Source organism: Thunnus thynnus, chromosome 8, assembly GCF_963924715.1.
Source record: "Thunnus thynnus chromosome 8, fThuThy2.1, whole genome shotgun sequence".
In the NCBI taxonomy this organism is placed as follows: Eukaryota; Metazoa; Chordata; class Actinopteri; order Scombriformes; family Scombridae; genus Thunnus; species Thunnus thynnus.
In genome coordinates, this window is record NC_089524.1 from 12,663,427 (window position 1) to 12,778,400 (window position 114,974).

Genomic DNA, 114,974 nt, shown 5'->3' on the forward strand with positions numbered 1-114,974 from the left:
ACACTATTGTTATGATGAATTCCAGGTATCCGCTCTTTTTCCAGAATGGATATATATAGCATTTTGGAACAGAAACCCTTCAGACAAATACAGGAGACAGAGTCAGTCCTGCTGGTCAGTCACCCACTTGGCTGTGACTTCTCACCCAGTGGTTGCAAGTCCCCAAAGAGTTTCCCCTCTGCAAGGCCATAAACAAACCATCTGCCCCTTCACCTGGATTCCCCTCTCACAAGCACGTTTTGTGTGAAACATTGTCTTGACGCAGACAAACACAAACATCTGTTTGATCTGTTTACAGTACCTCATCATAAGGGCTTTCATTATTGTCTGTTAGCGCTGTCACTGTGTAAATCAAATCCATGCTCTCCTCCTGTTTACTGGATGTTTCTACATGTTGGGTATTTGGGACCTTCCTGCTGTTGCCTTTGAAGTAACTGGCCTCAAAACTGAAGATGGTCCTTGGTGTTGTGCTGTGACTGCCTGTTAGGATTGTTCAAATGAAGAGGATAATTTCCAACCTGGGCATTAAAAGAGTAAATGTGTTTTTCTTATTTTGAATTAACAGAAAAGTAAGAAAACTCACAATACCGACTCATTGTTGTATGCCTCCGCCTACCAGTTAGGTTGTAGTTTATAGACTCATATAATATTTGTAATGAAGACTTTTATCCTATTAGACATTTTGTGAGGTCACAGTGACCTTTCACCTTTAACCACCAAATTCTAATCAGTTCATCCTTAAGTCCAAGTGGACGTTTGTGCCAAATTTGAAGAAATTCCCATGAGGTGTTCCTGAGATATCGCGTTCATGAGAATTAGACGGACGGACGGTCAGTTAACCCAAACACATAATAATAAAAAGGTGCTGGTCCAAAGGTTCCAAACACTTTTGACATTTTTTATGAGCAAAAGGGGACAGCACAACTTCTTCATTGCACTCTTATTGTAAATCAAAACGAAACCACCTCTAAAATGGTTAAATAGAAGTTACAGCGAAATCACAGCCGCTACTCACCAAGTACAATAAACACACAAATTTGTCTAATTTGCCTCATGAATATATTAACAATTTAAAGGAATGTAAGCATAATGACATTCAGGGTGCAGAGATAACAACACTTAATATCTAGTGAAAAAGTGGGAATGCTACACCTGGGGCTCATGCATTATGCCAAAGAAGATAGCTATTTATTGTGTCAGAGCAGTTTCTGAACTGTTTTCAGGGGGATCAAAATCTGGTGCACCAGGACAGTTTTGACCAAAACACAATAATCATCAAAGCCTTTACACAATAAGTACAGTACAAACAAACATGAAGAATCATTAATAAGTGTATTTAACAACTAGCAAACATACTATACATTGCAAGCTTCCTTAAGAAATACATAGATTTAAAAAGATATTCAGAATAAAACAATGCATTGTGGTCAGAAGTGCAACAAGTTGTAATTGTCATAATCCTTCCTGTAAGTAGGCCAACTGTCAGTCAGCCTGCAAACACACACACACATACAAGTCTGAAACTTTTGTGGTGTTTGTTTTTGAGGTGTGTTCTGTCTCATCAGGCCATTTAAAATGTGCTTTACTCTTTAAAGGCCCATGTGATGTCACCACAGATAAGGTGCTGTGGCATGTTAGGGGAAATTCTGAGGCTGTCCTTCCTGATTGGCTGAAGAGTTGTTTTCTTATTAAATGCGCTTGACGACAGCGGAGCCAATGAGAGCAGAGCAGTGGGCGGGGCCCGATGTTCCCAGCTGTCCGTGTCCTTAGACACACACACCCACACACACACACATGCACAGAGTTTTTAGTTTCACTTCCCCTTTTGTTGTTGAGACTGATGCTGAGAGTAAGTTTGTCTGGTGCTTTGCAAAGTTCATCAGCTCTGTGCTTTGTGCTTCATAACAGTCTTGTGAACACATGTCAAAAACTTTGTCATATGTTTACATAACCAAAACGGAATTTCCACAAAGATCAGGAAAGCATGATATAACTAATTATGATACATAATAAGATAAATAAAACAGGAAGACTAATTATTAAAAACAGAGCCATCATTTTACTAATTTATGCTGAATACAAACTGTAAAATAGATTTTGAATGTGCAAAAACAGCAGTAACAATACAAACATTTGCAAAAAACAATATGAGCTGCAGTGGTGAGTGAAAGTGAGAGCATATCTGAGAGCGGCACGCCTCATATGTGAAACTGTGGCTTTTTAAATGACGCAAATTGTGCATCCAATTCACATCTGTGCATCTGTGAGGCATTTAAACAGGAAGTTTTACAGTTTAAATGTCTTGATCGCAATTATTACAGGTACAGACAGCTGCTCTTTTGTTGCTGACTGATGCAGGCACGCGTGGCTATAAAGCAACTTTGGTTTGAGAATTTCTGCAGGGAAGGTTTGCAGAGCTCTGCACAATCAACACCTACACAGCCTGGAAAAACACCTTTGCTATACTTAACATGCTTCCATGTTTATGCTGTTTACAATTTGTGCTCTACTCATATTATAATAGTAAATCATTCTTAATTATTTTGTTTTCTTTTCTGTTGTATGCATTTGATAATGTTCATACAGCCACAGGATTCACACACACACACACACACACACACACACACACACACACACACACACACACCAGTCCAAACATGCAGAAAGGCCACCCACACAAAAGACACACACACATAGTAGCACACAGTTAGGCACGCACATCCTCCATATGTTATTACACTTAAATGTCTGGAACCTCAGCACAGCTGGTGCTGCACAGAGGAAGCCTGTGTGTGTATCTGTGTGTGTGTGTGTGTGTGTGTGTGTGTGTGTGTGTGTGTGTGTGTGTGTGCAGGCTTATACAGTACATGCCTAGTATTTGAAAAGCAGTTGACACTCTGTCTGCTGTGTGTTCTACTGTGCACGTGTTGGTGTATTATTTGTTAATTTGGTGCCTGTTCTGTTCATGCATACATGTTTGCATTGAACATTTTTGCACATGCATTCAAGTGTTTGTGTGTCAGTGTGTTTGCATGTTTGTAAATTAGTATGCTATATGTTCACATTTCTGTTTACATCTGCTTTGCTTTGCTAATATTTATTCATGCACAGATAGCATTTGAAGCTCAATGAAGTGACTTACAGGAGGGACTCGGTCCAGGAGACTTCACCTGTTTCTATTTCATCTGATGTCTGTGCCTAATAGTATAATCATTGTCACACCACATTAGACTCGAACATGTCATCTTTGTGTGCATGGTTGGTAGTAACAGTTTACATGTAATCAAGATTACGTAATCAGATTACAAAAAATAAGTAACTATAATCAACCCAGATTACATTTGAGAAAATGTGTAATTAGATTATAGTCAAAGATTACTTGATTACATTTTTGATTACGTCTTCAAAATATGGCAGTTTTAAAATAACGAAACTTCTTTTCATGATAACCAATATTCTATTAACTCATGAAAAGCGCATCTGAAATATGGGGTTTCTCAGACAAGTTCTCCACTGTTAGATAAGTTTGAACTCAGTTTTATACTACTGTTGACAGGCCTATGACATTATCAATATTATTATACATTTTTTCCATCCATGTATGTATTTCAGAGAAAACATGCTGGGAAATTTACGAAGAGCACACAGAGGGCTGACACAGGACCTAGCAATGCAGATCAGCAGACTCATGGAGAGCCACAAGCAAACCAAGCAAGGCTTGAACAATTTGTGGATAATATTTCCAAAACCAGACTAAATACCCTTGTCTTCAGTTTCATTATGAATGCTGACCAGTCATTCTCTTTATAGGAACAGCATGCATTCAGGAAACTAATTGAGGGCATAAGCAGGGGAAAGACTGTAATGACCCAAAAGACACTGATGTCTAGGCTTGATAAGGCATACACGCACATGAGAGAGGAACTTCAAGCAAAGCTAGGCAAAGTGCATTCAGTGTCCACAACAGCTGATATTTGAACAGCTTCCAATAGGAGCTTTTTTGGGATGACTTGCCATTGGATCAAGGGAGAGGAAATCAAGGATTCAAGCAAGGATTCAAGGCAGACACATATGACATTGTTGCTGCCAAGATACATGAGATTCACGTGGCTTACAACATTGAAAACAAAGTCTAAGCTGCTGTCACAGATAATGGTAGCAATTTTGTAAAAGCTTTCGAAGAGTTTTAAACAGCAAGTGATGACCACAATGAGGCAGATGACCAAGGTGAATTCCAGGATGTGGATGCTATTCTTTCTGAAGAGACAGATGAAGACCTGCATCTCTTTCTACCACCCCACCAGAGATGTGCATCACATGCAATGAATCTGATAGCCTCCAAGGATCTTGTGAAAACTTTGATGCAGGGGCCAACGCATTTACTTGCGTTGGAACTCAGGATATAATGCAGTGCAAAAAGTTGTGTCTTTCAGTGAAGCACAATTGGGGGAGGTTTGTGACCGCCTGGAGATTGCCAGGATGCTTTCTCATGTGATCGCCTTCTTGAAAGAATGTGCTGAAGCCACTCACCGTCACTCTTGACCTTCTGCAAGGAGAAAAGAATTGCTTCTTTGGACTGTTGAAACCCAAACTACTTACTCTGAAGGAGAAGCTATGCGAGAAGAGAGCTGCAACATGCTTTTTCTCTGATGTCATTGGCACCATCCTGGCAGCAATAGACACAAGCTTTGCACAGTTGTTTAACAGTCAGGATGCAAAAATTGCAACAGCAACTATGTCACAGTTCTGTTTTTTGTGGCTCGCAGGAGCTGAAAGAGAGGAAATGTGTGAAATATTTGTGTCAGAGTTAACCCGCCTAGATCCAGGTGATGATGCTGAGTCCAACAACAGCAGTGTGAATTCTACATGGTCAGATGAGGGTTTCTACTGTTATGGATCTGGAAACGCCAGTGTCAAAAGGTGGTATTGCTGATGAAGTCTGGAAGTATCTAGAGGGGACAAGTAAGACTCTGGACTGCCTTAATGACTTTCTGAAGGTGAAGAGGCTCTTTCTTAGATCCAACACGAATGGCTCTTCAGCCATGGTGGCAACATCCTTACGCCACAGAGGAACCACTTGACAGATGAATATTTTGAACAATTGCTCCTCTTGCTTTACAATAGCAAACTCCTCCCTGTGGCCTTTGATTAAAAAACATCAGCAACAAAAGGGTAATTTGATTTGACCAATTTTAAATGCCGAATATGTTCTACTGTATATCAAAGTAAGATACTCCTCTCAAGTTTCCAGGTTGTCAGTTTTGTTAATGGTGACTTAAACTAATATTTGTTTTTTAATGATGATTCATGGATAATGGAGTTTTTATTCCTTTTTATTTACATTTAAATTGGAAGATGAACATTTTGAGTAAGTGCTCCATGTGGCCTTTGATTAAAAAACAGCAGCAACAAAAACTTACACAAAAGAAGCAGCATCCCACATGTTGTAGAATACACACAGTACACCTGTAGTTTGTGACCAGTACTTTTTTGTAAGGATAATTTGATTTGACCAACTGTAAATGCTGAATATGCAAAATTCATTTTGTTTGCATTGAAAATGTTTTGAGATTTTTGAAAAAGAAAAAAGAATATTTGTGGAACTCAAATTTTTCTGTCTGTGTCCATTTTTTTAGTGTAAGGTGAAATATTTTAAATGTTTGATTTTGAAGCAATTCAAAAATATTCAAATTAGATTACATATTTTGTAATCCAGTGGATTATGTTACTAATTACAAAAATTGTCATGTAATTTGTATTCAGTGACTGACTACATTTTAAACTAATTTGACCCAACCCTGTTTGTGTGTGACTTCCTCATATATGTGAACAAACTATGCAGATTGTTTGTTGCACCTGGCTCCCTCTGAGATCTGATCACAAAACATCCAGTGAGTGTTGACAATGTTATTGACGTTTGTTCATCCAGCTAGATACACAATTTTATAGCATGGCAACAGGAAATACTGGTTTCTGATTGGCTGATTAAAACACATCATAGCTTTGTTTTCTGAATTCAGTGCCAATGGTTTAAATGCCATAATACACTCCATGGTGTCTTGATATGGAAAATCTATGACTCAGGCAACCTCATGATGCATTATTACTTAAATCAATTACATTTTTAAGAGGGATCTTGTATATGGTAAAATTGGAACCACAATTCATGGAAACAAAACTGAGATTTGAAAGGTTTAAAGTAAATCTTCAAAGTTTATAGGGTGTTCTGAAAAGTAAAAATCTTATGTGAAAGGTTTAAACTGGTATTCTTAAGTCTGTCATAACTGCTTCGTACTCTGAGAGGCACTGTATTAATTAGCAAAAGATCAGAAAAGGCAGCTCAAAATGATTCATACCAGCCTACCTGTCAAACAATTCTAGATGAATATAGTGGAATGTCACATTAATCCATACAGACATTCAAATTCAATATAGCAGGTGTGGAGCAAGAGGACCAACTGGAGTAAAACAGTTTGAAGGGACATAAAATGCACATTTCCAGGTCTATATGTATATGCGGCATTTTTGCTACGTTTACGCCTAGCATCCACACTACTCCTGCATTTTTGAACCCCTAAAACAGAGACTTTCTTGATCTGCCACATCAACGTGTCTGCCTTTTACCAACCACAGAGTAGACGATCTGCTTCCTGTTTACACCAGCACATGCATGCCCAATATGTACGTGAATGGCCATGTGATATGCATTTTCAGGCGTGTTAGTATGGATGGAGATTATTTCTGAAATGGTGCTAAAATGCTGGTGTGGACAGATTTCGGACAGTATTAGTGTGGACGTAGGCTAAGGCCCCCCCTCCTGATGAGCCCACTCAGTTCTGATTGGTTAGCTCCCAGAAGTTGCTCCTCAGCCGACTTCCGGCAGCCTGAGAGGCTACGTAAGCAAACAGTAATAGAAGGATTTTTCTTATTTTTTGTGTTCTTTACTCAAAATGGAAATGTCTCAAATACATCTGTGAATGTTCAAGCCCAAATCTGATGCGAAATATGCAAGTGGACAATGCAAAGAAACAGTGTAACAACCTTAGCAACAACCTTAGCAACAAAAGCTACGGAACAGACGGCCATTTGTGGGCATGTGCGGACAATCTGATGTCATCATGAGGAGCAAGTAGAGGTAACAAAGGTCACCTCAAGTTTTGGACCTTCGACCATGTTTAACATAGACATCCGACATCATAACAGAAAATCACACAAAGCATGATATGTTCCCTTTAAATATGCAAATACTTACCTCCAATCTTTCTAATGTTACACTTGATTTCATGGATTCTGATATTGATTTCACCTCATAGCCTTGCTGTTCATGTTGATTTTTAATAAAGCCAAATGCGACTGCAGCAGCTAACGTGGAGGGTTTGTTTACAGGATGTTCTCTCAGCTTATCCACCTGTCAGAGCTGGGCAGCCGGGTACAGTGTGTTCTCACTGCAGGTCACCAAGTTTGTCTGTTTGTCTTCATTCCTCTATCCATCCAAGAGGGAGCCAGTCTTTTGATTTGGTTGCCGGTTTTGCTGATTTCAGACCAGATATGACGCACAATAGGGCTTCTGTGTCAGAGGCATTCCTGCGCGTCGCTGGTCTCAGCTACAGGGAGTCCTCTTTGAGCTTCAGTCCCACGCATGGCATCATCTACCCAGTCCTGCTTTCATCACGACACACATACTCAAACAGATGGAGAAACATGATGAGGACAGCAAGGAACACAAAACAAACTCTGCTCTCTTTATCTTATGTAGTTTTTAAATCTTTCATCTCATATTTTCTTTTCATTACTTAATGTCATTTTTATAATATTTAATCCATGTCTTATTTAGTTTACATGCCCCACTCTCTGTCAATTTCTTTGTCTGTAATTCTTTCTTTCCACTTCTCTCCAATCTTCTCTCAGTCGTCCCTCCTACTATCTCTCCACCATCATTTCTGTCTTGAGTTATAGTGTTGCGTGACCAGACTTCTTGCGTAATCCCTTGTAGTTGTTTTCCAAAGTTTTATGCACTGTACATGTTTCTTTGCATTTGACAGACAAGAAAATGAGTGAGGTGTGGTCAGAGTATAATGTAGGACAGATGTAAAGCTGCAAAAACACCACACTCACCCTGCAGGTTGACTGCAGCTTTAGGGAGGAGTGATGTTTAAAAAGGAAAGCTACAGCCAATAACAAGGTAATAATACAATAACAATAGAGAAAAACATAAAAACATATATAGAAATTAATGTGATTTTAGTAATTTTGGTGATTGGAGATGCAATGAATGAAAATAGTGTTGTGGCTTTCTTTTTTTGACCATGGACTTTGTAGTGGTACAACAAGAGAGGCCTGTGGTTTCAATAAAAACCTCTCTGATGTCTCAATAAAAATGGTTCAAATGCTCAAATTTGTGAACTTCACTGTCATCTATGAATCTGTTGTGTCTGTGATTCCTGCTTCGGGATTAAAACAACATTTTTCTTGCAAAAAATGATTAAATTCTGCTTCATAACAATCTTGAGAACATGCGTCAACATCTACAGTATTGGTCCTTTTCCCAGTGTTGTACATTTATGTGACCTGGACCAGGGATTAAATCAGCTGAGTGACCTTATGACTCCCCAGCTGGGCTTTTGGCTGTGGGAGCAGAGAGGACGAGAAGGAGGCACTGCGGCTTCCCATGGGGATCTGGTGGATGGGCGTCAGGGGGTACATCAAGGGTTGAATCTGTTTTCCCAGTTCTGTTTCCCCAAAAGACTCCCCACTGAGTTTTTTCTTTCCAGAGGGAAAGATCCTGACTGTCAAGGACACAGACCTACTGTGACAGTTTGTACCAGATGCTTAGAGACCTCAACTAAAACAGTCCAATGTGTTTGTGGTTTGTGTTATTCTAAAATACTCACACTAAAAAAATGCTAACAATAGTTATTTTTTATTTACAGACTACAGTTATTAATAAGGAAAACACACCACACCAACACCCTTAATTCATCTATGCAGTCACTATGGTGCAACATGCAGCTGAAATTAAAGGGGAACTCAAATTTACACATTGTGCCTCAACAGTGACATCATCCAGGTATTTAGATGAAAAATTGGTTCCTGATATGTTTGGGAAACCTTTTCTGACCTGCTTCTGTAATGCTGATCGAAAATTAGTGCTGAGTGTTTTAGATTAGTCACACTCTTTAACGTCTCTTTTAATTTTAACAAAAGTCCACTCAAGTGTTTGGGAAAAATGTTAATGACAGTAATCACATACAGGGTTAAAACAAAAAGGAAGGGAAAAAACCTGATAATATAACTTGTTTGTCAAGTCAGCACCAAGAACTACAGGAAAAGCCTCCATTTCATCTAAAGACAATAAAGAAAATAGATATGTTATAGAGAAAACTTGTTAACATCTGAAAACATTTGAGCTTAAATTAGGAGAATAACATTCCCCTTTAATGATACAGCAAAAGGAGACAATTATTACCTGTGAAGTAAGGTGAGAAATCATGCTGGCTCTTTTAAAGCAGCAGCAATAGTTTTGTTTTCGTGCCCCACTAAATGCCCCACTATGTTCACCAACTAATTGCAAACTTTGTCTGCCATTTGTTGGTGGATAGATAATGTATGTGGACATTGGTTTGGTGAGAGCATTAAGAATGAACCATAAGGGTACAACTGCAGGCCGTAAAACCAAAATGGAAGGTGTCCTAGTCTTGAGGAAAAAAGTTCCTTTAAAGAAAAAAAAGTTCACAGTCATGAGCAGAGTGTGAAAAACAAACTGCTGTTCCTTTTTGGTACAAATTAAGTCAGCAAAGAAGAATTTGTTGTTGTCTGTCTGGCAGCTGACAGACTGTCAGACCGGTTTAAAAGACAAAAACATCCAAAGATGACAGACGTCAAAATCCAGCCGTGTCAGCCTTCCCTTCCCTCCTCCCCCATTACCCAGCAATCTACCTCATGTTTTTCTGAAAGATGACTCCCTGTTCACCAACACCTGGGCTTTGAAAGCAGGCACTTGGCCAGGAGAGGGAAAAAAACAAACCTGACAGGTTTCAGATATCCTTTGAATGAAAAACAAACAGGGGAGGGGAATGAACAGAGACGGCAGGACGGAGGAGAGACAGAGAAAGATGCGGATGAAGACGGGGGGCCGGGGGGCTTTAGATTCATCCCTGCACACTCACCAGCTGAGGGAAGAGCCTGTTTTGTTGCCCTTCGACATAGGATCAGCAGGACTTCCTCTGAAGTAGCAGTTTGCTGTGAGCCTGTGGGTAGGTGGGGTGGTGGTGGGGCGGAGGGTTGGAAATGGGAAGAAGGTGATGGTGGTGGAGCTCAAGAGGGTTGTGGTCATAAAGGAGGAGGGAGGCTGTCCTCTGTTTAACCCCATCTTTCGTTAGAAAACAGCCCATAATTCCACAAAATCACATCCACCCGTCAAAAGTCTGAGGTTATGTTAGTCAAGGGAATCGACACCTCAGCACATGTCCATAGAAAAAACACTGAGGAAAAATAATATTTATGATAAAACCTATAGAAAAAAATAACAAATAAAACTCTGGGAATGTGTACAAATGTTATGATGATGATGATTATGATGATGATGATTATTATTATTATTATTAATTAATTAATTATTATTATTACCAGTTACTGAAGATATTATTAAAATGACTACAATATCAAAATACTGGAATAAAATCATGACAATCACAGAAATTAAATGTTTTATATTGTTTTGAGAGCAGATTTTATTATTCATGATAACTTATTTGATATCATTATTATTATTTGTATTAATAATAATCTTAGCTATTTAGTTAAGATGTGTTTGCCCATTACGGCTGAGTTCATGAGGAGGATTTTGTATTTATCTTCATTCTATCATTGTCATATGTGCTTCATCACAACTTTTTATCCACCATGTGTCTCTCATTCTTTCACTGTTCTCAGGTCTCTCTGATTGCTTTAATACTTGTTTTTGTCCCCAAATAAAATACAGCCTGTGCTCTCACATCCATCTGCAAGACAGAGATTTGAAACAGAGACAGACAGATTTTTTTTAAAATAAAAACATCATGTACTGTCTCCAGTCTGAAGTTGCTGCACTGGTTCTTCAAAAACAACCCGTACTCGCCTGTACAAACCTCTGACACTGGAACCTCTCCAGGGAAGAGTTGAAAACACGAAAACACCACACTCCTCTGATCATGACATCACGACCAGTTTTTGTTATTCTCCTCTCAACACTGAGGCTTCATGTGGATGAAGAGACATAAGTTAAAGAAGGGCAGTGATGAAATTAGTAGTAAGAATACAATATACAGCAGTAAAAGCAAGGGGGCTGCGTTGGTTCAGGTACCTTGAAAGATGAAATATGATCCATGATGTCACATTTGAGTACAGATCCAGGAATTTGAAGGCTTATTAGACACCAAAATACTGCACAGAAGTTCATGATACTCAGAGACAAGATTTTATACACCTGAAAAGTTACCACCACTGCAATTATTTCATCTTTTCACCACAATTATAAACAGTAGAAATACGGCGTAGATGTTACAAAGCAATCTACCATGAATGTAGGCTTGCATAGCACCTTGCCTGATGATATCATGTTGCGACAAAAAAGTTGGACCTAGCTCAAAGTTTTTGCTGGACGACCCTTTGTGGCCTAAGAGTCTAAAGCCATGATAGGAGCTCTTTAAAGGTTTAGTGTACAGGATTTAGTGGTATCTAGCCAACTGAATATCCCTCACCTTTCTACTACTGTAGAAACATGGCGGTGCAACATGACGGCCTCCGTGGAAGAGAACCCGTTCCCTATGTAGATATAAAGGGCTCATTCTAAAAGACGAAAACACAATGATTCTTATTTTCAGGTGATTAAACACTAATGAAAACATACTTATGAATGTTATATTTAATTTCTGCCTAGTCTGTTCTGCTAGATGCCACTAAATTCTACACACTGTACCTTTAAGGCTGTACTTTGGCATAACATAAATAATATTTACCATGACCACCATTTTAAGTTAGCATACTAGCATGCTAATATTTGCTAATTAGCACTAAACACAAAGGGCTGAGGCTGATGAGAATAGCATTAGTTTTGCAAGTATTTGGTCATAAACCAAATTAACTAAAGTCATTAGAATACATCATCTGGGAACCATGAATGTCTGCACAAAATTTTGTGTCAATCCATTTAGTAGATGTTGATATATTCGTGCAGATTCATCATCTGGGGACAATGAATTTGTTTACAAAATGTCATGGCAATCCATCTATTAGATGTTGACAGACATTGACATGATTCATATCATTACAGCAGTGCCACCATCATGGCTAAAAACAATGGTTCTCTGAGTTATTTGGATAACTTTGCAAAGTAAATCCCAAACCTAGTCAAATACTGACCATTAGACAAGTGTTAAAAAAGATCAGTTTTACTCATGCCATGTAGATAATTCAGTAAACCTGTTTCTTGGAATGGCCTCAGGACCCTTCTTAAATCTACTGTAACAGCTCAATAGTTGGAGCTAGGAAGAAACACATATTAGCCACATTAACTGTGTTGAAGAGCTGCCTTTGAACCATCACTCTTAAACAAACAATCTGGCCTGTACAGTATGTTCTTACATATGATAAGGATCAAGGGTGATGTTGGCACCAGTGCAGAGGAGCATTTTACAGCTGCATGTTTACAGCAGCAGCCCTAAACCATGGAGAGACACTGCAGGTTTTCATACTCACCAGTCACTACAGCAATTTCCCCTTCCATTGATTTATCTCACTGGTTTAAAGTCAGACAACTCCACTCCTGTAATACAAACTCAGAGTCCCAGTGCAATGCTCAGTGGCAGATGATAAAAATCTGTTTTTCTCTTGCAGTGAAATGAAGACATGGACAAAGAATTCTTCATCCATTTGTCTGTCTTTCTGTAATTTCAAATATGGAACAAATGTCTGTGGAGACATTCATATGCTTATGAAATGTACTGACTACCTGTAGCTGTCTGCTGTGTTGGTGATGTGGAACTAGAAGTTTTGTTTACCTTTGCATTTTGGATCAAAGCATCATAAATACCTGAGATGAAAATGAAGTAACATCAGTCCACATTTGAGGTGCTATAATGAGCTGTCACTTAAAACAAAGCTGTGTTTACACTCACATTAGTAAGGCAAACTTTGCAATAGCAACTCTTATCTTAGTCAGAGGTGAGCTGATAACCTGTGTAAATATGTCCCCTATGGCACAACAACACTTTTAGAAGTTCAAATTGAGATTTTTAGTAGATCTATCGACAGTTTCTTTTAGAGCTGGATATTCATCTCAACTATACAGTCTATCAGCAGCATCTTCAGTTTACGACGCATTGCAACATACAGTTTATCTCAACCACACACCCCTCCACGGCACTGCAAGAACCTGCTGACCACAGATTATCTTATCTCTACGTTACCAGCATTGGGAACAGTAAATACTTTTAGTTTCACTTTTCACAAGGAAGTGTGATGTAGAACCATCTGACCCAGAGTAAGGACTCTAAACATAGATGTTTGCTTCAGTTACATGAAGTATCTGAAATTAAAGTGAGTCCCCAAAGCAGTCAGTACTGATAACTGTCCAATCATGAACTTGTTTAACTGCACACAAGTATGAAAGCTCCACTAAAGTGCATCACTATAATCTTTATGATGGTTTTGAAAAACAACAACAAGTCTGATTTCCCCTTGAATGAAGAAGATATGGCTGAACATTTGTAAGATTCTCGTGTTGTTCTCTTGTTTTCTGTTAAAAATGAAGCTTGATCTGTCTGGCTTTCCGTTTGCCGTTTTCCCTTACTGCTAAATGTAAGCAGACATGTCACATATGTTCCATGTTGAAGACTCACAGGATAGTTCTGCTATGTATAGAATCATCTGGGATCTATTTAGAGCTTGTGTTTTCCATGGGAAGAGCCTACTAAATCTCAAGAGTGGGTACACGTAACACAACAGCCATGTCTTTGGCCTCCTCCATCTCCTCTCGCCAAACACTTTGATGAATAAAGAGCCACACGTTTGGTTTCCCATGTGGACTGAGGTGCTGTAAATGTGAGGTAAACACACCAACAATTCACCAACTATCTCTGTACATTTAATGCAGCTAATGTTGCGGTTGTCAATGGTCAGAGGTTACTAATGAGATTTCAAAATGAAACCTCAGCTATTACAAAAAATGACACTCACTTTTTCATATTGACTGATTGCATTTAATACTTATATCATTTGGTTAGTATTAAAGCAGTAGCAGTTAACAAAACATTGACATATTATCACCTTTAAATCTGACATGGCAAATGTGTTTGCAAACCAACAAGTTCTTTTTAAATTAAACCACAACATATGTTGTTGGTCCATGCACTCCAGAACGACACATACAAGCTTTTACTGAGGGGGGGGCTTCTGTCACTTGAATATAAATATATGACGTTTAAGGGCAATTGCATAAACGTCTGTTTCTGACGTTTTTCTTCAGAGGGCAGTATCCAGCAAACAGTTGCCTATTTACACATCCAGCAGACATGGTGCAAAATTAGTATTCATTTTGAGTTGTGTTTCTGGTCACCTGATGAACTGAGGTCCAATATTCAAGCTTATTTTAGCTCTGTTTTGGTCTCCACCAACTTCCAAGGGAAATATCTGGCTCTTTAGCTGCTAGATGCTCCATGATGATAACCAGCTAGTTATCATCATGGAGCTACATGATGAATTTTGGGTGGTAATGTTTTTTGACATTTAAAGCTATGGAATTTAAAACCCCTTAAATGTCTCTGACTCTCAATTGGTAATATAATTGCTCTATGAAAAGAAATGAAAGATAATGGTTGATAAGGTACGCATCCAAATCCTCCCTGTCATGTCATTTCAGCGGACGTGGTGAAGTTGGTAAAGCGTGTGTTTACTTCCTCTTGTCGAGAGAAGCTGTGGTTACAGAACAGAACAAAATGTACAGCTAACAAAGCTTTTATCCCTCTAAACTCACATGTTGAAGCTGCCAATGAAAGTCAGAGTCAGGTCACAGCGAATATGTTCTCTGTTAACCCAGAGACTAAAAATAGTCTGTGGTTTGTAAATGATAAAAAACACAGGACATATTTGACTTCAGGGCATGAACAGTGATATCAAGACCATTTAAATCCTCTGCTTTCTCTTTCTTTATCTCACTGTCTGCTTATCCTCCCTCTATGGGCTGTTTGAATTTCATACACCAGTCAACTTTATAGCTCTGCACAACTGAGTTTATAACCTGCATGCCTCCCACAAGGAGGAAAACACCTAAGATAGTGGATAAAAACCAAGGTCAGTGATTCTAGGTACTGTACAGTAATACAATTACATAGCAATTACATTACATGTAGCTAAGCTAAAAGAGATGCAAAGGTCAGGGCAAAATGACCATAAAAGGCCTTTTATTACTGCAATATTGAACTCCAGTACAACTTTTAAATGATGCAGACGTAGCCGTGATCTTTATATCGACAAAAAGGTGAGGATTTAAAACACATCTACCACTGTGCTATGTGATCGGCTGTATTTGGACTCAAAATAAACAATTACAGAGAGAGTCAAAGATGACAGAACTGAGATTACCCTAAAAACCAAGCTGAGCAGCTCATTTATCAAGAGACAAGTCCTATTTTGTACTGTTAAACTTGCCCAAAGCCTTCAGATAAACAGGGTGCAAGAATAAGTTGGCATATGTGTTACAGCCCTAAGAGGGTTTATCTCTATTAGATGAGTGTAATTGCTTTTTCTCTCGGCCTTGTCTTCCTTTCCTTGTAAATTGTGGAGTGCCCCTGGGGTGCATCCTGGTACCAATTTTATTCTTATTGTGTAACGTCAACCTTGTCTCCTAGAAATTATGTTTATATGCTTCCAATGGTTTTTTTTGTTGTTTTTTTTTTTTGCCAAAAACGTTCACTAGTTTGTTCAGTGGCAATGGAAGCAGAACATGTTTGCTGTTGCTTATTATTAATATATAAACATAGCCTCTAGGAGACTGGGTTGCCTTCTTGGCACATTCATACATATACATGGAATTCAATTTTGTAGTTATGCTAATTGCTGTAGCTTAACATTGGATTACATTCAAGTATGCAACATCAGCACCCTGGGGTGAATTTAGAGACTAGACTTTAGAATTAAAATATGGTCTCTTTAAAAGGGTTGGGGGAAAAAGCTATAATCCAATGTGCAGATATTCACTTTTGAACCACCTTTCATGCGGGTTTCCTCTGGATACTGGCTTGAACAGAGGTTGGATATCACCTGTTTATCAAAAAAGCACCATAAACAATGTGTCTCTGTGCAGATTTTTGCTGTTCACCCAGACCTGAGTCACATGGCAGGAAAACAAACAGGGAATTCTAGGAAAACTTTCAGCTAAAGTGTGAACAAATCCCTAATAACACACCTTGTGTTAGCAGTGTGAACCTGGCGGCATATCTACATACTGAACCTCTTAATGCTTCTCTGCAGAACTTCACAGTGACACTGTAAAGTTGGCTGGACTGACATTCACACAGGGGCCCATGCAAGCCAGTGCACAGCTCCACATGCACCCATAAATACTGAGTCATGAGTCAGAGATGCTACCACCCTCCCCCACCACCTCATCCCGCACGAGCCAATGGCAGAGGCAAAAACACCTTTGTGCTCAGGTCTCCTGGAGCTCCACATACCAAGACTGCCTGTGGTCAGAAAACAAACACACACACTGCAAAAATATATATCTTTTACCAATGAAATACTTAAATAAGAGTAAAGTATCACCTTCAGTCATTCAATATAAGGAACAAGCCAGCTATTTTCTGGAAAATAAAGATTTTTCCTTAAATTACTATATAATCACCAGTATTAATGTAGTTAATCAAAAGTTAATTGAATTGAACTCACTCCATTACATAAATGGAAAATTTGAATTAAACTGAAATTAAGCACAACTTCATGTGATGTGCTACTGCTCTTAAAGTCAGTGGGAGATTTTTTTTTCACTTGTGTGGAAACTTTCTCAAATCTAGTGTAATTTCTTGATAGTATAGAAAGACAGACATCACACAGGACTTGGCAGACATATGGTGCTTGTTAGAGGACTTCCGCAGGTTTATGAGGATACAGCAGCTGTCATATTTTGTTGTTGTAAGATTTCTTCACTTGCTTGTTCTCTGATTTACCAAAGATGTTGTTGTTCTGCCTTTACTATCACAACTGCATTTACTTTTGTTGTAAGTACACGGTGGCATTTAGTAACATGTCAGCCATTGTGTCACACAGACATTTCTGTTAGTTACATCACAGAAAGTCACTTTTGAACTTTTGCTTTGAAACAAGTAAACCAACTGTGAGACTGGAAGTCAATACCTCTCAGTTTGAGAAAATTGGAAGGCAAAAGTTATGGGGCAGAAATAATGGGGTTCAAGCTCTCATTAAATGCACCTTTAGGAAAAAACTACAATGGGGGACAATATTTAAGGTCACACTGTTTATCAAAGTCAAACAAATTGTGTGGAAAATGTGGGATCACATAGACCAAGTGGACCAAGATGATTCTACCTTAACATAACTAAATGAATAAACAAACATAAATGGCCTAATGGTGAAGATGGTACACTTTTACTTACTTTTTTCTGTTTATTTTTTACTTTGCTGCCATCTCTCTTGTTTGCATTGGTAAGTCAGGATAGAGAACCTTTCTGTGAACCTCTTCATGTTCGTACAAGAGACAAAAAAGCCCCAAAGGCACAAAGAGACCCAATTAATATCAAAATACACGTCATCCTTTTTAACTTCACAGACTGACGATGACAGCCCTCTATAGAGACTGCCCTAAAAAGGCTTCATACACCAACAGAAAGCCCAGGTTAAGACCAGAATCAGGAACAGGGTTAAATGGCTTGCTCAAAGACACTAAGGACTGAGAGTGTTGATCATTTATTTTGCCTACACAGATTCCCAAGAAGTCTGGAATTTCAACCAACAACCTGCTTCTCTGAGTTGTAGGTCACTGCTGCTGTAAATAGGTTCACTGTGGGAAAGGACACACTAAAGAGACACAGGGGAGGGACAGTAGTGTGAGCTGGGACTAAAATTACAGTGAAAAATACAGGGATAAAATCACACTTGAGGCCAATACATTTGTTTACACTTTTTGTTCATACAGGTGTTGAGACGTGTATCTCATTTATATAAAAACATAACTTGTTTCACTTATCTATGAATGTTACCTTGTAGTTTCTCTTGTACAATCAGCCGATAATCTTCAAGTTACATTTTTTATCTGACTTGACTTTTTATGTAGTGTGTTAACTGGAAAATGTGAGTACTAAAACAACTTAACCCACAGGAAGCATGAACACAGGAAAGGAGTCACTGTATCCTTGAACTATTGTGTTTTTTACATTTCAGTTCATTTCCACTCTTTCATTTTTGACCACAAACAACATTACTGTATCATCCTTAGACTACTGCTGCTTATGTTCTAAATATTAGACAACTGACGTTGATGTTTACAACCAGAACAGCACGAGCTCCTAAAATTTTCTAAAGTTAGCACAATTTCTTAACATGCATGCAAGGTCCTCAGTGGATTTAACCAAGATAGGATCATGCGGATGAGACATGACTGGAAGAAAGAGCTGACATAACAGTAGACATGGTGAGTTACAGTAACGAGTGTGCAGAGTAGAGACACTTATCTTCAACTAAATCGTCTCAGTCATCAGACCTTTCTGCTTGGTCCTTAGAGTTATCATCTGTCATGGAATTTCTGTAATAAAAATGGATTTCACAAAGTGCGAGCTATCTTTCAGAGTTTTTATTCCAACTTCATATGCATATGGGAATCACCGTCTGGGTTATACGGTGAGACAAAGAGCAAAGTCAAACACTCAGATTTTATAGTTGTAGCCACGCCCATCACAGAGTGTTATAGAATAAAGAAAGTTGCTCTTCAATCTATGCGTTGATTTAACTTTTAAGGTGGTGAATGTGATGGGTTCAATTTATGGTGTCATGTGTCACATATCCAGTTCCAGTTTTTACATAATCCTAATGTTTTTGTCTCAGGTTAGACCCACAGTTTGTGCAAAAACTGACAAATAAATTGGGAACATTTTGAATAAAAGTAAGTGGTATCCACAAGCAACTGCAGTGTGAGTTCTCTTGAGCAAAGTAGTTCATTCAGCACTTTAGTGCACAAAGCTAAAGGCAGATTATGCTCTGATTTTACAATTGTTTTTTGTTGTTGCTCTAGGTGGTCAATTGGATCACGACTAGGTGCAGTGTGTAGAATTTAGTGGCATCTAGCCGAACGAACTTGGCAGAAATGGAATATAATATTCATAAGTATGTTTTAATCAGTGTATAATCCCATGAAATAGAATCACTGGGTTTATGCTACTTTAGAATGAGCCCTTTATATCTACATAGGAAATGGGTCCTCTTCCACGGAGCCCACCATGTTGCACCATTGTGTTTCTACAGTAGCCCAGAACGGACAAACCAAACACTGGCTCTAGAGTGGGCCTTTCAAGTTTTTTGCAAGATTCACATCCATCGCAGGTCCTCCTACACGCTTGAAAGGGAGGGATGAGGGCGGGGGGGTTGAAATCTGCAACCTCACTGCTAGATGCCACTAAATTTTACACACTAGTCCTTAAATGATAAGACATGAACTATCACTTGAAATTCAGATTGTCATCATATCATGTCAAATATTTGGAATCATTACACTTAAGCATGACTTTATTCATGTATTTGTAATAAGTGGAAGTAGAATCCATTTTTCATGGGAAAAAGAAAAAATACAAAACCAAGTCTCATGCTACTCTCTCCCATTCTGTTTTCTCAAATGTCCAAACTTGACCTTAGCCCATGTTTTTCTCTCCATCTAAATCTTGTTGACATTGACAACAGTTCTGTTTACATGTTGGCTCTTCCCTCGATTAGTCTTTGTTTACTTACCCATAAAGTCTGACGTCAGAACCCAGGACAGCCCTTCCTCCCAAGGGAAAACCATAAGAGGAAGAGCTCTGAGAGGTGAAGATAATTAAAAACCCACAGAGAGATAGTGTCTGTGTTCACTTTGTTGGATGTGTTATATAACCTATAGAATTTGACATGATAAGAAAAGAAAATTGACCACATATTGACCCCGTGGGACACCATATTGAACAGGATTATCTGATAGTCGAGAAATAAGATCTGGAATCAACACTTAAAGTGAGAAAAATGTTGTAACAGAGAAATGGGGCTTTGCAGCAGTTTTCTTTGCTTATAACCTGATCTCCACTGTTTGAACATACATTTCTAAGCAATGCCTTAAAAGTGACTGTTCTCCAGCACATACAGTATACTATACATAAAGTAGGAGCCAGTACCAAATTTACTCAATTTACCATTAAGGTCACAAAAATAGACATGAAAAGGCCAGGAGCTCAGTCTGTCTCCTCTTATAGTAAATCAAACCATCAAACCATAGAAAAACAGAACTGTGGTTCATTGATTGTGTCATGCACAGACCAAAAAGAAAACATTCTTTTTTCAATAAGCTGAAAAGGCTTGAAAGTCCCTGACAACTAATGAACAAAGCATGGAGAATCTGGAATCTTAAGTCGGAGATGAGTGTATTTCTCCAAGGAAAGTCAACTGAGCTTCAGATCTACAGCTGCACAAATTTACACAGATAGATGGGTTGCTGTTTTTGTCTTGATGCTTAAAACTGTACATTATGTGCAGAGTGGTAAATGTATAATACATATATTTGATCATAGGACAGTTAATTGAAGTCAGAAATCAGGTCAATTTGTGGTTAAATGTGTCTTTAGCCATAATATGAACCTATTTCAGAGGTTTTATAATTTTCTTATGTAATCTACAATGAATAGATAGAAGTCACTGGTGCAGGGAAGACACCGACCTCTTTGACTCTTTTTAAAATCGTTCACTGTACTGACCTATTAACACATGACCACAATAACCCCAATGCAAACATTTGAACCAGTAAACATAAGCAATATTGTTTTTACCACATACACACTGCAAAATAACTGATTTGTTTTACTGTGATACTCTGCAGGCAGGCAGGGCAGCTTAACATCAACCCCATGTCTCAACCAACCACAGTCCATCGTCTTTCCCTGCGGGGAGTTACACCTCCCCTCAGCAGATCAGATCACTCCAAACAAGGAGCCTCTTATGGCGGGGCAACAACAAGCCCTAGACAGGCTGAATCAAATTACACTCACAATAACATTTACATTTTAGGCATTTAGCTGACACCATTATCCAGTGCTACTGGCAGTGTGTGCAGGAGTAGAGTAGGCTTTGATTCCTACAGTAAGTCAACAGGAAGCTAGTAGTACAGAGGTCAAAAGTCAAAAAGATAGTAACCTGGCAAAGATGATGGGAGAGAAAAGATGCAAAACGAGAGCAGAGGAAAGAGAGTGGAAGTACAGATTTCTATGGTGATTAAAGTGAAAAGGAGATGTCAGCTGATATGTTTTCAGCCTACAAGAAAGATAAAAATATCATAAAGATAAATATATAAAGTTATCAAGTGCTTTACATAAGACATTAAAAGGAACAAATCATGTGAAATGACTAAAATGGCAGACTGAAAGCAAAAAAAAGGAAAAGCTCGGCTAAATAAAACTGCACAAGGAGTGAAACAATAAAATTTATAGTGCATATGTAAAAACTGAACACAATTTCCATCATCAGAACAGTGTACAGACAAGGCAGCAGATGTGAAGTCAGATTGGTGCTCATAAAAAACAGGAAAAGGAATATTACCATCATTATCATGATTCTGCTTGTACACATTATGGGCGGTTAGAACTTGCTCATCTGCTGCTGGTGTAGATTTTAATAAGGATTGAACAGGACATTGTTCTGTACACTGATACTGCAGCGTCTGTCATTATGAGAGCAACGTCAGCACAAAAGGTTTACATTGATCCTTCACACTGATAGCAAATGACTTTTAACACAATGTTTCTTCACACACAAATGACTTTTAGTGCATGTTCCAGCACTAAGTGCAAGTTCGCGTCATCCAAGGATCGTCTTAGCAGAAGAATATTTTAACCACCTGTTTTGTCCCTCTGCTCTCATTGCTTTGCGCGCATCTGCCACCCCACTGCCACCAGTGCCAAGAATGTGTATAATGCTTGCTAGGGGGTTTTCTGGGGAGCGTTTTTTGGCTGCTATTTAAAATAATAATAATACATTTTATTTATAGAGCGCTTTTCAAGATACTCAAAGAGGCTTTGAAGAAACAGAACTTCAAAAAAGGTAAAAACACACTAAAGTGAGTTCCAAAAAAAGGCGAGTTTCAAGTAACTTCTTGAATTTAGACGGATTAAAGCTGTCATAACTGTGTTTGTGGAGAAAGTTCCAGAGGTAGGGGGCAGCTATGGACTGTTGATCCAGGTTTGGTGCTTAGTCCCGGGTGGTGGAAACAGGAGGTTGGCATCTAGAGGAACGGAGGTTGGGGGAATGAGTGTGGTGGTGGAGAAGGTGGGTGAGGTAGGAGGGGGTCTGGTCATTTAGGACTTTGAATTGAATCTGTTGTGGGACAGAGAGCCAGTGGAGGTTCTTTAGGACAGGGGTGAGGTGGTCACAAAAGTGGGAATGAGTGAGCAGGCGAGCACCAGAGTTCTGGATGTATTTAAGTATATTAAGGACTTGGACTAAGGAACTACTGTTTTAACTGATATATTTACACATCAGGTACATCAAACAGGTGTTATATCACAGGGTGTACTTGGATACCAGTAAAATTAGCTCTTCTATTGTATCCACTGGTGTGGATCTAGTAGTTGCCACTACAACACTGAGCAGTGAACTAGAAAGTGAAACAGCCATCAGATTAGGTTGATATGATAAATAGTTATGTGACCACACACGAGGCTGTTTTACTTCTACTTTTACAAACGAACTGTTTTACTTTCTGTTGTATTTGAGTACTGAAGTTTATTTTCTGTTTAGTTTGACAGCTGGCCAAATGATTTCCGTTTACCTTTTTATTTTTAAAGACATGTCAATTTTAGTTCCTGTTTTAGTTTATGTATAGTTTTTGCTCATTGCCCCTAGGTCATAGTTCTCTTTTCATATAATCTGATCATATTGGTATGATCACAGCAACTTTATGGGAGCGAAGGATGATAAGTCCTTCAGAAAGAAAAAAGTAAACATAAACCTTGTCATTTGTCATTTTTCTTTGCAAAGCTTTAACATATGAAACAAAAAGCATACAGTCAGTGATGACGATTAAATGTGGTTCTCTCACTTCTGAGTAGAAAGTGTCAAGAGGAGGGAAAACTTGAACAAGCTCATACAGGTACCGCTGAGTACATCATTTTGTTGATCTCAGAAGCTCAGTTTGAAACACTGCCAACAACACTTGAAGTCCACATTCAAAAGAACCAGACAAATCACAACAACCCAGAACAGCAGCTAGCAGTTTGCTGGCTGTGAATAAAAACAGAAACAAACAGACTGAATAGGCTGATTACAGCTAATAATCATTTCCTTCCATGCAACTGACATTACACTTGCACTGCATGGTGTGTAAAAACAAACATCCCCCCTAGAATAGGGAGGCTGGCTTGATACAGCAGTGTAAATTTGATTAAATGCTCTGTTGAGTGTTTCAGTTGCTGTTTATATTTGACACTTAACTTGGATGGGACTACTGCATTAGAGTTAGTTATGCTGTCCAGCTAATAGGGTTTATCCATAAATCGCCTGCTAAGTTTCTCTCACCCAAATGAAATTTTAAATTGAATATGTGTAGCATAAAGTCACTGTGAAACGTGTATGAGCATCTCTAGTTTTGCTGGCAGAGGAGAAACTGCCGAAGGCCTGAGTTTATCTCAAGTCTCCTCCTTCTATACATTTCAACATTATCCAGGATATCTGACACTGAGCTCTACCACACCTCCTTTTTCTGCTTTAAGAGTATTTACATCTGACTTATTTTGCCTTCATGGGACATTGTGTTCTTTTGGCCTTGGAAAGCAAGATGATTGTGCAATACGTTCAAGTCAAAACGTCTCATCAGCTTACCCCTGCTATTGTTTTCCTGCTCTGCAGCCCTGAGAGAGCTATGTGCTAATCTTGCTCTCTTTCCAAGAAAAATACATTCCTCAGTGCTGCTTTCATGTTTGTCACATTATGGAGGAGAAAGTTTCTCCCTGCATACTTGGCAGGCAGCCAGCACTCTCAACAAAACAACCCGGCCACGTGCACCGTCGCATAGGAGGGGAAAATAACATGCATACAGTATGCCTTCTACGCATATAACACAGAGGGAATACATTTGCACTATCCGACCAACTCTGTTTGTGTTTGAACAGGTAGCCACAGCCTGAACTGACTGACTTTACACTTGGTTCATTGATGCCTCTAAGACGTGCCACACAAGAAGAAGTTTTAAATTTATATCATGATCATTTTAAAGTCCAATTAATTAATAAAACATACATTTCCAAATATGGTCATTTTGATTTTTTCAGACGAACTCAATGATTAAATGTTCCCTTGTGGGTTTAGAAGATTCTCCTACTTCTTAAGCAAAATAAACCATCTAAAAACCCACCCACTGGATTATCTGAAAAATGCTTGGCCTGAGAGCTGAAAACAGACAAGTTTTTCAATTTAGACATACATGGTAAATCATGGAAGAACAGTAATGTTCAACTTGATGACACTTATGTTCAGTGTATGTCTACAAATTAAGCCTGAATAGGTCTGAATCTCAGTCCAAATTTGAATTGCTCACAAGAAAAAAAATAAAAATTCACTCAGTGTTTCCCCTCATAGTCGGATGAGCAGTGCTACAGTAATTCACTGTCAAAAACAGTGCAGACAGTGTCTAAAATAAGTCTGGCTCATTTGCCAAAGGCTGATACACTAAGAAATGATGCCTGCTCCAAATGTCAGTGTTTGGTGCCCAGCAGGTGTTGATATAAACAATGTGGGGTTTTGAGATCTTCAATTTTTATTTTTATCTCATAACACTGGCTTGTGGTGATGGCACCTCAAGATATACTGACGATTGATTTAATTGTTAAAATCCATCGACTCTGACGTCATGTATTTTGGGCTCTGTGTGGAGCTTCCATTGTACTGAGGAAGATTCACAAACAAAGAGCGTCGCAGAGCTCTGAAACAAAGGGAGACAGATCATAAGCAGCACAAAGCAACAAGTTGATTTTGTGAGACCCTGAATCACAAGCAGGGGCGGGGCAGACATAGACAAGGCTACTCTTTTTTTTTCATGTTGTTCGGGGATGTTGTTTGTTCTACATGGTATTTTTCCCCTTCCAGAATATTCTGGGGAGCAGTTTGGCGTACAGCTCTCTGCTGTAGCGGGAGGCTCGTCTGCTCTGTGACCCCTCTGAAGTTACACTGATTTCCATGAAGTCTTGAAATGGGAGGGGAGCTGCAAGCTGATCCCCCTCTCTCTTTAGAGTCAACAAGGCGTTGATCTGACGTCCTGACGTCACATCGCCTGCGTCTAGACAGGACAGAGCAGCATGTGGGCGTCATATGGTCTATAGAGACATTTCATTGGTCAGATCATCAGCTTGGCCTCCACATCAAAGGATTAATTAACGACATGCAATTCAGTAAGTTATGAATACCCCACACACACACACACACACACAGAGCAGAGAGAGACTCCAGAGAGTTTTAATTCAATGTGAACAAAATGCCTGTTCTGAGTTTGTATTTTTAATTCAAGGAAACAGTAAACAGCTTATGAGATTAAAATCACACAAATACGACCATTCAGATTCTGCTGTCTTAAAAAACAACTAGCGTGTAATCAAATAAGTTTTTTTTCAATCACTCTCTCATTCATTCAGTTTGTTACTGTGTGCAAACAACCTACGTTTATTTTAGGAGCCGTTGGGGTGGATGAGAGTGGAAGTTTCAGTTGTGATTTTGATTTGTGTTTAGGGTGTACAAAAAGATTTTTGAAAAGAAATCAGTTTTTCTGCTGTGTCATCTGGTAAAACATGTGTGCAAAAGTTTACACACATGACTACTTGATTGACTGACTCATTCCAGTGTTATGATATCAATATGTCCAGCTCATATGGATTTGTTGCACACCCAAACATCATTTTTCAGCATGCAACTCTGCTGTTTAGCAACACAGTATTCCCAAATTCTGAAACATTGCTGATGTTTTTATTGTTCTTATTCTTCCATAGAGCATCAACAACATTGGATCGAAACAAAAAATATGTTGGTGATCATCAGCATGCAACTGCAGAGGAGACATTTTGAAACCTTTCATTGGCCTTAAATTAGTTGGCTTGCTGACTTTTAACAGCTCAAACCAACTTTGTTCTCACAGTGTTGTATAAAACTCTGACCAATGCAAGGAAAAACTTCAAGAGATGCAAAGACAGGAAAGAGACTGAAGTCAAAGGACACAATATTTTTGGCCATGGGCGAATCTGCACTCTCAAACACCCAACAGACTCCCTGCATTCTCCATCCAACACAGCACATAACAAAGTCTTATGATGTCTTCCAAAACAACTCCTTGATATGTCCTCCCATTCAGACGCCTCAGCGCAGGAGGAAAAGCAACTGTTGCTTGTTTTGGTTTGTCTGCCGCCGTTCCCTCCAGTCCTGTTGTGATTTGTTTGGAATGCAGGCCGATACTGATTATAAACGTAAGAAGAAAAAAAAGTCAGGACTGACTTCCTCCCGGCAACCTTGACCGGCCATCTCTGCTCAGACGCATCCTGATTGGGTACATTTTGTATTCAGTCTTATCTAAAGAAAAAAATGGTAACAATGAAGCAAAATGTATCCTGATAAACTCACTGATGCTACTCTAAAACATCAGAGACGTGAGTAATTACACATCTAGACAGCTTAGTTACGAGAATGCTGAAAGAGGAAGTTTGGTATCAAGAGTCCCTGCTGACTGTTTCCCAACAACAGTGTTTCAGAACAATTGTGATTATACAGCAAATTATTATAATGTTACGCCAAGTGCATTACAGACATGGTAAATAATAATACCTAATAGTACCTAATAATCGATTTTTAAAAAAACATCTAGGGTCAAGTTTAAAAAGCATATAAATGTAAAAAAAACAGACAAAGGAATATACAGTAAAAGCAGGAGTAAAAATGTGTGTGAAAAAGCATAAAAAATCTTCTTCAGTCTTCACCTGGCCCCATTTAGAGCAATGCTCACTCGTTTCCATAATGCATTATTAGGGCCTCATAACAAATGTAAGACCTTATGTGTGATTGGCTATATTAATATAGTAATATTTTGCAGCATTTTATAGAACACATGTTGTTAACACAAGTGTAGTACAGTCAGTGAACATTAAATTCAAGGATTTTCAAGGTTTGTTCGTTTATTGAAACTCAATATTTGGCATATTTTGGGACAATTTATGACTGCTGTCTGAAAGAGACCTCTTGTTTTACTTTTTCTTGTCAGGAAGTCTTCTGCTGAAAATTATTTTAAGATTCTCAGTCAATGGATTTTCTTCAGAAGTACTACTTGTAAAATGAAGAGTTAGATGAGGAACGATGATACATTTTGTATTTGAATCTCTGTGAAATCCACACATTTATTTTCAAAGACTGCTAAAGGTATATTTCATTTTTATCAGCACACTTATTATGTGACTTTTTCTAGCATTGAACATTTCCGGTATTTTTGTCTTCACAATCGAAAAAAAAATGACCCCTTACTGGCAGGTTTACGTCACAATAACACAGACTGCTGACTATATCAGTTCTTAATTTTCAAGAAGTAACTGTGGTTGTTTCGCACTTTTTAGTGAGGACAGCTTAGTCAAACTAAGTCATTGCTGATCTTGCTTTTCCATTCGGGATGACAACATCTAGGATACAGCCTGATGTACAACACAGCTACAGCATAGTATGGAGATTCAGCAAAGCCCTGACTAGATCTTTGATAGTGTTGACTGAAGAGACTAATACTGATGTAAAGAAGTGTGTGTGTTGAAATAAAACTGTGAGAATTTCAGTAGGTCTGTAGTTTTGCAGAGGTTGCTTGGAAACAAGTTACAAACAGGAACATACTTTGACGTCTTTGGCATTAACAAAGAAGACAGCCTGCCGTGTAATATCCAGAAACTTCTTCATTTATCTGAACAACACATCAGCTGTGTGCATGAGTCACTTGATTGCATCCTCATCAGCAATTTTTGTTATATTATTATTGGTAAGAAACAACTTATCTCTAAAATTAAACTTTCATCTTCACCAGCAAAATATTTTAGCTGCTGAGTCTCTCTGACTTGTGTTTATGTGATCCTGTTAGTCTTGTATTGTGAGTGACAGCGTCTGAAACTCGATATGATGTTATTATGTCTTAAACTCTCTCAGCTTCAATGTGCTCTACAATCAATGAAGTTCAATAAAGATCCTGTCATTGGCCCACACAAGTGAGGTGAGTTAATATGTGCAAATGGGTTGGTTAGTGCCGCTAGCTCTGGTGCAGTGTGATTGGTTGTGATTGAGAGGGCGGGGTAAAAAGTGACCATATCAGGCCCTGAGTGTGTGTGTGTGTGTGTGTGTGTGTGTGTGTGTGTGTGTGTGTGTGTGTGTGTGTGTCTTTGGTGGTGTGATCAGCCAAGGCGTTCAGCAGCCAGTCAACAATGTCTAGACAACAATTCTGGTAGCTCATAATGACTCATACACACACACACACACACACACACACAGAGTTTATACAAGTTAAGTTTATTTATAAAGCTTAAAATCACTGTTGTCTCTGAGGGCTTACAGTGTATAACGTAACATCACCCTCTATCCTTAGATCCACAGTTTGGATAAGGAAAAACTCAGGAAGGCCAATAATGGAGGAATCCCTCATCCAGACATGACTATCTACAATTTTGTGATCCTGCATTTCTGTAATTTTGCTATCTGGTCTGTTCTGTGCACAGCTCTACACACAACATCTGTCTGTCCTGGAAGAGGGATCCCTCCTTAGTTGCTCTTGAGGTCTCAGAGGTTCCTTCCATATTTTCCCCATTAAAGCATTTTTTAAGGGGAGTTTTTCCTCATCCGCATTGAGGGTCTAAGCATAGTGGATGTTGTGTAGCTATACAGATTGTAAAGTCCCCTGAGGCAAATTTGTGATCTGTGATGTTGAGCTATACAAATAAAATTGACTTGACATACAATAGTTGCTGCACGTATTTTAATTTGATTTGATTTATTTAACATATCAATGCCATACACTGCAACAAATACATATTCATTTAAGATGTCGAGGATAACATTTATTTCCATTGTGGTCCTCTTTCAAGGGAGACGAAGATAGTAAGACAAGTCACAGATAACTAAAGTACCCTGTAACATCACATAGGCTACAATAAAAAACAATACATCCTTATAAATACCTTGTAAATACATGCATCATTAATAACATACCTACACACATTCCCACCTATTTACATCCATATATATATATATATATATATATATATATATACACACACATACACCCAGCTGCCACTTACTCAGGAACCCCCACACACCCAACAGTGTCCTCCGAGTGTACATAACTACATACATACCGTACATGCACACATACTTACACACATAGCCTGCATACAGTACATACACCCAAACACATTTCTAAGTTATTCTTTCATTTTTGGTGGAATAACATTCCCCACATGCACATTTAAATCTATGACAAGCCTGACTTGCTTTCATCTCTGCTTGAACTCTAACGCTGCCATGTACAAAAAGGTGTTTTTCCTAGAACAGGTTTTAAATCTACACTGCACAAAGCCTGTGGCCCTGCTTCTAACAGCTACTGTCTGCTGAGTAAAGATCTAGGTCACAGTATGTAATTTTACAGTGATACCTGTCTGATTTCAGGACAGGATTCTTGTGAGGAGGCTCTTGGTAAACAACGTCTTCAAAATTAAGATGTCACACAGCTCTTCTTCACTACTTTATTCACCAAACATTTGTGGCTGAAAACTCTGACCCCAGCACTGCCCTGCTATCCGCTTTACCCCCTTCCTCAAACAACTAACTTTATCATCTTTTATGTGAACGAATATCAGTTTTTCTGTTTTCCATTATCCATGAAATAACCCAATATGAAAATTCACGCTTGATAGCTTTTGAGGCACTATCTCATATCAACCAGGTTTGAGGTAGGAGTTAACATCTTTTACAGAATTGTCTGCAAGTTAAAGAAGCAACATTTTGTGAAATATGCTTGTTTGTTGTCCTACTCAGAGTCAGCATTGTTTTCATGTATGCGTCTCCATTACAGAAGTAGCGGACATGTGTGTTGAGCCTGGCTTAGATCAACGACTGGAAGCAGGGGGAAACAGTTAGCCAATGTGTGTCAAAAGTCATAGATGTCATAGATTCCTCATCTTTTTGTGTTTAACACAATGGTTATAAAAATAGAAAACAAAACATTATTAGTTTATGTTGGAAATATTTCTCAGCACTTCTCATAATTAAGCTGGCATTTTACACACTTGAATACAACCCAGATGACTAGAGAATCTATTGGTTGTAAAACAAAATGTCTTTTCTGCTTTGCCTAAGGACACTTTGGCAGGACATATATACTGTTGATGGAAATCAACAACCTTGACTATAGTCTTTATATTTCCTCAGGCAAGTTGTTCCCAAATATTTCTGTGGCACACTGGATACACACATACAAACATGTCTGTTTACAATTCGTGTCATGCAACCACCTTGTTCTGTAATTCATTGCTCCTCAGAAATGTAATTATTGATTTGGGGATGCACAGCCACGGCACTAGTTACAACATGTCCAAAATGTTCCATAAAGGAAAAGCTTTGTCTCTATTTAACTCGTGATTATGTTAACTCAATTTAGCACTGAACAAAAACTTCAGAAGAAAGATCACTAGTGGTCAAAGGCGGTTTTTGTCAAGTTGAGGTTTGTCTGCATGTCTGCAAGGGGGAGAAACAAACAGGATGTACAGATTTCTTGGGACACATTACTGACTAAATTATCCTTCAAACTTTCCCAGATGTGGTTGAAACAACCAAAGAGTGATAATAATTGCATGTGTAGATTTTTAAAAACATTGGCACACACATCATATTTGTTGTCTTTCTATTTGTCCTTTTGAATGTTCTCCTTTTTCTGAATGTGAAAACAGCAGGTTATGACTCTAGTTTTAGCTCAGATGCAATCTTTCACTTAATCAGGTCAGGAAAACAGATGTGCTAAAAGACCTGTTGTCTGTGTCCACCTTGAATCTGGGCCACAAAACACCCAGAGGCAAGACTGGAGGTATGCAGGTTACAATACAGGGAGAGTTTCATTCCAAAATAACACTTCAACCACCTGAAAAGTTGAATGTTCAAAGTGTTTTGTAAATGTGGTGGGTAACTGATCCCACTAACTAACACTTAAACTGACTAGATCTTCATCATTCTTCAACAGCTCAGAGATTATAATTACATGAATATATTAAATGACACCAAATTATCCTCATGCGGGAACAACAGTGACACAAGATGCACAAACAAACGATGCACGATTAATGTCCTTTCTTACAAGAATAGATACGTGGGCCCAGTTTTTTATTTTAAATTAGAACTGTTTAATTGGCCCGTTTACGTGGAGTTTGTGGGATACTTTTGTGGTTCACATTAATTCAACAAAATGTGAGCAGATAGAGAACCTTAGACTAGAAATGAGTCTAAAACTGAGGTCTATAAAACCATGTAGGACTCAGCCTCTTCTCTATTTAGTCTGTGTGTCTTGTTAGAACCTGACTGTTCTGATATGTATTTACAGAAGTAATTAATAGCAGAAATAAACAGCACTATTTAGATGAATATAACACTTAAGACATAATTCACACATCAAACCAGATGGGCAGGTTTGACAAAGGTAAAAACCAAAGTTACAAAACATCCAAAAGGTTAAATGACTCATTGCATCTAACTCGGAAAATTAATTAAATAGGATTGCGGGAAGATGTGGGATGTTGCAGAAGGCAAAGTCATGAAATGTCTTGTTCACTTCTGTCATAACTCATCACTGATCCCGCTGTGGAAATCTCCCATCATGAAAACACACAAGTTCACAATAAAGTCACTGCGGTGGAAACCAAGAAGACCGCAGGGTGTCAGAGACCTGGATGTTAGCTTTCACTTCTGTCACATGCATATAAAAATCCCTGGATTTGACTGTGTATTTAAAAACTACTTATACTTCATAGAGTGTATTAAAATGATGCTAAAATAACTCTGAAGGGTAAAACAATCCTTAAAAGACCAAAATAAAGATTTAAATGTTGCTTATGATTCTCTGTCTTTCCTTGCAATACTGATTGAGGGGTTTAACTTAACTTTTACTTTAATTTAAGGTTTGTTGAAAGGAGCCTGTCCACAAAGGCAGAAAAAAGGAAATTAAAGGTATAAAATGTAGAAATTTAAAGAACTCCTGTTCATATAAAGGGATGCGATCTTGTTTGGAATTTGTTTACCTCCAAAAAACAGCTCCACGATATTTTTCCAGCACAAATTCAGCTTTAATTCTGCTTTTTAGTTTTCGATCTTCTTTACTTTCTTTTTAAATGCCTGAAAACATGTCTGATGTTGGTATTAACTACATTTTGGCAGTTCTTTTATAATTCTTGTCAAATGACAATAATGTTTGTGGGACAAATGTCCCCACTTCAAGTCAGACCAGGAAGCTTTGTTACATGACATTCTCCTTCTCAACCCCCTCATTTCCTGTCATCTCTCTACTCTCTACAGAATGTCTGATACAGGTATGAAATGTGTGAAAATATGCATATGTAAATCACAAAACAATAGCTTTGTTTCTAGCTGGGAATATTCTGCACTTGGTTGCTGATTTTGAAACTATTAAGTATTGATAAAAGCAGATCTAACATATTATTGATAATGATAAAAGTGAATATTCCAGTTCCTTTTAGTCCTTTGACATTTGTAAGAGTGTAGTTTTCTTTTATATCAGGCTCTCTGTAATTTCTGTTGTTAGGAGACCTCAAAATCCAAATCAAGTCAGTGAAAAGAATTGAAAGACTCCAAGAGAAAGTGTACACAAAGATTAGTTGAACAAAATAACATTGACTACACCAAACCACTGCATATGGTCCTCTGTCTGACCTCTGAGTGGCCTGTTGTAGAAGAGGAATAATATTTTCTTTCTGGAATCAATTAGGTATATTTTTTTTATCATTTTTTATGAGCATTTCTTTGATTAATTGTTGAAAACAACTGCCAAAGGTATTCTGTTTACAATGATATAAAACAGAGATAAACAGCAAATCCTCATATTAAAACAGCTGGAATTACAGTATTTTGGGTATTTTAGCTTGATAAATTGTTTTTAAAAGGTTATTAAAATGGTTGCTGATAAATTACGTAACTAATCATTTAAGCACCGATTAGGACTGACAAAAGCTTTTCACTGATGGCCTTGTCTGGCTCAACACTGTACTGAAAATCTCTCCAGTGAAATTCTTTTACTTTATGACGGTGTGCTGAATAAACCCCAGAGAATTTCTTTATCTTGGCCTTCAGTCATGTTTATAGTTTTGTGTAACATTGTGTATAATTCACTGAGCTGCTTGTTTGTTCCTATGTGTTACGTGTTTACATGGTAAAAATAACTGGGATCCTTGTTGAATATTCATGTAAACAAAGTACAAACTGTACGAGAGGACACTAGATGAGATCCATATATCAGCTGAACTCAGTGTGACAGATAATTCAGGGGTGAGATGAAGCAATAATTTTTGACTCCTCCAGTTGTCTAAGGAGCATGAAAGGCACCCAGAAAAACTAGATTGTGCAAGTGCACAATATTAGAGCAGTCATGGACACAACTTCAGCCTGTAATTATTGTTTTGATCCACTAAGTGTAGCCTCTTTCTTCAGTGAACCCTGCCCTTGGCAATAATATAGTTTTGACTCACACTGTTGAACATGATGTACCAATTCACTGGCACGCAACACGCTGTGTGCAGCTTACATATCAGTGAAGATTTTAAGGAAACACTGACAACGGACATCCATTGAATCTTTTTTATTAGAAAAAACAATTACAAAACTTTGGCGAGATTGTGAATCAACAATTGCATTTGTATAAAAATACATTCGGTTTTTCAGTGCGTGCCACCAAAGTCGCACAGCTGACCCTGAAGACTTTTTTCATTACTCCTAACAGTTTTGTTTTTTTTTTGTTTGGAAGTTGAGGAGAAAACACAATCCCCGAGTCAGTTTTTGGAATGTTTTTTTGTCCATACATTTCAGTGGCATCTCCAGCTTAAGGCTCGACTTTAACGCTGAGCAGTGTGTTCTGGTTGAGCTTCACAAAGCACCCCGCAGCACCGAGGCATCTGGCTCCCATCAAAAGCTTCAGACCACATGGCTCAGAGGTCTCCGTCTCCTCCTCCTCCTTTTGTTTAGCAGCTGGGAGAGCTAATCTATGAGCCTCGTGAAGCTTTATACACCAACTGCTCATCCTATTTTATCACTGTGCTAAAATCAACAACCGCAGCTATCTGACACTTAAGTGCCTTAAGCTTTGCGTTAACACAAAACCAACGGAATTCATCCACATACAATCCAACCGATTTTGTTGTTTTCTTTCAGAATACAATCAACTCTATGAGAGAACGACTCCCTGAAACTCTCATGCAATCTTCAACGGCAGATAATTAAGGCATATGTACTTTTCCCTTTTACACATTGTTTACGAGCATGCATAAAATACATCTACATATCTGCTTGTTTGACTTGTCTGCTCCACCATCACACCTTCAGATACAGTATGTGCTTGAGTAACAGTAGAAATCATCATAGGCACACTTCTGTTCAGTCACACAATGCATTGATAGCAATGTTGGCTGTTAAAATCTACTGTGTTGCCTGGTAAGAGGGAGTTGGAAACAAAAATTGCACATATCTCTTTACGCCACTCAAAGATGACACTGTGGTCCTAAACATGTGTCAACTTATCAAGAGCGCTTCTTTTCAAAACATCTGAAAACACCAGGTGCAACTCCAACTCTCCACCTCACAAATATCAAGTGATCTCCCCCCCAATATGTCCCAAACTCCTTAAATCTCAAAATTCATTTCAGATGAGGGTAACGTTGATTGGGAGGTATTTGTAGCTCGCTTCGTCAGGAGCCAAAAATCACTTGGGGAGGACAGGAACTGATGTAGAGAAGCTGCTTTCCTCTTAGCAGAACAGGAAAGCGTCCACTTTACTTTATGGACCGGAAACAAGTGCGGGCTCCTCCACTGACATTCAGTTCCCGTGAGCTCCGTCTCCTCTCCTGACCTCTCCGTGGCGCTCCAGTCCCTCTCCACAACACTGGGTGGGACCAGGTGCCATTTACCAGAGAGAAGTAATCCAGGAGAAGACAAATCTCTTGATTCGTTTCATTAATTTAAGTTGCTCGACGCTCAGGCAGGGCTCATGGTTCAACACGTCATGCAGCGAGGTCTCATGTTTAAGGGCTGAGGGTTGGGGTCAATCTGTAGGCAGGAAATGGAAATAAAAGACACATAAGATTCAACACAACACAAAAAAAAATCTTTCATGTGTGCCAATCAAACTGAGTAAACAGTTGGTGTAGCTGAGTGTCGTATGATGACTCACCTCGCTGTACACCGGCGGAGGTCGGAAGCGAAATTCCTGGACAAAGGCCATGAGGGGGCGCTCCAAGATCCCACTCAGGTCTTCAGCCGGGTGCAGGACCACCGCGTTGTTGCACTGCTCAGCCTCCTCCTCAGTCACCACAGAGCTGTAATCTGGAGGAGCTGCAGGGAAAGAGGTTTAGATTAGTCCACTGGTCTGACTCAGAGCAGTACAGGTCCAAACACTAAGCTGCTGAGTCATCACTGCTGTTAAAACTCTTAAAAACCCCACATAACATTTACTGCCCTTTTCACCAACAAACGCTGATTTAATCCAACATGAATCTCAGCTGAATTGAAACCTTTGTTTGTTTATGCATGTTGGCATCGGAGCCAGTGGTACTTTGGCATTCAACTGTCATAAAAATAAATGAGGGAACAAGCCCACAAACTGACTGAGGTTAGAGAGTCTGTTTGGATGTAACGATGTAGCAATTTATCACTGACTGTCCAATGTTTAACCTGAACTGCCTCAGGAACCTGTTAATCAATTGTTTGGCCATTTTGCTGGTCCTATGAATCAAGTTCATTGGCAAGATTTAGGTCAAGATAGCAAACATCCCTGAACACTGGCCACAGATCTTAAAAATGGTGAAAAAGACATTAATGAGTATGTAGTGTTTTGCACCACAAACACCAAAAGTTAAAAAATATTCAACTGCTTGTCATTAACTGCAGTATTAAAAGGACACTTACGCTCAGGCTGCTCGGGGATGGCCATGCGCAGCCACTCCAGGTTGACGCTGTACTGGCTGCTGACGCTGGAGGTGCGGCTGCCGAATGGATGGAGAGGGATGGTGCCTATGACCAGTGGCAGCTCCAGACACAGCTTGGATGTCCCAGGAACATCGACACACACCTGGTGGCAGGAAACAGGAGAAACTTTTAGAGACATCTGTGCAAAGCGCAGATCCAAAAACAGCAAGAGCTTGCACGGAAAGAGGGAATCAGAATTGAGACTGAACTCACCTTGAGCATGTACTCCACTTTGATGATGCGGCACTGCAGGATCGAGGGACCTACGGGTGGGATCTTTATTGCGCGACCGTGCCAGGTCTCCCTGCGTCTGTGGCCGACAATGTCGCCGCACAGCGTGGCCACCACCGAGTGCTTCTGCTTCATGGTGCCGCGGGCGATGAACGTCTGTGTCTGAGTGATGTAGGCTTTGGGCACAATTGATCGGGAGGTAGAATTGTCAAATTCTGCAAAGACAGGTATCACCTCACCTGTGGAGAGAGAGAGCATGTTAGGAATTGCAGACGATTCTAAAGTGACCAACAAGATCTGTGTTTATAGAAGATGTTGTTTAAGGTGTTAAGACTCTCACCTGGTGTGTAGCCTTTGCGGTCAATTTTTGCAGTTACAGACACCTGTCCAAAGTTGCGGTACCACGCCCGTGCCATCTTATCTTTTGTTCCAGCCTGTGGCGCCTGGGAATGATGAAACCAAATGAGGAACTGCCACCCAGAAAATCATGGAGTGTGTGATGACAATTCATAAACTGTGAGGGCTGAAATGCTCACCAGGAAGGCTGGTGTGTTGATGTCAATGGGCTCGATGACTGTAAACTCCTTTTTGATCTTCTTCACGGTGGCCCAAGGCCTGTGTAGCTTAACTTTGACCCAGTAGCGGATGCTGCCATGTTTCCCCTCAAAGGAGGTGACCAGCGTCTCCTCTGGCAGCTGGAAGCTGAATGGAAATTCATGTCTGCCGGCAGGAAGGACGGTCACCTCGCCATTATCTGAGGGAGGGAGGAAGAAAAAGGAAAACAAATTTAAGTTATGTTAATTCACTTGTTGTTTTGGTTCAGTTTTTATCCATTTTGATTTTCAAAGTGTGTCAAGGCATTTAGCTGAGATTCAGTGGGTGTAACTTTATTTCCCAGATGATCAGTTTCTTCCTGTTGATGTGATGATGAGGTGATCATCGGGAACATGTGCATTAATTTATCTCTAAGGTAATTCATTAACCACAAGAACGAATGCCAGCCAAAAGGCTTCTTCTGAAAAAGGGAAGGAAGTGCTGATGTGACTGTGCTGAACAATCACAACTGGTGCAAACTTTAAAAAAAAAACAGCAGTATTCTTTAAAAATCCACAATAATAAAGTTAACTAGACTAGAGAGTGAGAGCAGAACTTTTTAAGCATGACTGCTGCTGAAATAGAAATCTCTCTGTCTTTCTCTGCAATCACATGGCCTGTGCTTGCTCAGAGGGGCGGTTCCTGCTCCATTGTGCTGACTGAGAGCATGTTTTCCTCAAGCTGCATTATACAGCCCGTCTCAACTGCTCTGTGTTTTTTTTTTTTTTTTCACTCTCTTTCTGCACAGGTCCAGGAACACGTGTTTGCGTTTAACAGACTCGATGTGTTTTGTGTGCCTTTGTTGGCTGGAAGCTCGTATTTGATTTCCATAACAATACTGTCAGTGTCAAATCCTCTTAACGGGTCAAGTGGGTTGTAATGAGCGTATATTTTCATGCACACCTGCAAAAAACTTAACATGAGCCAACAAACTCTTAAATGTTATATAATGTGTTTTTATATTGCCGCTTCATAAAAAGACCAAGTCAAGCGGAGAAACTGAACACTGCAGAAAAACAACATAAAAATCGACGAAGCCCTGGCTGCGAATTTCCTGTCTGCACTTTAAACAAACATCTCTGTGCCCTAATGAATGAAGACAGAAACCTGAGGGACTCGAGGAGGAAAACAACCCAGGACATTCTCGAACAAGGAAAAGTCCGATGCCAGCACAGTTTCTTTCAACAGATGTTTTCTCGATGAGAAATTAGTATTTAGACAGCTGCTGCAGCATGTATCGCTCTCTTCGTATACGGTGGCTGGTTTCATCCTTGTATAATCGATAAGAGCAACAACAAAACTTTTCAGATGGCAAATAACTTACAGTTCCATGAAAATACGTTAGTCAATGAATGGCTGTATATTTGAATCGTTTTATGCACTTTGTGAAGTTGTGAGATGTTCAGTTTTACTTCAAGGAAGTACCCAACAACAACAAAGAAAACATCTCTTGAAAAGCACCTTATGAAATCACCGTAATTCCAGTTTGACTTTTGTTTCGTTCACTGAGTATTATCAGGAGAGAAATCACGCTTGGATTGTCCAGTCAGCTTTACATCTACAGTAGTTTACGGTGTGGGGAAAACAACAAACCACTTACTGAAAGAAGTGAGAGTTAATTTTGACTTTACTGGACATTTACACAACCAGAGTTTAGACTAGTTCTTATCAAACATTTAACTCTCACACTGTGTACTCTCATACCATTCCCCGTTTAGAGACAAACAACTGGCCCACTATCACCAGACAAATGCACCACTTTCACTATTGTTTCATTAGCTTGGCATTTGCTCAATGAGAAGAAGACTTATTTTCTAGTTTACAGCAGAGTTATTGTATTTTTCATTAGTTTTTAATGTTTGTTCTCAATTCAATTTAGTTTCAGTTAGTTTGCAGAGTGGTTTTGCTCGTTTCAGTTTAGTTTTAACAGTTCAAATATATTTAGCTTAGTTTTTATTAGTTTTAGTTTTTTAATGTAATATGGGAGGGTACTTGTCAGGGGAGAGATTGAATAAGTCCAGAATAGGTATCACAATACAAACACATGAAGGCAGGTGACTGTCAGTCATATAGACATCCCAGTCTCAATAAACATGCACCAATGCCTTTTCAAGCTTGTTTTGTTGAAAAAAAATTGACCAAATTGACAAAGACTAAAACTAAAAACATTTTCTGTATATTATTATTATATTTTAGATGGTTGTGTCAGCACACAATATTGTTTCAGTTAGTTTTCAACTTTTCTAAAGTCAAGTTCTGATGTTTATTTCAGCTAACTAAAGTTTAAGTTTTTAGTTTAGTTTTAGATAACTATAATAAGCTTGGTTTACAGACGGGATGCACCCTCTGTGGTCTCCCCCATCACCGTGCCTGCAGAGCTGACTGACCTGCCTGCAGCAACACCTCTCTCCGGTTCAGGTACTCCACTTCGTCGCTGTAGTTCTGGGTGTATGCGGTGCTGGAGCCGGCGGACCGGGACTCGGTCCAGTGTACTTTGGCGAAGCCCTCGGCGTGGAGCTTCAGGGAGTCCACCTTGCTCTCCCCGGAAAGCTCCAGCACCACCCGGCCGGACACGACGTCCCCGCTGCTGAACACAGGAGGACAGTCCACCTCCGGGGAGTCAAAGACGATGTCAAACTTGTTCACTTTGTCGAAAATCATTTTTTGCAAGTTGTGCAAGTCCTCTCAAAACGCAAAAAAGTGAGTATTTCCTTTCTCTGCAAAGTGTTAAAATGTGCTGAAGTGGATCTTCAGGTTGCGGCTCTCTTTCTTCCGCTAGTTTAAAGCTCAAACTGTTGATCAGTTTGAGAGGGCAGCCCTATTTGCAGACTTAGACGGTGGGCGGTTCTCTCTGAATTTATTATGTAAGGCGTCAGGAGAGAGTTGTGGGCTGGGCGGCGGGTGCGTTCAGGCACTCCTCCTTGGCACGGACATTCCAGAACTATAGTTGTAAATACGACCTGTGGCTGAATTTGACTGCTTTATTCGGTCAAGATTACTAATAAAATGTATCGTGGAGGTTTCAAACGATGAGTAAAAGAGGGTTTGGAGTTTGAAGGTTTACAACAAAAAAGTGCAGCAGCTGTCTCCAATAATAAACACACTTTCACACACACATCAAAACTTTGATTTCAACTGTGAAATTGGAAAATCAGAAAACTCACATCTCACAGTTTGAGACCATTGTTGTCAGGTTTTAGAGAGTTATTGTTTTGTTTTACACATCATTATGCAAAGAGGATTTTTTTTGCTTTCATTCATTTCTTTATCAACCTTCAGTTATCACCGCTTTTTCTGCACATTTACAGGTTGTCATCTTGTTATAAGAGAAGACTACAGCTCCAACAATCAAACATGTCTGGGCAAAGACCAGAATCACCCTGTGATGTCAGTCTTTACAAGAAATGAAAGCCACAGAGAAAACAAAACTAAAAGCACCTACATTTTCTGTCACAAAACTGTCACAACTTTCAGGATAGCAAACTCACATGAGTGTCACATACTGACTATTTGGATATCATGTACAATTCCCACTTCTTCAATCCTGTTTACCACTTTGGTGGGTTAGTTGTGTGCGGCTCTTTTCGTAACACCCATATTTCCAGACCGAACCTGAAGGCAACATAATAAACATGCAGACTGGGTGTGGAGGCAGCAGAGAGGAAAACAGGGCCTGGTGATGATTGATGGTTACAGGTTCTTAGAAGAAAACAGGCTTACTGAGCATGCCCCCGAACAGCTCAGAGGAAAATAGTTTCACTCTGGACCAAAGCTGTTTACTCCACTTCTTCTATGTCACTTTGAACATACTGTTACCCTGCCAGGCCACTACGCACATGGAAAACACACAGCTTCGCACAAACGCATGCAACTTATGCTCTTGCTGTAGTTGTCTGAGAAACAAGTACTGTAACTTTATTGTCAGTTGCTAAACAGATACTTCACTTATATCAAAGGAAAACTACAAGTCTATGCATAAAGAAAACTGCAGAGACTGTCACTCAAATGAATCATGGCATCCATGCTGCCTTCTCTGAACACTTCAAATGCACTTACATTTGCAAACAAAGCCAGTTCTAATCAGAATCAATTTGTCTTCCAAACTCCTTGGCAATCAAACTAATCAAGCACTGCCTCGTTTCTTTATTAATTTCAAAATCCTACGGACAAAGATCAAGTTTGATCTGAGAAAAACAAAGTTGTTTACTGCTTTGTTCCCTGAGAGAGAGACCTAGCTCTCCAGTGCCACCATCTGACGATCTGGAGACAGCTGCATGACTACCCAGGATGCTTTTACATAGTTTGCATTCTGCTAGAGATGTGTGTGAATCCAGGGAAAACTTTTGGTAGATGATGCTTGCTCACTGAATGTGAAAAAAGCACAATGCAGCACCTCAGTTGAGGAATATGTCATTTTACTCCCTACAGGTTAGAAAAATGGCACAAAGTAAAAGGAGGTTTAACTACATTTTACTTCCAGTATAAATTATTTTGTGAAAAGTCCTTACTAGCAACAAAATAATGTCATATTTGAGAGCTCAGTGGTCCAGTTTGCATCAATTTGGAAGTTTCTGCTTTATAAACATGCAGGAGTCTTGGCCAGAGGGTAAAATAAAGCTCTACACGCCACCTGCCGGTGACCAGGAGCAACAGCTCGGCTCAGTCAGGGCTTCCTGCCTCAGTCCTGATAAGACGAACATGTGGACGTCTGCACAGAACGATCGGCCTGATAAACGTTCCTATTGTGCAGATGACTCTGTGCGATCAGTCTAATCGTGGCTGAAAACGCTTTTACCACTGCTGCAGACTAAAGTAAACACATTTATCCTTCAAGCATTTCTCTTTGTTTACTCTGAGCTGCTGAGTACACAACATTGTAAAACAAATGTTAACAGAAGCCCTTTCTACTTTAGAGCAAAGAAGTATTTTTTAAAAAGTGTCATTTTTGGCGTGTGCAAGAAAAACAAGTTTTTATAAAAGGGTTACAACAACTCCTAAAAGTGGAGCAACTCCTAAACACATCAAAATTCTCCACTCAAGACTCCAAGATCAATTTCTGCCTTCAAAAAAATGTCAAGTGATTCACAGAAAAATTTGTTTTTGAAGAACAAATAATAGATAAACGAGTTGAAATTGACAACATCACACAGTTTTGTCGAATGAATGGAAAGCAGCAGCTGGCTGTGTGGTGGAGGAGGGCGGGGCAGAGGGGGCCACGTGTTGTTTTCCTTGTCGTCATGGCGACACGGGTTGCATTTTTTAAACTTCCCCCACCCCTTCCTTCCTCCTTGCCTTCTCCTCTCTCTTTCACTTTCTCCACGTGTCTTGCTGTTCTTGTCAAAAAAAAAAAAAAAAAAACAGAACTTGACACAACGTCCTTATTTCTACTTTTGAACGTTTGTATTTACAGCAGTCGAACAACTTACTGAATGTAGGTCAATAAGACAGATTCTGTCCCCAACAGGTTTTTGGGGAGCATGTGAGAAGCTTTGCAAAAACAATTAACGCTGTTATTTCCTGATCTCTAGATTGCAGATTCTGCAGATAACACTGGTCTGTACAGAAAGTGGGGCTGATACATTTAACAGGTCAGCCCACCCATGTGCCGACAGCAGCTCAGCTTCTCATTGTTCTCACTGTTCACAGTCTAGAAAACAAAATTACATAATTTCACAACAGAGTAAGGCACATGTGTATGTTGGTCGTATGGATTTAGCAGGTGACGGAAGAAGAAGCACAAAAACTACTGGTGTTTTATAACCTCCATGTATGTAAAATCTGTAACATGGTTCTACTTTTTCACACCAATGTAAGCATATTTTTGTAGCATTCGTTTGGTTTTTTCATGTGTGTGTCATTTTTTTTACCCACTACATTTTGCTCTATTTTTGACGATCGTTGAAACAATAGTTCATCAGAATAATAGTTTGCAGAGTTGTGGCCATTTTCGGTGAAGATATGGAATTCTTTGGAAAATCTCTCTAATTAAAGCGCAGAGAGGCGACCCAGTTGTGATGCGTTATATCAAGAACATTACCGATGCAACACACCTGGACTAATCCGGGTCTCTCCAGATGGAGCGCTCCCTCTCTTCTGTTTAGGAAACAATTTGGATGTCACACTACATTTTTATTTTAGTTTTGTTTTGATTTCCAGTCGCTTCCAGTTAACCAGAGGCGCCAGATGGTTAGTTACACAGAACCATCTGAGAAGTCGTCCCTGGAAACTGTTTGGAAAAGGGCAGGCACTTTCAAAAAGTACTCGGCAGATGATTGAATGAATCATCTGGCTATCACTGTCTTACCTTGTGAGACAGCTGGATTAGCGAGATCACACAAGAATCCTCCTAAGACATGATTGATCCAAACCACCACTGGTTCGGACACAAGTGCATAACTTGAAGCCTGACAAGATGGATTCTCGTGTGATCTTGCAAATCCAGTTGCCTCGCAGGGTAAACTTCCACCGCTGTCATCATAAAATTGATCATAATATTTACAATTTGTTTATTGAATTGTAACGTCTCAAGTTAAAATACCAAAAACATTTTGCTTTTCATATCATTGTAATATAAATGATTTATTTGTTTGCAGCTGGTCTCACTAAGTTAGTACTTTAACAACATAAATTTTGGCTCTGGTACCTGGAAAATGACATTTTAAATATATTATACAGCATCTCAGTTAATGGGTGATGTGTTACACGTAGCCTCAGGTTATGATAAAGGCTGAAATGTAAGCTGGATATTAACGTACAAAACCTGCCTAGTGCACCTTTAACCACAGTGTATACATGATGCAGTTGCTGCAGATCTCATCAGCAAATGACTTGGAAATGAGACGCTAGATTCAACTACTTTGCAACTTGTTTGGGTTTTATGGCTGAATACTGTTTGCCAAAGCACCAAAAACACTTACTTCTGTTTTTATCTGAGAACCATCTGCATTTGGCGTACAATCCTATTTACCTGTCCAAGCAGAATGGGGAGTCAAACCAAATAAACTGTTTACAGAGAAGCTAATGAAACATTAACTGCTGTCTACAGTTTATTTACTCAGCTACTATGGTCTATATTCTCTCACTGCCTGGTGCCTTCCACACCGGGGGAATTTCACACTTACGTCCAGTGCAACACAGCACTCAGTAAACCAGTTGTGTTTATTTGGACTCGGGACGGATGGATTTGTGTTTAATGTTAAGATTATGTTATCTGGCAGATGTGTCTGAACAGCACAATGTCAACCTCTCTCCCGGGTTTCCATGCAACACAGCTGGCACAAGTGGCTTCATTTTGCAAACTGCAGCGACTACAAGACACAGCAGCTACCAGCTGGCACATGACAGCTCACATCAGCAGTTTTACACAACATTATTCAGAACAGAGAGAGACCTTTTTCATCTACCAGCTGCAATATAGGCTGAAATGCAGTTAATATGTATAGCTACAAACTGTGGATTATGTCTTAAAAGAATATTATACTGATACAGTAGGGGACAAAAGGAAAGTACTACAAGGTCAGCACAAATCATACTAATGCCCCCCCTTTAAATTAAGTTGCTCTTTATACTACAGGCGTTGCTGGAGTTTTGACTTCTTCAGACTCTTTTCTTTCTCCATGCACCTTGAAAGTAGCTTAAATTGTGCCAGAAATCCCATTCGCATCCCATAATCCCATACTTTATTTCTGGTCACCTTTGGACTACCATAATTCCAGTCAGTGCATCACAACTGAACTTGTTGACCGGGCACATTTGGCTCTCTGCCCTGAATAAGTACTAAAATGCATTTATTTTTGCTAAATTATAACTGGGTCAATGTTGAAAAATTAACTTCTGCAAAACATTATGAGGACATGTTATGATCCAGGATCAAAACAAAACCTTGAAAACAAAGCAACGTGATGGGTTTTTCTTGTAGTCATTCCCCAGCCAGTCAATAAGCCAGTTAATAAACACAGTATAACTGTACCTGAATATTAACCAGCCAGGACGACTAAACCATCTGCAGCTTTTAATACTGACCTCGGATCAGATGCTGTCTCTTCCTGAAGTAAGTGATCTTGGATGTGTAGTCATTATAGACTGAGTTCATGCCGCGGTTCTCCAGCCAGTGTGCCGTGGCTACACCTCTTCCCTGCACCTTCATGGAGTGCACTCTGGTGTCTCTCCGCAGCTCCAGGACCACCTGGCCGGACACCACCTCTCCCCCAGTGAACGCTGCGTCAGCTGGGCCATCCAGCTCCAGCTTGAAAGACTTTATGGAGCTCAACGTCATTTCTATGTGTGATGACAAAAATACAATGCATGAAAAGATGAAATCTGACAAAGCAGATGGATTACTGTGTCAGAAGTGTGTGTAAAATGCATTTTCTGAAACATTTTCAGGCGCTGAAAAAAAAAAAAATACTGCAAATAGCCAGAGCCAACCCAAGGCCATTTAGGCTCCTGCACACATGTTGGGGCCCCACATACAAATTATACACAGGAACCTTAATACATTTTTAAAATAATATGATGCAATGCTTTTGAACCACTTTTAAATGTACACTTTCCAATACCAGGAAACTGCACTTAAATTATGCTATTTTCTTTCAGGGATGTTATTTTTTGGGTGGGGTTGGGTGTTACTACTTAAAGCCCCAGAAATGCCAGGACCACCCCTGCAGATATAGCCACTGTTAGTGCAGCCTGTTTTGTTGTTGTTGTTGTTTTTACACACATGTTTCAGAATGGTTTAATAACATTTAACACAAATAACACAAATTATATCATTATTATAGTTTAATGATTCTTTAATACAAATTTGGTATGAGTGGTAATATAAAAGAGAAAATAACTGAAATAGTACTTTCAAAAACATTGTGTAAATAAAACTGTAATAACAACTTACTGTTATGATTCCTCCGCCGGGACAAATAGTTCTGCTACAGCAATGCACGGAGCTTATTTTCAGTAACTCTATTAATATTTATATTTTCCGTTATGTGGCCGATGTGTGTTTAGGCGTCAGTGACATTTATAAACTGCTGAGAGCAGCTCTCAGCCAATCAGGAATGAGAAACGGGCCTACGTTTCATAAAAACGGCTGTGAACGTTGCTTATGTTAAAAAAAAAAAAAAAAGTCTCCAACTCACCGGCGAGACAGGAGCAACGTTGTGGTCTTCTTCTCAAAGGCGAGGGTGTCAGCAAGTGAAGCCAAACTGTGTGTTCACGCTGACTGGACGTTCAATGGAAGCCCGGCCTTTATAAACGGTGGCAGCTCACTGTTTTACACCAATGACAATGAGCACATGTGAGTCACGCCCGCCCACTTTAACACGGACGAGGAGGACGGTCGTGTCTATGGTAACCCCATACCCGCGAAAGATCTCGCGAGAGTGATCATTTCAACCTAAAACATGATCTTCCCTCACCCTAACCAAGTGTTTATTGTGTCTAATCATAGCCAGACCTTAACTACATTGGTGTCACACAATAAAACATTTCGTACAACGCGCACAATGAAGGAACAATACGTACAAATCTCGCGAGAGTTTCGCAAATCTAGGGTAACCATCTGAGGTCAGCGTGGATAGCCTGTTAAGTGACGCACAATAACAAGACAATTTCCGGTTAGACCTTTCAAATGTAAGCTTTATTTCACCCATTCATTTTTACTCCACTAATAGATCAGTGTAAGAGAAGACAATAAAGCTATTGAGGTCACGTAAAAGGGCGCACTAACCAATTATTGTAAAATATAGACTGCTAACTTGATTTGTTGTTTACGTGGCGGCAGTATGCTTTTATTTTGAAGGCACAGTCAATTAATTTGTGACAGCTTGTCTTTTCTAGTTAAAACTAATATTTGTTGTGGGTTTTTTCTTTTTTTTGCAAAAACAAAAATGACAATGGCATGCAAAAGGTACAGAGTAAGTGAAGAGTTCATTTGCAAAAACATATCTTCAAGTATGATGAGACATCGCTTGCATTATGTAGAAACAGTATTTCACAACATTATTAAAGTCCAGAGACATTTTAAAATGATTTTTTTTTTAAAATAGAGTGGAGGGGGAAAAGATATAAAAAGCCACAATGTATTCAATGTATTCCATAAAATGAGAGTCAGCTCAGTAAAACATGGTTTCTCTGTTTGGGTTTTTTTGGTCATATGCCTCAGGAGAAGTGTCCTTCACGTGATCACCCTGTCACATAGAGTCTATGGTCACATGCTGGATGAAAGTTAAATTTGTGACATGATCACATGTGGTTGCAGTTGGTTTTCCTTATTAATGATTAAATATTCCATGATGAATAAAACTTCAGTCCCTGCATTGAGTATACATGGAATTCAGTTCAAGCTTACTTTGCTTTTTGGCATTTCTTATCAGTAGATTTATCACTATAATATCACTACATTGCCGTCATAGTTACAACTTTGCTGAGATATTTGCATGTATCCTTCAAATTTGCAAGGTCATAGATTTGATCCAGCAGCTTGTCCTTGAGGAGAACCTGCTACCTGTTCATTAATGTATTCCTTGCTCATATGCTGACCAGATCTACAAAACAAAACAAAACAGGTGTTTTGTCAATTTTACACATTTTTCATACATTCCATGGTCTTAAATGAAAATGTCTTGCTGAAAAAATTATAAGTCTATAATTGGCATGTGTCTTGGTGCAAATGAAATAAACAAGAGCTGTCTAGTCTAGTCTGGCATTTAATCTGGTATCACACTATGTTCTTGCAGCTGTACCCCTTGGACCTGAACCTGGACTTGTTGGCCAGCTAACATTCCAGCCCATACCTGGACTGCTGCTGTTTCACCAGGTTGATGAACTCCAGATTCAGTTTATTTACATCTGCTTGCCTGCCAACTTTTTTATCAGCAGAGCCTGCATCTCAGGTTCAAGGCTGTGTTATTGCAACAACATAGATTGTTTTTACAGAGTTTTGTGGTCAATCATGCTTGAAGGAGTGATCTGCAGGAGAATCTTTCTACAAATCAGATGCTAACCTTCTTCTAAGCAGTTAGCGTTGACAGTGTAAACAGGATGGAAGTAGGACAGTGACGTCAGAGAATGCTTCTCCCTCTGGCCTAAATATTGCAGACGAGGGTGAGGTTTATGTGTAAACCACCTAACTGCTAAGGCTGCACTTGCACGTTCCTTCAATATTTCACACTCTGATGGCCCCCATACTGCTCTGGGTAAAAGTTTATTTATTTATCAGACCAGTAAAATGAACCTATGAGCATTCATCTGCAGTGCACTGGGAAACACATGACACAGAGGGATGGCGTGACTTTGGTTGGATGCATGCTTGAAATTGAAAGGAATTATGAGCACAAATGAGTGGGAAGACTCAGGATTGGGGTTCAAATTTTACATGTAAATACAACAACATTGCACCTCTTTTCTATGGCTTGTTTAAAAGAATTCTGGGAAATGTAGAAAAGATTTAACTGTATAGAGAAATACCAGAGCCTCAACACAACACCCTCAAAAAGTGTGTATACACTAAACCACCTTTTAAAAGATTTTTTTATGGCCAGGCTTTAGTGCTTGTTGAAACATATTTTATTCCAGTGATAATCACCTGTTTTTATTTACTTTTAACTCCTTTGTTTTTCACAAAGGAATTTAAGGAAATCAACCTAAAATTATGGGTTTTCTGCCTAAATTAAAAATCCCATGGTGAGACAATAAAATTAATGGAACTGCCATTTGAGCACAACTTAGTCGTTGTAGTACTAATTTATTATTTACTTTTGCTGCATATAATTTGTTAGTGCTTTATTATCTGTCCAACAATAATACATAGATGCCAATTTTTAAAAGTGCAATGCAGACTTTGACTGACTAATTGACAGGTTTTAGTTAAAATTGAGATTTTAGCTACATTTATCATGTGAGAAAAATCCAGAGCATGTCAAGTAAAGGCAGTATACTGTGTATTTGAAATGTTTATGTGAACACTTGATCAAAAATATTCTCGACAGCTTACATATGCTCGCAGATGTTGCACGGGAACACAAGAGCCACTGTACAAGATTCTCAGTCACTGTATGACAAAATGAGTCAAGAATTGGCTGCAGCCAGGATGCTGCAATATCAAAGGCTTGGCTGTGTAGTGCTCCTTGTGGGTGGTGCTGAAGTGCTGATGGGCCAACGGAAACTTGATGTGGCCCTATTTGATTAACAGAGAGAAACATACAATATCTAATTATGATATAATATTATGCTGAGTAAAAATGTACAAAGAGAAAGAGAGTCTAAACACATGAGGGGACACATCAGGTCCATTTACTCAGGAGTATCAGCTGTCAAACCAGCAACCTTCTGTCTATTAAAACTGCTGCTGATGTTACTACTCTTACTGCTACCAGCGCACTATTACTACTACTGGTACAACTGGTGCTATCACTGTCACTGCTACTAATTATTGCTAACACTATGACAACCACTGCTACCACTACTGTTACTATTACAACTATTTTTAGTAGAATTTAACCGACTTTTAAATTGAATTTTATGATCTCTCACCCTCTGCTGTGACAGACAAGGTGTCTGTTTGCGGGTCTTCATAGGCAGGAAGTCAGTCCCGGTGGTGCTGAGGTTCACTCCATGTTCTGCCAAACAGGTTAAACATATTTAATATCTAAATGTACCTCTCATTACACAAACAAACTCAACTAATCCATCACCTGGTCCTCTCAGTATGTGGCTCGGCAGCTGGGTGGCTGGTTTGGCCCGCTCTCCGTCCCTTTTGCTGTAGTCTTCTGTGGTCGTGGTTGTGTAGTACAAGCCTGACAGACGGGGTGGGCTGAACTGTACATGGCTTTTGGTTATCAGGTCATTCCCGGGTACATGCACTGAAAGCTCTGTGTTGTTCAGCTACAAGTATGAACTTAGTCAGCAGGATCAAATTTGACACAGTAAAATCACTGCACAAAATTTTAACAAAACAAACTCTATCAAAATCAACTCTAAAGTCCCTAAAAACATTTTTACAAAGAAAGCATAAATGAACCTAAAGTGCAAATTGATGGTTTTACTCTACATTAAGCATCAGTAATATTATCAAGACCTAATAAATTCACTGAAGAGAGTGAAGACAGTGAAGAAAGCTGACTTTTACCATAGTTAGTGTTCTTTGATAAAAATGCCATATTTTAACATTTTGGGAGCAATTTTTGTAAAATTCTGGCAAAAGTTTTTTATGGCCAGGAATATCTGAATTTATCTCCCTTAAATTAAATAGTGCCAGTGAGGAGGGAGCTCACATATCTCACATTAGAGAAGGAGTTTCTGTTGGTGGTGACCGACATCCTCTCTTTGTTGCGCCCCATATCAGTGTCGCCCTTGGGTACAGAGCTGAAATTTCGGTTCCTCCTTGTCAGCACAACTGGGTCCTCTGGGAAATAAACCACACAGACTCATCCAGACTGGATGAATTAATGAAGCAGTGTTTTATCTGTAGCCCAATTCTGTGTCATTGTAGTCTGGTTGGTTTATAATGAATATTAAAGACTTGGTTGTAAAATTGTGAAAATGTAAGAGAACTTTATGTTCTTTAGGGGTTTTTCCCCCTAACCATTAATGGCATTGGGAATGAGAGCACAGCAAACATACAAGGCATTTAAGCTGTGGGTGACAATTAAAATTAAACAATTAAACAACAATTAAACCCCTAAAAAACTGCAGCTGCTTTGTTCATTTATGCCTCAGGCTAATTTTAACTGCAGTGAAGAATTCAGAATGAGACATTCAAGAATGAGATCTGGCTTGTTATTATGTAAAGATGAAAACTCAGGGTAAGAAAACCTGTCTAGACATAAAAGCAGAAAACACTCACCCAGCTTGTGGTAACAAAAGGTTTCTCTGGCCGTGGATGACCATGGGTCATTGGAGAAATTTCCAAGGTTGAGCTTCAAACGCTCTTTCACCACTGGTGGTCTGTATCAAAAAATGCAGTTTCAATAATGCATTTATTATACTTATGTGTGTAGAAATAAACTCAACACTGCATGTGAGCTTTAGACCCCCTACAAGTTTCACACTAGGCAACTATCAGATGTGTGACCAGGACAGGTCACACATCTGATGGCCCTGCAGCCATGGTTTCCTTTACTGTTTGGCTTCTCTGTGTATAGGATGTAAACTGTGTCACATGGTGTTTTTCCAGCGAAGCAGAAAAGCTACAGACCTGCAGACAGCGGGCCGGCTGAATGAGGCTGCATGAGTCGTCTCTCTCTCTCTAATCTTCTCAGGATCACCTATAGACACTGAGGAGTGCTGAACAAAGACACCATAAAAACAGTCACAGTGTTGTGCTGATAACATGGAAAGCTTCATAAAAAGGTCAAGACCCTTGTTGCTCTTGTGTCAACTTAAAGCTGATGGTGCTGGTACTCTTAGTCATAGTGTGTCTTCTTGTTAGCATGCACACTACAGAGCATGAAGCAGCTCAGTCTGCACTCTAGCTCAACCTGAGTCTAGTCTGTCTGTGAAGTAAAAAAAAAAAAAGGCTGCTGTGTAGCTAAAAATGGTTAAGAACCGTCATAGTATTTCCACTTTTTAAACAGATTAACAGATCAGTTTAGGGTTGATCCCAAATCTACTCATGTGTCATGGCTTAACCAATATTAATATTGGATGTAGAACGATGAGAAAATAAAAAAGTATATTTTGGGGCCAGAAGTATAGTTCTACAGGGTGTAACAATCAAAGTTTAGACTACAGCTTCTCAGCAATATAAAAAAAATATGTTAATATCAATGGTAGAAGTATAAGTCAGAGCTTTTACATCAGCAAAAGTAGTAATATAACAGTGTAAAAATACTTCATTTAAAGTCCTGCATTCAAAATTTTACTCAGATTAGATTATTATTATGGATGCAGAAACATGTCAAAAGTTTTTTTTTTTAATTTTGTAGCAATGTGCTGAGAAAGTGGTCTCTGCATACCTGTGTTTGCTTTTAATGTTGTAGATCTAGGTTGAGCTACTTCATCTTATTCTATACACTACTGGGTGGTTGGATTTATGAAAACTAATTATATTTTATGCTGATCATATGTTTTGAAAGTAAAATTTAATCTTCAAAGAAAGTAGGACAGTGGTTGTGGAGTAAAAAGTACAATATTTCCCTTTGAAGTGTAGAGGAGTGGAAGTATAAAGTGAGAGAAAATGTGAAAATTTGTGAGATTTGTGAGAACAGTTTCCTTTTTGAGTCTGTAGGTTTTCATTCCAGCCATGTAGTATTAAATTGGAATAAAATCATGATGGCTCAAGACCAAAAACTGCTGCTGTTGCTGCTGCTGCTGCTGCTCCTGCTGTTGCTGCTGTTACCTTCTCCACAGGTTGAGCAGGTCTGCTCCAGGCTCCCTGGAAGGTGTTGTTGTACTGGGAGACAAAACTGCGATGACGCCCGTCCCCTTTTATAGTGGGAAAGCCCTCCGCTACAGAGAAAAACATACTTTCTCATTTAGAAATGTAAATTCTACTTTCTGCAGGATTCAGAGATGAACCCTCACACAGATTCCTTCAGTTATTCATTACAAGGCTATGATGTTGTTCACTATGTTTGACATTTTTTAGAATGTTTATCCAAAACTTGAGAGTTAATTCCTGACTAAATTTTGATGAATGTTCATATCAGTCTGATATGGTTTAGCACTGATCCCATAATCCAATCTGGATTTATAGTATTAATCAGAAAATGCAAAAAAAGAATCTGAATAAAATTCAAGAATTCTGTCACTAACCTAGATGTTTGACCGTGGCTTTTATAAGAGGAGAGCCATGTTGTGGGGGGAAGGAGGCTTTTTGGATGCTTTCTGGAAGCTTTTCCACTTGCTGGATCTTCTTGATGGCCAGTGATGGTCGGATGGAGGTGGGAGGGGGCTGGAAGGGCTGGGGACGGAATTTCTGGGACGTGGTGGTGAGGTAGTCAATTTCACCAGGGTCTGTTTGCATCTTGAAGTTGGTGTAAAACCTGGTCCGGCATGGTGCACGGGTGATCTGTGGCAATGGGTGACGCTGGTATGACGCCTTCACCTCTGTCAGGTACTCCTTGTTGTGCCTCAAGTCCTTGTGGTCCACATCGGCTGGGATGGGCTCACTAACAGGATCTACCTTCTTGGAAAAAACAGGCTGGAAGTCCTCCTGGAAACTGGTTGAGAATGGTTTTGGATTGTGCCTGTCCAGAGCAGGGATGTGGACAGGACGGGCTGGAATCAGTGTTTCCACCATTGCCGTCATGTTGGAAACCATCAGTGTCCTGCTCACATTGACTGTAACTCTGTGGTTAAGCTACAGTAGCCTTCTTCACCTGCTTCCTCTGAAGCAGGTGAAAAATGCTACAAATGCCTCACCATGGAAACCTCTGTGCTGTGGAACATGATGATGTTGACACTGTTGCTGCTCCTGCAGAGAAACAAATGCATGACATGGTGTCCTATTACCAGGCCGAATGCAATGAGTGGACACAAAACTATTCAGTTGTAACATTCTACAACAAGAAAACCTACAAACAGCAGCACCCACTGAAACAAGCAAAAGAAAATCAAATTTTTCTTGAGTTTCAGTTGCTTATTGAGGATGTTGCATTGCAAAACTGCACAGCAGAATATATTATATTCTGCCTTTTTCTGGTATTAGAAAAAGGCAGAAATGGCATCTACTAACCCTTAACAACCTATTAAATGTTTGGAATGGATGTACTTTGCTCATTCAAGAGTCTTATGCATTATTAAGCATTACCTTGGATAAAATTACAAGATCATCTTGCAAAGTAATTGTTTGATTCTGTCTCCATTTGAGTCCACATTAAAGTATCAGCAATAGCAATCTAATTATATCAAAAGCGGTGTCAGTTAAAAAATGTGCACACATTTATTAATTATGTATTGTTGTTGTTGTTGTTGTTGTTGTTTTCACTCTTGGTGTGTTGGCCAGTCTCCCAGGGGGGTGGTTGGGATGCAGATGTTGGTATAATGTATATCATGCAAATGTTTGAAAACCCAATAAAAATGTGCACACATAACAGCACATCTGAAGAAAGGCCGTCTTTGGTTCTTGGTCTTAAAATGCATGTTATGCATCTATAGAATATAAAATACGTACAACTGGATTTAATATCTCACTGTATTTGCTTGCACATATTGCACATATTACATATTGCACAAATTCACACAGTAAGCTGTTGTGTTCATCCATGTTCACCATGATGTGGCTCAGAATCACTTCCATCATTGTAACAGCAGATGTCAGTCAAACTACATTTTGTAACAATAACCATATCTATTACTAACAGTCTTTGAAAAATGACAAAAGAACTTCAACTAGCAAATCACCAGATGTGGTCAAAACTCAAAATGTGATTCATCGTCACTCTTTCTATAATATATAAACATTCAGTAAACAATATCAGCACATACAAATCAAATTCAAATGACACTAATACACATGAAGAACAAAATGAAAATATTAAAAGACAATTATATAAAAATAAAAAACAGGAGTACACATATACACATATATAAACATATTCAGTCAGAGGTTTCAGGGGAAAAGGTTCCATAATGTTTCAATTTAGCTACTTTTTTGTTGTTTAATAAATTTTGATTTAAGTAGACAATGCAGCTCTAGGAGAAAAGGTGAGATCTTAGGTAGTGATTTAGAAAATGTCTGTTTGTGAATAAAAAAAAACTTTGCATATAAAATAATGACATTTATCAAATATTCAGGAGCGCCATCATCTGGATTATCATAGTAATGTCTTTAAGATTAAAAGAGTAGACAGAGTTAGCAGCTTCCAAAAAAGTGAGATTCTAGATCTGCCCTAGACCTGAGAAATTGTTTCTCTATTATGTTTACAAAATGCACAAGATATATCGATGTCTGTAAAGCAAAAAGCAAAAAGACAGTTAGCAGGGTATATTCAATGTAAAATTTTGAAATTGACTTCCTTGGCCTTGTTTGAAATACAGTACTTGTGAGGTAAGAGCCAAACCCTTCTCCAATTTATGTTCTCAATCTGAGACCTCAAGAAAAACTTATAGATACAGTTTTATTCTTTGTTTGAAAGGTTTGGTGAATATGCTTATCATTACACTTTATATCTGTTTGTTCAGTTCCATCCAACACCAGTAAAGGCTGTGTTATATTACTCCTACCATAACTTAAGTGGCTGCACTTAAATTGAATTAATCCATTTGGAATAGCACAAGTTAAAGTATTAACTTCTCAGAAAGGAATTGGAAAACTGTGTATAGACTCAAACCTTCAGTTCATAGGACAGCATAATACCAAATTCATCAAAAAGATTGAGTACATGATTTATATATCTTTGGAATCATTTAGGAAAGAATACGGATTTTTTTTTCTGACAAGCAACAATAATAAAAATAAATAAATAATAATAATAATAATACATTGTATTTATAGAGCGTTTTTCAGGAACCTCAATGATACTTTACATAAGTTAAAACGATCATAGAAAACAGCACACTAAAAACATATGACATACAACATTAATCACGTGTGCTGTTGTGTGTATGTATTTTGTATTATGGGTCCCGTGTTTTTTGTTTTTTTTGCTTTGTACTGTTTGTTATTGTTCTGTTATATGTTTTAATTGTGACTTGCAGCTATAAGCTAACTCTGGTACAGTACATCAAATGGGAACGTTTATGTTCAACACTGTACATGGTCCCAATAAATAAATAAGATAATAACATTAAAAGCAGTTATGCCGTATATATGTATTTATGTCGCAGGGCAAACTTTTAGCCCCATGGAAACCCAGCAGAGGGAAGTGACGTATTGCAGCGTCAGCCTCTTCCGCTCTCTTTTCGTTGAGGCTCAGCTAGCGGCCGGGTGCGTACACGTTTCGTCCACTACCTATTTATCCTTAAAATTGAATACCGAGGTATTAATTGTGATTAAAACAATATATTGTCCGTTGTAATATGGTAGTATCTCTATACCGAGTGCTGAAAGGTTATTTCTGAGGGTGAAAATAAAGATAATTGTGATTGAGTTCCACGCTAACGATACGCATGTGGTGAGGCCCTGCACCGAGACCACTTTCCGCCGAGCATTAGCTAACAACTTTACTGACTTGTAGCCGGCACACGGTCAATATAACAGTTCAGAAATGATTTAGATATTATCTTTTATCTGTTTCTGTTGGATCTAGTTTGATATGTGTGTCATTTACGTCAATGTGTTGTGAAAGATGCCATCAGTTACCGTGTGGTTAGCAAGCTAGCTGCACGGCTAAACTCAGCGCTAACGTCAGTGTTCTCTCCAACAGCCTGCAAACATGCAGATCTTCGTGAAGACGTTGACGGGGAAGACCATCACCCTCGAGGTTGAGCCCAGCGACACTATCGAAAATGTCAAAGCTAAGATCCAGGACAAGGAAGGTGAGCCATCGTGTAAAACTCTTCAAGTGGTAGGAGTCTTGACAGTCAGTTGGCAACTTCAACTTGTGCTGCTATGACAAAGAAAAATCGGCTTTGTAAGCCATACTTTACCTCCATTAACTGTTTGACCAACTATAGTAGAAGGATGAACATTAAAATTTTTGATATTTTGCTTAAGGGCCACTCTACTTAATTTAGTTTAATGGGAGACTGGGGTCTTGGCTCTTAAGGTGGTGGTTATCATCAGATCATAGTTTAATGTAATGTGACATTACGAATTCTGTCATTTGTAAGTACATGCAAGTGTGTAAGTAGGTAGGCATTTAGAATATTTGATAATAGCCATAAAGAGTGATGTTTGACATGTCTGTAGTAGCTCTGCTTTTTCCCCATTGTACATCAATAGAAGGTATTCATCCTCAAAATGTAAGTGTAAGTTGGTAAAAAGATGTTGTTGTGTTTGCAGGAATTCCCCCTGATCAGCAGCGTCTGATCTTCGCTGGCAAACAGCTGGAGGATGGACGCACCCTGTCTGACTACAACATCCAGAAAGGTAACGGACATCAAGCTTGAGTCCAGAAGTGTTGTATGATTAATAGCCTGACTTAGTGGAACATATCCATATGAAAAAAGACTTAACAACATCTGAAATTATTATAAAAGAGTTAAGTTCAGGGATCTCAGAAAAACTCACAAAGATGATGATGATATCAAATGTAAAGTGTATTTTCAGTACTTGCGCAGGTAGTGAAAGCTGTCTGTTGCTTTGTATGTTGATTGAGCTTGAGATTGACATCAAGGTGTCTTAACTTCCTACCAGAATCCACTCTGCATCTGGTTCTGCGTCTGCGTGGTGGCATCATCGAGCCTTCCCTCAGACAGCTGGCCCAGAAGTACAACTGCGACAAGATGATCTGCCGCAAGTAAGTCCTGGAAATAATCAGTCTGTTTTTTATTTTATGGTACCGTTCTTGTTGAGAGGACTAAGTTGGAGATTATACTGCAACACTTTTCAAAATGGGAACACAGGCAGTGAGGTTTGATTAGCTCACACTCAGGGTTTTAGTAAAGTATGTATTTAATCTCAAAAAACTGGGCTACACAAACTAAAACTAGACAAATTGGCAGTTGTTGTAATTTTTTGCTTGATGTTACGGTTCATAACAGACAAACATTGACAGACAGTAGCAGTGTGCAGATATAGGCTTCCAGTTTTTCCTGCATCATTTCCTGCCAGTGTTTCACTAAAATCTAGTGGTAATCTGAAATGTTATTGCAGACTCTCTTATATCTGATTTGTTGTTGTGACCTATATTTTTTCCATTTTCAGGATTTTAAGGTTGGTTGCGTTTTCCATTAAGTTCATGTCTGACCTCTTGTTTTTCAGGTGCTATGCCCGCCTGCACCCACGTGCTGTCAACTGCCGCAAGAAGAAGTGTGGACACACCAACAACCTTCGCCCCAAGAAGAAGCTGAAGTAGACATTTTGGCTGAATCGGCTCTTCATGCCATTTTGTGTTAAAATAAATGTAAGAAAACTCTGCTCTGTGTCTGATGTGAATGATTCAGTGGAACACATACACAGCAAGAGGAAATAGAGGATCTTTGGCCTAATTTGAATTCATAGGTTTGCATTACACAGTGGTGAGGTTGTTCAGGGCACTTTAATAATAATAAACAGTAAACTGACTAACAAGATGAAATTGGTGCAATAAACTTGAGTTACTGTTTGCCAAATGTTCCTAGATGAGGATTAAATACAAGTATGAGAAGAGTTTGTTAAATAGTTTGTGTCAGAGGCCTGTTCTAAAAAAAAAAATCTGTTCACTGAATTATCTCAGTAAACGTGCCTCCTGGAACAGACCCTGAGACCAGTAGGTGCTCTTGTGCCAGTTGGATGTGGTTTGTACTTCATTTTGATTTGGCACAACAGCTCACACTGCTTGTGCTGGTCTAAATCAATTGCACAGTGCAGCACATTAACAAAATACCACACAGTCTCAAGAGTGTCATTAACAATATAGACTAAAACATACCTCATATGGCTTGTAGGACTGAATCCAAATAGAAAAGATACTGATACTATCAACACTAAGCTGTGAAAATATTAATTTAACACAGTATTTATACCACCTGCCGTCTTATACGCCACCTGCACTGCTTTTAAACAGGTTTTCCCACTTTTGCCACTATATGGCAAGTAGCACAGACAAATTGAGCACCATCACTGTCTTCTAGAAATTTACAGCAAGATTTGTCAGATTGACAATCAATATTTTCATTAGCGGCTCACATGTTGAATGTCAAAATCTTTAAATTCAGTCAAAACTAAACAGCCAAGGAAAAATACTAAATCACACACTTTCAGACAAAAACTGTAGGAACGTTGAATAAGAAAACACGACAATGAGCTTCTCGCCCTCCTAGCCCACAAAGAACACAGCAGTGACTTTGCATGACTGAGTTTTAATGTTAAACAGTTCTATACAAATATAAGGAACTCATCTCACATTGTCAAATCCCATACAAACACCTTCTATCTTCAAACTCATTAATTGTGAAAAATCTGAATTGTGGCCTTGAACTGACCAACACTAGTTGACAGTTTTCCTTTCTTCTGTACCAATACTTCAATGAAACTAACCTGAACTAACTGAAGTATTTTGAGGTATTTTGAGTCTTACCGAAAGGTTAAATGATTCGAGCAATTGTGAGCAACAAACTTAACTTTGATAATCTGATGGAGATGAAGATAAGCATCATATAGAAGCCTTGTTAATTCCAGTTGATGTGGCTTGAGCTTGACAGAGGTGTGTCTTTGGTACTCCATTCTCTCTTGTGGTTAGCAACAGATGTTTTAAAAAGGCCTTATTCCAGTGTATTTAAAGAGGAATCCACCTTCATATGTTCAGTTAATTGTAGGGGCTTTTAAAACTTTTGGTATATCAAATCTACCTAAACTACTTTTGCTTTAGTTGGTGACTTTCTACAGCTTAATTGGTCCTTAAAAGGAAATCAGTCTCGTCTGTTGCCCAGCAGAACCTCTCCATGAGTAGCTCAGGGATCAGAGTTGAATCCTGGTGTTTCAGGTGAGGGATAGTCTCCCTTTACCACTGTGTGTGCATACAAGACACACTCATTATGCATTAACACAGTGTTATTGTGCAGTAATTATACACTGGAATAAGGCCGTTGTGACGCAAAGTGTTTCTGACATCAACCGTGTGGAGCTCATGCTGAGGAGCCGCTGGCCTCTCCATTTTGTTCATGCTTGATAAAAGGCTGGTAGAGTATGTAATGATCTGCTGTAGCCATGAGAAAACATATGAGAGAAAACACTTCTGTTAAAATGGATGAAAACAGGCTTTGCAGAGGTCTCATTACCTACAAATTACTAGACATAACTATGAACAAGCGTCTATGCTAGAAACTTTATTGCTAATTCAGTGATGCTTGCATGTAGCAGCCGAGTCCAGAACTGCCAGATAGCTTAATAACTTGTCAAAGTGATGAAACGTCAGTCTTATTGGACTGGAAGTATAACAAAACCTCTTAATGTAACAAATAGCTACATAACACTAACATTATATTATTACCATTATGACTGTAGGTGTGTTAAACTCCTGATGTGATCATTTTGGCTACTTTTGCAAATCTTGTAAGAAAGAAAATTCAAGCTGTAATAGGTTATGTAATAAACACAATCAGTTACAAATATTACAAACCTTAAAAAGTCATAAATTCAGCTTAATATAATTATCTGGTAGTTTATTAAGTGAGCAGATTTCATTAAGACCTATTTAAATCACATTTTGACATGTTATTATGACTCTTGGCAGTTACTGCATCAACAGCTGCAAAAGTCTGCACCTTATTTGTACCTAATATTACTGTCATATGAAGAAATCAATAACCTATCAGGGGGCCAGAAGCAAAGATCAATAGATATTGTGCATCAGAAGTTCAAATACAAAGCTGACAGACAAGTTAATTAAGTACCCATTTACTAAAACTACTGCAGTTGTGCTTTTTAACTCGAGCAGTCTGAGGTCACACGCTGTTAAGTAATGTGCACACATACACACACACTCACACACATACACACATACACAGCTTCCCATTCCTTGGCAGGTACGGGGCTTCTGCAGAGCTCATGCAGTGCTCTCATAGTGATCTATGCTCTGCGGCTCCGCTGAGCCTCTCTTTAGGCTTATTATTACTATTATGGTAAATGGTAGTGTTGCGCAACACAGAGAAAGTATACAATGTAGAACGGGGGTTATTTTGTGAACACTGACAAATGTAAACAAAATAAAACTTGGCACAAACATTATCAAGTGCAATCTCAAAATCAGGTTGGGAAAGCAGCATCTCTGTCCACAGGCCGCAGTGACACATCACGACCTTCCCTTCAAATGCTGATCTACCTGTCAAAGCGGCTGGTGGAGAAGACACACCTACCAGCCACCGCTTGAATTGAGCAGTATTTTGGCTGGTAGCCATTGTTGATTTCCCATCACTGACTGCAAGTAACTTGTCGATGAACATGAATAATAGAATAAGTGGTGAGAAAAAGCAGTCCTCATAAAACGAACAAAAAAACGTTGTACGCTGGCGATCCTCAGAGGACAGAATGGGAGCAGGTTGTTGCATCTCTGAGTTTGTTGTTGTTCTGGCTGGTATGATGCCAGTCCAGGCTGCTGATGGTGAACTGTAGCCGACTTTATTCAGGGTCTTTGCCTCCATTTGTCCTCACCCTGACCAAACTCCTACAGGGTGCATCTCCACAGTCTTTAAGCAAGGACGACACCAAAATGGACATTTTGATTTTGCAAAAGCAGACATTTTACTTATATGTCTTGATAGTTTCTGTTATCTTATTAGCACTGACTCACAGTATTTTCATGAGAAAACACAAATCTAAAAGCCTTATTTATACATGCTCTTAGTTTAATGTGTAAATGGCTTCTGACAATCTGCACTGCAAAAACCATTTATGGACACTATTGTTTCTATAAACCAAATGTCTGTAAAATGTTGATATTTAGTATAGGTATAAAATGTTATTGTCCATAAAATCTTATCTTTAAACCATCTCAAGTGCTGATGACTGCAGTTCTATCAGTGAGTGACTGAGAGCCCCTGCTCTGCAGGAACAGGGAGTAGCACTAGCTCTTATTAAATACTGTGAAGCCATTATCTCTTGATTCTTTTTTAGTCTTACTCCTACTCGTGCCTCTTAACCTAATAAGTTAAGAAATACACTACGAGGGGTAGAATACCCACTCTGTATTAAATACAGACACAAAAATAAGCTAAAACAACTGGAAAATTCCATGTTGTTGTTATAAATGTCTGCTTTTGCAAAACAGAAAGCTTAAATAGATTTTTCTCCTTTTAAAAGGTGCTTTGTGTATTATTTATTAATATTTATTTTGAGACATTGGTATAATTATCCAAAACAAGTGGGACCATTGCTGAAAAGACTGTCAGCTTTTAGCAGCCTATTCTCTGCATGTTACATTGTGAGCCATCAGGTTGGTTTTCACTGATTGCAGATGGCGTAGGAAATGAAAACCAAGTGAAACTCTTTCCTCTGTGGTTTGTTTTGAGACTGATAGACAGAACTGTAGAAGTAGAAGTAGTCAATTAGACCATACTGTTAATTGTTTATGATAAGTATACCAATGTTGCAACATTAATGTGACAATAATATACAGCACAGATGCTTTATTCTGCACATCACACCTTTAAGAGGTTTCTTGTATGTGCTGTTTACAAGTGCTGATTTGTGTTTTACTGATGTTGTTACATCAGTAAAACACAAATCAAGGCCAAATGGAGGAAACCAGCATTGACTGTGGAGATGCATCCCAACTGCTGCTGTGGCTATTTGTCAACGAGTTTTGCCAGGCTCTGTCTCAGGTCATTCAGGTCACAGATTTTGACGTCCAGAACCTCGATGATATGTCGGACCTCCACCTCCACCTGCTCCCGCTCCTCCCGGTTCGAGGCCAGCGTCTTTTCAGCACTCTGAACCTGATCCTCCAACTCTGTGTTTCGTCTCTCCAGATCCTGCAAACATATTCACTAGTCATTAATGCAGTTTCGGTACAGCTGGATGTATTTCTCAATATTTTCTGGCTGTGTTGGTGTCCAAATTGTACATGAGACATCCTTTGTATTTTTGTGACATTAGCACGAGCAGCCAGCACACTAAAATGTTTAGAATGCATTTTTTGTTGAACACACCTCACAGAGTAGTAATATAAATCATTCTGGTCTGCAAAATGCTATAAATGTAAGCCTTGAGTACAGTGTTCCTGCCATTATATTTACCCCCTCTGTCCATAAATATGCCCTGATAATAAATGTTTGAGGGGAATAGAGAACTGGCAGTAATGCACATGTGCTTTGTACATTGCTTTTCTATCTAAAGTTTGGGCAAGGAAGACGGATCACAAGCACTATTTATCAAATAAGGACATTGTACACAACTGTTTGTATCTGCAAACAGAGTCTCAGTGTATGAGTACTGTACATACCTAGATTCTTTCTGTACATTTAAATTTTAGCATGAAAGTAGTAAACGACTGCAATACAGCAGCTTTGGAGAAGCAATTTGCTTAAAGGCACTTTGGCAGGTACAGTCTGCTTGTTGAGACCTACAGGTTTGAATAACAACCTTTCTGAAAAGCCTGTAAATTCTTCCATTTCTTGTGTGGCTGCTGACTGCAGTAAAAGTTATCTGAGAATTTCCTATCAGGTGTATTTGCTTTAAACAGTTTATGCTGCAAATGGAAATGTGCAATTTTGTGCTTTACGAGATAATTCTGTATGGCAAATGCACCAGTGAATAGATTATGGAATAAACACAAGGACAGCAAAAGGTCAAATATGAATATACATAATTCACAACTGACAACACTACTAAAAATGATAGAGGACCTAATAAAGGCTATGCAATATGCATCAGGTATAATCTCCTGCATTAACATGGAAATTCAACACAATTTGTTATCTCCTCAGTTCTCCTGTACTGATTCTTTGCTGCACTGCTGCTGGTCTGAATTGGACAGTCTCTCTTTTACAGGTACAGTGTCAGCACTTTGATTTTCCATTGAGTTTAGAGAACAGAAGAAAGAAAGAGAACAGAAGAAACTACAAGGAAGCGTCTAGTCTACACAACAAAAATGAGACCATAACATGGAAAAATGAAATATGGTGGAAAAAACAACCAGTAACATCAAAATTTCCCCAAACATTGCTGCTTTAAGGATTAGAAGTTTCTCCTAGTAAAATACTTGAAGAGAAGTAGACTGGTCAGGTGGCCTCTTTGCAGCTGATGACGTAGTAGCTACTACTTTTCTGTGATAGAATATAAGCTCTAATGGTTAAATGAAGATGAAAATGTCGGTGAGTAGAACCAATTTGTGCTGTGCAAATTTAATATGATTCCATTAAAAATTTCCTGAAGAAAAAAAAAATCCCATTATCTCTGAGTATTGTGCAGGATCACACTAGCCCATCAGTACCACCAACCAGTTCCCTGCCAGAAATGTATAGTTTAAGAATATATAAGAAAATTGTAGACCTGCTAGAACCCGCTGTTTAAAAAAACGAGACTTTCTTGACCATGTGTGATTTCTCTCCTCAAGGGTGATATATGGAGAAACAAATAAAACAAAGCAAAAAATAAAAAATATAGGATTTTAACTGCCTATCACTCCCAAGTTGATTGTCAGTTTACTTCATACAGAGACTACATTTTATAACATTAAATGTAAACTATGCTTGCAACGTTTTCAGAATTTTAGTATTGCAGAAACATCTCAGTCATACAGAAGTATGTTCCTAAAGACTATTTCACTGAAGAAATCCTGAACTCATAAGGAGCCTATTCAATGTCCACAGATAGAGAGGATGAGTAACTTATCCTGACCTGAATACTGTTCAAAACTTTCTTTTTATTGGGCAGCAATCTATGGGTGAAAGCGGTGTCTAATTTGACCCTCTTCCTGTTTGTCCCTTGTGTATTATTATTTCTCTTACTATACATTAGTGTTGATTAATTGTACATTTTTATTTTTAAGTAAAACTTTTGAATTATGTATGTAGTTACAGTACGTGGTCCAAAAATGATCCTGAGCCTGTAAAGAGTTTTCAGCACTTAACCTAAAAAACATTGACATGGAAAGTAAAACTTGTTCTCACGGTTGACTGCAGTGTGATGAGTCAGTGTGAATACTCCAGTATAATTTTTACAGAGGAGAAAAAACTCAGCCACTCATCAGCTTACCTGGAGTCTCTGCATGGCTTCCTCTCTCTCCTTCTCTAGCTCACCCACATCTGTTTTCTTGCTTTGTAGATTGTGAATCTCCTGAAAGCACAGTAATATCAGACTGTCACAACGCCACATTCACATGTCTTCCCCATCCCCATTTATCATGGAACATTCATCTCTTGTTTTGCACCAAATTCTTAAAAAAATACTTCATTATTTTCCAAGATGTACTTTGATGTTCTAAAAGAAGCAGCATCATTTATCATACAACAGGGGTTGGTAATAAGATCTGGGACACTTCGATGTTCCTGAAGAGGAGAGGTTTGGGTTTGGCCCTCAGGGAAACTTACCACTGTGACCTTGCACAAATCCTGTTGCCAAAAGTGGAACTTGTTTAGATGATGTGACAGACACGTTAATGTTAACGAAGCTGGAGGACAGCAGCAAGACAGCAGCTGCTTTCAAGAATATTTCACTTTGATATCTTTTTTATTTATCCAGGGAAAATGGCTTTTGGATGAGCATGCACAGCATGAATTTGATGGACACTAACTTGGTGAAAACAAGCACAAAATATTCACAAGATGGTAATTTGGCATCATTAAAAATCATATTAGAGCAGGCTTGGAAACTGTTAGTCAGAAATGTGTTAAGTCCTGAGTTCACTTGACATGTTCTGATCATCTGCATCTTGTCTCAACTTTCATTTTGGTTTGTTTTCTAAGATTGTGGAGATGTTATATCAAAGATCTGTTCAGCCTGACCAAAGCAATGAATCAAGGACAAGAAAAATGGAAGTACCTTAAAGATTAATCAAGGTCTGAACAGAAATAAACTAAAAGGGTAAGTGAAAGCCAAAACACGCATTCTCGTCTATCATGACCATTTTGAGCATTTTGTCAAGTAATTACCTTTTGGTCAAGACAAAAACAAACTTGCTGAACCAGAAAAATCTCATTTAACGGCTTAAAAATGATACAGAGAAAAGAGACTCAAACTGACACTTTTCTAGCTCTCTTTGCTTCAAGCATAAATTATACTGGATGTTTCCAATCTGTATGAATATCTGATGGAGACTTAAGCTGAAAACAAATAGATTCATTGATTGCTGGCAATGCATTTGGTGTGCATTGTGTTTTGGACTGGCTTTCCATACTGAGCTTCCCTGTAGGATGGTAAATCGATTTGGACAGTGTGCAGTTCAGGAAGTGAACAGTGTTTCTTGCCTGGTCTTTAGCACTCAGCATGGCTTCCAGCTCCTCCAGTGAGCGGCTCAGCTCCTCTCTACCAGTCTGACCAGTAGCAGGATGCCCCAGCTGGGACTCAAGTTCTGCCACCTGGAACACACAACCACATGTACAATTAATACATACTTAGTAATAAATCAAATGTATATGCAGCTCAAATACTTTTTACAAGATAACAAAGACTAGTATTTAGACACAGCAGTGCTTTGAGCTAAATGTAAACATCAGTATGCTAACATGTTCACAGTGACAGTGATAATTAGCAATAAACACAACGTATTTGGTCATAAACTTAGGTTAGAGAGATTATTGACCTTGTGGGTACTGAAAATTATGTTTTAGTTTATTTGAAATGAAATAATGAGTGCAGTTTTTATTATTGTGTCATGCATACAGCACAATTTGTGGTATTTTACTAATAAGCCACCACACCACAAATTCATATAAGTCAGATTCAGAATGCTGCAAACACATTTTCAAACAATACTACGAAGAAGTCCAAACATTTATAACCCAATTTTCAGACCATTGTCTACAACGAAACTCATAAATCACTGACAAAAAACATTTTCTATATAAAATTGAAAAAATTAGAGTAAATACTAATGCTACTAAATAGTCCATCTTGCCTTCTATTCCAGCTATGTCTTAGTTTAATTATAATTTGACTGGGACTTGAGTGGAGGTTGTGGAGAACTGGTGTGATGTGACCTCTGTGGCCCCAGAGTACACACCAGTCAACATAACTGTGAACAGGATACTTCAAAGAATAATAAAATAAATAGACCTGGTTATAACACAAATTTCAACAATGCTGAACAACTATTCATTTTGCTGTTAAATCCAAACACGTTGTTCGTATAACTTAACATAAAACTGATTTCTCGGAGCTGCAAAAAACACTTTATGAGTTGGAAAGTCATGGCCTGATTGAGTGTCACAGTCTAATCAGTTAGTGTTCAATCTGAAGCTGATCAGGTATCTTGGGAATGTGTTATTAGGTTTTTGCATAGTTCATAGAAATCCATTATGATGAGGAGAATGATGCACTGGGATCTCATTTAGCACATATCAAATTAACGGTCTTTGAAAAGGTTTTATAAACATAATGTATAGTGTCATTTTCTAAATCCAGAGAACAACACATGACTTTTCACCTCCAGTGAAAACATGGATAGCAGCACAGCATTAGCATTAAAAGGGTTTTACATGATGGCAGCAATGTAATGTAATAATACAGTCACACGCAAATATACACAGACATACAGGCACCCCCCCCCCCACCCCACACACACACACACACACAGAGACACACACACACACACACACTCACAAATACATGTATATTTGGTGATTGCTACTGATGGATATGAGGAAAACCAACAGAGGGTCATCGCCTACTCGCCCACACATATCCATCCACACATACACACACACATACACACACACACACAGGCACTGCTAGTGAAGTGATTTCAACAGCTGAGAAAAGTCCATTTAGTCGGTATGCAGAGTGTTTTTACCAGCATTACTCATGCATCACTCTGCTGTGCAATCTACAAATGAATTAAGGGCATTTTCTTGATTCATCTGTCTTGAATCTTCACCACATACACACACACATACACACAACATCAACTGCAATGCTTTTGTAAAAGAAAAAAGAAAAAAAAAAAAGCTTTGCTGCCAGTGGTCACAACGCTGAAAACTCTCGACTTGGAGATTTTCTTAGCTGCTGGAGAGATCTGACCTTGTGAAAAGATATGAAAAATATTTTTCCCAACCCACTTCCCTGCGTTTAACATATTAATGGAAATGCCAAAGATGGTGAGCGACAGTTTGACTAAACAAGGACAAACTGTTCAGTCTTTGAAGTCTGGACACTAGTTGACTTCAAGTTTATGCTTCGCTGTGTAACAACTCAGTCATCTTTCAAGACTCTGTAGCTCAACAGTCAGAACAAGGCACTAATGCTGACAGGTTAAGGGGTTCAATATCCACTTAGCTTAAACGAATGAAAACAGTATACTGTATGGTATTGCATGCTCTGGGAGTAATCAGCTTAAAACAATAATCTGATTGTGCCCCAAGGCTTTACACGGTTTGAAGTTACATGATTTGTTAAGAACCATTTTTATGTATTCATTTTAAAACTGATAAGCCTCTCACTGTATAATGTTGCTTGTTTTGTAAATCTGACAGTGGCTTTATTGACCTCTAACATGCACAGTTTGAAAAAAATATGAATAAATCTAATTATGCCCTACAAATGTACATAAATCTCTGTGTTAAACGAGTTAGGTCTCACCTGTTTATGGCAGTTCTCATTGAGATAATCAGATAAAAAGGTTTACAAAGCAGTCAGAATATTCTGAGCGTTGCCTTAATTGGCTTAAATGAATCAAATTCATTGTGTGCATATCGGTGTATACTCACATCTGTCTTGAGACATGATCACAGCTGACAGGTGTAACATTTGTTTGCTCATTTACACTTAAGCTGTTCTTCATTTACACACAGTGGCTTATAATAACGAGAATAACCTTAAAGTCTTCAATTGCCAGCCAAACATAAACAACCGTGAGGATTGTAAGGATTGACATCATTGTAACAATATGTATTGATTGGGCAATTGACAGAAAATTAACCAGCAACAATTTTTCTGATCAATTAATTGTTTAAGTCACTTTATAAGTCCTCTATGATTACAAATTTAGTATGTTTGGGGTTTTTTTTTTACCATTGTTGTACATGTTCTGTCATTCTATAGACCAGTGGTTCCTTTAAAATGAAGCAATGTCTCCTGGCAACCCCTTCTCACTAGTTGCATTTGTCTAATTTTGACTATTTCAACCAAAGATTTCAATTTGCTTTTCTTATCCAGTAATTTATAAGAAAAAGAGCAAAGATTAGAGGAAAGTATGATAAGATAAACATAATTTTATGGAGCAGAATTATGTTTTGTTCTTTTGTCTTATTGTGTAATCATCTCACAACCCCTCAGATTTATTTTGCAAACTCTAAAGGCGGACCTGACCTGTCAATTTGAGAACACAACTGGCAGTTGAAGCCACAAATATGTAGAAATACTGCTGTGTGCCTGTGCTGACAATTTGCGATGCTGAAGAGCTTTTCAAACAAAGTAAAAAGGTTTTCTTTGACAGGAAAACCACAATGACACCCTAACCCTTGACCTACTTGGTTTTGGTTACTGTGATGTTGGCGATGCAGGAATCACTGCAAACTTTGTTACTGCTTATTACTGCTTTGCATTTCAGTTCACCCTGGGTAACTGCATCGGCTGAATGTCTGAAATGTAAATGTATGTGTGAGGGTAGAGAGGGTTTCCTGCTCACATGTCAACATTTTCCTTTCCCCCCACTTGAGCATCCCTTCTGCATTTTCACAGGCAATTTCAAAGCGGGCTCTTTATAGATTCTATGCTACGCTACGTTGCATGCCTTCCAAGCAGATCTTCAGAAAACCGCCGTAGGTGGAAGGGGGGTTGGGGTCCACACGGTCCCAGAGGACTCAACCCCTTCGTATCTATTTTGTATGTGACAGCTACTATCCCAAGAGGCACCAGCTCCATCTCTCTGAACTCCATACAAATACACATGAAGAAAGAAACCTGAAAAACCTCTGATACCTCTCTAAATATTAATAGATTGACAGGAGATGTTTTGTACAGTACACATCTAGGAGCTGGGAGCTGAATAAGACAGCAATGCAGATGCAGCACCAAAAAAACACCCAAAACAAATCAGATGGTGACTGTCAAACACTGAGCTCCGCCTTATTAATTTATCATTCACAATGTTCCACAGAGTTAAATTAGAAATGTTTTTCTGTTTCATTGCATTGCAAAAAAGTATCAAAAACTTTTACAACCACTCCTGCAGCATAACATCCACTATCCATTATGTCACTATCTTCCAAACACTCAATTTATTGTTAAAAAAGTGCCTAAATACAATTCTACATGTCAATCTCCAAATCAGGGGTCTAAGGATATAAGGTGGTTTTTGTTGTACAGACTCTAAAGCCTTTAATAAAGTTTGTATCCTTGCTTACTCATGTTTGGGTGACATGTTGCTTTCACCAAACTAAACATCAAATATGACAAAATTAAGGTTGTGCTGCTTTATGAGCTCTTTAAATACTATATATGGACAATGTGGACTAGAATTGGACAGTCTACAAGATGTGTTTTTTGTGTTAATTTCATCAAAATAAAAAAATGCAAAGAAAAGTATGATTGTGTGGGGCTTTTCTGTGTGGGTTTCCTCCTACAGTCCAAAGACATGAAGGTTAGATTAACTGGCAACTCTAACTTGCCCGTAGGTGTGAATGTGAGTGTGAACAGTTGTCCACTATGTATATTTATTGTCAGTAAATATGTTAATGGTTGGATGGATGATTGCAAACAAACCAGCAATGGCAGCAGCCCAAAAACATGTGAAACGTCCCAGTTGCCAAAAAACAAAACAAAAAACAAAACAAAACACAACCTAAAAGGCAGACCATACTGTCAAGCTGAAACTGTTATTTTGGATGCAAAGTGATTATAGTTTAGGTTGCTGTTATTGTTGGTTTGTCTGACATCATACATCACACATAATTCCAAACACAACACAATTACAAATGTACCAAAATATATCAGCAAAAAGTCAAGTTTAAAAACAAACATAAACAAGTACACAAAAACCTATTCTACAGTCCGATGCAATATGTCACGTTAAGTAAACACAATTCAAGTCAGAATGAACCCACAAAATAAACCCAGAGCCTTTCTGTTGTGGATGAACACAAACGTGGCTGAAACCGAGAGTGTGACGAGAGAGAAAAAGCAAGCCAACCTCTCTCCTTCTGCTCCTACGGTGATTTATCTTCTTCCTGTAACTGGGGCAGAAAGGGAGGGGGGAGGTGTGGGCAGTATAGGGTGTTCTGTCCCAAAATAAAAAAAACAAAAAAAAAACCATCTCTGCCCTCCTCAATACCCCATTGCCAAACCCTTGGAGCCCTGCTCTACTTCCAACCACCTGGTTGACTTTGCTGCAGTGTGTGTAGCTGTGTGTGTGTGTGTGTGTATTTGGGGGGTAACCTTCACCTGGACTAGTAGAGATGGATGAAACCTCGACATGGGATAAAAAGAAAGGGCCAGTTCTCTGTCAGCTGTGATAATAGTCCCACTAAAGGCCGGCTGCAGCAGCACTTAATTCTGTCGCATTGAGGAAGCTTGTTAAGCTTGACCAAGGGCATCATTTTCACTCCCCAAATTAAAGATGAAATGTCTGTGTTCTGGCTCTGCGATTATCACGGGAGCCTGTCAACAGAAATATCCCAAGGAAGGGGGGCTGGATGAAAAATGCATCTGCAGTTTGGAACAGACTAAGTCTGTGTGGGGATTTCGATGTGATACTTAGACACATAGATGTGTGGAAAAAAAAAAATCAGCACAGCATCTCGTTCCTATCCGAGAGGTCCCATAGTGAGGGAACGACAGGAAAATGTTTCAGAAGGAGAACATCATACAGTCTATTTCTGCTTTCTAAGAGTTGCTTGGTTTTCTTTTTCTCTTGTCATAAAACCATACATTAATGATTTGGTCTACAATTTTAACCTTAAACATGTTTTCTACATAATTACCAATAAATGATTATGCAAGTCATAATTTACTACTATCTACATCTAGTTTATATTTCCCTCAATAATGCATGCAGGAAATAATTAGATTTCTAAATATTTTTATATATTAGCTTTACATAATCAAAATTACATTGACGAGAACTACTGCCCAGCTTATGCAGATACTGTAAATAAAAGACAGGGATGTGACAATGTAGTTTGTGGAGTGATTTGTTTTGGGGAGATTTGCTGGAGGAGAAATTTGTTCCTCTAGGTGTGAAGTGATTGACAAGAGAGCAGAATATAATGCAGCACTGATATGAAAACACTCAACTCAGCACGATGAAATAAAACAGGGATTCTATCCATGATTAATGAGATGGATTATCTTGTTCAGTGCAAGTTGTTGTTGTTAACTTGCAGTTGTTGATTTCTGGTGTTACTGTTTTAATATAAGAAATTCAATTTCACCTAATTTTGCAGTGCTTAGCTATGGAAACTACATGGAGTGGACACACTGATGTCATGAAAACTGTACAATATAACAACATAGCATCATAATAAGAGTTACCTTGTGTAGCTTGCACTCTATGATCATTTTTGAGGCCTGGAAGTGATTTTCTCACCACTTTGTATCTGTTTAAATACATTAATGATGTATTGAAAATGAATGTGTTGACTACTAAGTGAAATATACACTATGAGCACAGACAATCTCTCTCTTTCTGATTGGTTTTCAGGTGTTTGTTTAAACTGTATATACAGACACCTCAGAACTGTTCCTGTCCTCGTTCTACATTGATACTCAAGTCAACTCAATTTTATTTATATATAACAAAATCACAAATTAGTCTCAGAAGGCGACCCTTCATAAGGATAAGGAAAATCACCACAGAAAAGCACAGCATTAACACTGACGGTTCACACTATACTCTCATTTTTTAAACTAACCGAACTCTAAATTAAACAGATTACAAAGCTTCCTTTTAATGCTCAGTAAACTTTCGGTAAATGATAGTAATATAACTGTGTATTCTGCTCTGAAGTGTCCCAAAATATGAAAATAACAGACTGGCCTCCATCTCACCTACTTTTTCTAATAATGTGAAAGCTTTATTGTGTTATTACTTGTGGTAGTTGCAAACTGAACTGCTGGTTCATTAGTTGAAAATACAAATTATACACTTAGGGAAGAATAAACTAAATTATGATGACATAGCAAACAGTGGTCGCAAGTATTTGCTTATTAACAACTCAAACCAATACCTCAATAATGTGTCTCAACAGACTGTAATTATGAATAGCACTACATTGTTGTTAACTTCAAGGTGATTGTATTACAAGGTGTTTTTTTTTATCCACCCTCTGCACATGGTCACCTGGTCTCTGAGGCGATCCGTCTCCTCCTGGTATTCAGCCAGCTGTTTCTTCCACTGCTCCACGCTGCTGTTGGCTTCCTGCAGCGCTGCCACCAGCTTGGCGTTACTGTCCTGCAGGGTAAAGAGCTCAGCCTCCATGTTTATGTCACACACAGACCTGAGGGGATCACAAAAAGACACAAGCAGTATTCATTTATTTTTTTTGGCTACTTTGGGGCAGAAGAACAACCTGTAAACACACCACTGACATATTATCACTGTATAAAGTCAACATCAGCAAACAGTTGCCTAAATCCACATCTAGCAAACACAGAGCAACATTAGCATTCATTTGGGCTTGTGTTTCTAGCCACCCAACGAATGTACGTCCAGTTTTCACTCTCCTTTTAGCTCTGTTTTTGGTCTCCAACTCCTTTAAAATATCTGGCTTGTTAGCTGCTAAATGCTCCGCTGGCTGGCAGGCAGTGTTCAGCGAGCTTTTAGAAGTTTTTGCTGAAAACAGCTGCTTGGTCTCAAAACAACTCTGATGAGACTGAAACAAAACAGTAAAGCTGTGGCCCAGGAAACTAAACAATGAGCTGAGAACGCTGAGCTGCAGAGTCGGGTGACTATTCTCATTACACATGGTTATTTGATTCATCATTAATATGAATATATTGATGAGTGCAGCTTTAAAGATACAGAGAGGGTTAACTGTTACTGTTTGAACCAAACACTGCTGGTGAGGAAAATGGAGAAGATAATGAGGTATTACACTGCACTGACTGTGTGGAGGAATTTGATTGACATATTTTGGATTTTAAAAAGAAGCCATAGATCCATTAATTTCTAAGAAGTCTGAGATGGATCAAGATGACTCACTGTAATTAAAATGTAGTTTCTTTTAATTAACCCATTAACTTTTGATGTACCACAAGATGGGACATTATATCCGTTTTTCTTCTATTAAATGGAAGGGTAAATGGACTACATTTACATATCAATTTGGCTAAAAACACTTTAAATTCGCACACACACTCTCGCCATGAAGGCACCACAATAACCAACAGGAGGAACTGGGGTTTGGGGATTAAACCAATAATCCTGTTATTAATTTTTTTAATGATCTTTTATCACTCATGTTGTTGAGAGGCTTCTTATAATGCAATCTTGCAACCTAAGGGCTGAACATGTGTATGACACTAATCAACTTTATACAGATAAAAACAGCCTCCAGCAGTAATTGTGTCATGTTGTGAAAGATGAATGGTTATCTCAAAATTTTGCATTAAATTAGACAATATGGTTTGTCTTAAGTGTTTACAAGGATTTTTCAAAGCAATATGGCGTACAACCTGCAACAGAACAGATCAGTAGGAGGTTTAAAAATGGAGAATTACATCAGTGGGTTTGTACCATGTAAGAAATAAACCAACACACGTAATGTGTTTTCCTTTATCAACATGTAGGAAAGACAGATCAGGTCCTGTGTGCCAGTAAAGGTCAGGATTCAGTGGGGATATTTAATAAACCAGAGAGCTTTCAAATGACGAGATGGAGTTTAGAATGGAGAGTCTTTACCAAGATGACCAAACTAACATCTTGGCAACCATAAAACTACTCACCATAGCAACAGGAGAGAAAATCCTGCACAGGCTTATAAAGAATCAATAAAAAAAATCATCAGGATAATAGGTTGTAAAGCCTCTAAAGACGAGTGTTTTTCTGCTTCCTGGTCTCAGATGGGAGGTTGAGTGATCAGTAATGGCCACCATAATGATGATAATTATGAGGTGCTAAATTCAGTGCCAGTCAGGCCTGGCTGGTCTTAAGTCACACACACACACACGCATACACACACACACACACACACACAGATTAAAAGCAGCACACAAAGTCAGAACCTTGGGCCATGACTCATGCAAGTGCTAGAAAATGTTTTTGCACAGTTTGGTGCGCTGTGTACTCTAAATACGTGCCACACACACACAGACACAACACTGTGTGTGTGTCTCTGGTACACTTGTAATATTGTCTCCAGGCAGATGGCACTTTTTTTTGCTTTGAAATAAAATACTTTTAGACTGACTCATTGCTGTTCTTCTAGTTTATCAAGGCTTTTATGTTTCTTAAGAAGTGAAAGTCAGCCTCACTGAACTCGCCAGCCCAGCTAGTCTGTGAAGCTTTTGAATAAAAACAGAGGAGAGAAGAACGTAATCTTACATGGTTAAATTGTTCTCTCTGAGTGGAGCACTCAGGCACCGCTGTTAAAGTCCTCCTCCGCTCAGAAATGTGTTTTGCTTATTGTTACTTAAATGTTTGAGCTTCACTGTGCAGAAGAATGTATGCGCAGAGTTTGACACTACAAGGCTGTTTTCACATTTATCTGCTGAAGGAGAAAAGTTTCTCTGTGCTCAGCTTAAATCTTATTTTTAAGGCGTGCATATTTGCATATTCATAGATAAAGATTTTTTTTAAAAATGGAGTAGCAGACTTTTAACTTGGTAATTTAACTTTTTTGTGGAAAAATAATACCATACACAAACTATTATTCAAAGCATTTATTATGCCTTTAGACACAGTAGAACCCGTCATGACAAGTAAGCTGATCTTTATGTGTAAAATCTGTCTTTTGTCTCCCAGTTTGTAGAAGTGCCTTCCACTTCAATTTTGGATTAACGCACTGTGTGGAAAAGTATCCGTATGGGCACCAGAGTTTAATTTACAGCTTCTCAGGTAGTGGGGATTTGATGGTCCTTTTCATTTCCTGCTCTCAGTTCTTTGGTAATGTGTCACTTTTTTCAAATAGCAGTTCTTATTTCCGAAAGAAACCTCTCAGTAGCAGTGTGGGTACCGGCTCGGCTCTCTGTATGGATAACAGTCTGTGCTGTTTGTAGACTAAATCCAGAAGTCTGCCTCTACAAAACTTGTTACATCTGCCAAGCAGGTCACGTTTTCAGTTTTGTTTGTAAAAAGGATATTGGATATATGAGATTCACTATTGTCACACTAACATTAAAAGACTGGGTGTATTTTTTAACATTGTTGGCATGAACTACTGTAATTACCTGAAATAATGCAGATGTGAGCATTGTGATGCAGATTAACATCTTATACACATTTCTATTGTTAAATGAACAAATGCAGCTTAGCAGATGTAAGCGCTCTTTAAACGCTTTGCAGTTTGGTATGTAATGGCTCGTAATCGCTGTTTCCTTTCGCCCTCTAACAGAGGACAGGCGGTTTGAGTCAGTATCATTCACAGTGCAGAGCTCAGTGCTTTGGGCATTTACATCTGCTCATGTAGCCAAGCTGGGGTTAGAGACAGGATTACAACCTCTGTAGTAAACTTTCTAAACTCTAACGGATAAAATTTCCATTCCAGTACTCCCACACACACACACACACACACACACACACACACACACACACACACACACACACACACATCTGCTGCTCTCTCTATTGTTTTATTCTAATGTGTGCTTCATGTCCCTGTGTTTTGTGTATAATTGTTCTGAGTTATTGTTGTCATGCTCTATGGTTGGCTGAAAGCCAAATACTTTTTCATACACATCACTGAGCTCTGAGTGTAAATTTTCACTGCATGTCGTCCGTCTCCTTCTGTCTCTCTCTTGTTGTTGTTTCTCAGGTCTTGTTGTCAAATAAATATCTTAAATAAAATATAAGTAAAATATGCCGTCTGATAAATGTACTCTGTTTTTAAAACTTCATTAACATCATTTTTGAATGTAGACAGAACTGAGTTTGATCATTTGCTGCAGATTTAAGGAAACAACTCTTTAAGGTCCATATCCCATTTTTGTTTCATATTGTGTATATGTGTGTGTTTAATTATGTGTTTACTACATAAAAATCATTTTGATCTTTTGATATCTTGCCCATGAATGTAAACTAGAAGAGTTTATCATTACTTATCATTAAAAGTTCTTCCATTTTTCCAGAAAAAAGTCTGACACACACAGAGGCAGGTGGTGTAAACGTTGGCTGCGACATGCATGATTGCAACAATCCCAAACCCAAAGAAAATCAGTTAATTATCCTTAAAGGCTAAAAAGATGTGCAAATATTAACATTTTAAATGCTGAAACCAGAGAAGTTTTGGCATTTTGTGTAAAAATTACTTTTAAATCATGTATTATTACCCTTCTGACAACATCTTCTTGACTCTCTCCTTCTCCGCCGTCAGCTCCACATCAGCGCTCTTACTGCGAAACAGCTTCTCCTCACCCGGCCCGTTGACGGTCAGCAGCGGCGGAGAATGACGCTCCTCTGAAAACTCCTGTAGTGACAACACATGAACCAACTGAGGCAACAACACACAGGACATAAGTTCTATCATGGAGTCTATACGAAGTCAGTATCAGCTCTCTTAGTGCGATCAGAAAAAGAAGTACTCTTTGTGTCAGAGTTAAAAGTTGGAGAGAAAATGGTTTCTTTTCGTTTTTTTATGATTAAAAGGTGAATCCTCATCAACTGCACCAGTTTTTCTATTAGAGGACAAGAGCACTTTTAACAGCGTACACCTTTTCTACATTATCATTTTATCAGTAAATGCTCTAAATAGAATTAAAATGCTCTGATATGCTAACATGCCCATGTACAAAGATTATTGATTGTGGACAGTTGATACAAGACACAGTTAATTAGACTTTGGCTAAGAGGCTCAGGGCCCATTAGTGTTTCTGTATCCAGACCTGTCATCAGAACAAAACGGACAAGATGCAGCAGCAAGATAGGACAGAGCACAACCTGTCGGTGCTCAATATGTCCCATCTGGGCTCCTGTAAACAGGCTCCATGCAGAGCATGCAGCCACGTGCGGAGACCAGCTGTCTCCTCTACAGCTAGCCTCAGAGATCTGATTCTTTTGCAAGAGGAATGAGTGAAGGTTCCTCGTTCCAAGGGTTCATCTGGTGTTTGTATCTATGTGTGTGCTGCATCATGCTGTGATCTGTATATCTGTCTAGATATTACACTGCACATCTGGCAATATGATCACTGGTGGTGCAGGTTCCACTCAATACCAAAATACTAGTGGGATTCAATGTTAATTTTGGCACCTGATTTAGTTACATTTTTAGTTGTCCCTTAGCATTAAATGCATGATTTTAGTTTTTGCAACAACAACAAAAAAAGAAGAAAGATAGTCATACATCAAGATAAAATAAAGATAATCTTCAAGCAGTCTCTTTTAAAGGTCCATTTAGTTGCTTTTCTGCAGATTTCATTCATATCTCATGATCTCTTTCACTTTATAGATTTCTCATCCATGCTGGCTTCAAAGTTATATTGCATCTTGCATTTTGTACATTACAGCTGTATTGTAACAGATATATTATCTAAAGATAATCTTGTTTCCAGATAGTTTTAGTGGTGCTTTTGGTTTTATTTTGAGCAAATTCTAGCAATAGACTAACTTGATAGTGCATTCAATTAAAACAAAACAGTAATATCCAGGAAGGTTGAATCATTTAGAGATATGTTGAATTTTTTGTCTGTTTCTTTGCAGAGTGCTATATATTTCATTACCGATCCATCTGATCGTTTGCAGGCAGAACTAGAAGCTTCAGAGCATTAGCAGTGCAGTACTGCAGTTGAATGTTAATATTGGCTCATACGGCTAGCTAGCTGACCTTCAGTCTACAAATGAGAGTTTTGGAGGAGAGACGAGGGCTATGAATGAGACAGTTGCTGTCCCACAGTAACATATATATAGAAAAACTAATGTATCACAGTTGTGACCTTTAGTTAGAACATTACTGAACGGATCTGCAGCCACAGCACAACAAGAAAGTTCATCTTGCTCCCTTTTCACAGCCTGGTTATTAGATTTGAACATAAATTATTTGTGCGCAGATGTGGTGACTGGGATGTATGTAAGCAAAGCCTCATTCATACTCATTCATCTTTGCATAAGTAAACTTCTACATCTGCAAATTGAAAGCCAGCAGTTTTTGTCTTTGCTTCTTTTTTCCTTACCCCATCTGGAGTATCCTACAGTAACAAATAAAGGTTTAATAATCTGAATGGTAATACAGTATGAGAATAGCCTTATGTCAAAAAGAGACTTTGACTATGACATTACAGCATACAAATGGCTTGACTCCAGGCTGGCGCAGTCAAGTCCAACCAATCTGCTTTGATATGTTGCCTCCCTGCTGCCCAGAAATGGGCTCTGGCTTCTTTTCACACAGTTTTGTGAACCATTTTCCTCACTATGAGGCTGTGGGCTAAAAGATTGCTCAGCCCCCTTTTTCAAAGCATGTTGATTAATTAGCTTAGGCACATTTCTGTACCCCCTGTCGCCTTCTTTCTCTTTCTGTGTGGAAACCTAAACCTCAAATTGTCAACTACCAAGTGCCTCGCTGAAGCATTACAACCCTGCACTTACTCTAGAAAAATCTTGTATTATTAATTTGAGATAGCCTGACTGTATTCCCCTAAGGACGATGGTTTATTATCTATAACGCTGCAGCTCTGTCTGTCCTTATGGATGGAAGTGGAAATAAAACACATAGCATGTGGATGAGCAGCATGTCCAGTGTAAGGAACCTGAGAGCAGGAAAAATCAAAGCTAAGACAACTCCAGTCCAGCCCCAAAAGCCAACGGATCGGCTGTGCGTATCTGTGAATAATTCATAATGTAGATCATGTTTAAGTCATAAATGGGATTACAAATTTACAGCAGTTTTTCCATATATTGTTCACTAACAGTCTGAGTGGAAACAAGGCAGCGACACTAGAGCACAAGCTTGCAAATGACCAACTAATTAGCCAGAGTTCAAAGGATGAATTTGCACTTTTAAAGGACATATGTGTGTATTTTCCACACCCGAGGGATACTGAATGATATCTGTGAAGTGTATCGTCTGGATTCTCCTAATTTTGAGGACATAAATTCAGAGAAAGGCTCATACATTCAGCTGCACATTGCCACAACCTGTACACCTTAAATATTATGCATATTATGATTTGCATTGTTGTTGCCATCCTTAACAAAGACTTCTCTTTGTGGCAAATGCAGGCTGTGTTCAGAAGCTAAATTTACTCTGAAGTCAACTTTGATCAGACTCCAGATGAATTATTGAGCACAATCGTCCATGCAACACTAAGATACATGAGTGTGGCACCATGGTCCCTTAGTCAAAAGAAGATGGTTGTCTTTGTATTTCTTTTGGAGTGGAGTGTGTGTCTTTACATACCTGGGAGAGCTGAGGGAGATGAATACATCCCATGATGCATCAGGGAAAGGGAGAGGGAAGGGGCATAGTAGGAGAAAGAGAAAAAAAAAAGTTATCAGATAATTAAGTATTCCTGAATAGCAAAGAATGATCAGAATAGTTCCTTTATGTTGACTACACAGTGATACGTCCTGTGCTCAGTTCATGAAAGCTTTACCATCCACTTTTTTCTTTTTAACACTCGACCTTTGTTTCTGCACAAGAACTGATTCATGTTATGTTTCCGCTTTGTTTGAAATTAACAGAATTAGAGGGCAGTTAGCAGGAGCGAGAATGGAGACAGATGACTGAACCGACTAAGACAACAAACTAGATCAACTGTGGAAGAAGAGGTCACAGTCCAGGGGAGTGCAGTGCACAAACAACAACTACGTGCTTAGCATCAATGATTGAGACAGAATGTAAAGACAGAGATGGAATAAATTTGTTTTTCTATTCTTTATTTCATCATCAACAAAGTAAAATACAATTAAAATCCAAGAAAAAACATCCACATGCACACAATCTGCAAAATATATGCCAAATTGTGTTTCGTAGGATGGATTTGATGTTGTGTTGTAACAACACCGAATGCTCAAAGCACCAACTTAACTTTTGGTGGTCCTGAGACTTGCTTTGTTATCGATGGAATCTCAGATAGTTGAAATATTAAACGGCTTTCCTGAGAGCTTTCATCGTGACATCTCTGCACCACTGTTCGTCTAAGTACATCTATACTGTTTACTTATTTATCTGAGCATCAGTCCATTTGCTCCCTTAGCTTTATAAAGCTCCCATTTCTACATCCTGTGTTTCATTGAGACCACAAACCACCTTTATTTATTCATATATCCATGCATCTGAGGTACATGCTAAGGCTTCCCTTACCTGTTATCCCCACTATACAATACACATACTTCTTTTCAGCTGGTTTAAATGCCAAGTCTGTGGTTTGAATGGTTTGAAATATTGATGACTGGCATTTTTTTTTTGGTTCGCAATAGATAGATACCACGTACGGAAGGAAATTGCTGAATAAAAAGGCTCCAATCAGCTGGAGCAAACAAATGACAGCTGTTACCTGTCAGAGGATGGAAATAGTTTGTGTCCTGCTGAGCTCACACAGTTGTTCAGTAGATTCCACCGGACATCAGTGTTATTTCTTCTTTACTGTTTTTGGCATTTACTGTTTACTGTGTAGCTCAGCGGTCTCCAACCTTTTTCTGTCTGACAAACCTCACAGTCCTGTCAGATAAGCTTCATTAACATCTGACATACTATATTTTTTCAGACAAGACAGTGTTCCTGAAATTGTTTATGTCTAAACTAGACTTTTGTTTTTGTTTCTTGCTTTTTTTTTTCAGTAGATTTGGTCATGTTTGCAGTCATCCTATTACCACTTGGAGTGGCAGAAGCTGTGAGTTTCAACAATTTAGCCATTACTTTTAGCGATCTATTATGATCCTCACTGTTCACTTGATGACTAGTTTTTCATGTTCTCTCAATAGCTGCACTTCACGTTACCACTGACTTACTTTGGTAGGAAGCATGTCATGTGCAGTCAGTCCATTGTAGTTGGTATATATTTTATTAATACACTAAATATTTAAATTTTACTGCTAAACACAAATGTGTGGATGTTTGTTTGTTTGTTTTTTTTTTTACAAAGTCAGTTCCTACTTTTTCCAATAAACTAGGCTGCTCCAAAATCAAAACTGCAGACGTAACCACTGGGATATAAGTACCCCTGGTTGGGAACCACTGGTGTAGGTGAATGTTGGTTCACCAACAAAGGTTCGCCTGCAAGATTTGAACCCAGAATAGCTACTATAAGCTATAAGCTACTGGTAACACAATTATTTAGTTAAATATTTCAGCAATTCTTTTTGCATTTTTTATGTATCCTCTTGAATATTTATTGAAGCTATGTTTTACTGCACAACACATACTGTAGCACTAACACTGCCATTGTTGGGGGTTAAATTTCCCAAATGGCTACAAATACTAAAACACTGAATCATATCAATCATACAAATAAACATGTTTTTATATATTACATTTAGCAAGAATTTGTTTATCAGTTTTGCAATTGTCAGTTCTGCAGTGCCCTGTTTATTATTCTTCATGTTTATCTCACTGAACTTCACCATTTCTTCCTCCATCTTATCTCTGAGCTCTGTAAATAAGCCTGAGAGCTGAAGCTTTACTGCATGCAGATCCCCTGCTGCCATCCACATATCAGAGGCAAAATGTGTGGTCTGTTAAGCCTGAGGCTGCATACACAGATACAACACTGCAATACTGTAGATGGTTACTGACCAGGGTTGTTACTGACCAGCTGTAGGTGATGTGAAACTTATTGATACAGTGGGTGAAGTAGAAAATAAAACAGGAAAATACTGCAGCCTCCCTCCTTCACTGTATAAACCAACATGTTCTATATGTCAGTTTATCATAATGGGTGGTTTGCATATTTGTCTGTCTCTGGTGGATTCTTTCAATATTTACAATATTATATAGACATAGATATAGGTTTAGATATATATACTTTCGTCTTCTACATTTTCACTTTTTGACTGGGGATCAGCCTAATGTTGTGTAGCTAAACAATGTTGGTTGTTGTGGTTTTGTAAGTTTTAACTCAAGCAATACAGTTATTCTGATGCATATTTGTTTGCTCAAAAAGTTGGTATAGGTTGGTGGTGTTTCTTGTATCTTGTTCTCATTAACAGCGTGTTGAGGTGTTTGTAGAAAACTTTAAACAGTGCAGTCTTATATAAAAGCTGTGTCCTTAAAGGACCAATGTGTAGGATTTAGTGGCATTCAGTGGTGAGGTTGTAGATTGCAATCAACTGAATACCCTTCCCTTCCAAGCATGTAGGAGAATCTATGGTGGCCGCAAAACTCGTGAAAAACGCGAAAAACATGAAATGCCCTCTCTAGAGCCAGTGTTTGGTTTGTCCATTCTGGGTTACTGTAGAAACATGGCGGTGAAACATGGCGGGCTCCGTGGAAGAGGACCCGCTCCCTGTATATATACAAAGGGCTCATTCAAAGGTAACAAAAACACAATAATTCTTATTTTCAGGTGATCATACACTAATTAAAACATACGTATGAATATTATATTCCATTTCTGTCAAGTCCACTCAACTAGATGCCACTAAATTCTACACACTGCACCTTTAATGGACTCCTTCACTGGCATTATGGCCACACTGGAGCTGCCAACAAAACTTGGCTGTAGGTCACACATACAATATGCTCATGTTCACACTCCATAACAGCTTTGATTGGGTATTATTTCTATATTCCACAGATTCAGAAGGTCAGCAGTACAGTGTTTTACGACGTACAGCTGTGAGTCAGAAGTGAGAAGACGTGATAATAACCACAACAACACCTCTACAACACCTCTGTGTTTACTGCCTGACACAAAAATCAATGAGTGCTGTCTTATCTAGAAAACAGCACAGGCTGCCTGCTTGCTTCAGACCTTGTAGCTCTATCCAGGTGATGCTGAGTGTGTGTGTGTGTGTGTGTGTGTGTGTGTCTCTGACTAATCGATTTAGCATGACCACGTGTCCATGTGGTTTGTGTATGTGTGTGTGTGTGTGTGGAAGGGGACTGTTATTTTCAAAGCATTGTCTCACATTCAACGAGGTCTGTGGTTTCCATGGTGACACTATGTAACAGCTCTGCTTGCTGTTGGAGGAAGAAATTCATTTCGCACATGTGCAAAACAGGATCATGTTTTCAAAGCCACTTTAAAGTTTTTTTTTGAGGAAAGTCTTGTCAGTTTTTAACACATGTTCTGGCTTTACTGTTTTACTGTCCTTTGTGTCTTTTTCTGTTTTCTCCACTTTGTGTGCAGTCATGATGAGACCAGTCCACATTAAATACAGTTTCTTTGTCGGTGTCAATATAAAGTTCTGTGTTTCCTCTATCAGTTTATTCAGTCACAGCATGCCTCTAAAATTGAGCACCGGTATCCGAGGATATTCAGTATTGGCAGACACTCTGAGCTGAGATATACAATAGCAAACTGTATCAGACAAGAAAAATTTGGATTGTTGCATCCCTGTTTGCTAAGTATATGTTTATTTGCACAGTGTCATATAAATTAAGCTTATTATACCATTTATCAAACTATTTGGTGCACACTTAGATCTCAGAGTGAGTCTTGACAACCAGTCAAAAAGTATCAGACTCTTAAGTCTACAGTAAAGTATTTCTGGTGAAGAGAAAAGTCTGCAGATATTACAGAGATCAAAGACACAGCAACTGATCAAAGTCAAATACTTTGAGGCACTGACAAACTGAGTTCTGATCTGAAGGGTGAATATGAATCAGAATTAAGTTATGACATAAAAGTCTAATTTGCTTTTTGGGCACCAAGACCAAAACCAATTACAAAGTATATTTTGTTCCCTCTAATTTTAAAGGAATCGGCCCAAAATCTGCATCTCTGAATGGAAGATACTGTGCAAGATTACCAGTGTCCAGCAAATGGCAGAATGTATTTTCATCAGATTGTAAGATGCAACCTGATTATGTAAATGTTACTCATTGAGCTGACCTTTGACCTTCCAGTCTCAGGTTTGTTTCTCTGCAGCTCAGTTCAACATCAGTCCTGATATGAATCCTCTGGCATCGTTGAATACAATGTTCTTCTTGTGCTGTTGACCTTCTTGGTATTAATGATCTGTTTTGTCGTATCCAGGAGTGTTTTTTCTCAGCCTCACTAAATAAATAGACAAGACAAACCATCAGCTCTTATCTGAGTGTCTCAGAGCTGAGGTTGAGGTTGGCAACGTGACTCTGCAGTGTCTCAGACCTGCTCTTTGTTAAGACACACAATCTGTTTTAAATCCATGACGCTCCAACAACCAGACTCTTCTTGGCAGAACTCACTAATAAACAAGACTGGCAGAACAGCTCTGAAGCTTCCCAAAGATTTGCAATTTACAATTTATAATTTCATTTAGCAGACGCTTTTATCCAAAACAACGTACATCTGAGAGTTGATACAACACAAGCAAGGATCTAGTCAGAAGAGAACAATGCGAGTAAGTGCCATAAAGTTAAGTTCGAGTCCAATAGGACGTAGCTGCCAACAGGCAGAGCACCGAGGCAATGCAAAGAGAGGACAGAACAAATAGAAGCAGATTTTTTTTCCAGTCCATCAAGTGCGGAGGTGTTCGCAATTTGCATGACATTCTTCCCTCGATGTTTAGATTAATAAATTGCAGCCACCCAAATTGCTGCAGTTGTGTTGTTACTGCTGATGCTGTAAATGTCAGAAGAACTGCTCCAGAAAATATCACTCTGTGTTTTGTAATTTATATGTAATGTCATTACAAGGCGGCTTTTGTGAGGAAGAAAAGGTGAAGAACAAAAAGTTTCTACTTCTGGCAAACTTTCACTTCTCCAAATGAACCTCAAAGTTATCAAGTCACCAAGAAATCACCAACACTGGCAGGATAAAAGCTGGCCATTGTCCTTTTAGCAGCAGCCAGATTCCCTTCAATTATAGATGATTCAGCTGCCCTCCCTCCCTCCCTCCATCTCCCCTCTTTCCTCTCCATTCTTCTGATCCCTCATTCTTCTTTCTTTCAGTCTCGGCCATTACTACCCCTCCAAACACCTTCAGCGCTGGCGTCTCTTTCTGCCTACCATCTCCATTTGTCATGCATGAAATCTTTTAATGGAGTTAACCAATGGGGAAATAATGGAGCGGCCAGATGGGGATCCATCTAATCCCTCGTGATTCTGTATATGTTTAAAATAGATACAAAGGCACTAAGTTCGCCAGGATATTACTGCGTCACTCTGTTGTACTGGCCTAGGGTTACAGAGACCATCATGTCCTTTCAAGGTCACAAGTTCAATCGCAAATGCAATGTCGAACCGTAGAGACAATTTGTCTTTTTGTCACGTGTTTGATATGAAATTCCCACAAAAGTCTGATCAGCAAACATTTCATTTTCAGATTCTTATTATAGTATAATACCACTGTTTTTTAAATCTAAGGCTGTGTTTGCACACAGCTGACATAGCGGCAGATATCATTGCCAATTTTCCTCCATATAAGGATTCGTTCACCAAAATATAAAAAGAAATCTTTATTTTTTCTTGCCCCCGAATACCCCTGATTCAGTGAAGAGGAATAAAACGGTCCTCCATGCAGATAGTTTGGTTTTATTTGCTGAGGTTTTCAGATCTCTGCTACTTAAGAATTCTCCCATCGCCCCAATGCAAGAAAAGGTGAATGAACTCCATTTGTGGAGCTGTAAAACTCAATTTAAAAACCATCAACATCAATGTGTCTCCCCAGAAACAATGTCCCAGTTACTCGGTGTAATCCACAGAAGCCCCAGTGGACAGTTTTCAGCATTTCTTTCCCTTCGGGAGAAAATAGTTCGAAATGAAAACTGTTCAGAGTGAGATCTGTGGAAAGTTAGTTTTCAAATCAGCAAATGGAAAAGCTTTCATGAAGTAATTCATTCTTAAACTATAAAAAAATATTACTAAATTGGAAAAGAGAAATGCATTTATTACTAAATGTTCCCTTATCATTCAATTATTTTGGCTGATTAGACCTTCGCATTTACAGAGCGTGATTGTTTGACCTCATTCTTATTTTTGTCAGATCTGTTTTGATGGAACAACTTGCAGCTTTGATTCTTTTGAGCATATGGACACATCTCCACCCACCTTCTACCTGAGGAGAGCTCTAGTCAGCCATAAAAAACTGAAAACACTGTGGGCAGACAGGAGGTTTAATTAAAGACATCAGTGCTTTACCTGTGGGGCAGCGATGTTGAGCGCAGGGTTGGCAAGTTCAAACCTCTCCTGGGATTTCTCTCTGGCCAGACGGGCCGCCTCCTTCACCTCCTTAAACTGCTCTGCAAACTGCAGATTGACAAAGAGGAGAAGCAGCAGTCAAAGTGTGTCTGCCGAGAGCTCACTGCTGCAAGAAACACACAAACGCACACCACCTACACCGCCCTCACATCACTCTTCCATATCTTCTTACAGCACTTGTACATATTTGATAAAGATGATTTATTATAACAATAAAGAAATATCTAATTTTACTTCTTCCTTCTTCTTACTTTACTTCCAGCAGAAAATCAGGGAGATCAGAGGAACATACATTTGTTCAGTTTATTGTCCAGATACTGTGACATCTGCAGTCTAGTAAATGAGGCTCATTCTGCTCTTGCAGTGTAATTCACTCTGGATAACAGCCTCAATTAAATGTGAAAATATCTAAAATTTATGCATAAAATATGTTCTCTCATAGCAAAGTTTAAATGAGATATTTTAATACAAATGGTTACTGTTTGGTTAGAAAAAGTTAACTTTCTTTTTTCTTAAATGATATTTTATTCAGGTTTTTGTTTTTAGTATTACAGGATATTAGAAACATATGACAGCATCAATATCAAAACTGCACTGCACATAGTTCATCACACCACTGTCCTCACCTGCTCCACAGTCCCTCTTTTTTTCCTCATCTACCCCGTTAGTGTAATATCTAATAAATGAAAGACACTTTGAAGTATTTTGTTTGAGTGTGTGAGTGGTGTTTACCTGCTGCAGCTGCTGCTCTGTGGAGAAGCCGAGGCCGTAGACGGTGTTGGCTCGGCTGTCTGCCCACTGGCCAAACTTCTGGGAGGTTTTGGTGAAGGTCATGTTGGGGGTGATGGTGCTGTTGATAATGGCCTGAAATCACAGAGAATAAAGGAAGTAATAATACCGTAAGGCATCTATAAAAGAAGACAGATGATCCCAGTAGGAAAAGTGGGATGTTGGAGTCAAAAATAACAGTATCCAGCACAGAAATATAAAATATAAATAAGAAGAGAGAGGGATATTAAACATGGAAGCACTGAATATGTACAATGGAGAGTGTGAAGCCAAAATGTATATTGGGCTTGAGGTATGTAGTATAAACTAGAGCTCCAATGATTGGTCGATTGGCTTTGATTAATTGGCAACTATTTTGATAATTAAATAATCATTTTAGTCATTTTTTTAAGCAAAAATGCCAAACATTAGCTTGTTTCAGCCTCTCAAATGTGATGATTTAATGATTTTCTTGTCATATAACTGATTATTTTAGGTTTTTGGACTTTTGGTTGGACAAATCAAGACATATGAAGGTGACTCTGAGAAGTCATACCAGGCAAGAAAACAATAATGACAATAATCGTTAGTTGCGCACTAGTATAAACCCTGACATAGACAGATAAACAACGATAGGAAAGAAAATCATTTTGGATTTTACATTTCATTCATACTCACTAGAAAACATTTATTTTTATGTGTTTTTATACATTATTACATTTCTTTAAGCACTATTTACCACCATATTTTTTATTTCACACACGTTTTTTGAATTTTCAAGCAAATCTCCACCTACAGTATCTACAGTGTGATAAAGGTGCACTGACTCCATCTCTGCCATAACTAGCTGGGGTGCTTCCAAGCTCTTAGAGAAATGCATTTATCAAGCTACTTCATAAGCTTAAAAAGCTTGCTTTCAACAGAAGGTCATTTTCAAGGACACATTATTCACAATATCCAAAGCCAACAAGAATAACATGAATAATTCCTTTAAATGCTAAATTCATTATATCCCATTGTTATTTTTCATTTGTACATACTTGACCAGCAAAATATGCAGATTTTCATACAATTATCGAGAGTGAAACGATTCACTCTGCAGCAGCTCATTACAGTGAACACGCTGGTGCTGGAGTGCCACACATTTCTTTAGGATGCTCATTAGCAATCATATACAACATAGCAAATGTATTACCAGAAATTACATTTAGATTACGTAGTCAAGAGAATCTGGAGCCTGAATCTGTACAGTTAAATAACCGTCATGGAGGTCTACTGGAGAACAGGCTGTGTGCAAATTAAGACAAAATATCCAACAACCAGGCCAGAGAAAGAAAGCGTTGATCTGTTCAGTAACACTCTCAAGTGAACAGTCTGATAAGTAGGATTTGTTGCCAAACGTTGGTTTCTTTAATCTCTTCCCCAAAAGCCTCGAGTCTCAGGGCGGTAAATTGGCACAGTTGGCTGTGTACAAAGCACAGTGCTTTGTAGTCATCATTTAGGTACTAACAAGAAATCCAGTTAGAGTTGGGACTCTCAGCTGCTTTTACTCTTATTGTGGATGCAGCATTACCAATGTGTTCATAATATTCTGCTGAAAATGTGCGAGTTTGACTATTATATTCCCATCCATGAAAGCCTCATCCACATAGAAAACAGATCTAATTCCCTTTCGCAGGAGTGGAGTGGTCAGGAGGATATGATACTTCCCACACCAAGAGTCCCTACATTTATGTTGCACTAAGACCAGAGAAACAAAAACTAACATAAACTCACTACTGACCGCAACAAAATGTACAGAATGTGACTGTAGATATAATACAAGATTTAATAAAGACAAAATAGGCTCAATAAAACTTTTGAGTTGATTTTTCATGCAGTCTCACTGCATCATGTTACAAATCTCATACTGACTTTATTTTACAGAAATATAATAATCAATAACAAAATGCCAAGCTTGTTAAATAGTGCACTTTAGAATCAATCAATGCTGACAAAAATTTGGGGAAAAAAACATGTTTTACAAAATGTTTTATTGACCACATTCTTTATATTTCACCTCAGCAGCATTTTTTGATTTTTGTGACCTAAAAAGGCAAACCAATGTCTCCCAGAGAGGAAAACTCACTGCAACACTGACCAAGCTCTAACCCATGAAAAGCTTGAATTCCCCTACCTCTGATACCAACTGGGACTTTTGGGATGTTTCCCTGTTTTCTGTCTCCTAAAACAACACACAGAGCCTCTGGCCTGTATATCCACTATTAAAAATATTCACAACAACATTCACGTTTGCCTGTGCCTGATACAATATATACTACTACTTATAACTTTTGTAGCATTTATGCATCGGTATCTGTGTGTGTTCATCTGTGTGTGTGTGTGTGTGTACATGTGTACATTTATATATGTGTGTGTGTTGGGCTCTGACCTTAGTCCCGCCCACGCTAATGATGCGGTAGACGCTGCGGCTGGCATCGTAGAAGAAGGACACGGTGACGGCGTGTTTGCTGGCCGGAAGCCAGTTGCGTTTGGTGGCCGGGTCGATCTGGAAGACATGAGCTCGAACGCTGAAGATGGGCTGCTCCCTTTAAAAAAAAAAAACATAAAAACACACACACACAATAATAGAAAATCAGAACATTTCAACTTATGTGGTGATTTAGTGTCACATTAATTTACAAAACATTACACATCCAGGCATCCATATTTTCAACAGGAAGGGTTCCTCTCTGTAGACGAGGAGGAGCTTTCAGCTCACTGGATAAACCTGCCACTGCTTACCGTTCTCGTCTGTGTGCAATTAATTAAATTTGCATGAGGAAAATGTACATTACATTTATAAGGAGTCAATAGACAACCACACCTACAGACGTCTCCCCTTTATCCTGTTTTTTATTCTGTACCCAGACTCTCAACCTACCTGCGCTTAGACAATCACTTCATACAAGCAAATAATAGAATAATATGAAACCTCAAATTATATTATGCTGCAACGAATGCAGCAGGAAAGAGCATCTGTATGTATCACAGGAAGGAATTCTATACTATGATCTAATTATTATAAAATGATGACTCTATAATTGTATCTACTGATATCTAGACTCATCCATCTCTGACTGCAGATTTTCCCATTTTTTAACCTTTTGTAGTCTGTTTTCTTTAACTTGGATTTCACATCACAAATGACAAATGTATATGCAAATTTATGAAACCCAATTTGTGAGCCATCTCTTGTCGTTTTACCTTTTAAATGCATGCAGCATATCAGCAAATTAAAAAATCTGTTTATATTGAACAACGTGTTTGCATTATCTAGTACCAAATTGCAAACTAGCGATGTCAGTGTTATTGTATATTCAGGAAGGTAATCAATATTCATTTTAACTTTGTTTCAAAAGTCTGTGATCTTTGGATGAACCACAAAAGCAAGAAAATATTTGTTTATTATTGTCCCATGAGCACCTGCTGGCATCAGTACAGTGGTAATCTCCCAGTTGATCATTTCTTTAAATAAAAAAAAAATAACTTGGTGTCCTTTTTTGAACTGAAATTTATTTGAGTAGCAGTTTCTCTTTGTTTTACAATGAGGGTGAGAATGAACTGAACTCCTTCTTTGCAAATATCTAAAAACATTTCTTTTTGTTTAAATAATGCCTACAAGAAAAAAGTGCTATCTGATTTATTTTTGAAAACAACAGACACTAATAATATAGTAGACTGATGCTAATACAACACATTAATCCACAACACAGGATTATGAGCCTTACAAACATACTTTTGGAGTGCACCTTATTTCTCATTCTAATGTGTTGTGACATCAATCATTTTCCACTTTCAACAGAATGTGAATGTATCACTTTCAGTCGAGCCGCTTTGTCATTCAGCTCTATCACAACCAGTGAGGTGAGCCAAAGTCACCTGTTACGTGCCATTTTTTTTAGGAGTCATAAATCTGTCTGCATGCGGCACTCCTCACTCAACCAGTTTATCTGTACAGAAACTCATCCCAGTTGAGTTTTTGCGGTATACTTATATGACAGTTTCAGACTCATTTCAAGTTTAACATGAGCTTTATTCATCATAACACCATCACATCATCATTTAGGGTCTATGAGGAAGTTGTTGTGGAAGTGTATAGGCACCTACAGCTGCTGCACATTTTTACCAAAACACATGATATTACACAACCTCCTGTATGTTATTGCTTGATTTTTATTCCATTTTAATGAGCTTCTACCTTTAATCTTTAATGGAAGCAGCACAGTGAGTCTTCCTATTATACCAGCCAGTTCTTAGTTTGCTTTGTTCCTTTTATTTACAGCATGCATATAAATATATATACATGCTACATAGCTATAGATATTATTTTTGGATGGAATACATTTTCATAAAGAGGAATACAATTGAAATGATTTCATTAAAGGGACAATTAGGCCACGATACAAATGAATTCACAGTTGTAAATTCATGTTAAAGAATACATTTAAAAATGGAAACATCACACTCGATAAACCTTTTAAGCACACGGGTCGAAGCCAAAAGGTTAAAACATGAATTGAATATCATTATTGTTTCATTTTGTTCATCTGTTGGAGTGTAAACCAGCGACCCCACTCTTCCACTGAGAATACCGTGATGGTGGATAAAGCTATAGATAGAGAAAAATACTCCCAATTTCCAAATGTGATCTTTTTCAGAGACCTCGAGGTCATTGATGCTCTACTGGTGTACTGAGGTTATTGGTGCAAATTAAGCTGAAGATTCGCTAACCGCTAGCCATCCAATTAGCCACCCTGCTCAAACATATACTCGCTACGGGGACTAACAGTTGAAAGACGCTCACAGGACGACGAGGGGCTACACGGGCACTATGGTGAATCCATGCAACATTACACAGCTAATAGAGTTTGGATAATGTTAATGTATGCAATGAGCCATTCTCATTGCCAGACAATTACATGCTGACATTAATGAGGATAATGTGTGCTGGGAGGAGGTCCTGTTCTGTGTCTAAGCAATAGAAATTATCATTTATATAGGTCAGCACTGGCTATATGAAGCATTGTCCCTGCTGGATTTGGTTGGAATTATTGTACATTAGCATACAAACAATAGTCGTTATTGTTTCAACACAGATTACTGAAGCTACAATTGACAATAGACAACAGCAGCAGAGACGAGGACGAGGCTTTCTTTGTTGTTCAGTTCCAGGATAGCAGCAGATATAGATGCAATGAATATCACTAACTGATGATACAAAAATGGATCTGAGTTTACTGAACAACATGGAGTCAATGGCAGGCATGTAGAGGAAACTAAGACGTACGTCCCCAATACCAACACTAGCAGTCTTGGTTCACACACTACCAGGTAGTAGGCGAACGTGTCCCACGTTTGAATACCAACATACACTACACTCAAACCACACTCAATGCACATTCAGAACAAAATATATCCCACAATTCACCACGACAAATTGCACATCAGTCAGGTTTTTGGTGGCAGTGTGCCAACTGGCTGGTTTTATTGACAGTCAAGAAGAAGTTGATGTTTCTGAAAGTTGGATTGAGTGTGAATATTATTATTAATGTACAAACAGCAAGTTATGGCAGAACCCCCAAAGATGGTTATCATGTAATATTAACAATTAATCTGTTCTTCTTGATGCTACTGATAAGACTAAAATTGCATATACTGTCAAGATAGATATTAAGTATCATTATCAAAGATTTTGAAAAACAGGCCTATGTTCCATTCTTAAAAAATGCTATCAGACTGAAACCATTCAAAATAATATTGTGTTTTGTCTCTTCCAGGTACAATAAACCTACCTGCTTCTAGATAACTTAATTTGATTTAATTGCTTTGTATTTCTCCTGTGTGTTGTTTTTTTTTTTTATTGTCCTCTGACTGTAACGGTAAATAAAGTTTGGTTGATCCAACTCCTACTTCAACAAATCATCTGAGCTCAGTTGTTGCCATGTACAGTATCTGTATTTGTGTGAGTGACGGGATCACAGGTCCTTATTAATCAAGAGTGTCCCAGTGAGCTTTGATAAACCTCCACATTCCTGCGGTCTTAACAGGCACTCTGGCGCTGTGCAGTAATCGGAAATGTGTCACACAAGTGGCCACTTGAATACTTGCAAATACCACAAGAGTGGGTATTGGGAAAGAATCTGATTTGTGATACACTATTTCTACTGAAATATTCTGATAACTACACTTCTAATTTGTCACACAGGTTGAAGAAGTACTGCGAAGTTATTTGGTTGCTGCAACATTAATGTGATTTCTAAGTTTTTTTATTTTATAAATATTTTTATTATATAATCAACTATACACATTTGCTCCATGATTGCATAGATGGCCGTTTGGACTGTAGTTTACTTGTCACTGAAGTGTAGCGTTTCCACCCCTGAAACACCAAACAAAGAAGGGCCAACTGATTACAAAGGCTGTTGCAGAAAATTGCAACAGCCTTTTCAGCCCGAAAAAACATTGAAAATGTATGCAAACTGTTGAACGCACATTAAATGCAGCCAGCTTTACAAAAAAATTCTGTGGAAAGCACCATGATTATTTTTTCCTTCTGAAAAAACTGTACAAGTATTTTCAGTGTCTTTAAAGAAACAAAGCTGCAGGTCTAAAGTGTCACTCATTTTATTGTTATTCAAACCCAATTATGTCTAAAAGACATGTTTGCAATCTAAAAGCTCAATCTGCTTCCTGAAAGACAAAGTCTGTTACAGACAGGGCATTTGTAGGTTAACATGAGTGTTAAATCACTGCATCAAATTTCCCATCCTGAAAACCTCAGTGCATGAGTAATGATCTCTATAACCTCTTAAAGCTACTGTGCAATTGCCCTTGAGCAGGGCCATTCATGCAACTATTTATCAAGTGAAAATATGTAGAGGCTGACAGTAAAGTGACTATGATATGATTGTGGGTAATTCTCTGAAAGCAGCACAAACACTTTCTGACATTTAAGAAAGGAAAAACAAGGTGTGAGACTATAGTAACTGAGCTTTTCATTTGAGAGTCTCTGGTCTGAAATGTATGGTAAACCCCATCATTTATCTGAGTGTCTGAAGGTAAAATTCTGCTCAAAACATCAACATGAATCAAGCACATTAACAGCACCATGAAAGTACTTAATTTTACTCAATAAAACTAATTACCTGCCTGCATAACTTAGAACCAGGCTGTTAAAGGCACTAAGCCAATAAGCCAAAAATAAATAAGCCTTAACATCAAAGCAGAATAGCTTCTGTCAGGATTTCCATTCTATCATACTCTCATCTTAATGAGAAGTGATGACTGACTGCTCATCAGACTCCCAGCCGTCACACCAGATCACACAGGAACGAGCGTCCTGTCATTCATTCGGCCCGTCTTGACGTTGCTCTGTGATAAGCCTCTCAAGCTAATAAGCTCAGACAGGATGCTTCACGTCAAGGTTTGATGATATGAGCAGATTAAAACTGGATTAAATTCCTCCTCAGGAGCACAGCAGCTTGACGACCACAGAAGTCTTGTCCAAACTAACGCAGCGCAGCAGAGAGAAGTGTACTCTGACGTGGTACTGTGTCATGTACTTTACACACACCTGATCCAATTAACGAGTCTGTAGTGAGTTCCTTAATTAAATCAGGTGTTGCAAGAGTGAAACCCCGCATGACTGGGCAGAAGGAGACAGTTGTTGATATCCGACAGCCTGGAGAACTGACATGAAAGTGTGCAGCCAGTGAAATGTTAAACTAAAGCTACAGAAACTAGAATCACCTCAACATCTCTAACCTGACAGAATGACAAGTTGACAGAATTTGATCTAATAAAAAACTGTAAGAGTGTTTCTTAAGTGTCAAAAATCATATCCTACACGTCACTGCAAATTCATTCTTGCCCTTGGAAGCAGCTTTTAGTAACAGAGTGGATTCAACCAGCTGTCGTGGAACTGTAGATGTTCAAATTTCAATTTCTTTTAAACACTTGTCATCCATGTTGGTTTAAAAGTTGAGATTAAATCAACATTTAAATAAATGTAAATTTAATTATTTTCTTTACAAACGTCAATCTGTTCTTTCAAATACATTCTGACATCTTGAAATAGATTTTGATTTACTGAAGGGGATCATTAAAGGGGGGCATATCATGTTTTTTGTGGTTTTCTGTTATTTTTATACTGTTATGATGTTGGATGTTAAACATGGTCAGCCTCCTCTGAAAGCTTTGTTTTGCAATGTTACCTCTATTTCCCCATCAAACTGACATCAGATCGTTCGTGCATACCACAGTGACAGTAATTTTGTTTCATGGGTTGTTCGTGTGGTACACTCACATATTTTGGACCAGATTTGGAACTTGAACATGTACGGATGTATTTGAGAAGTTTATACTTTGAGTAAAGAACGAGAAAAAGAAATGAAATCCTACTACTACTATTTGTTTATGTAGCCTCCCAAGCCACCAGAGACTGGCCAATCAGAACAGAGTGTGCTCATTGGGAGGGAGGCCTTAAAGAGACAGGAGCTAAAACAGCCTGTTTCAGACATAAGTTGAACAGAGGGGCTGCATAAAGAGCCAGTATAAGATAAATAAGGAGTTTTTTTAAACTGTAAATCATGCAAAGATATTCCAGCAGAGCCCCAGAATATAAATATAGACCTGGAAATGTGCATGATACGTCCTCTTTAAGTTTATATCAGCATGATGACACACTGATGACAATACTTTCAATCGCACAGGCTGAGGTGGAAGAGAGAAGGGAGTTGGAAATCCAGATGTAGTAGATCCTGGAAATACATTATGGGAGAGGAGTAAAATGTATTTCAACATAAATTCTCCAGCACAGCTACAGTACTGATCTTTGTGGCCCACAAAGGATGGACAGCTGGGGTCCAGGGTTGGATCCAGAACCTGATAGAAATCTCCTCCCATAATAACTGGTTTATTGCCCATTCCAGCCAGCCTACACTCCAATCTATATCAGAGGTGTAGATATTAGCCATGATCAGCGAATGACCTTGAATTTCTGCCAGGATAATTATCACCCTCCTGTTGCTATCTTTAGAAATTTTGAGACACTTAAACTAAAGGCTTTTATTAATTATGATGACCACTCCTCTATCTCACAGCTCCTGCACAGTTAGGTGTTCCTCCTGCAAGAAGCAGATGTCATACAGTTTGGATTTGAGTGTAGCAAGAATACTTTTGTATCATTACTGATGTATTGCAATGTAAGCATAATTTTAATATTTTAGCTCGTCCTGGTGCTGCTAATTTTATCCTCTTCACATACTGTTGGGTAGATTAAAGGATAGGGTGACTTTTTTTTTCTTTAAAACAAGAGTCATGTGCCCATATGAACATTGACACATGTTTTTCTTGCTGTAATCATTCCTCCTGTTCATACTGACCATTAGAAGATCTTTTTTTACTGCACTTACAATATAAGTGATGGAGGACAAAATCCAAAGTCCTTGTTTTATACAAAAATGTATTCAAAAGTATATCTGAGGTTAATGTGAGGCTTCAGCAGTCTGAGTTAGTCATATCAAGTGTATATCCTCAAAATTTATAGTGTTTTTGGTATAAAATTCCCTCTTTGTGTTTCCCTGTTGAGCTGTGGTGGAAGGATTTTATCAAAAAGAGGGAATTTGGCACTCGAAAGACTGTTCATTTCACTGTCTGACTGTTGTTTTAAGACACATTTGAAAAACTGTGAATCTATTCTGTAATTTATAACAATGCATCATATTTTATAAATTTATTATATTTTTGTGTGTAATTGTAAACTTAATCTACAATGTAACCAGAAACTATAGCTGTCAAATATATAGGAGTATTTCCCTCTGAACTGTCGAGGAGCAGAAGTACATTGTAGCAGTACAGTTGGTCGATTGGGTTACTTTCTGCTGTTTCTTTGTGATCGCACAGCTGCATGCTGAGGGTATCCTCCTCCTTCTCTGAGCCAGAGGCCTGAATCCACTGAGGGGTCATCTGAATCAATTATTGTTAATCTATTCCAGGTCATACATCCGCCCATCCCTCCCCCTCCGTCGACACGCTCACTGTTGCTCATCCATGCATGAGTGGAAGGAGAACTGTGTTCAGATTACAGTTCAGTAATTAAAGGGGTCAGAAACACAATTGCATAGTGTGTTAAGTGATATCTACATGCATGTCAGGTGCTACAGCACATTGCTTTTTTATACGATTTAAAATCTAAACTTTGGTAGGATTTTGTCATTTTTTAGTCAAGTTTAAAGTCACAATGTAAATATATAAAAGGTTTAATAAATTTTGGATGAAAAAGCGCCAACAGAAAATTGTTAAAACCTGCTGAAGAGTGGCAGCAAAAGGCAGCAACACAGCACACTTAATGGCTCACCATCACCACCGTCCAATTGTGCAAATAAACTTTAGACATTAAAGTTACATTTCAATTTTGTTTCACTAATTAGAATATTATATACCATGATAACTGTGCTATGAAATGTTCATTTGGTATATAACTAGGGCTGGGCAATATAACGATATTATATCGATATTGGGATATGAGACTAGGTATCGATTTTGGATATCATAATATCATGATATGGCAGACGTGTTGTCTTTTCCTGGTTTTGAAGGCTGCATTACAGTAAAGTGATGTAATTTTCTGAACTTTCCAGACTGTTCTAGCTGTTCTATTATTTGCATTTACCCACTTAGTTATTACATCCACATTAATGATGATTATTTATCAAAAATCTCATTGTGTAAATATTTTGTGAAAGCACCAATAGTCATCCCGACAGCATTGTTGTAATATCGATATTAAGGTACCTCCAAGCAAAAAAGATAAACTGCCTTATTAAGGATAATGAGCGTAATATTATGACTCTCATTATGCTTTAATAAGACAAAGCTCTAATCAAGTTATGGCTTGTTAAACAAGCCATAACAAGTTAAAAGTGGGAAAGACTCACCATAACCAAACAGTCAAAAGTTTGACACACCCATCACAAATGTCTAAGCCGACTATGTCTTCAAACTGAATTCCTCTTTGCTTGCTCATCTAACTCCAACAAACAATTAAATCCATTACCGATATTAATTTGGCAAATATTTTCTTAATGAATCGATTAATCATTGTCAAAACATAGTGAACCACAATTTCCCAGAAGCCAAAATGACGTCTTCAAAATGCTTCTTTTGTCCGACCAACATACCGAAACTCAAAAGATATTCATTGAATCATGTCACACAACACAAAAAACAGCAAATCCTTACAACTGAGAAGCTGGAACGAAGTAAAGTTCAGCATTTTTGCTTGAAAAATTGCTATCAAAATAATTATCTGTCGACTAATGTATTAGTTATTCCAGCTGTTATGGGAGTAATGACAAAATATTCAAAAAATGATTGTCTACATGTTTAGGGGTAATAGTGCTTAAACTAGAGATGTGATTAAACCAACATGAGTATCTGCAAAGCTTTCAAGGGGTTGTTTTTTTTTAGAGAAACTCTGGCAGAACTGCCTGTTATAAAACCACTTTTTCATTTAAATAGAAGAGCTAGTACATTTTCCCTGGGATATTTTTTTTGTGTGTGTGTATTCAGGGCCAGAGCAGAGGAGAATGAAAAAGACAGACAGACAAAACCTGGGAGACACAAAGAGAGAAACCTCAGCTGGGATCTGAGCCCAGACAGGCCAGTGAGGGAACAGGACTGAATCCTCAAGTGTGGTTCAAACCTCTATGGGCAACACCACTTTTCATGCCTCTCGGGGACATTTTATTTTCACTTCTGTATGTCTTTGTATTCATGTACAGCACAAGTCTGCAGCACTTTGTCATGTGGTGCCAACTGGCAGCTTTAAAACTACAATCTACCTCAAAGAAAATTCTCAAGGTTTGCCTTGAGAAAACCTTTATTTGATATTCTGCCATTGTCAGAGGATGGGAGAGTAAAGCAGCTGAGTCTGAGCTGAAAGTTTTGAGTTTTCTTTAATCCGCTCATTCTCCTTAACAGCCCTGCAATGACACCAGATAGAGGAGGAGGCACTTAGCCCTGAGGCCGTCGGCAACGCTCCACCCTCATGATAAATTAATTGTATATGGGTGTACATACAGTATGAGACATCTGATGAAATGTCGGAGTGAACCAAACAAACAGCCCTTTACTCCAACAGTCTGCCTCCTGGAAAGGCTTCTGCTGAGCTTGCAAGCTCTTTCTCAGCTTCACATTCATACAGATGAAATAATTCCTTTCAGGGCCAGGAAAATATTACAACGGTATTGGCTGCTGCTTGCAGCAAAGGCCATAAACACAAAGACTTCTATGATAGCTCCATTTGGATGAGCTGGAGGACAAACAATACACGAGCTGAGTTTTCTAAAGGGAGCTTTCAGCGAGCAAGGAGGCTTTAACACTCTTCCTCTGACCATCGAGGCTGCTTTCACTGCAGGGCTTCATGCTCAGTTTTAAATTACTGCTTGAACCTCTTTGATAACGCTTCATTACCTCTAGAATAGAAATTACAGCTCATATAGATATAAACTGACAGTGATGATGTTGTAAAGACACATGCTGAGTTTAATCAAGAGTATCATTTTTGCATCTACACCATCAACATCCAACATGGAAACAATGTAATGAATAATGTTATTCTCTTTACCGTATCAATGGGAAGATCTTAAATTATGCTGCCTTCAAGTCATGTTGAAAATATCAGAATTAGCAAGTAGAGTACACATGAATGAGCCAATAAAGCCGTAAATACAAATTGAAAAACTGGCATATATACTAGAGGCTGCAACTAACAGTTGTTTTCATTATCAATAAATCTGCTGATTATTATTAATCGATATTGTTTGTTTAAAAAGTTCCCATCACAGTTCCCTACAGCCCAAGTTGATGCCTTCAAATTGCTTTTTTTTATCCGACCATTAGTCCAAAGATATTAAGTTTACAATGACATATGACAGCAAAAAATGTAAATACTCACAACTGAGAAGCTGAAATTGAGGAATGTTTGGCATGTTTGCTTGAAAAATGATTTAAACTATTGATTACCAAAATAGTTGATTATTAACTTTCTGGCAATGTACTATCATTGCAGCTCTAGTCTTCAATGGTTAAAAATTTGTGCCCTGATCTGAAACAGGGAAACCCACATGAACCCAACTTACATAAAAATAATTTGCAACCAATCAGAGAGAGAGATCTGAAATGGACACGAGAAATCAGACCGTAACCGAATAGACCCGAGGATTATCATCCAAAATGTATTTGACCACAACAGACCCAAACAAAAACTGGCAGCAGCATGATTTGCCACCAATTAACAAGCACAGTTTACACTCTCATGATGATTATGATGCACCACACAATGAGAGTCCACTTGAATCCTCGCAGATAATTACAGATATTGACCCACAGAGTCGAGACCCTTGAAAACGCAACAGGGCTTGACTGACCTGATTAGAGGAAATATAATTTGCAACTGAGTCAGTCCAGGTGGACCTGTGAAGACCTCTAATGTAAGCGTAAATCTTATTAAAACCCTTAAAAGAAAAGTTTCGTCTGTCTTTTTTTTAGATATCAGCTGCAAAGTTACTCATACAAAGAATGTAAATAAACCAAGAGCAACAATTATTGTGAGCAAAGAAATGAACTAAATCATATGCAAATTAAAACTTGTTCAGCAAAGGATTTAATTAGAAAAACTTCAAGATGTGATGTGTGTAAATAACAATATAATGTTCTGTGGTCATCCTTGTTCATTCCTGACAAACAAGATAATAACCAAAAACTGAAGCAGCTTTTTGGAAACACAGTTGGGCTCGATGTCCCCCCTATAAATCAGAAACACTGAGCCTTCACAGTCTAAAAACATCCCCTGCGATATCACCTGTGTCTGAGAGAAAAAGGGTGTGAAGGCTCTAAAAGCTGCATGAGGAATGAGGAGAGCACTTTGTGAAATCACGATACCTGGACAAAGACATTTCTGTGGACAGCAAAGGCTGAAGCTGTGTATAGTTTAATGAACTGAAGTCTTTGTTGTTTGCTGCCTGTTTATCAGTAAAACAGTTTTATTGAACTAAATCAACGTATTTGGCAGTCGCCATCAAGCCAAGGGACAAAATAGTACACATACGTAACTGCTGGTTAACAATATGTGTGCATTTCTGATTAGAAGGACACGTCATTTTCCTGACTACTTCCATGTTTTTCTTAATTTTTTGTTTTTCTGATGTGTGTATGAGAGAGAGAGAAAGAGAGAGAGAGAGAGAGAGAGAGAGAGAGAGAGAGAGAGAGAGAGAGAGAGAGAGAGAGAGAGAGAGAGAGAGAGCCCTCAAACACTTATCAGCTTCACAGTGGGACAGTCCTTTAGAGGAAATAATCACACCAACAACTGACACTTTGAACTCCCCAAACAGCACAGTCACTTGTGTCCAACAGTACAAGACTGCAGCAGCAGGCATGAGTGATTATAATACTGCATAAAATACATATATGTATACACAAAATAAAGAATTCAGTATCATTAGTCATTTTTAAACCATTGCAAATTGGATGAGACTTGATAAATTACATTCAAAATGAGTATTCACTCATATCAGTTAAATATTCCCATTATTTTACACTGATATTTCCATTTTTAATAAGCTTACAAGCATAAAAATATAAGAAAATGCTCAGTGGCTTTCAGTATATACATTTTAAAAATGTATTTCTTATTCAGTGTTGAGTTGCCTCCACACACACACAAACACATACTGCAGATTTTCTGTCTGTCTCAGTCTGTGTGTGTGTGTTCGCCCCAAGTCATCACTTTCTAATCCTCACTGCTCTCTTCATCTCTCTTCTTAACCTCAGCACCCATTCACCACCCTGAATCCCTGATGTGTGAAACAGAAGCTGCACCCCCCCCTCTCTGTCTGGCCCTGCAGACAGACCCAACCAGTCGTTTTTGTACTTGAAAAAAATACTTCTCGACCTGCCAATAATAGAGACTATAAGCTCAGCTGGCTGTAAATAGCCTGGGGGGAGGGTGAAGCTGCAAAACTTGCTGCCAAAAAATCCAATTGGTTGTACTTAAAAGCCAATGTTTCTCACTTAAACAGTAAAGCTGAGGGTCTGCAGGAGATCTGAGGAGGGATGAGATGACTAAGAGGGTGAGCAAGGGTCAAAGAAAGAGCAGCTATATTAAGACATATATAGATATAGATATATACATATATACATATAGAAATAACCTTATACACAGTGGGGTGTCATGCAAGGCTTCAGTCAACTACACTAGCACCAAAATGCATTTTTCATATCATATTTCATCAGAAGTTGATAACAGCAGAAAGTGTTTCACAAAAAATAATCAGTAATGATTAATCCAACAGCAAAATCTAGTAATAAGGTCAGAAAGTACTGCTGCTGTATCACAATGTTTTATCTCCCTTTATGTATCCTGTTTATCAGAGATATGTAGGCTATTACATTTCTGTGAATCTTTGTTCCGTGCATTGCGTAACCACAGATCAACACTTACGAGCATCATAGCGGAAAGAGAAATTAAAAAATAATGATTGTTGTGATTGGCTGAGTCTTCCTTGTGCCAAAGGAAAAAAACAAAAATGTTAAATTTTCATTAGTAGTGTTACATGACTGTGTTACTGCTTTACATACAATATCAATCTGATTATACTGCTCTCACACTGTAATACTACTTTCACTAACAAACACTGTGTGTAATGTAGTGCTGAAACTATTCATTCATTAATCGATGAGTCGATCAACAGAAAATAAACCAGAAACAGTCATTTCAGTCATTTATCAAGCAAAAATGACAACAATTCTCTGGCTCCAGCTTCTCAAATGTGAGGATTTGCTGCTTCTCTCTGTTTTTTAATATATTTTGTGCTCTGGGAACTTGTGATGGGCGTTATTCATTAGTTCCTAACCTCCTTGCAGATTAAACAATTAATCAATGAATTGATATTAATTAGTTGTAGCTAGAGCTGAAACAATTAGTCACTTTGTCAACTTGTCAATCAGCAAAAAGTGAATCTGCAACAATTTTGACAAATGATTAATTGTTTAGATTATATTTCAAGCAGAAATGTCACTGGTTACAGTTCCCACAGTGTACATTTTTGCTAGTTCTCATCTTCTGGGGTAGATAATTTGGGTTTTTGACACAAACATGCAGTTCAAAGATGTCACCCTGGGCTCAAGCAAAATGTGATCAGCTATTTTTGTGAAAATTTTAGACTAACAACTAATCAATTACTCGAGAGAATAATCAGCAGATTATGTGATAATGAAAAGAATTTGCAGATGTGGTCATGGAAAATTACCTGGTCATCACCATTACATAACCAGATCCACAGCTGCAGCTTCAAATCTTTTATTATTGGATTTCATTTCATTACTTAGTCGCCTCATGAAAAATTAACACAAAAAGTCACAATCTTCAATAAGTTTCAAGTATTTTTCTAATTGAAACAAGCAAACCTTATAACTGAATGGGCAAGAAGCTGCTGTCAGTATTTACTTATTATAGTTGATTATAGAAATATCATAACAGTAACTATAATAATCCTAAAGTTATCATAGAACTGTATTTTCAGCATGTCAGGTTAAATAACAGGTGTTGACCAGTAAGCCAGGGTTTGTCCTGGTTTCTGCATCCATTCAACAATAAATTTTAGTCTAGATGAAAGCATCAACAGATCATCTTTTTCACCATCTGTGCATTAAGACAACACATAATTGTAACTCTGCAGTGTTTTCATAGCCTCTGGGGGCTATTGTTTTGGCAGATTTCACTTTATTCCTCTGAAAGTATTTCTCCTTTAAGGGTCTGTTTCCTTTGACCTCTGAGAGACAGCAGCCTCGTGTCTACATTCCTGAGCCAGCGAAAGTGTCTGGCCCAGTCCAGCAACATTACACGCTACAACTACATACCAAAAACAGCACAGCGAGGGGAAACGCTAACTCATAACTGTTCAGCAAGTCACCAAATTTGCAGCATAAACCACATCAGAACTTATACACTGCCCCAAGTGTCTTACATTGGCACACAGTGAGGAAAGCTTTGGAGCAAAACTGAGAATCTTTAAATTTATGTTCCCTTTGATCAGATATTTTGTTGAGCAACTCACCAAGCATCTAATTTGGATCTTTGATTTGTAAAATAATCCACTATAAGCCTAACTGACAACGAGAATAAAGCGAGCTCTGGATGTGTGTGTTAAATGACGGCACTTATCTGAAGGTCAGCTCTTCTCGTAGGAGTCTGACTGATAACTTACTGCCGTCACAAATTGTGAAAGTGACACAAAGCCGGAGTGTTCTGCGCATTCAGGATATGAAGGTCGGGGAGAGACACAAAAGAAAGAGCTGATCTTTCATCTCGTCACAGCTATTCACCTTCATGTCAATAATACACGGTGAAATGGGGTGAATAGAAAGAAGAGTGAGCCGAGATTACTGTTTATTTATGCAGTCGTAGATGTCTCCAAAATAGCAATTAAGAGGCTCTACTCCCCACAGGGCAGCTGGTTTCTCTTTGGCCAGTGGGAGGGCACAGACGTCAAACTATTTTTACGGTATTATGCTGCAGATTAAATGATTATGTTCCCGCTGAAACCAAAGTTTAGCTGCCCTCTATGCCGTAGAGGGACAACAGATTTCAGTACAACAGTAAATAAGATGATGTGGGCAGAAATATCTTCATCCTCCCATATGACTCCATGGTGATTATATAGACTGATGATCATATTGTGACCTACGCTGCCTTATATACAGTACGTACATTTCAACAGTTGTAGCAAGTGGGTATACTGCAAACTTATTAGCTGTTTCAGAGTTAAAGGGGACATATCATGCTTTTAGTGGTTTTCTATTATTTATATACTGTTATGATGTCGGATGTCTACGTTTAATATGATCAAAGTTCCAAAACTTGAGGTTAACATATGTAGAGAGGCTCCCTGCAAGTCAAAAGCCTGGGTTTCAACCTGCTTTGAACGCTTTGTTTGCAATATTTTTTTCTACCTTGCCAACAAGCTGATGTCAACTTGTTGTGCATGCCCATAAACGGCTGTCCATTCTGTAGCCTTGGTTGCTAAGGTTGTTCCATGTGTTGTTTACGTTGTCCACTCTCATATTTCAGATCGGATTTCGGCCTCGAACATGTATGGATGCATTGAGAAGTTGACATTTCAATAATGAGAAAAAGTAGTGAAATCCTAGTACTATGGTTTGTTTCATGGTTTATTGATGTGGCCTCCAGAGCCGGCGGATGTTAAGGGGCAGCCTCCAAGAGCTGGCCAATCAGAACAGAGTGGGCTCCTCAGGAGGGGGTCTTAAGTAGACCAGAGCTAAAACGGCTTGTTCCAGACGGAGGCTGAAGTGAAGGGCTGCATAAAGGGCCAGTATAAGATAAATAAGGAGTTTTTTTTAACTGTAAATTATGCAAAGATATTCCAGTAGAGCACTAAATATAGACCTGGAAATGTGCACAATATGTCATTTTTAAGGGAATAGTACATTTAGACAGACAGCAACAAACAAGCTACCTTCAGCTTCTACAGGCAAGCTTAAGTTCAAAAATACACCTACCAAAACCTCTAAAGCATTTATATTCTATTTGTTTAATTCCCACACAAACAAAACAGTGAAAATGAAAATTTGTGGTTTTAGAGGAGTTATTATTTTTTGTCAAACAACAACCAGATGCAGATGAACAGTAATTCTAGCATGTAAGTCACCCTAAAACCACAATTTTTTTATGTTTTTATATTTCTGTTTGTGCAACATGTTAATTAGTGAGCTTCAGAGGTGCTGGTAGGTGTATTTATGCTAGCCAGGCTAGCTGTGTCCCCCTGCCTCTAGTCTTATAGCTAAGCTAAGCTAAAGCTAAGCTAATTCTCTGAGGCTCTAGCTCCATACTTGACACACAGACATGAGTGGTATCAATCTTCTCATCTAATTCCTGGCAAGAAGGTGAACAAGCTTATTTCCCAAAATGTTGAACTATTCCTTTAGTTAATGTTATACTCTCTTATCTTTTGAGTATTAAAAATTCAAAGGCTGAAAAGGTGGCTTTAAAATGTTGTAGTTTCTTCTGTCACATGAGCATGATAATGGTTGGTGTGTATTTAGTTTTGTGTTGGTTATGGTATGAGCACATCCCTTGAGATTTCTTTACTCCACTACATAGTTCTTGCAGCTGTAGTATTTGTGAAAATCAAGGTCTGACATGCAGAACATACCAAGAGCATTTAAAGTACAATGCACTTTTAAACAGTTTCAACCAGCCAACAATATATGGAACCATCAAGTTGCAATGAAGCGACCGACAGGAGGACGGGTCCAGGTATCATCAGATAATTCGTAATTCATTTGTAATTAAAAAACCAAAAAACGGTAAATCTGTTATTTGTTTCAAAACAAAAAACAGTTTTTGGTGTCAGAATCAAATATCGAAAAACCAATCAAACCCGGCCCGTTTTTTGTTTTTGCCGATTCGTTTAATCGTTATTCCTTTTTGGATTGAATATCGAACAGGTCTGCAGACATCGAATCGAAAAGCGAATCGGCAAAAACCAAAAACGGGCCGTTTGATTGGTTTTTCATTATTTGTTTCTGACACCAAAAACGTTTTGTTTTTTTTTGTTTTTTGTTTTGAAACAAATATCAGATTTACCGTTTTTTGGTTTTTGAATTACAAATGAATTACGAATTATCCGACGATACCTGGACCAGGACGATATGATGAAAGAGACACCTGTCAACAACAGCTGGAGGAGGAGAGCGTGTTGACAACATCTGCACATCACGACAAGCATGAAACCTCATATTTGTAACCATGTTTCCACAGATACTGAGGGTGGGATAAACATTATGAGGATGGAATGAGGGTGGACTTTGTTTAAAGGCAGATGAATGTTTGATGAAGTAGGGATGGGCGGATTGATCCCCAATTATCAATAGTAGTCCTATAAGTGCTAATATTATAATTTTGAGCATCAAATAAGAGCCAAAGGAATACACAAAAGCTCTTTATCAACTGTATTATGTATTGTTGCCATTTATATTAAAAGCTGCACTTTATTGAAATGTTGCTGTTACCTACATTAATTACTAGCTTTCTTTGTACTGAAGGGCTTGTTTTTAGCTTTTAGTTACTCAGACTAGCTAATAAATTATGAATAAATACCCCAATTCGTGCTGGCATTTGAGCAGTTTAAGTTAGTATCAATAACAGCAATCTGAGACTCAGAATAATCTGGTAGGTAAACTGGTAAACTTGAGTTATCGCCCATCCCTGCCATGCACAGCCACAACACAGAGACAACGGTGTGTTTATACCTCTCTCGGTGTAGCGGGTACATTTTATAGCTCGCAGACAACTCCTCTGCAGCAGAACAGGAGGAAAGAGGGTCAAAGTTACAAGGTGAAACAAATGTACCAGTAGAGGTTGGCAGGTATTATTGAAGGTTGGTAACAAACAAGTTTTTACTCTTAATTACCAAGCACAGATCCAATAAAGAGATTTTTTTACACAGTACAACTGCACAGGGCTGAGGTTGTTAAGTTTAATCAAATTTAGGTCAAATATGCTATAATATAAACATTTGAATAACCCATTGAGAGAAAAGAACCAGCATCAGAGCATTGCTTTGACAGATCCATTAAACAGACACATGATACAAATATTGTAAATATCTCTTTCAAATGTAAAAACACAGATCATCTAATACACTCAAATGAAAACATTTAAACCACAGCTCCACTTAACATACTGGCTAAAGTGATAACTGCCCAGTAACACTCCCATCGTAGACTTAAATATGTACTGTATGTCATATATTTTGCAGGATTTGGAGGACACAACTGATGTATGTTGTTTTTTCTGCATTCAGCATCCCATAATCAATTGCTTACTGCTCATGTACTCAATCATGCATTCAGTTGGTTATGATATGCCTACTTTGTTTATATTTCACTTCAGGTGGTCATCAGTTTCTCATAAATATAACTGGACTAAAGGAAAAGCTACTGCAAAGTAAACCTGACATAAACTTTGTTTTTATCAGCAGCCTGGAAATGTTGTTAATGACTGTTACAGAAAAATCTATCATATTGATTTCTATCCAGTTACATACTCCTTGTGTACTGGGACTGACCTTCCCTACATGGCTCAGGTGACATGGATAATTACTTTTTTGGGATGATTTTCTTGATATTTTTGTCTTTATTCGATAGCTGACAGTGCAGAGAGACCAGAAACAGGGATGGAAAGAGGGATAAGTCCTTTAAGACAAGCTGTACACAGCAGAGAGCACCTGTGCACCTAACACTCATTTTGTTTATAGACTGAAGTGGCTGTTAATCAGTCTCTCCTCCCTTTGGTGCTGACTTATGTTGGAAGGGTAGAAGAGCTGCAGGCTGTCTCTTTGCATCAAGGGTTATGCAGGTTCCTGCCTAAGTGTGCAGGGTGGTCCTGTGATTCAATCCAGCATTTTCTACCAAACGTCCTCCCTGACTTTCATTTAGACCAGGTGACTGAACTCTGCTGCCGCCAATCACCACAGAGCATTGATGAAGAGATGACGTCTGGTCCAGGATCTGACACCATTAAAAACAGACTTTCCTACTCGATTGTGGATGTTACGGTCTGCCTGAATCTTTTCTGCCTGGACATTATGCCACAGTGTGATTTGTCACAAGTACTCCAGTCCCTGTACACGAGGAATACAGAACTAGACTGAGAGAGAGTCTCTCACTCAGAGAACCTTGATTGATGTGTAACTTCCTGTTATATGGATATAAACGCCATTATCTTGGTACAACATTATCCGTCATGTGTTGAAACTGAACATTTGTCAGATGTTGACAGTTTTGTTGGCTGTTTGAGGGCAACATCCAAACTTGGAAAATTGACTTTACAAGATGTTTAAGACCACCTGAATGCACCAGTACTGGCCTTCCAGACAATAGAGAACAAACCATCATAGATTGTGTCCTTCGCCCCTGTTATAGGATTCACATATGGGTTAGATACTTAAGACTATTATAAAACAGCATTTTGTAAACAATCTATACATTAAAATGTTTCAATCTTTCATTTTTTCATTGAAAATTGTGCACTGACATGTAGAAGTAGTCCGTAAAGTTAAACTTAACATTTCTTTTCACCGTCATGTGGAAAAGGTGACACAAGCAAAACTGCAAAGATGTAAATGGTCTTCAAAACAAACATTAGTCAAACCCTCATGAAAATGACAGAGTGATGATGATGGTAATCTAATATTGTGCAATACAGTCATTTGAGTAGCACATAAAAGTGTCAGTAAACTGGGCTAGAAGGTGGAAGCTGACAGCATGGGCTCCGTTCTTGCGAGGAGGGTTCAGGTGTGTTTGAACCAAGCTCGAGGATTGCTTGTATAACACACACACACACACACACACACACACACACACACACACACACACACACACACACACCACAGCTAATGAGACTGAGCACAGCTTGACACCAGAAGCTGCTCAAAGCAAACCACCCAGTATCCCCTGCACAACAATCGGCCTGGAAATGGTCCAAATTGTGTGTGTGCATGTATGTGTGTGTGTGTGTGTGTGTGCATGTATGTGTGTGTGTGTGTGTGTGTGTGTGTGTGTGTGTGTGTGTGTGTGCATGTATGTGTGTGTGTGTGTGTGTGATGCCAATAGAGGAACAGGAAATCTCAGTAGTTTCAGCTAACTGGTGGATGCATGCTTGACCTCCGCTTGTGTGTTTAATCATATGACCATAAAAATCACAACAAGCTGAATTTATGCAGCCGCGGTCTCAACGTTTGAACGCGACCTTCTTGCGGTCACAAGTGTCATTAAGGTTTATACGGACATCAGAGTCCTGATTAAACTGGGTCAAGCTTTATGATTCTCAAATAAAAGACGGGCTACCTCTCGGCGCAGCATATCGGGATGTAAACAAAGAAAACAGCGCATTAACACATGCACTGATGTTCATAATGATGGTAATGGAGAAAGTCTTGACGAATAAGAGATGGTGCTGTTCCACCGGATTTAACAACCAAACGCTCAGAAAAATCAAGCAAGTCACCACAAAGTTCACTTTTTAACCATTTCGCCATTTGAACAAATCACTTCCAGACAGCCGGAGTGCGCAAAGTGACAATTTCAGACACAAATCTCTAACTTACCCCATGCTCCGAGGATCTGGATGCTGTTTTTGGGACTGATTCCACTCTTAACTCTTTTGTCCTTTTTTCCTGAAAAGTGATTCGATTCTACCCCGAAATCCTGAACGTAAGTTACATTTCTGAAAAAAAGACAAATCACTTCCGATTCCAGATTCCCCCCGTTTCCCTTCCAACAGTACTCCTCTCTTCTCAAGTCAGTTGTTGTACTCCAGCCTGCCTTCCTTTGTCCGCGGGTTTCCACGGCGAGCAACACCGCGGATCTGCCGTCTCCGTGCGTAATTACGCACCGTGAACCGTTTGGCTCAGCTCTGCGGGCCGGACAGACGGAGGATTGTCGATGAAAGTCGGGCAGCAGAGTGCTTTTAGCTCAAACCTCCTCCGGGACTTGTGCTGTGCTCCTCTCCTGTGCCAGATCACACTGGGATCCCATTCAACTCTCTCAGTGAGACTGTGGAGCCTCTTCAGCGCCATCTGTTGGTCACAATGCACACTACCGCTTGTAGTGTGCATTGTGACCATCAGATGGTGTCCCCCCCTAACCCCCCCTCCCCCATGCACCCTTCCCTCTTTCCACTTAAATGTCAGAATGTTGAAATATAATATGTGGAAATGGCCTGCGGATAAGTGTTAAAAGCCCCCCTCAGCGCGTATTTATGAGATGCAGAAATATAAAAGCTTGCAGCATTTGAGATGACTGGTGGAAACACAGAAACCAAATGGCTGCTTTCAAAAATGCTTCAACAAATAATCAGTCATATGTACAATCCAGCATGAACTGCCTGTGTTGAGTTCACTTAAAATCAGATTATATAAACACACAGCTGTTTGTGCCCTTATAAAGAGGAGCATGGTGATCCTATCAAACACAACAGATTAATAAAGTCACAGGACAACATTAGATATCTAATGGGGGTCGGACAAATCTGGTTTTAAAAATATCATAAGGCTCAGTAAACGCCATTGAATAACTACATACACATGAAGTCCATAGTGGAATATTATGCATTGATACAATGAATTTTCTCAGGAACTGGAGCACATTTATCAACTACTTGTGTTCATCTCACTGATAATCACATAATATGACGGTTAACATATAGTAAACCTGATGTACAAATATAACAGAAGACCCTTAAAATATTGTGCAGCACATTACACCAAAAAACAGAAAAATATGCGTTTCTGTGAGAATATAGTTTCTTTCATATTCAATGTCAATGTTTTAGTGATGGCTCAGTAGACAGAGCGCCTGTTTCTAAAATGCTTTGAATACTAATGGATCAGATCAATAATCATGTTTTGAATTCCTGAACTTTCTTATCACACTGATTTTATTAAGAAGACTTTTGATAAATAATTCCCCCTTTTTTATCCCGCGTAACGTTTTAACTTTTTGACATGTTTAAGTCAGAAACATATGTAATTCATTCATACACACGTGCACATATGAAGTATACAATTATATAAACATTGTATTGAATATTGCAATTATACCATAGACATAAAATATAATTATAAAAGGTCAAAAAGTATCACTGGGGAGATTTCTTCGTTTTGTTTAAGTGTTTTAAGGTTTTTAGAAATGTAAAACTTTCGTGAAGCTACTAATTGGTTATAAAATGACAAGAAAACTGGAAGATATTTGACCCATTTCTTTCTCCTTATTAAAGCTTCACAGTGTTCCTCATAAAACTAGTGATGATCACTGCAGTAACATGCTTAGAAAGAGCTGCACTCCACCTCATTAATTCATACAGACCTTGGTTTGGAGTCACCACTGATTTAAAATAAACTGGTTATTTGCATGAATATAGGCTCAACATGGGAGAGCGGAGCATCAAATGTAGTGGAAGAGCAATGGGAGCAGCTCCTGTGCACTAATCGTGCTGCTCACTGGCCTGTTACAGCGATGCAGCTGACTGCTCCTCTATGCTGCAGGCAGGCAACAGGGAATATCAGATCTCTCAACCCTCCTGTTCGTTTAGAAAGACACTTCTCAGCCCATAGAGGGCAGTTTGCAGTACAGCTGGATGGTCTGGGCAGGATGGAGCTGAACCTCCAGGCCTCTGCCTTTAACACACAGGGCATTAATCACCTTTTGCACCCCGGTGTGCACAGATGGGTCTGCTTAGAGAAGATTTCTCTCTCTCCTTCACGCTCACTGTGGCATGAAGGACAGAATGACAGAGACATGCATGATGTGACAAACAAGGTATCATCTGCACCGGAAATAAAGTTCAAACAGAGTTCAGTCCCTCAGGGATCATCATTTTGGATGAAACCATTTTACAATGAAACTTGAAGGGAAAATGATTCAGGCAAAACTATGGCGCTTAGGGAATTACAATAATCTTTTAATAAGCATTTAGTATAAGTATGCATAGAAGTCAAAATAAAGGATAAATATCAAATTCATTCAATAATACATCATCTGTGAGCTGAATAATGACTTATAAGAACCAAAATCAAAAGCTAAGTCAATCAGTCAATACAGTAATTAAAATTCATTGCTGGACAGAAATCAATGTATCAATCTAAATCTAAATCTCAGCAGTTATCATTAACTCAAACAATGTCAGAAATCAAACAAACTCAATCAATGTATATCAGAATCTTGCAATGTCAAAGGTCAAATCATGCAGTAGATATCAAAACCTTGATCAATAGCATAAAAATCAATAGAATCTGTATCAATCAAAGTTATATCTATAAAAGTTGAATGAATCAATTAACAGTGGCATGAACAATGAAAAACATACAAGAAAAACAAATTAAAATGTAAATAGATCTTCAACTTCATGAATACAGAGAAAAAACTTAATACTTAATGAAAAAACATGAAAAAAATCTACTGAGAAACATCTTAAGACGATATGAAAACTCTTTTTTTCACAATGACAACTGATTTTGTCCTCTTTTGGCCTCTTAAATGATCTTTATTAAAGATATAACAGAGGAACCACAAACACTTTTTATTATATTGTATTATTATTATTTCTTATTAATCAATCTTTCAATAGCAATCATTTCCACTCTTACACTGTACTTATATCATTTTAAGATAATATGTGTAAATATCAACATTAACATGATTTCTAAATCTTTAAATATCCCCTCCAGACATGCTTTAAGACATATTAAAATCTGCTTTGAATAATAATTTGTGTGTGATGTTTTTTTCCACAAAAAAAGTTTAGTTAACTAGTTAAAAATTCTTAAAATGATATCTACTCCTCCGTTAATGAAAAATCCAGGTTCTATAAATATAAGAATATGTTTCCTTTTGACACAAGCTCTCTCAGGCTTCACTAAAAAGTCCATTTTCAGTGTTTGTGCACTGAAGGCTTCAAATTTCCACATCACACTTGTGTCAAGTTGCACACTGTAACACGATTGGCTTCCAAACTAGTTGTGATGTCACAAATCACGCTCACAGAGTACATACACGCCTCAAACTGAAAATTTAAGGTGAGCACAGAGAAACTTTCCACCTTCAGCAGATGAAAGTGAAAACAGCCTTCAAGTCTCAAACTCTGCATATACATCATTCTGCAGAGTGAAGCTGAAGGAACAAGAACAAATACACATTTTTTTTGGGCGGAG

The 114,974-nt window shown here is 38.5% G+C and overlaps 4 protein-coding genes across 5 annotated transcripts; 1 reads left to right on the plus strand and 3 right to left on the minus strand.

Annotated features, from left to right (window-relative positions):
* Positions 1-34,111: 34,111 nt before the first annotated feature.
* arrdc2 (arrestin domain containing 2) lies at positions 34,112-46,613 on the minus strand. 2 transcript variants are annotated; one of them, XM_067596577.1, is made up of 8 exons: positions 46,464-46,613; positions 45,352-45,606; positions 37,272-37,489; positions 37,076-37,178; positions 36,718-36,974; positions 36,445-36,607; positions 35,711-35,871; positions 34,112-35,586 (listed from the first exon to the last, which is right to left on the minus strand). In XM_067596577.1, the coding sequence occupies exons 2-8, from the start codon at positions 45,602-45,604 to the stop codon at positions 35,533-35,535; spliced, it is 1,209 nt and encodes a 402-aa protein (XP_067452678.1). In that variant the 5' UTR covers positions 45,605-45,606; positions 46,464-46,613; the 3' UTR covers positions 34,112-35,532. The 2 variants fall into 2 exon arrangements, with proteins under 2 accessions (XP_067452678.1, XP_067452677.1); XM_067596576.1 differs by lacking the exons at positions 45,352-45,606; positions 46,464-46,613 and adding an exon at positions 39,717-40,161.
* A 2,651-nt stretch (positions 46,614-49,264) lies between these two features.
* On the minus strand, positions 49,265-53,679 carry LOC137188432 (uncharacterized). The gene is made up of 8 exons (XM_067598099.1): positions 53,080-53,679; positions 52,664-52,773; positions 51,521-51,609; positions 51,170-51,270; positions 50,607-50,728; positions 50,019-50,208; positions 49,858-49,943; positions 49,265-49,501 (listed from the first exon to the last, which is right to left on the minus strand). Exons 1-8 carry the CDS (start codon positions 53,585-53,587, stop codon positions 49,373-49,375), a joined length of 1,335 nt encoding a protein of 444 aa, XP_067454200.1. The 5' UTR covers positions 53,588-53,679; the 3' UTR covers positions 49,265-49,372.
* A 2,413-nt stretch (positions 53,680-56,092) lies between these two features.
* On the plus strand, positions 56,093-58,288 carry uba52 (ubiquitin A-52 residue ribosomal protein fusion product 1). Its single transcript, XM_067596578.1, has 5 exons — positions 56,093-56,194; positions 56,634-56,745; positions 57,212-57,298; positions 57,566-57,668; positions 58,133-58,288. The coding sequence occupies exons 2-5, from the start codon at positions 56,643-56,645 to the stop codon at positions 58,224-58,226; spliced, it is 387 nt and encodes a 128-aa protein (XP_067452679.1). The 5' UTR covers positions 56,093-56,194; positions 56,634-56,642; the 3' UTR covers positions 58,227-58,288.
* A 903-nt stretch (positions 58,289-59,191) lies between these two features.
* Positions 59,192-111,810, minus strand: LOC137187579 (homer protein homolog 3-like). The gene is made up of 10 exons (XM_067596579.1): positions 111,372-111,810; positions 90,572-90,728; positions 88,105-88,236; positions 87,313-87,420; positions 80,488-80,496; positions 77,429-77,565; positions 73,284-73,440; positions 66,256-66,366; positions 65,045-65,125; positions 59,192-62,820 (listed from the first exon to the last, which is right to left on the minus strand). The coding sequence occupies exons 1-10, from the start codon at positions 111,374-111,376 to the stop codon at positions 62,635-62,637; spliced, it is 1,083 nt and encodes a 360-aa protein (XP_067452680.1). The 5' UTR covers positions 111,377-111,810; the 3' UTR covers positions 59,192-62,634.
* Between the last annotated feature and the right edge of the window lie 3,164 nt (positions 111,811-114,974).

Coding starts and splice junctions, on each gene's coding strand:
- arrdc2 (XM_067596576.1), bottom strand. CDS start 39,990: ATGATTTTCGACAAAGTGAACAAGTTTGACATCGTCTTTGACTCCCCG. Junction 36,608..36,717: donor AAGTGGAGTACATGCTCAAG/GTGAGTTCAGTC, acceptor TCCTGCCACCAG/GTGTGTGTCGATGTTCCTGG. Junction 35,872..36,444: donor CATCCCCGAGCAGCCTGAGC/GTAAGTGTCCTT, acceptor CTTTCCCTGCAG/CTCCTCCAGATTACAGCTCT.
- LOC137188432 (XM_067598099.1), bottom strand. CDS start 53,587: ATGGTTTCCAACATGACGGCAATGGTGGAAACACTGATTCCAGCCCGT. Junction 51,610..52,663: donor CTGCTCAACCTGTGGAGAAG/GTAACAGCAGCA, acceptor GTCTTTGTTCAG/CACTCCTCAGTGTCTATAGG. Junction 50,209..50,606: donor ACAGAAACTCCTTCTCTAAT/GTGAGATATGTG, acceptor TCATACTTGTAG/CTGAACAACACAGAGCTTTC.
- uba52 (XM_067596578.1), top strand. CDS start 56,643: ATGCAGATCTTCGTGAAGACGTTGACGGGGAAGACCATCACCCTCGAG. Junction 56,746..57,211: donor TAAGATCCAGGACAAGGAAG/GTGAGCCATCGT, acceptor TTGTGTTTGCAG/GAATTCCCCCTGATCAGCAG. Junction 57,299..57,565: donor TGACTACAACATCCAGAAAG/GTAACGGACATC, acceptor ACTTCCTACCAG/AATCCACTCTGCATCTGGTT.
- LOC137187579 (XM_067596579.1), bottom strand. Junction 66,367..73,283: donor CGGATCGCCTCAGAGACCAG/GTGACCATGTGC, acceptor TGTGTGTTCCAG/GTGGCAGAACTTGAGTCCCA. Junction 62,821..65,044: donor AAGCCATGCAGAGACTCCAG/GTAAGCTGATGA, acceptor ATATGTTTGCAG/GATCTGGAGAGACGAAACAC.